The sequence below is a fragment of the Aspergillus heteromorphus genome (assembly GCF_003184545.1).
Source record: "Aspergillus heteromorphus CBS 117.55 chromosome Unknown BO70scaffold_63, whole genome shotgun sequence".
NCBI classification, from domain to species: domain Eukaryota; kingdom Fungi; phylum Ascomycota; class Eurotiomycetes; order Eurotiales; family Aspergillaceae; genus Aspergillus; species Aspergillus heteromorphus.
In genome coordinates, this window is record NW_020290468.1 from 1 (window position 1) to 104,734 (window position 104,734).

The window sequence follows — 104,734 nt, forward strand, 5'->3', positions numbered from 1 at the left end:
TATAATATATCTGTGAAGATTATTATAGATTATAATAATATTTTTATAAAATATTTCTAATCTAACTTTATCTATATTTATAATAAAAAAAAAATTAAATATAGCTTATTATCTATAGATTAATAATTAAATTAAAAAATTAAATAATATTCTTAAGTAGTACTTATAAAATTATATTAATTTTAAATAAAATAATTAAATAAATTATTATCTATTATAAAGTTTACATATAATAATATCTTATAAATTTTTATAAAGAAATTATTTTTTTATATTATTATTATAAAATACCCGCGAGTTATTAAAATAGATTTTTATAAAAAAAAAAGCAAAGATTAAAATCTCTAAATAAATTAAATATATTTAAAAAATTTATATTAAAATAAAAAAAAATCTAATTTCTGCTTGCAAGAAGCAGAAATAATTTTATAATTATAAAAAATAAATAAAAAACTTTATATTAAAAAAATAATTTAATTATTTATAAAATATTTTTTATAAAGATAGACTAGTAAGAAGCTAGATTTATAAAATAAAAAATTTATTATATTATTAAATAAATAAACTTGCAAGTTTATAGACTAAAATTATTTATAAATTATAAATATATAATATATTCTATATATTATTATTTTATAAATATTATAAAATAAATAAAATAGACTTATAAGAGTACTTTTTTATAAAAAAAATAATTATAAATATTATTTAAAGATCTTATTAGTCTTGCGGAGTTAGAATAAATTTTTAAAAATTTTAATTAAATAAAAGAATTATTTTAATAAGAATAATATCTAAAAATTAGCTATAAATCTATATTATTTATAATTTTATAAGAAGTTTATTTATAAATATAATCTTTATTTAAAAAATAAAAAAAAATAAAATAATAAAATAATAAAAAAATTATTTATAAAAATCTCTATATAATAATAATTTAAAATATAAGATATAATAAATATTTATAAAAATAAAAATAAATAGACTAATTACTTAGTCTATAAAAAATAAATTTTATATCTAATCTAGATATAATTATTATATCTCTATTTATAATTATTATTAATATATATTATAAATATTCTTAAGTCTGAGAAATTATAATATATATTATATATTTAATTAAAGAAAAAGAATTAATTAGCTCTAGTTTTAAAAAAAATCTTATAAAATTAAATCTGAATTTTTAATTAATAATAATTATTAAATCTAATAAAAAAAATAGATTATATTATTAATTATATAATTTAATATTTTTTTAATTAGACAAAGATTATAATTTTATTTAAAAAAAAAGATTTAATAAAATTATTAATATATTTATAGAAATACTAATAAATTAGTTTATTATAAATAAATTTATAAACTAAGTTAAAGCTTAGTTTATAATCTTAATATTTTATAAAATAGATTAATTTTAAATAAATCTAAATATATTTTTTAAAAAAAAGAATAATCTATTTATTTACTGTTTGCGGATTACAGGAATAGTAAGAATATTATTTAAAATAATATCTTTATTATAATAATAAATTATAAGAAAAATATAGAAAAAATAGTATTATAGAAAATTAAACTATTTTAAAAATCTTAATTAATAAAATAATAAATTATATATAAATTAGCTTCTTATACTCCGCGAAGAAGATAGATATCTATTATAAAAGAAAAAAATAAAAAGATTATAATAAAAGTAGTAGTAATATTAATAATAATAATAATAGAGATAGAGACAGTAATAATAATAATAATAATAATAATAATAATAATAATAGTAGTAGTTATAAAAATAGACTACTCTAACTCTATATTAATTATAAGATATAAAATAAATCTTTCTAAGAAATTATTTATCACAGATACTCGCGAGAAAAAGAAAAAAAATAAAAAATAAAAAATAAAAAATAAAAGTCTAATAATAAAAATAATAATTTTTTTATAAAAAAAAAGCTAGTAAATATATAATATAAAAAAAAATATTAAAATAATTAATTATAATTTTTAGATTAGATTATATATATCTTAGACTTATAAAATAATAAGTATCTGCAAGCTAATAAAAAATTATAAAATATTATATCTTATAATTTAATATAAATACTTCAGAGTTATAAGAGTGTAAAACAGCTATAAAAATATAAAATAAATTATAAAAACAGAAAATAACTATAAAAATATAAAATAAATTATAAAAATTATAAAATAATTATAAAAATATAAAACAGCTGCAAAGATATAAAATAAATTATAAAAATTATAAAATAGCTATAAAAATATAAAATAATTATAAAGATATAAAACAAGCTATAAAAATATAAAACAGCTATAAAAATATAAAATAAGCTATAAAAAATATAAAATAATTATAAAAATATAAAATAGTTATAAGAATATAAATAATTATAAGAATTCTTTAAATAAGTATTTATTTATAATAATAATAATATCTAAAAAGAAGAGACCGCAGAGATTAAAAAAAAAATTAAAAAATAAAAAAAATTAAGAAAAAAAAAAAGAAATTTAAAAAAAATATTTTTTTTAAAAAATTTTAAGTTCTGAGTTCTAAGCTCTGATTTATATTTAAATTAAGAATATTATATTATATTTATTACTTAATTATAATTATAGAGATATTTATAATATTTATTATTTAATTATAATTATAGAGATCTAAAATATAATAAATAATAATATAATTAAAGTTATATAAAACAGCCGCAATAAGCTTATATAAAATAAATATTATAAAAAAAAAGAGAATTTTTTTTTTAATTAATTTTCTTATAAAGAAGATTTTATAGCAGAGATTTTAATAATATTTAATTTTTTATAAATAATAATCTTAAGAATTAAGATTCTAAGAAAAAGAATAATTATAAGAATAATAATTCTTAATTCTTATAATATATTATATTATAAGAAATACTTATACTATAGAGATAGTTTCTTATAAAATAATTATACTAATATAATATATAATTTATAAAATTCTTATAGATATATCTATCTATAAGAGAAGCTAGATAAAAGACTAGTAATAATACTTTAAGTAATATAAATATTATCTTAACTTTATAATAGATATACTTTCTTTATACTATCTCAACACACACCCTTATATAAATTTAATAACTTTATTAATAATCTTAATTTAAAGTTTCTGTAGAGAGATATTAACAGAAAACTAAATAATATAAATAAAATAAAAAAATATAATAGTAATTTTAAATAATTTTTATAAAGTCAGAGTTTATTAAAATATTATAAAAATAAATATTTTAATTAAGTTAACTCTCAAGTTCTGATATAATAGTATTAAATATAATAATATTATTATTAATATTATTAATAATTATACTTAATAACTGATAAATAAGTTTATATTTTTAAAAAATCTTTAAAATAATCTTAATTAGATTCTGATTAGTATAAGATCTAAATATTAATCAAAAATTTGATAAAATCTTATAATAGTTTATATTCTTTTTAAAACAATATCTAATTAAAACTAGAAATATTTTCTGATTTAAATTAATTTAATTATTAATTATAATTAATATATATCTACTGTCAAAACAAATTAATAATAGCTGAGTATATATCTTTTCTAATAATTTTTTAAAATATTTATTTTATTTATTAGATATAAATAAAAAAGATATTTTAAAAAAACTACTAGAGTAGTAAGATTAATAATTTTTTTTAAATTAAATATATTTAATAGTTTAAAACAGTAGACAGCAGATAATAAAAATATATAATATTTAATATTAATAAAAGTATTATTAATAATTATATATCTATAATAAGTCTTTATTTAGTTTTTATTTGATAATTTTTTAAAGATATATTAAAATATTTATTTCTTATAGTTTTTATAAAGATAATATTGTATAGAACTAGTCTTAATATTATTAATTATTAAATATTATAAAATATATAAATATATAATATAAAAGATATAAGATATTTTATTAAGAAATAAGAAATAATATATTTTTTTAAAAATAAGTCTATATTATTACTATCTTTTTTTAATTAAATTAAAAAAATACTTTTTAATCTTAAATATAAGCCTGACTAAAAATAGATATCTACTATTAATTATAAAAAATAAAAATCCTTTTTAAAAAAATTAAATATAAGATAATTTTCTAACTCTTTGCTATATACTTAATATTAAGATTTTTTAAAAAGAATATAGACTAAAAAGCTATTTTTTATTTAGATATTATTATAATTTATAAAAATTTATAAAATAAAAAAAGAGAATTTAAAAATCTTTTTTAAAAATAAATTTAATAATTATAATTAATTTATAATAGTCTATTTAGTTATATAAATAATAAAAAAGAGTAAAGAATCAGAAAACTTTTATTAATATAATATTATTTTATCTCTAAATATATATTAATCAAAATATAATCTATTATATTTATATATATTAAAGTTATATAATAATAATAAGTTTTTATTAAAGATATTTTTTAATCTTACTTATAAATAAGATTATATAATATTTTATAATTATTATATAAAAAAAATTTATAAAAGCTATTTATAAAAGTGTTTTATAAATAATTTTTAGAGAGTTCTGCAGAAAGAATTTCTATAAATAATAGATTCTTTTAAAATACTGCTTAAGTTTTTAGATAGATTAAGTAGATAGAATAATATAAAATATTATAATTAAATAATATAAATTATTATAATTAAATAATATAAATAATTTATATTATCTAGATCTATAATTAGGCTTGTCAAAATACCGAGCCCGAGCGGGTTGGGGAGGATCGGCGAGCCGGCTCGGCCAAGCCTAGGGCTTGTTAAGACCAGGCCCTGTCTGTCTGTGAGTTCTGTAACTAAAATATAGCTTATTTAGTAGATTTATATTAAAATATAATTTAATAAAACTTTTTTTAATTTTAATTAAATTAAATTAAGCCGCAGCTTAATAATTTATTAAGATTTTTATATAAATAATTTAATATAAATAAAATAATAAATTTTTTCTTATATTTTATTAATATTATTTTATTATAATATATAAATATAAATATAATTATATTCAAGATAATAAAGAGATTATTTATTATATTATTATAAAAAAATTATTTAGAATTATAAATAATAAAGTTTTAGTTAGATATTATATTATATATTAAATAATTAATACTTAACTTATAATATATATATATATTTACTATAAAAATCTGTTATAAATTTATTATAAATTATAATAAATTTTTAAAATCTATTTAAAATTAGATTTAAACTAAGTATAAATAATCTGCTTTATTTATCTAATTTTTTCTTTTAAATATTTAATATTTTTTACTTTTAATATCTTTTTTCATTTTTTATATTATATTAATTAAGTTTTTTTATTTTTTTATATTATATAAATCAAGTCTTTTCTATCTTTATATATTATATTAATTAAGTCTCTCTATTTTTTTTATTAGATTTATTAAAAATATTTTACTATATTAGATAAAAGAATCTAATTTTTTAATTTTAAATAAATTATATCTACTTCTCTGTAAAAATATTATAAAAAAAAATTTAAGATTATAATAATTATTATTAAGAAAAATATTATAGAGCTGATTATAATTTTAAATAATAATATTTTAAAACAATCTAGATATTATCTATTTAAATATAATAATTATAAATATTTAATATCTAAATTCTAATTAATGTGATAATTATAATTAAAAAATTAATTATAATTATATTATTAAGCTATAGAGTTTAATAATATCTAATATTAAAAAATTAAATTATAAAATATAAATAATAATAATTTTTAAAAAAAATTAAAAAAACTATTTATTTATATTATAAAATAGATTAAAAAAAGTAATATATTCTATTTTTAATCTTTTATTTAAACTAATATTATATTAGAAGCTTTAATAATATTAATAAAAATTAATAGATTAAATATATATAACTATATATTAAATAATAAAAAAAAGATTTTTAATATAATTATTTTAATATAATTAGATAATATAAATTATTTTTATTTAAATATTAAATAATATTATAAGAGAGCTTTAGAGTTATTATTTTATTAATAAAATAAAAAAATAACTAAGAAAGTAAGAGTAAATATTTTAAATTTATAATAAAAATCTCTAAAAATTAAGATAAAAAAAATTATCTAAAATTAATTTTTTATTTATATTAATAATTTTAAAACTATTATTAAACAGTAGATTTTTTTTAATTTTAAAAATTTTATTTAAAAATATATACTGCTCTTGATATAAATTAAAATAAGATTTAAAATCTAAATATAAATAATATTAACTTATATAGAATAATAATTATATAATATATAAAAACTTTTAATAAGAAGAATATTTTAATTAAGATAATAATATTATAATAATAGCTTAATTAAATTTTTAATATTAATATTAAATAAATTAATTATATTATAAGTATTTTATATTATATAGAATTTCAGAATAAATTCTGAAAATATTATTAAATAATATATAAAATAAAGTATTTTATTTTTATAATTATAAATAAAATAATTACTATAAAACTTAATTAAATAAATATAATAAAATATTTTTTTCTAATATTAAAAAAACTAATTTTAGATAGATTTAGCTTAATAAGCATAATAAATTTTTAAACTATAATTCTAAAATATTTAATAAAGTTACTAATTTAGTAAGCAGTAAAGATAAGAATTAAATTTTTATATTAGAAAAAATTAAAAATTCTATTATTTTATAACTATTATTTTTTTAATTATAAATAATTATAATAAAGAAAAATTTAAATTATAATTTCTTAGATTATTTATATTATAAAATTATAGAATAAATATTTTTTTATTACTAAAGCTATTAATTCTTTTTTTTAATATAATATTTAAAATATACAGATTTAATTTTTTAAAAAACCTTTTATAGAATAAATATCTATATATTTTTAAATATTTTTTCAATTATTTTTTACTTATATATTTATTATAATAAAAGTAAATAACTAAAATTAAGAAAATAGAGAAGCTATTTATTTATATTCTAAAAAATATATTTTTATAATATAATTTAAAATAGAAATATTCAGAAAAAATTTTATATATATTAAAAATATTTATTTAATTTTGAGAACTTATTAATATTCTATTTTATAGCTTAGTATTAATAAAAAATAAAAAATAATTATTATTATAAAAAAGAAATTTAGTAGAGTAGATTAATTTTATTATTAATTTTATTAATAAGCTTTAAACTTAAATTATAACTAATTCTTAATAAAAAAATATTAAACTATATAAAGATATAAGTAAATCAAAATCTAATTTTAAATAGATTTTATTAATTTATTAATATATTATAACTAAAAATACTTTTTATAAAGATTATTATAATTCAGAAGAATTTAAAATAGAATATTTATTTTAAATAATTTAAACTTAGATATTAATATAATATTATTAAAAGAGTTCTTATTTATTTTAATCTTATTCTAGCTAATAATATATTATTCTAAAATAATATTAAAAATATAATATAATTTCTAAATATTTATTTAAAATTGGAAATTTATTAATTTTTAATAAAAGAGAAAATTAATTAACTAGAATCTATTTAAACATTTAATAATTTGAATTAATTAGAGCAAAAATCTATTAATTAAAAAGATTAGATTTTTAATAATAAATATTATAAAAAAAAGTTTCAGAAAGGTCTTTATAATTATAGATATTTTTTAATTATATTTAATATTTTAAAAACTAGATTTTATTATTTTTTATCTAATTTTTATAAAGTTACTTATTTTATTTATAATATAATATATATAAAATTATTCAAAGTTAGTTCTGAATTATATTAATAATATTATAAAAAAAAATAAGATAATAAGCAGACTTCAAAAATATATAATTATATTTTTTAATTATAAATAAAATATTAATCTTAATAATTATAATAAAAGTTTTTTAATATTTTTATTAAATAAATAAGCAGTAAAGAATATCTCTAAAAAATATAAATAATATCTGGATTTTTATAATAATCTTTCTTATATTAATTTATAGAATATAAGAAAAGCTTTAAAAATTATTATTCAGCTTATAAAATAGTATAAATTATAAATTAATAAAAAATTATTATCTTATTAATATAAAATAAAAGATATATCTCTAATCTTTAGCAAGAAATTAGATTTAAATAAGATATTAAATTTTAATAAGAATAAAATAAAGTTATTAATACTGAGTCTGGCTAAGAAAAAAAATAAGATAAAAATAAAAATCTATTAAAAGATAGAGAAAAATTAAAGAAAAAAAATAAAAATAATTAAAAATATAAGATCTAATTTTAATTAAAAAAAATCTGATATTAAAAAAAAAAATCTAATATTAATAAAAAGAAAAATCTAGTATTAATAAGAAGAAAAATCTGACTTTTGTTTTAATAAGAAAAAAAATCTAACTTTAATTAGAAAGAAATAAATAATAAAAAATAAGACTTTATTCTAAGAATATCTTTTATATAATTTAGAAAGTAAACTAGTATTATAAAATCTTTTATAATTTATTATTAATTTTTAATAATTATTTTTTTTAATATATATAAATTTATACTATTATAATATTATTTTAATTAATTAATAAAATCTTCTTTTTCGAATATAATTTATTATTTAATATATCTCTTAAAAATTTATTAGCTCTATTAAAATTTTTCTTTTTAAATTTATTAAATTAATCTTATCAGATATAATCTGATTTTAAATTATAAATTATATTTAATAAAAAATATAATAAAACAGTATTTTTTAATAAAATATATATATAAATCTTTTTATTATAATAATATAATATAAAAGCAGTAAGAATAATAATATTTATAAATATAAAATATAAATATTTCTAAGAATTAATTATTTAAAAAATATATATATTAAAAAACTTTTAGAAGATTATTTTATTATATAATAATATATCTAAGATTTATTATATTTATTATAAATAATATTTATCTTATCTATTTTCTCAGAACTTCTATATTTTCTTAATATAATATTATTTATAAAATATATTATATACTAGTAAGAGTCCTGAAGAAATAATTATTTAATTATTTTTTATTAATTAATTAAAAATATATTATAATTCTAACTTAAATTAATTTTTAAAAAATTAATTCTTTTTTTATTTCTAGATTTAGATTTCTGCTTATATATTAGAGAATCTTATTAATTAAGTTTTAAAGTTTATTTTTATTATATAATTATTATTTAATACTATTAATTATTTATAATTTTAATAATTATTATAATTAACTGCTGATCTAGATTAGCTAATTAAGATTTTAAATTATTATATAATTTATAATCAATTAATAAATAAATTTTATACTAAACAGCTAGAGATATTTAATATTATTTTAAATAATATTAAAATTTTAATTATTTTTAATAATTAGACTAGTTTATAGTAAAAATTCTTTATAATAATTATTAATTATTTTATTAATATTAATTAATAATATAAAAAAGTTTTTCTTAGATTTAAGTTTCTAAATAAAAATTATATAAATAATTAAATAGTAGAACTAATTATTAAAATTCTTATTTCTTTTAATCTTAAAAATTAGATTCTTATAGTTATAACAGATAATATTACTAATAATAATTTAATAGAAAGAATTATTTAAGATTAGCTATATATTTAATTTAAAAACTATAATTTAAATAAATAGATTCTTAATCTAGTTTTTACTAAACTAGTTTAATTATAAATTTATATTTTTTATTTTATTTATATTCTATAACTTACTTTAAAGAAATTTTTTATTTTTTTTTAAAATTAAAGTAATAAATTAAGTTAAAGTAATATAAAAAAATAATTTATTAAAATATATAATAAATATTTTTTAAATAATTAAAAAAATATATATTTTATTTAAAATTAGAATTATATTAATAAATTCTTTTTATATAAATTTATAAAATTATAAAATTTATTAATATTAATTTTTTTTATAAAATATATTTTATAAAATATAAGATTAATACTTAAGATCTTAATTTTTTTTAAGATTAAAAGACTTAATAAAACTTAATATATCTTATATTTTAATATATAATTATTCTTTAAATATTAATTAATTAATTTATTATAATATAAATATAAAAAAACTTTATATAATTATCTCTTATCTGTGCTGAATAGAAATAATATAAATATTTTTTTAATTTTTTATTTTTTTTTTAAAATTTTATTTTAGTTCGTTCTAGCTTTTAAGATTTAATAATAAATAAGATATTTAATATTTATAATATTCTTTTTAATATTTAGAAAATATTAATAAGCTTTTTTAAAATAAAAGAGTTCTATAGAAATAATCTTTCTTAAAAATATTTAAAAGAGTATAAAAAAAGTTTTATATTTATTATTCTAAGATTTATTATAGTTAGAAATATATTTATATTATAATTATTATTTTTTTTTATAATTAAAAATTCAGATTTTTAGCTCTACTGACTAGACTAATAAGAATAAAAATTAAAAATATAAATATTAAAAGATTTTTAAAGAATTATATAAGTTTTATTCTGTTTAATATTTTTTATTTTATATAATTTATATTATTAATCTATTATTAAATTTATTAAATTAGCTTATTTATATAAAAAAATATTCTTTTTTAGATTTAAAATGTTTCTTAGTTTATTAAATTAATAAAATTAATAAATATTTATAAGAAGATATATATATTATTTTTATAATTTATAATTTTATTTAAATATATAATTTTAATTTAAATTAATTTTTAGATTCTGTTAAGATATTTAATATTTTTAAATAATAAAAAAATAATATTTTTTAATTTCTAATTTTTATTATTATAACTTAGAATTTTCTTTTTATTTTAATTAATAATATTAATATTAAATAATTATTTAAATTATTATATAATATTTATTATTATTATTATAATTATCTATTATTAGAGACTATTTATATTATTATAATTTAAATATATATTAAGAATTTTATTTTAAAATAAGATTTTTATATTATTAAAAATAATAATAGTAATAATCTTGATTTAAAATTAAAGAATAATTTAAATAAATAGAATAAGATTTTAGATAAATATATTAAATATATTAATAAAAAAAAGATATTAGAAAAAAAAGATTTAGAAATACTAAATATTTAAAATAATAATATAATAAAATAAAAGATTAAGACTATTTATTCTATTTTATAATTTTTATTATTAATAATCTTAAAAATATTATCTTACTTAACTTTAACTTTATTATTATATTTATATTGATTTAGATAATTATAATAAAGATCTGTTTATTTAGATTTCTATTATAATTAAAAAAAAATTATATTATTTCTATATATATTTAATTTATAATTAATTATATATACTTTCTATATAGTTTATATTTTTTATTTAAAATTAATTTTTTTATAAAATATAAAAAATAGATAAATTTATTGATTTTAAAATTTTTATAATTATATATAACTTATTTATATAATATAGATATATTAAATTAAGAAATAAAATCTAAGCTTATAAAATCCAGCTTACCTAATCTAAGATAAACTTATTAATCTAATTAAATCAGGTCTAAAAAATTTAAATCTATTTATTAAATTTATTTACTTTCTCGAGCGGGTTCTCTTAGCAAGCCGGGCCGAGCAAACCCCGAGCTGACAAGCGGGTAATGATAAGTCTATCTATAATAAATATTTAAAAGACCTTTTAAATTAATAAAATAAATAATTAGTTAAAATATTATTATATAAAAGAATTTATTAAGAGATTTACTAATTTTAGAGAGTTATTTAAAGAATATTAATAATTTATAAATAATATATAACTAAAACAGAGCTGTAAATATATATATTTATTATTTTTTTATATTATAAAAAGAGCTTTTTATAAAAAGCTTAATTTTTATTATTATTTAATATAATCTTATATTAATGAGAATAGTATTAAATAAAAAATATTTTTTGAATTATTTTAAAAATTAAAAAGATTTATTTTATATAAATTATTAATAAAGATAAAAATAATTAGAATAGACAGAGATTAATTTAAGTATATCTTATTTAAATTAAGATCTAAAAAAGTATAACAGATTAATCTTAATATTAAGAATAATTAAAATAATTAATTATTCTATTTTTAATTATTCTATAATTAGATATAAAATAATTCTATATTTAATTATTAATCTGACAGCAGATATAAATCTTTGTATTAATCTATTCTATTCTGGCTGTTAGCCACTCTCATTTATAATACTTTTTAGAAATATAAATCTAATATTTATATATTATTTATAATTTTATACAGAAATTATTTTTTTTTCTGATAGTTTTTATAATTATTTAAGATCTTCTTAGATTAATTCTCTTTTTAAATTACAAGCGCGGTCTATATAATTAATTAAATAAAAAAATCTTAATTATATTCTTTAATTAGATATTTTTATTTTTTTATAATAAAGACAGATATTTATTTTTTTTTAAAAAAGATTTTTATATAATTATTTACTTTGCTAAAAAGAGATTTTATTTATATATTTCTTTATATTATATTAATTTTTAATAACTTACAGCTGTAATAATATATTTCTAGTTTATAATATTAAATAAATTAATTATTAATATAGATTAATAATAATTCTATTCTTAGAATCTTTTCTTTACTATAATTGCTTTTATATTATAATTATATTATTATAATTAGTTATAATATTTCTTATAAATAAAGCTCTTTTATAAACTAACTATTATTTATTAAACAATATAATTAAAAATACTCTCTAGTATAATAATCTTTGAATTATTATTAATAATATTATTAGTTAATATAAATATAATATTAAAAGTTTCTAAAAATTCTTTAAAATCTTAATTATTTTAATAAAATAAATATAGCTTATTTAATATTTTTATTTTCTAATTTTTATTTTTATAGATCTTATTTAATTTAATAATAATATTATTATAGATAGCTTTATTATCTAGATTCTAATATTAAAATAAGATTTTTTTTATTATATTATTTTTCAAATATAAAAATCTATAGATTATCTTAACAGTATTATTAAAATATATATCTATATTTATTATAAACTTAGAATATAAATATATTTTAAAATTAGAAAAACTCTATTTATTATTTTTATTAAAGATTTTAATTTCTGAATAAAAAGATCTTAATTATATAATTAGATAATTATTTATAAAAATTCTAAGAATATTTTTTATTAAGATAATAGATCTTTTTATTATTTAAATATTTATAATTTTTTATAATTTACTAGTTTATTAATTAAATTATTTAATTTTATTTTATTATTATATTTTATAATAACTTTATTATTTATTATTCTGCTTTCTTTAATCTATATATTAGATTAATAAAATATTATATTTATACTAGATTCTTTATTATCTTCTTATATATAATTAATTATTAATCTGTAATATTATCTTATAAGCTATTAATATTTTAATTATATAGCTAGTTACTGAATTATAATGTTTTAATTAATCTATTTTAATCTATATACAGCTGATCACTGAACTATAAATATAATATTGTTTTTAAAAAACTATTTTCAATATTAAAAATAGAATCTATAAGCTATAAAGAATAATAAGAATGAAGTCTGTATATATAAATAAAATAACTAATATTTAAAAGAGAATTCTCAGAAATCTGATAATTATATATATATATATAACTCAGCAGATATTAGTCTAATAAGACAGACTAGCTAAGTCAGATAGCTCTGGAATATATCCTATAATATACTAAGTAATATATTGTTAGGGGCGGAATCTATAAGCTATGGAGAACCAAGCCTGTATATATAAGAAGAAATAACTGATATTTAAAAGAGAATTTTCAGAGATTTAATAATTTTATATATATATATATATATAACTTAGTAGATTACAAATTTAATAAGACTAACTAGTTAAGTCAGATAGCTTTAAGATATATTTTATAATATTATCTTTTTTCTAGAAATCTGATTAATAATATTAATTTATTTATATAAATCTTACAATATATTTTACTATAATTTTATTCTTAATTTAATCTTAATAATATTTCTGATTTATTTTAATTTTATCTCTAATTTATACTATTAAGAGAGAGTCTAAGAATATAAATACTTGATTTCTTTTTATTTGTATCTTTTTTTTATATTCTTCTTATCTAATTAATTTCAAAAATAATAAGAATAACTGCTATTTCTTAGATTATTATGAATTTACTAATTATAAATTTATTAATTTTTAGTATTATCTTATCTTCGGCGCTGAAATAAGATTTAAGAAATATAAATATTTAATTTTTTTATTTTATAAGCTTGAAGAATAGTAAGAATAGTTATTATGTTTTAGATTAATAAGAATTCATACTAGTCAAGATTTATTATTAAGTGATTTTCTTAAACTTTCTATATATAATAGATAAGAAAATGGATATAATCTTTTTATTATTAATTAATTTCTAATTAGATTATTCTTAGTACTTCCAGCTGATAAAATTAGTAACTGTCAGAAAGGATTTATTACTAATAAATTAATATTGTTATGGGGTTCTTGTATAAACCCTCTAAATCCCAAAGACTTGATAACATCTGCGCGAATACTCTGTTTGGCATGCTGTGACTAAACAAATAATTAAATAAAATAAGAAATAATATTATATAAGAAGAGATAAAAAAATAATAACTTAAATATTCTTATTTTCTTTTATTAATTTCTTTTATATTAATAGTTAATTATTAAGTTAGCTTAATCTAATTATTTTTCTAATATTGACAAATTAATTATTCTTAAAAAATAATCTCTTAAGAATTAAGAATTATTTATTATATAAAAATAATAAATTCTTTTAATTTAATAATTTATAATAATTAAAATATTATTTAAAAACTTATACAAGCAGTATAGTCTTTATAAATAAATTTAAATAATTAATAAATATATTTTAATTAATAATAATAAAAATATTAAATAATAAATACTTAGCTATAGATTTAATTAAAGAATCTATAATAATATTATCTTCTACTTAGTATTTTATTATATAATTTTAAGCTTGCTTTTTAGATTCTAAATTCTTTTTTTAAAACAATCTTAAAATATAATCTTTTTTTATAAAAAGTTTTATATAAAGTTCCTTATTAATAAAATGTATTTTATAAATAATATAAAAAAGATTTATTATATTTATAACTATTTTTATAAAAAAACTGAATAATATATACTTCTCTGAATTATATTTAAATAAAAAATAAATAAAATTATATAATAAAATAATTTATTATAATTAATAAATTAATTATTTAAAAACTTAAATATAACAAAAAGACTCTTATATAAATTATAATAATAAAATAAAAAAAGAAAAGTCTAGAGAAACTTTTTAAAGAATTTAAGAAAACTCTTTTTATTATTAATAATATTAGCTAATTAGATAATCAGAAAAAAACTAAATTTAATATTATTATTTATTAAATAATTATTAAGAGTATAATTAGAATAAAGAAAGCTGATTTATAAATTAATTATAATATTTATTATATAAATATTCTAAAACAAAATTCTTATTACTTAAACTATCTTTTGTTTATAATTAAGAAGAACAATCTAAAGAAAATAGATTAAGAAACTATATTACTCGGGATTATAACTCTTTATATAAAGAATTTTAAAAAAAATCTCTCTTAAAAAATATTATCCTATAATGAATCTTAGAAAAAAAAGTTTACAAAAAAATAAAAAAAATCTATTTTAAATATAAAATTAATAAATATTTTATATAAAACTATAAAAATAATAAATAATTTATATAAAACCATAAAAATAATAAATATTTTGTATAAAACTATAAAAATAAATTAAAATAAATATAATAGAGTCTATTAAAAATTTAAATACTAAAGAGTTAGAAAACAAATAAATCCTATATCAAGTTATATATTAAAAAATATTTATAATAAAAGAATACTATTAGATTGAAAGTATTTTAAGAAAATATATTTAAATAATTTGTTTTAATAATATAAGTACTATTAAATTATAATATTATAATATAAATATTAATAGACAGTAGCTGTCTAAGCTATGGAATAATTAATAAAATATTTATATAATAAAAAAGATTATTAATAATAGAGATTATTTCTTAATTAAGAAAAAAAAGTATTAGATAAATAAAATATTTAATATATATTATATAAATTTATTTAAATATAAATATATACTTAGAAGAAAAGATCTTTTTTTATATTTTATTAAATAAACTTAGATATAATCTTATCCTAGAATTATTTTAAATAAAAAGATTTAATATATAACTAAAGTTAAAGTAGAAATAGAGTGGCTAACAGCCAGGTCAGGTCAGGTTAATTAGAATTTTTATATCTAATCACCAGGTTATAATCAGATTAAGAAAATTTTTATATCTAATCGCGATATAATTAAAAATCGGGTAATTAATTATTTTAACTATTCTTAATACTAAGATCTATTTACTATATTTTTTTAAGCTCTAGTATAATTAAGATATATTTAGATTAAATAATTATTAATCTGGCTATCTTTATTGTTGCCTAAAAATATATAAAAAGAAGTTTTTTAGATTAAAAAAATATAATTAAGAAAGAAATTAATATCTTTTTTATTATTATTTATTAGAAATAATAAAAAGTTCTAGTTATATTAATAAAATTCAGCTTTTTATAAAATTATTATTCTTATAATAAAAAATATATATAAAAATATATAATTATTGCTTTATTTTAGCTATATATCTTAATTATATTATAAAATATTAGAAAAACTATATATTAATTATTAATTAAAATATTAAGAATAAATATACTATTTCTATTCTACTATTTTTTTTAAATTAAATTATTCTTAGATTTATAAATAAAATATAACTTAAAAAGCTATCAATAAAATCAGAAACTAATAGATAGTTAAAAAAATTATAAATAATTAGATTATTAGAATAAAATAGATTAAATAAATTAAATAAATTAAACAGATTAAATAGATTAAATAAATAAAATAAATAAATAAAATATACTAGATCTATATTATAATATTATAATTTTTATAAAAGATTTTATAAAAGTTTTTTATAAATTTTTTTTATAAATATCTATTTTTTTTATTTTAATTTATTATATCTTAAGCAGTTTTATTTAAAAAAAGAAATTATTCTATAACTCTGGGCTTTAGATATAAATTTTTATTTATTAAATTTATTAAAATTAATAAAATATAGCAAGTATCTCAGCTATATATTAAAATATAATAAATTATATTTATATAAAATTATATCTTAAAATAAAATAAACTATCTTTATAAAGTTTTTTATTTTTATTTTTTTATATTTATTATTTACAGAACAGCTTTAGAATTATAAGTTAATTATAATTATTTAATTTATTTTTAAAAAATATTATTAAGTCTCTTTCTTCTATTTCTCAGATTTTTATAAATTATAATAATACTTAAATTAAGATAAGCTTTTTAAGTTAGATTTTTTCTTCTCTCTTAAATCTTAAGATTATATATATTATAAAGAATTAAAAGATTATTTTATATTTAGCTCTCTAAAAAAAACTTTTTATTTTCTAGAATTAATAATAGAAAACAATCTTTTCTAAAGATTATATATAAACTAAAAAACTATTATTTTATTTTAATCAGAAAAAATTATTAATAATATAAGATAATTTTTAGAAAAATATATTATTTTCTAATAGAATCTCTTATATCTATATATTTTAAATATATACTGATTATTTTACTATAAGTAAAAAGTATTAGAATATACTTAATAATCTTAATTCAGATTTAATTATTTTTATACTCAAGAAATAAGAGAAGAATAAGATAATTATTATCTTTTTTATTAATAAGAATAAGAATATAGATAATCTTAAAAATAATTTAGAGAATAGATTATTATTAAAATTAGAAAAACTAGTCTTATCTAAGTTATTGATTATTATATATACTTAGATAAAAATAGAAATCTGGTTTTTATAATTTCTATATTATTATAATTATTATTCTAGATAATATAAAAAATAAATATTCTATATTTTTTTTTATTTTTTTATATTAGATTCTGTAAAAGCTTTTTTTAGAGTATAGTATATTTTTTAAGATAATTAGTTAAATAGATTAAATAATAGACTATATCTAAAGAATATTATTATATTTATATTATAATTAAATATATATTATACTTTATATATTATCTATATAAAAAAAATATATATATTATAAATTAATCTGTAATTATTAATTTATTTATTATATCTAATCTTTCTAATCAGCAAATATAAATAATTATAATAATAATTATATCTTAATCTAATCTTAACTATATGATTAAAAATTTTTTATATCTTAATCTGACTGCCAGATTATGGCCAGATTAAGGTTAAGATATAATGATCAGGTTAAGCCACTCTAAGTAGAAATAATTATATAATCTAACTTAAAAAAATAAAAATAAAGATTATTCAGATTTCTGCTGCTGTTATAGATACATATATATAATAATATTAATATATAAAAATTAAGAATCTTAAAATATTTATTATTATAATAAATAATATTTAAAGAGCTCTTATTCTAAAATTATTTATTAATTTTTAAATAAAATTACTTAAATATTATTATAATTTTTAAATAAAATTACTTAAATATTATTATAAATTTTTTTAATTTTTTAAATCTTTATTTACAGATAAACTATTGGTCTATTATAACAAAGATATAAATTATAAAATTAAATTAATATAAAAAAATAAATAAGATTCTTAGATATTATATGATTTTTAATATAATATATTTTATAATAAATTATTAATATTATAAAACATATTAATATAATTATTAAACAAGAATTTTATTAGAATTAATTATTTATTTATTATAATATTTTCTTTTTATAAAAATTAAAAAAAAGTCTCTGCTTTTATATAAATTATTATATACTAAATATAATTATTAAAATAAATTAATATTTTTTATCTCTGATTTATAAAATATTTAATTAAATTAAATAAATTAAATAGTTTACTAAGCTTAATATTTTTTCTTTTTTATTATATATAGATTATTAAGAATTAAGAATAGATAATAGTTCTTTATATAAGATATAAATTATATAAATAATTAATAATTTTCTTTAATCTTACTAATATCTCAAGTATCTTTCAAAATTTTATTGATTAAACTTTTAGAGAATATCTAAATAAATTTTATTTAATTTATATAAATAATATACTTATTTACTTAAGCAGCTCTCTAGAAAAATATTAAGAATATATATAAAATATTTTTATTAAATTAAATATTAAAAAATATAATTTTTAAAAAATATATTAAATATTTTAAATTTATTATATAAATAAAAAAATAAATTTAAATAAATTTAATAAAAATTCAGATTATTTAAGAATAAAAATTCTTAATAATTATAAAAATTATATAAGAATTTCTAAGTTTTATTAATTTTTATAAATAATTTATTAAACTCTTCTTAGAGATAGTGTAGGCTTTAAATTAATTAATATAAAAAAATATAATCTTTAAATAAATATTAGATTATTAAATAATTTTTAATAAATTAAAAAATATATTTTTCTTTAATCTAATTCTAATTATATTTTACTCTTAATATATAATAATTATAAAACTAAATTTATCTAGCTATAATATAAAAGAAGTCCTTTTATAATATTATTATAATAATATATTATAATCTTATATACACTTCTTAAAATAAAATATATTAATAAAATATAACTATTTAATCTATAATAAAAAACTTCTTATTATTATATGAAATCTTAAATAATAGAATACTGAACTATAATTAATACAATACTTTTAAATAATAATTAATTATAAAAATCTAAAATATTTCTTTTCTTTAAAAATCTGATTAATCATTAAATAATATATGTAATAATTCTCATTTTTAAACTGATTTAATTTTAAATTAGTTTATAGAAATATAAATAAGAATAAATAAATAAATATTTTAATATAATATAAATAAGATATATTTATAAATAAGAATAACTATTTTTAAAATAATATAATTTAGTTATTTTTTTATTTGAATAAATTAATAAATTTAGCTATTATTCTATCTATCTTAATAGAAATTATAAAAAAATTAAAATAAATATTTTATATTAATACAGAGAGCTGAAGAGAAGCTTAAAATAATAATAAATTATATTAAAAAAATAATTAAAATATTAATTTCAAAATAAAAAAATTCTTAGCTAGATTTTAAAGTGTTTATTATTAAATATATATTAATAAATAAAATATATATTTATTTTTAAAAAAGAAAATAGATTCTAAATTTTAAATCTTTTTATATAAATATTATTTACTATATTTATAACTTAGTACTAGCAGAATATTTTAGCTATAAAATAATATAAATTCTAGTTAGTCAACTATATTTCTAATTTATAATACTAAAAAATATATAAAGATTTATAAGAAACTATAATATTTATAATTATAAAAAAATCTAAAAAAAAGATTATTAAAATCTTTTAATTATATCTAATTCAATATAGAAAGATATTATTATAAATTTTATTATTAACTTATTAAAAAATAAAGATTATTTAAATATTCTAATAATTATAGACTAACTCTTAAAAGATATAATATTAAGATTTATAATAAAAGTTAATTGAAAAATAATTATATAAATTATTATATAACTACTTATAAAGAAGTACAGAATCCTGAGATTTATTATATCTAATTAAAAAATATAATTTGTAAATAAAATATAAAAGCAAGTATATTAATTAATAAGAATTTAATAAAATATTTTTATAATCTATTATTCAAAGATAGACAGAGCTATAGAATAAATAAATAATATAATTAAAATATATATTTATATTAATACTTTGTATAACTAAATTAATTAAAAATAATTACTATTTTTAGAAGAACTGATCATGAATAATTATATATTTTTATTTATAAAAACTCTTTTTTTTAAGTTATAAATATTATCTTATATTATTCTTATTAGTTAAAGATTAAGAGTTCTTAGTAAAAAAAATAATATAAAATCTAATCTTATAGAGAGAAGCTATTATATAAATAATTAAAAAGATTTAAAAATAAATGTAAGTATTAATGATTTATATATAAAAATAAGTAAGAAAACAAGTAAATTAATAAAGAGAATTAATATTTAAATATAAAAAAAATAAAATCTAGCTGAATATAAAAAACATCTATATAAATTAATTTAATAAGAAACTTAATTAAAAAATATAAAATATATAATTATAAAAATAATCAGTTCTTATATTATATAATTAAATATATTTATAAATATTTATCTAATTTTTTATATAAATCTTTTTTATCTTATATTATTAGATTTATTATTATTTTAAGAATCAGATAATATATAATTATAAGAACTAATAATTAATAATAAAAAATATTTTATAATAAAAAAGATTTAAAATAAGAGATATATAAAAAAAGATTATAAAATATAACTTTAATATATGATTAAATAAACTAAATATATTTATATAAATTAAGAGCTTATTTTTATTTTATAAAAAACTAAGATTCTTAATAACTAATTAAAGCTTAAAAAAATTATTAGATTTTTTAGATAATCTATTAATAATATTATCCAAGTAATAAAATTTTATTTCTTAAGAAAAAAAATAAAAAAATAATAATAATAAAAAATCTATTTTAATTTTCTTTAAAAAAAAACAAAAAGATTGTTTTTATATAGCTAATTTAATTTTCTAATTTTTTAATAATAATATATAAAAATACTATAATATTTACAGACTGATATTTTATCTTATTTTTATTAATATATATATATCTAACTTCATCATTCTTTATTTATATTTAATATAATATTTGTTCTAATATTTGAATAGTTATATATTTTTAACAAAGACAGAGCAGATATTATTATTATATAAAATAAACTATAATAAATTGTGAAAAATAATAAGAATAATATTAATATATAATAAATATATTATTTTTAATTATAAAAGAATTATAATATATATTAGCAATATTTATATAAGACTTAGAAATAAACATTTATTAATATAATAAATAAAAAATTAATATAAATAATAAATTAATATAAAGAAAGTTTATATATTTTTTTTATATTTTAATATAATAAAATTAATATAAGATCTTATTTTTCTAAGCTATAAATTATATAATTATATATCAGCTTTTCTTTCAGAAAAATTTATAGATAGAAAGAATAAATTTATTATTATATAAATTAATTCATATAGATCTAGTTTAATTATATAAATAATAAATAAATATTAGAAAAATAATATTTTTAATTTTAAATTTCTTAATTATAGCTACAAAGATCAGAAAGAATATATTTAATATATAAACAAAATACTTGATAAAAATAATACAAAAAACTATTAAAATATTTAAAAAGCTAAGTTTAAAAAAATTAAAAAATAAAAGTCTTAAAAAATAATTTATAATCTAAATCAATTATAAAGAATTAGTAAATATATTTTTTATAATACATTTTATTTTAAGATTATAAGAATAATTATTTATATAAAATAAGATTAATCTTTTTAAAATAATTAATATTTTAATTAATATAAATATAAAAATAAATCTAATATCTATAATATTAATAAAAATTATAAAATAATTAATAATATCTATAAAGATTTTTATAAGATTATTAAATAATAGTAATATTTAATTAAAAAGAATTATAATATTTAAAATAAATCTTGCAGATATAGAAAATAATAATATAATTTATAAAAGAATTATTATTATAATATTTAATATAAAGAAAGTTTTATTAGATATATTATAAATCTAGATAAAGACTTTTATTACAGAGTTTAATTAATACTACTTAAGATTTTATAAGAGATAATAAATTAAAATATATTATATTATTATAACAGAGTTTCTCGCGGAAAAATCAGAAATTAAATACTTATGAATTATAATAATTAGAGCTGTTTATAAAGAGTTAGATTTAATATTTTTAAAATAATTTTATAATTTTAAAATAATATTTATAAAAAATAAGATAATACGCTGTGTATTTTAATAATTAAATATTAATCTAAAGATTAATCTAAAAAAACCTATAAATTAAAAATAGAATTAATTTATACAATATTATTTATAAAGTAAAAAATACTCTGAGAGTATTTATAGGAATATTTTATATATAAATAAATTTAATATTTAGAACTATTTATTAAAGTATTAGTTCTTTTTATAAAAAAATTAAAATTTATAAGTATATATTAATTATTATAAGCTAAATAAATAAATTATTAAAAATAAATATTTATTATTATAAATTAACAACTATATTAATTAGATTATAGAAATATTATAATATATATAATTTAATTTTTGTAAAATTTATTATAAAATAAGAATTATAATAGATTATAAATAAAAAAAAACTTTCTAAATAAAATATAATTTATTTAAATATTTAATTATATAATTTAGACTAATTAATATATTTATAAAAGTTTAAGACTTTATAAATTCTTTATTTATAAAATATTTAAATAATTTTATAATTATTTATTTTAATAATATTATAATATATTTATAAGATTTTAAAATATATAAAAAACAAGTTTACAAGATTATATAAATTTTAGTTGAAATAAATTTATATATAAAGCTAAATAATTGTTATTTTATATAAATAAAGATTAATTTTATTAATTTTCTTATTAGCCGCAAAAATATATAAATAACATTAAAATAAATTATAATAATTTATAAATAATTAGCGTTATAGAATATAAAAAATATATTATAATTTATAAGATTTATAAATTAATATTAATAATATATTTAAAAATATTTATAAATAATAATCTTATTTATAGATCTTACTAAGAAATTCTGTGAAAAAAAATCTAATATAAGATTTTTTATAATTAATACTTGCAAGAGCTTTAAATAGCTAAAAATAATATTTATAAAAAATATTATAATTATTCATTTAAAATAAATAGATAAATATATATTAAAATTAGAGTGGATTTTTTTAACCTAACGGTTAACCGTTTTAAGCAAAACGGTTAAAAAATACAGACACAGGTATAAAGATAAAATATTATATAAATCTTTATATAATTTTATATATTATAATTTATATTATTAAATATAGGATCTATATTATACATATATTCCTATTACCTAATACACTATCAATACATTATATTACTTAACATTTAAAAATTGACTAATTAAAATGCCCTGAAACTGATTAGTCATGTATTAAATACAATCTAATTATATTAGGCTGTATTTGAAATGTAAAATGTAAATATAAATAAGAGTTAAGTTTAATTACATTTTACAAACATTAATATACAGTAAAATATTCATTCAAATACAGATTTTAAAAGCTTGGTTTTTAACCTGTTTTTCAACCAAAATCCACTCTAATTAAAATAAATATATTTAGTTTTATAATTGATAATATATTATTATAAAGAAATATAAATAATCAATAAACTTTAATTATATTTTATTTATAAAAAATAATTATAATAAAAAGAAATTATAAAATTTATAATTAAGAATTATTTATAATAATAAAAATATTTAAAAAATAATATTATAAATTAAAAAGAACAGATCTTATAATTAAGATATTTATTAATTATAAAAATCTTAAATATTTTATAATAAGTCTAAAGCTATTATAAAGATAAATATAATAAATATAATATCTTATAATATTTTAATTTTATTTTATTTATTAATTAAATACACAGAATCCTGCAGATATATCTTTATAATATTTGAATTATAAAAAAGAATAATAATTAAATATTATAAACAATTAGATAAATTAGTCTTATAATAATTATTTAATCTACTTACATTATAAAAATTAAAAAATATAAAGATAGAAGCTTTATTTATAAGTATTAAATAAATTCTTATTTATAAATATATCTTAAGTATATAGAAAATTACAGAAAAAAGATAATAAATAATATTATTATTATAGAAAAATTATATTATAAAATTCTTTTTATAAAACTACTAGTTACAGTATCTATAATATTAATTAAAAATTAATAAATATAAAAAATTTATAAAGAATTAAAAAATTCTAAAATTTTTAAGTTATAAAAAAAATAAATAAATAAGATTTTATAATAAAAAATTATAAAAAGTTTTTATGAAAAATAAAATAATTATATATTCTAGATAAGTATATTCTTAAGCTTTAGATATTTATAAAATTATATAATAATTTTATTATAAATTATTTTATAAGTAAGAAAATACTAGTACTAATATTATAATAATTTTAATAATTAAAAATAAATAATTTTATAAATAAATATTATTAAGTCTACAGAGTATATTAAAATAATAAAATAATTTATAAAAAATAATAAAAATTATTAAAATCTTTATTTATATTTATAAAGTTTTTTAAAGAAAATAATAATAAATTTTATTATTAATTTATTTATCAATACTAGTACTGTTAAAAACTTGTAAAAGATTTTTAATAATATTTTAATAATAAAAGATTAATATAATAAGATAATTTTTTTTATTTCTTTTATAAAAGAATTTTAATAAAGAGAATCTTATAAAAATCTTTATTAAAAAGTTTTTTTATTTATTTAATATATCTGTAAAGATTATTATAAATTATAATAATATTTTTATAAAGAATTTCTAATCTAATTTTATTTATATATTTATAATAAAAAAGATTTAAGTACAGCTTATTATTTATAGATTAATAATTAAAGAAAAACATTTAATAATATTCTTAAGTAATATTTATAAAACTATATTAATTTTAAATAGAATAATTAAATAAGTCTATTATTTATTATAAAGTTTATATATAATAATATTTTATAAATATTAAATCTTTATAAAGAAATTATTCTTTTATATTATTATAATAAAATATTTATAAGTAATTAAAAAAAACTCTTATAAAAAAAGAAAAATAGAGATTAAAGACTTTAAATAAATTAAATATATTTAAAAAATTTATATTAACATAGAAAAATTTTAATTTTTATTTATAAAAAATAAAAATAGTTTTATAATTGTAAAAAACAGATAAAAAACTTTATATCAAAAAAATAATTTAATTATTTATAAAATATCTTCTATAAAAACAGACTAGTAAAAAACTAGATTTATAAAATAAAAAATCTTATTATATTATTAAATAAATAAACTTATAAGTCTATAGACTAAAGTTATTTATAAAATTATTAATATATAATATATTTTATATATTATTTGAGAGAAGATAGGCTTTATTCTTGTAAGTATATCTATCCTGTGGATATCATCTCTTATAATTATCTAGTGTTTTCTGAATATTATTATTTAAAATTATAATTAATTTTATAATATTCCTAGCAGTAGTAATTAATATAGTTTTAATTTTTTTTTAAGATATTATAATAAAGAAGTAGATATAATCTATTTAAAATTAAAAAGATTAAATTTAATTAAAATTAGAAAATTACATTTTCCTATTTAAGAAAATAAAAATCTTTCAATAAATTTAATAAAGAGAACAAAAAAGAACTTAATTAATATAATATAAAAAAATAAAAAAGTTTAATAAGTTAATCTCTAAAAACAGAGAATTTATTTAAAATAAGAAATATTAAATAATTAAGAAAAAGAAAAGTATTAAATAATTTTAAAAAATATTATAATTTTAAAAAATTAAATAAAATTAGATTTTGATATTGATTTAATTTATATTTACTAAAATTTCATTTATATTTAATACAAAACATTATTTATACTCAGCAGAAGTTTATTTATATATAATATAAAAATCCTTTTCTATTTAAATCTAATTTTCAATAAATTTTATAAAAAAATATTATTTTTAATATATAAATATTATTATAGTAAAGATTAATCTATATATTATATAATTTATATAAAAGATTATTTATATATAATATAATATAAAAAATTATCTATCTATATTTAATATAAAAGTTTATTTAAATATATTATATAAGATTTTTTTATTTAGATTTAATTCTAAATAAATTTTAAAAATTTATTATAATTTATAATAAATTTATAACAGATCTTTGCAGTAAATATGTATATATATTATAATTATTTAATATATAATATAATATTTAACTAAAACTCTATTATCTATAATTCTAAATAATTCTCTTATAATAATATAATAAATAATCTGTTTATTATCTTAAATATATAATTATGTTTATATATATACATTATAATAAAATAATATTAATAAAATATAAAAAGAAATTTATTATTTTATTTATATTAAATTATTTATATAAAAATCTTAATAAGTTATTAAACTGCAGCTTAGTCTGATTTACTTAAAATTAAAAAAATATTATTAAATTATATTTTAATATAAATCTATTAAGCAAGCTTAGAGTGGCTTAATCTGATCATTATATCTTAATCTTAATCTGGCCATAATCTAACAGTCAGATTAAGATATAAATAATTTTTAATTATATAGTTAAGATTAGATTAAGATATAATTATTATTTTAATTATTTATATTTATTAATTAGAAAGATCAGATATAGTAGATAGATTAATAATTATAGATTAATTTATAATATATATATTTTTTTATATAAATAATATATAAACTACAAAGTATAATATATATTTAATTATAATATAATAATATTCTTTAAATATAGTCTATTATTTAATCTGCTTAATTAATTATCTTAAAAAATATATTATACTCTAAAAAAAGCTTTTTTAAAATCTAGTATAAAAAAATAAAAAAAAATATAGAATATTTATTTATTATATTATTTAAAATAATAATTATAATAATATAGAAATTATAAAAATCAGATTTCTATCTTTATCTAAATATATATATATAAGAGTGCATGTTGAGATAGTGTGAAGAAAGTATATCTATCGTGAAGTCAAGATAGTGTCTGTATTACTTAAGATAGTGTCTATATTACTTAAGATATTATTACTAGTCTTTTATCTAGTTTTTCTTATAGATAGATATATCTATAAGAATTTTATAGATTATATATTATACTGGTATAATTATTTTATAAGAAATTATTTTTATAGTATAAATATTTCTTATAATATATTATATTATAAGAATTATAAGAATTATTATTCTTATAATTATTCTTTTTCTTAAAATCTTAATCTCTAAGATTATTATTTATAAAAAATTAAATATTATTAAAATCTCTGCTATAAAATCTTCTTTATAAAAAAATTAATTAGAAAAAAATAGTTTTTTTTTTATAATATTTATTCTATATAAGCTCATCACGGCTGTTTTATATAATTATAATTATATTATTATTTATTATATTTTAAATTTCTATAATTATAATTAAATAATAAATATTATAAGTTTTTTTATAATTATAATTAAATAATAAATATAATATAATATTCTTAATTTAAATATAAATTAGAGCTTAGGGCTCAGAGCTTAGAATTCTAAGAAAGAATATTTCTTTTAAATTTTTTTTTTTCTTAATTTTTTCTTAATTTTTTCTACTCTCTAATCTTCTTTTTTTTTCTTAATCTCTGCGGCCCTCCCCCCCCCTAATTATTATTATTATTATAAGTAAGTAATTATTTAAAGAATTCTTGTGATTATTTATATTCTTGCGGCTATTTTATATTTTTATAATTATTTTATATTTTTTATAGCTTATTTTGTATCTTTACAGCTGTTTTATATCTTCGCGGCTGTTTTATATTTTTGCGGCTATTTTATATTTTTTATAGCTTATTTTATATTTTTATAACTTTAGAATATCTGTATTAGATTATAGAATATAATTTTTTATAATTTTTTATTAGCTTGCAGATATTTATTACTTCACAAGTCTGAGATATATATAATTTAATTTAAAAATTATAATTAATTATTTTAATATTTTTCTTTTTATATTATATATTTACTAGCTTTTTCTTTTATAAAAAAATTATTATTTTTATTATTAGATTTTTATTTTTTTTTTATTAATTTTTTTTTTTATTATTATTTTTTTTTTCCCGCGAGCGTCTGTAATAAGTGGTTTTTTAGAAAAATTTATTTTATATCTTATAATTAATATAAAGTTAGAGTAGTCTATCTCTATAATTATTATTATTATTATTATTATTATTTCTATAATTATCGCCGCTATTATTATTATTATTATTATTATTATTATTATTATTATTATTATTACTATTGCTATTAATACTGCTGCTGCTTCTATTATAATCTTTTTATTTTTTTTTTATAATAAATATCTGTCTTCTTCGCGGAGTATAAAAAACTAATTTATATATAGTTTATTATTTTATTAATTAAAGTTTTTAAAGTAATCTGATTCTCTATAGGTTTATTTTTCTATATTTTTTTTATAATTTATTATTATAATAAAAATATTATTTTAAATAATATTTTTATTATCCCCGCGATCCGCGAGCGGTGAATAGATAGATTTTTTTTTTTTAAAGAATATATTTAGATTTATTTAAGATTAATCTATTCTGTAGAATATTAAGATTATAAACTAAATTTTAACTTAATTTATAAATTTATTTATAATAAACTAATTTATTAATATTTTTATAAATATATTAATAATTTTATCAGATCTTTTTCTCTAAATAGAATTATAATCTTTATTTAATTAAAAAAGATATTAAATTATATAGTTAGTAATATAATCTATTTTTTTTATTAAATTTAATAATTATTATTAACTAAAAATCTAGATCTAGTTTTATAAGATTTTTTTTATAACTAGAGCTAATTAACTCTCTCTTTTTAATTAAATATATAATATATATTATAATTTCTCAGGCTTAAGAATATTTATAATATATATTAGTAATAATTATAGACAGAGATATAATAATTATATTTAAATTAGATATAAAATCTATTTTTTATAAATTAAATAATTAATTTATTTATTTTTATTTCTGCAAGTGCTTGTTATATCTTATATTTTAAATTATTATTAGATAAAAAGTCTTGCGGATAGTTTTTTTTATTATTTTATTATTTTATCTTTTTTTTTATTTTTTAAATAAAAACTATACTCACGAATAAATTTTTTATAAAATTATAAATAATATAGATTTGCGGCCGATTCTTAAATATTATTTTTATTAAAATATTTTTTTATTTAAAATTTTCAAGAATCTGTTCTAATTCTATAAAATTAATAAAATTTTTAAATAATATTTATAATTATTCTTTTTTATAAAAAAATATTTTTACAAGTTTATTTTATTTATTTTATAATATTTATAAAATAGTAATATATAAAATATATTATATATTTATAATTTTATAAATAACTTTAGTCTATAGACTTATAAGTCTATTTATTTAATAATATAATAAAATTCTTTATTTTATAAATCTAGCTTCTTACTAGTCTGTTTTTATAAGAAATATTTTATAAATAATTAAATTATTTCTTTTAATATAAAGCTTTTTATCTATTTTTTATAATTATAAAATTATTTTTATTTTTTATAAATAGAAGTTATATTTTTTTTTATTTTAATATAAATTTTTTAAATATATTTAATTTATTTAGAGATTTTAATCTCTGCTTTTTTTTCTTCGCGAGAATCTATTTTAATAACTTACAGATATTTTATAATAATAATATAAAAAAATAATTTCTTTATAAAAATTTATAAAATATTATTATATATAAACTCTGTAATAGATAATAAATCTATTTAATTATTTTATTTAAAATTAATATAATTTTATAAATATTATTTAAAAATATTATTTAATTTTTTAATTTAATTATTAATCTGCGGATAATAAGCTATACTTAGCTTTTTTTTTATTATAAATATATAAATAAAGTTAGATTAGAAATTTTTTATAAAAATATTATTATAATCTATAATACTCTTCGCGGATATATTATATAAATAGAAAATCTTTTTAATAAAAAGTTTTATAAGATTCTCTCTATTAAGATTTTTTTATAAAAAAATAAAATAAATTATTTTATTATATTAATTTATTATTATTAGAATATTATTAAAAATCTTTTATAAGTTTTTAATAATACTAGTATTTATAAATAGATTAATAATAAAGTTTATTATTATTTTTTTTAAAATTTTATAAATATAAATAAAGATTTTAATAATTTTTATTATTTTTTATAAATTATTTTATTATCTTAATATACTCTGCAGGCTTGATAGTATTTATTTATAAAATTATTTATTTTTAATTATTAAAATTATTATAATATTAATATTAATATTTTTTTATTTATAAAATAATCTATAACAGGATTATTATATAGTTTTATAAATATTTAATATTTAAGAATATATTTATCTAAGATATATAATTATTCTGTTTTTTATAAAAGATTTTTATAATTTTTTTATTATAAAATCTTATTTATTTTTTTTTTAATAATTTAAAGCTTTTAAAATCTCTTAGTTCTTCACAGATTTTTTATATTTATTAATTTTTTATTAATATTATAAATACTGCAGCTAGCAGCTTTGTAGAAGAATTTTTATAATATAACTTTTTTATAATAATAATATTATTTATTATTTTTTTTTATAATTTTTTATATATTTAAAATATATCTATAAGTAAGAATTTATTTAATATTTATAAGTAAAATTTCTGTCTCTATATTCTCTAATTTTTATAGCTTAAATAAATTAAATAATTATTATAAAATTAATTTATTTAATTTTTTATAATTTTTAGCTGCTGTTTTTTTTTGATAATCTGAATATTATAAAAATATATTTATAGAATTTTCTATATCTAAATAATAAATAAAATAAAATTAAAATATTATAAATTATTATATTTATTATATTTATCTTTATAATAGCTCTGAGCTTATTATAGAATATTTAAGATTTTTATAATTAATAAATATTTTTATTATAAGATTTATTTTCTCTAGTTAGTAATATTATTCTCTGAATAATTTTATTATTATAAGTAATTTTTAATTATAAATTTTATAATTTCTTTTTACTATAATTATTTTTTATAAATAAAATATAATTAAAGTTTACTGACTGTTTATATTTCTCTATAATAATATATTATTAATTATAAAATAAAATATATTTATTTTAATATATACTTGCTTTTTTTTTAAAAAAATAAATAATTATAATATTCTTTATAAATATTATTTTTAACTATTTAAAACTCTTACAAGTATTAGCTATAAGAAATTTTATATTAGTTTTTTTTTTTTTTTATAAAATTTCTTAGTAAGATCTATAAATAAGATTATTATTTATAAGTATTTTTAAATAAATTATTAATATTAATTTATAAATTTTATAAATTATAATATATTTTTTAGATTTTATAGCTCTAATTATTTATAGATTATTATAATTTATTCTAATTCTATTTATATATTTTTATAATTAATAATAAATCTAAGAAAGTTAATCTTTATTTATACAAAGTAGTACTTATTTAGTTTTATATATAGATTTATCTTAATTAAAATATATATAATTTTATAAACTTGCTTTTTATATATTTTTAGATCTTATAAATATATTATAATATTATTAAGATAAATAATTATAAAATTATTTAAATATTTTATAAATAAAGAATTTATAAAATCTTAAAATTCTGCAGATATATTAATTAATTTAAATAATATAATTAAATATTTAAATAAGCTATATTTTATTTAAAAAACTATTTTTTATTTATAGTCTGCTGTAATTCTTATTCTATAATAAATTTTATAAATATTAAATTATATAAATTATAATATTTCTGCAAGCTGATTAATATAATTATTAATTTATAATAATAAATATTTATTTTTAATAATTTATTTATTTAGCTTGCGGTAATTAATATATATTTATAAGTTTTTATTTTTTTTTATAAAGAGAACTAATACTCTGATAAATAATTTTAAATATTAAATTTATTTATATATAAAATATTTTTATAAATATTTTTAGAGTATTTTCTGCTTTATAAATAATATTTTATAAATTAAATCTATTTTTAATTTATAGTTTTTTTTTAGATTAATCTTTAGATTAATATCTAATTATAAGAGTAAGTAGTTTATTATTTTATTTTTTATAAATATTATCTTAAATTTATAAAGTTATTCTAAAAATATTTCTAAATCTATTTCTTTATAAATAAATCTAATTATTATAATTTATAATTATTTAATCTCTGATTCTTTTATAAAAAACTTTATTATAATAATATATTATATCTTAATTTATTATTTTTTATAAAATCTTAAATAATATTAATTAAATTCTGTAACAGAGATCTCTGTCTAAATTTATAATATATTTAATATAATTTTCTTTATATTAAATATTATAATAATAATTTTTTTATAAATCTTATAATTATTTCTTATATTTATAAAATTAATTTTAAATATTATAATTTTTTTTAATTAAATATTATTATTATTTCGTAATTTTATAAAAATCTTTACAGATATTATTAATTATTCTATAATTTTTATTATTATTATAAATATTAGATTTATTTCTATATCTATATTAATTAAAATATTAATTTTTTTAAATAAATTAGTTTTATTTTATATAAGTAGTTGCTCTTATAATTTTAGAATAAAATATATTATAAAAGATATATTTATTAATTTCTTATAATTTATTCAGATTATAAGTTATTTCTTAAGATTTTTACTCTTATATTAATAATAATTTTTTATAATATAATCTTATTTTTTATAATTAAAATATTTTATTATCTCTACAGATACTAATATAAAATCTTATAAAATAAATATTTTTAATATATTTAATTATAAAATATTTTTCTGCAAAAATCTTTTATAATAATTCTAATTATTAGATTATTTTATTTAATTTATAAATAATAATAATTTTTTTCTTATAAATAATTAGTTTTTTTATTTTATTAATTAATACTTAATCTTAGTTTTATAAATAATATAATTAGATCTTATTTAATAATAAAAAAGTCTGGCTATTTACAGATTTTTTATCTTATATTTTATAAAAATAATTTAAAAAAAATATAATTATATAATATTTAATTTTTATATTTTATAATCTAGCTCTGTTTTTATTTTTTTTAATATTATAAATATATAAAGTTTTTTTTTTTATAGAAAATTATTTTTAAAATTTATAATTATATTTTTTATTTATAATTTTTTAAATTATCTAGCTATATTTTAAAAAATTTATAAAAATTTATTTAATTATTTTCTTAAAAGAGTTTTATAGTTTTATTTTCTTATAAATTATTAAATATATAATCTAAATAGATTATTATAATTTATATTTATTAATTCTTATTTTAATTATTAATCTTTATAATAGATTTTTACTGAATAATAAATAATTAAAAAATAAAATAATTATAAGTATAATAATATTTATTATTTTATAAAGAATATATATATATATTAATCTCTTTTAATTTTATAAATAAAGTATTAGAGTTATTTAGAAATTTGCAAGCTTTTTTATTATTTATAAAAATTTTAAGTCTCTGCTTTAATTCTATGATTTATTAAAATATATTTAATTATTTATAAAGATTCTTAGAGAATAGTAAGATTATATTTATTTTAATTATTTTTTTTATAATAACTTTGCGGTTAATCTTTAGAAGATTAAGAGAATTCTTATAGATATAATATCTAATATTTTATATAAATATAGTTTTAACAGATTATCTTATAGATTTTAAGTAATAAGATTATAAAAATATATATTAAGATAGTATAAAGAAAGTATATCTATTACAAAGTTAAGATAGTGTCTGTATTACTTAAAATAATGTCTGTATTACTTAAAATAATATCTATATTATTTAAGATATTATTACTAGTCTTTTATCTAGCTTTTTTTATAGATAGATATATCTATAAGAATTCTATAGATTATATATTATATTAATATAATTACTTTGCAAGAGACTGTCTTCACAGTATAAATATTCCTCGCGATATATTATATCACAAGGATTATAAGGATTACTATTCTTACAATATAATAATTAAAAACTTAGATAAAATTAATTCTTTTCATTCTGATAACAATCTATTCTCTAAATTATCTTTAAAATTATTTATATTTTTATTCTTATTATTATAAAAGATAGTAATTATCTTATTTTTCTTTTATTTCTTAAATATAAAGATAATTAAATCTGAATTAAAATTATTAAATATATTCTAATATTTCTTATTTATAATAAAATAATTAATATATATTTAAAATATAACTATTTTAATTATATCAGAATAAAGATAGCTTTGATAATAATAATAAATATTTTAAAAATTATAAAAAAAATATTTAATATTAATATTATTAATTATAATTAAAAGAAAATCTCTAGCTATTTAATAGAAAATAGAAAACTAATTATAATACAATTTTCAATAAATAAAAATATTAATATATTCTATAATATTTAAAATTATATTAATTTAATTAAAAATATCTTAAGAAGCTATATATTTTTAATATTTAAATATATTTTAAATTTTTTATATATCTTAATTATAAATAAAAGTCTTTAATATTCAAAAATATTATAAAAAATCTTATTCAGATCTAATAATAATTTAGAGATTATTAATAATATATTAATTATTAGATTCTGACTATAATAAAAATAGAATATATTTTTTAAAAATAGTTTAATATTTATAATACTAGTTAATATTATTATTTAGCTATATATCTTTCTTTAACTTCTTAAGCTTTAATATTAGATTTAGAATAATTATAATTATATAGATATAGTTTTCTGTCTGATAAATATAATAATAATATTTTTAAAATTTTTAATATATATTATATAAGCTCTTAAGAATCTTTTTTTAGAATATCTATTTTTTTATTAATTTATTGATTAAATAATCCAGATAATTAAAAAGATTATTATAAATATTATAAATCTTATAAATAATAGACTTATTATTTTTAGAGAGATAGAAAATAAAAAAATATTCTATCTATTTTTACTTAATTATAATAAAATAAAAATAATTAATATTATTATACTTATAATACTAAATAAAACTTTTAATTACTTAATAGAGATTAAATATCTAATAAATTATAAAATAAATTAAGTTCTAGTAAGTTTTATAATTAAGAAAAAGATAATAAACTAAATTAGATTTAAATTATTAAATAAACTAAAACTTCTTATAATATTAAGAGCTTATATTTATAAATTATATAATCTTTTAAATTTATAATTAAGAATTAGTATAATAAACTAGCTGATAAAAGACTTCTAGAAACTTTTTATAAAAAATTAATATAAATAGTTTCTAGAAAGATTTTATATTAATTTTTTATAAATAGCTTTTAAAAAATATTTTTTTTAAAAATTCTTAAAATATTAAAAAAGATTTTAAGACTTTTATTATTATTCTTCTATATATATTTAATAATATTATTTAAGATTTTAATTTAAAATTTCTGCAGAAAAATATTAATTACAAATTAATTTATATAAATAAAACAGAGTCTCAGAGAATATAATACTAGCTTTAAATAATTCTTAAAAAATTAAAATTAAATAAAATATTATAAAATTAAGTATTTTAGCTTAGTTAAGTTTAAGATTTAACTAAGATTATATTAAATATTATATTATTATTACTAATATTATTAGTTATTATATCTAATAATTAATAAATAAGATTATATTTATATAAGACTAATAAAATAATTACAGCTAGATTTTAATTAATATAAGATTTAAATATTAATTAAAAGTCTAGTAAAATCTTATAATAATTTATATTTTTTATTAAAAAATATTTAATTAAAATAAGAAATATTTTCTAATCAGAACTGATTTAGTAATCTATTATAATTAATATTTATCTAATATTTAAAAACTTTAATAATAATTATATATATATCTCTTTAAATAATTCTATAAAATATTCTTTAATTTATATTTAATTAAAAAAATTTAATTTTCAGCAAAGAGATAAAACAGCAAGATTAATTATTTATTTAAATTAAATATATTTAATAATTCAGAATAATAACTAATAAATAATTATAAAATATAGAACTTAATTCTAAAAATCCTATTTATTATAGATTATAAAGATCTAGAAAAAGATAATAATTAAAAAAGATTTATTTTAAAAAAATAAATAAATATTTATAATAATTTTTTACTTAATATCTAACTAATTATTTATTTAAATATAATTAATAATAATTTCTTCTTATAATTCTTATAAAGATAATAACTTATAAAACTAGTTTCTAAGTTTTTAATTCCTGAATATTATAAGATATAAAGATATATAATATAATAAATATAAAAGATTTTATTAAAAAATAATATATCTTTCTAAAAGCTGTTCTATATTATTAATAATTTTTTTAATTAAAATAAAATAATAGTTTTTAAGTTTATATATAATCTTTAAAAAAAGTTATCTTCTATTATTAATTCTGAAAAATAGAAAGTTTTTCTTAAAAAATTAAATATAAAATAATCTTTTAATTCTTTGTAATATATATAATCTTAAGATTTAAAAAAAAATCTAACTTAAGAAGCTTATCTTAATTTAAATACTATTATAATTTATAAAAATCTAAGAAATAAAAAAAAACTTAATAATATTTTTTAAAAATAAATTAAATAATTATAATTAATTTATCATTCTCAAGCTGTTCTATAAATAATAAATATAAAAAAATAAAAATAGAAAATTTTATAAAGATAATTTATTTTATTTTAAAATATATTTTTATATAAATATAATTTATTATATTTTAATATACAGCTGAGATATCTGCTATATTTTATTTATTTTAATAAATTTAATAAATAAAAATTTATATCTAAAGTCCAGAGTTATAAAATAATTTTTTTTTAAATAAAATTATTTAAAATATAATAAACTAGAATAAAAAATAGATTTTTATAAAAAGAATTTATAAAAAATGTTTATAAAAATTTTTATAAGAGCTATAATATTATAATATAAATTTAATATATTCTATTTATTCTATTTATCTATTCTATTTATTCAATCTATTTAATTTATTTAATCTATTTAATCTATTTTATCTTAATAATCTAATTATTCTTTTTAATTATTTTATATATAATTTATAATCTTTTTAATTATTTATTTATTTTTAATCTTATTAATAGCTCTTCGAGCTATATCTTATTTATAAATTCAAAAATAATCTAATCCAGGAGCTAGTAAAAAATCTAGAAAATTAATTATAAAAAATTATTTAGTCAGAACTATTATTTTTATTATTTAGTTAGATTAAGAATCAGATATTAGTCTACTTTTTAATATATAATATCTAATATTTAATTAGATAATTATTAAAAAATATAATTACTAAGAATAACTAAGTAGATAATATTATATAAAAATTTAATCTTTAATATAAATAATCCAGCTTTTTTAAATAAAAAATAAGAATATAATAAACTATCTAAGCTAAATTAAAAAAAAATAAAATAAAAATAGTATATTTATTTCTAGTATTCTAATTAATAATTAATATATAATTCTTTTAATATTTTATAATATAATTAAAATATACAGCTAAAATAAAATAATAATTATATATTTTTATATATATTTCTTATTATAAGAATAATAATTTTATAAAAAGCTGAATTTTATTAATATAACTAGAATTTTCTTATTATTTCTGATAGATAATAATAAAAAAATATTAATTTTTTTTAATTATATTTTTTTAATCTAAAAGGCTTTTTTTTATATATTTTTAAATAATAATAAAAATAGCTAGATTAATAATTATTTAATTTAAATATATCTTAATTTTATTAAAGCTTAAAAAAATATAGTAAATAAATCTTAATATTAAAAATAATTAAAATAATTAATTATCTAATTTTTAGCTATACTATAATTAGATATAAAAAATTTTTTAATCTAATTATAATCTGGTAATTAGATATAAAAATTCTAATTAATCTAATCTAATATAGCTGTTAGCCACTCTAAGCAAGCTATATTTTAGTTATAAAACTTATAAATAAATAAAATCAGATTTTAATAAGTCCTAGACTTGGCCGAGCTGGCTTACTGGTTCTTCTTAACCCGGTCAGGCTTGGTATTTTGACAAGCCTAATATATAGCCAGTTGTTGAACTATAATATTCTTTTTTATAAATTATTTCTAATATTAGAGATAAAATCTATAAGCTATAAAAAATCAAGCCTATATATATAAGAAGAAATAAATAATATTTAAAAAAGAATTCTTAGAGATCTGATAATTTTATATATATATATATAACTCAGCAGATTATTAATCTAATAAGACTAACTAGCTGAGTCAGATAGCTCTGGGATGTATTCTATAGTATATATATATATAAAATTATTAGATTCTTAAGAGTTCTTTTCTGAGTATTAGTTATTTCTTTTTATATATAGAGATACAGGTCTTCAAGTATATAGACTCCACCCCTAACAGCTAGATTATACTCTCAGATAACATTTTTATAAGTCATAACTATATATTTATTAAAGTAGTCACCTGTAGAAAAAATATATTAATTATTATTAGCTAATATTAGAGTAATAGATCTAATATAATTTATTATTTCTAATTCTAATTTTAACAAGCTAGAAGATAAGATAGCAAGATAAGATTATCTATATCTATTAACATATGCAAGTGGCAACTACTTGTCACAGCAAGTACAACTCGCCCCATCTTCACCGCCTTCGGCAGTACTCAGGTACGGAGTACTGCCCCCGTACTCCGTAGAGCGTACGCATCCCCCCCTGAAGTAACTTGTCGGTACACAAACCTGTTCAGTGTCAAGAGGGACCCTAGGTAGGGTGTTTAGAACTAATACTTACAGAATATTGAACAGGATCCGTACTTAACACTCCTTCCCAACTTTGAACACGTACACGGTGCAAGTTGCCCAAAAGTGGTGTCATTCCAGCATGGATGAGTAGGGGAGCCGCAAGTCCCCAGAGAAACAACCCTTGCTGACGGAAATGTAGCCTTTCGACTGTCAGAGCTTCTGCATTGGATAAGCTGGCAGTTTTGGCTGCCAAAGCCCCGGAATGCGGCGGCAACTCAGATATAGAACGGCTCATCCAACATTCTCTACTGTCAGCTGATAAGTCTAACAATTCTCTCAATGGGATTCTACACAACCAAGCTCCAAACTCACGGGTGCCTATGGTTTGTTTTCCCTTTCTCTTTACCATGTCTTTTGGATAACCCAGAAACTAAATTCCACAGGGTATGAGAGAGTTAGACGTACTACTTGCTCTATGCAAAGCTGCTTCTGCGATAACTAAGTTTGAGCACGCATCAAGATTAGCATCGCAATTGTCGCAATACCTTCCCGAGTCCCATAGCCAGATTTTTCGTCCATCGCCCTTTTTGCAATGTGTAAAGCCTTCTCCTTGGGAGAATCTCACTTATAATGTTACGCAGGCTCTCCTCTCGCTGGGCTCTAATTACCAATTGTTACGCAATACCGTGCTCAGTGCATTCAATGCATATCTGTATAACTGCGCAGAGGCCATCAATGCTGTGGCGCCTCTTTATCGCTACGATTCGAAAGCAGATAAAAATAATGCAGAATATGAGCCTGTCAGCGTCTTATCCATGTCCCTCTCCCTCCTTGGCTTCTTGAGAGCCTCGGCTGGCTTTACTTCATTTTGGACCGCCAGTGAGAAGCTGCAAATAGTTGACCACGTGCGGTCAATGCTCTCCGAGGAGTTTTTGGTAGCTGTCGAGACTGCCTCTTCTACCGTGCGGAATTCAAGCGCGTCAAGTAAACTACTTAGGGAGTGGAGGAGATACACTCGTCGCTACGATGCTGATGGACGCCCGTTAGGGGCCATGCTGCTACAGGAAGGATATATGCACTTTATAAAATCTTGCGCTATCTCTCTGGTCGGGGCACCAGGCTCGTCAGATGAAGACCTTTTGCATGATTATTTGAGTGGTGCGTGTATTGCTAGAAGCTCCAGCGGCTCAGAAATTGCTCTTGTCGATCGGATGGCAGCAATCATCGCCGAAGATCTTCAGCTCTTGGAAGATGGTTCCGATTATTTACAGCTCGGTTCCCCTCGGCAGCAGCAACTTGCGTTCTCTATGAAAGCTTTAGCCTTGATTGGTTATCTGAATTGTGTCATTCTGAGCGAGGAAACAAACAAGGAAGATTTTCTTTCGTGGCTGGAGGACACACTTATGGATACGAATCAAATGGCCTGTGCTGCCTTAGCGGCAGCGACACTGAAAAGTATGGCGATCGTTTCACGAATGTCTGCCAGCAGTGCATCTTCTGGAAGCCGGTCCCTCTTGAGGTTTATCACTGAAGGCGGTGTGCCTGCTGGATGTACTGGCTTCATTGCCGCAAGGTGTCTTGCCCAAGTACTTAGTATTCTATCCCAGGATGCTATTATTACCACCCTATATTCATTAGGAAATGTTCTGAGCTCCGGCTCAGGCACGGACAAGTCCTATCAAGGTCAGTTGATGGGGGAAACTACAGTACATGGAGGCCTCCCATTTTCTACAACGAGAAATGGTAGTGTTGCTTCCTTTCCATTGGACGGCGAGGCAAACAATCTATGCTACAGAAATGTTGTCCAGGCCATTGTAACAATCGCAACTAGTTGCAACGATGAGAAAATAAGCGCGTTGGCACAGTCCATGTTGCTGCAGAAAATAGGGAAAGTGAATTCTGCTGTTGATGCATTTATCATCATAGAGACAGCCACACTATCGTTGAGCACTGGACAAGCCGAGTTTCAACTTTTACTCAAGTTCTACGATCGTGCATATCGGGATGGTGTAGCAAGAGGCTATAGCAGCATCACCGATGCAGTCAAATGCGCGTTGGTATATCTCGCTGTTACACTGAAAAGGAGCTCGCCGCTATACAAGATATACCTGGTCCATTTGCTGGAAAGTGTCGTGAACAGAGGCGATGCTACTGAACTTGAAACCGAGCGTCAGAAGGAGTTTTCTCTCACGCCTAATGATATCAGCCCTCTTTTAAAACCCCTAGCGTTACTTGTCTCTTCTGAGAAAAGCCGCGCAGGAATTTTAGAGCCGGCTGCATATTATGACCAGGATGTATCTATCCTGTTCCGCGATGCGTGGTTCAACATTGCAGTGCATGGGATATCAATCAATTCACCTGTTGGCCAAAGCCATTTCGAAGAGCTGCGCTTGCTCGCACAGAATTCACCTCCTCTCATCTCCGAAGATCGTATGGAGGCAATTGAGAGCGATGTCGAGTTGAATACAATTCTTAGGCGTGGAATGGGCTCACAGAATTTTACGGAGCAAAAACGGACACTGATTGCTGAACTTCCTAGCCATGAAGCTGACATAAAGCGCTTGAGTTATCCACGGGTAGTCTTCCTCAATGCTACGCTTGTGGTTGAGAGTCTTCGAGCCTTATCGGGGGATTGCACCAGATTCCTTGATTACTTTCGCGACCCTGTCCTAGCTACCCCCGAAATGACTAACTGCATGACTGCTGTTGCAGAAAAGGTCGTGACTTGTTATCTTTCACACACGCTCTCTGGAAAACATGAAGCCTTTGCGGTCCCATTTTTGTCAAAGGAACTGGCGGGTTTCTTTGTAGCTTGCAGCCATCGCGTAGAAAGGGTACAAAATGTGGCAGTACTATGTGCTGACAAGATTATAAGGGAATGTCCATCGGCCCTGTGTGAGAAGAAATCGCTTTTTGCCTTGCTGGAACTCTTGACGGTCATGTGGCGTTCATGTCTAGAAGGCGAACTGGATGAATTCGAATGGAATCCCTCATTTACTTCACCTACAGGAATTGTCAAGGCCGATCTACCCGACAATTATAACTTCAGAAAGAAAACGCTGGACGTTTTCCTTGAACGATCCAGGGCATGGGTGACAGCAGCTATGGATATTGCCCCCCTAGATATAAAGGGCTTACTTCAGGTAATGTTTTCCATTGCTCGATTCAAAGTAAGCGGCTGACACATTGGCCCAGACCTATCTGTCTCTTTCGGACGACCTGGATGGGTACGGCAACATTCTGATGGGGCGCTCATTTGCGCTCGAAATGGGATCACTTATTCCCAGCAGTGATCAGCGGCTTGGTAAGCTAGATCTTTCTCGGATCATCCACTATAGTCGTCTAGACTACACTGGAATCAGTCCGTGTCTTCGACTGTATACTGATAGCGGCATGCTCTTCCTTACAGGGTCTATCGAAAGTCACGGCTTTAGCAAGATAAATGTGGCCTCGGACTTTATCTCTCAATACTCCACACGTCAGAATTACCGGATATTGTCAATTCAAGGAATCACTGAGTCCAGTGGTTGGTAACACCCCGAATGTTTAAGAACGTACTTGGAGCTAATGAACAATAACTAGATTGCGAAGGCTCTACTCCTTCCAGGTCGCTTCTCGCTGCAAGCCAATCTGTGGAGAATAATTTGTGTCGTCTTTACTCACAGATGAAGTTAGGTGAATACGTCTCTGGAGCCGAGGCTCGGGATATTCTACGGCAAGCTGCTAGCCTTCTGTGCAGCGATAAAAGTCCTTCTGCTTCCCTTGTTCAATATCTAGTCCGGGTGCCCTTCCAGATGTTTTCCAAGGAGTTTATGGATATTGGCATATCTCTTTGGCTTGGTGTGATGCATGAAAACCCAAAGGTGAAGTCCAAAATTCTGGTTGAAGTCATTGGATCTTGGGAAAAGTCGATTCAGCACGAGAAGGGATTGTTTGATCCGTCTTGCAAGTGAGTAAAGACTTTTTGTTGCGCGTGCCTATATGCTGACTCAATGCCATATAGCTCCGTGGACCCCCTGTTTACGAAGATCGAGCTCCTACCGACTGATAAATCCTTGATGGCTAGAAATCAGAAGAAGGCCCAGAGTATCCTAACACCCCACTTCCAAATTCTTCAATTCTTTGAAAGTCACTTTGCTGCTGTTCGATTGGGAAACACACAAGTGCAGTCACTGTTCTATCGTCTCATTGATAAAACGACCGTGGCACTTTTGCAAGCCAGTGGCCATCCACTTGCCAGAGAGTTACATTTTCGCATCATTCTGTTTAGTCTGAAAGTATTGAAATACTCGCCATCTTCAGATCAGAACCTCATATGGAAACTCAAGGACCAGATTTTGTCGGCCGCTTTGACTTGGTTTAAACACCCGCCCAGGCAAGTACCGCCTAGTCATATCTTTCATTACTTTCTAATCATTGGCTCTGCAGGTGGTCATATGGAGGCAATCGGTTACAAATCAAAGCTGAAGACAGGATCCTTAGTGATATTGCCTCTACTCTGGCAGGTGTCACTAGTATTGCCTGTCATGCCCGTAGCTCCTTCAGGTCGTTGCAGGCGAAACAAGATCTCCTTCAAATTCTTCTCGAGAATGAAAGATCACGTCTCCGGGTCTGGCTTTACCCGTTGGATCAAGATCGGAAACACGTATCACAATTGGCTGGTGCTAAAAGTCCTACCGAGGTCCGTTTTCTCCGTGACAGAACCACCCTGTGTTACCGATAAACGGCAATAAACCTAACTTCTCACAGGATGTGACGGCTCTTTTACGTCTCGCATGGGCTGAAGCCCCAGGATTGGCTATATACCTTTCCAACCGCTTCCCATCTCCGAAACTGAGGAACGACATTAGATGGTTGCTACTCAACTTTCCGGAAAAAGCCATTGACGAATCTAGTGCCCTTGAAATTCTGCTTGGGTCAGCTCTCCCGGTTGATGTCCATTATCAATTAAAGGTATATTGCCGTCCGGTCGTCCACCAACGGCAACTTTTCAGAGCTAATAAAAAGCAGTATCTTCTATATTGGAGCCCAGTCAGCCCCACGGAAGCCTTAACATATTTCCTTCCTGCCTATGGTAACCATCCTTTCATAATGCAATATGCTATGAAAGCCCTGGAAAGCCATTCTGTCGATGTTCGCTTCTATTTCGTTCCACAGTTGGTGCAGGCTTTACGATACGATGCCCTGGGCTATGTAGAACGCTATATCTTGGAGACGGCCAAATTATCTCAATTATTTGCGCATCAGGTTATATGGAACATGAAGGCTAATTCATACAAGGATGAGGATTCTCAGATTGTGAGTATACAGACCCACACGACATTGCTTCGGGCGAGTTGTTAACAACAAATCATAGCCGGATAACCTCAAACCAACACTGGACGGGTTCATGGATGTGTTGGTTTCAAGCTTCACCGAAGAGGAGCGTGAGTTTTATGAAAAAGAATTCTCATTTTTTAATGAAATCACAGGTATCTCCGGGAAGCTGCGACCCTACATCAAAAGAAGTAAGCCGGAGAAGAAGGAAAAGATCGAAGAAGAACTCCGCAAGGTCAAAGTTGAAGTTGGTGTATACCTTCCAAGCAACCCAGAAGGTGTTGTTGTAGGGATTGATCGCAAGTCTGGCAAACCTCTTCAGAGCCATGCAAAAGCACCATATATGGCGACTTTCAGAATACAGAAAACAAGAGTTCTCTCTGATGATAGCAAGCCCACCCAAGATACCGGGCTACATGCTTCAAATCAGAAACAGCTATCAAACCCAAGCGATACAATGTCAACATTGAACCAAGAAACCTACGAAGTTTGGCAGTCGGCCATTTTCAAAGTCGGTGATGACTGTCGCCAAGATATGTTGGCCCTGCAGATGATAGCAGCTTTCCGGAGCATATTCACTAGTGTTGGGCTTGATGTGTGGGTATATCCATATCGAGTAACTTCAACGGCTCCTGGTTGTGGTGTTATTGACGTACTCCCAAATTCGATTTCGCGCGACATGCTGGGCCGCGAAGCAGTGAATGGTCTGTATGACTACTTCATCTCCAAGTACGGAGGGGAGGAGTCTATACAATTCCAGGAAGCACGTACGAATTTTGTCAAGAGTATGGCTGCTTATTCTGTTATCTCCTACCTCTTGCAGTTCAAAGATCGACACAACGGAAACATCATGATTGATGATGCCGGTCACATCATACACATTGACTTTGGATTCTGTTTTGATATTGCACCAGGGGGTGTACGGTTTGAGCGCGCACCTTTCAAATTAACATCTGAAATGGTTGCTGTGATGAGTGGCAGCCACCACACACACACTCATACCGGTAGCAGCTCTGGAACTGGACTCGGTCTGGCAGGTGGTGGCTCTTACGGTCCTACCAGCACACAGCCTTATAAATGGTTTGAGTCACTGGTGGTGAAGGCCTTCCTTGCTTCACGGCCATACAGCTCAAAGCTGTCTCATATTGTGTCATTGATGCTTGATAGTGGCTTGCCTTGCTTCAAACCTGATACGCTCAAAAACTTTCGCGATCGGTTTGTACTTGAAAAGACTGAGAGAGAAGCGGCCGAGTATATGCGAGAGCTTGTCCGGAAGTCATATATGAGTGTCTCAACCAAGGGATATGACCAGTTCCAGCTGCTGACCAACGGAATCCCGTATTGATTTCCCATCTACTCATGCCATGTTACTTAAATTTTTCATCTTGAAATTTGGTATTCCGGATTTATCCGTTTCTTGTATATTTTCTCTCGTCTTAAAAAAAGCACAGACAACCATTTGACACCATGTTGGTCATCTCAGACACAAGGGAGCACGAAGAGGACATGTTGCAGGTCACGAAGGAAGAAGTAAAACTCATATATTATGGCTGTTTTGATAAGCCGCTAACCCATGGCTTGAGGCAGCTTATGTCCTTGCTATGTGTGAATAGGCCAAGCTCCGGAAATAAACTATGCCTGACAAATCCCTGGGACATGGAGAGCATAGCTACCAGACACACGATAGTTACGCCACAAACTTCATCTTGCAAGGGGAGGGGTCTTGTAACATGCTGGTGGCGCCCAATAGAACAACACCCGCATCCAAAAATGCTCAGAATTGGGGCATCGGTTTCATCAATGTATGTAATATAGAAAACCTACCTAGCAATGTGCGATGATATCCCCCAAGGAGATTTCCAAACGAAGGACCTTTTACCGATCACTTACTGGAAGTTTGGTCGGCCAAGCAGTGCAGACTGCAGGCAAACAACAAATCCTATCCAAAAACACAGAAACGCTACTCTTGTCCCAAGCCAGGATTGATCCCGGCCTTGGGGTTTCCTGAAAGTGAACCTTTAGGTCATTGATAAATGAGATCCACGTGATAACCACTACACCATGGAGATATTTCCTGCGCTGCCGAAAAGTGAAGATATATAAGGGCCTGTTCGATCATACTCTTCTTATGACCTACTTACTTCTAGGGGCAAGGGTACTCAAGTATTCATGATGATCATTCATCTCATCTTGACACTTAAAACGGATAGGGGGATCCGACCAGCAGTGCTCGATAAACATATAATCACATATCATTAAACAAAGTATTTGATAACAATAACCGAGTTACAGAAGTACCTGAAGATTTATACAGAGAGATGAACAAGGCAATGATATGAAGCTTGTTAACATCTGTCACGTCAACAATGACTCAGAACAATCAGCAAGACTGAGACGAAAGGATGCTGCCTTGCTGAGTAGATTCCCGAATCATAAGCATAAGCATAAGTACTAGTACTGGACTGTGCTGTTTTGATATCCAGCTTTGCCTATTGATTTTCAAGATTCTTTTCACCACGTATTCCCTTGTTCCACGATGACTCACCGTCCCCCATCATGATAAAAAGAATGGATGCTGAGGACCTGGAAGCAAAGGGAAGGGGCCAAATAGGATAGAAAATGATGGGGCGAAGAATGTAGAGAAACAGACGAAGGACAGATCAGAATGGACAAAGAGTAGATAGAAATAGCTTTCATTTTCAGTCCATAAAATCACCCCGAAGTATTTTTTCCTGGAAAAAGTCCGGCTTATTCTGCTTGGGTTGCTTTGGTATTTCGCGAGCCGGTTGCTCCATTGAGGCAACTGAGGCGGCCCGTTGATGATGAACTTGGTAGCCGTGTTGACCCGCGTTTGCTATATTCTGATTTGAATTGGGCGAAACAGCGCTCAAAGAAGGAGCTCGCTCGGCCCGGGATCGTAGAGCTTCAGACCAGTTGAAGCCTTCGCCTATTTCTCGCCAAGAAAGGTTAGATACATCGCTCTAGGAAGAAGCTTTTTTGTACTTGCACATATTGATACGGTAGGGCTAGGCATAGGCGCGCCGGTAAGATCCATTTCGTCGCCCTCCAACCACCGGGGTCCCAGGAGAGGGATATCTACCATTACCAATGCTTCCTCCCCGAGCATCTCGTAATGCATGTGCGCCAAATGAAAGACGTCGTGTAAACGGAGAATTGGGAGCAGCGCTGAGAGGTCCATTCTCGCTGTCCTCCATGACGGCTTCCTCGAGGTTCGCAGGATTGGAGCCCACGGAGCTGGACACACTGCCATGTCGGAGATTTCGGTTTCCAAAAGGGGAAGTCTGTGTTGGGGAACCAGAGAGTCCCAGTGTAGTTATTGACAGGCGTCGTCCATGATTCGGTTGGGTTCCAGCCACCGAATTAGTCATGGGGCCAGGCGAAGCGCCCGCAGTAGCACTTTGGCTGCCTGACCTAGAAAGGTAGTCTGTAAAAGAGAGTCCCGATGCCAAGGATGCTCGACGCTGGCGTGCCGAAGAGGGAGGAGGAACTGATATCGGAGATGTCGAGCGGTCGTCTGACATGTTAAAAAAGTGGATGGGATAGTTAGGCCAGTGCAAACAGAATGATTTGTATCAAAGCAAACGCAGAGATGCTAAGATGATGGCTAATGGGTTTAAGATGAACGGCCAAATATGGGGCCGGTGGGGGGCCTGGCCTCCTAGGCAAGGGCAAATGGAATGTGCTCGGTTTGGTAAAGTACAAGGAGATCGGAATTGGAAATGATACTGGTAAAGCATTCGGAGCAAAACCGCGACATATGACATCAACCGAAGAGTCGTTTCAGCAGAGGAAGGGATGGAACAGTAACCAGAGAGATCCCCATTAATAGTACCCGGATGAAGCACCCACGTCAGTCAGTGACCCCAGGAAAGTATTTCAGTAAGGCCAAAAATCCAACCTGGGGAGCAGTGGCAATAGCAGAGCGGATGTATAGAGGCCAATTGTTGATGTCCAAGGTGATTGGCAAAACAGCTATCGCTCTGCGGGAAGGGAGTGTGTGAATGTTCTGTTTTGGGTGGAGTGACAAGGCAACCTAGATATCGGACGTTGCAGTGTATCCGGTCAAGGGCCTAAATGGAGGAGAGAACTGGATTGATGATGAATGAATAGATGGTTGGATGGGTGGGTGGGTGGAAGGGATGAAGGAATGATGGAATGATCAATGAATACTTTGTGGCAGCTACCCCACAAATGGCCCAATTGACCGTGGTCCAGAACAGGCCTAGCCTTCTTGGGAAGAGTGTGCAGCTCAATCCGGGGTCGATGATTCATCATTTATCACTAACTAACTGACTAACTAAGTTAACTAACTAACTACCTATAGTTATGTAAGTATGTACGGTGGTGCGTATGTAAGGTAAGTAGTTCCCCTAGTTAGTAGGTACTGTTATGGAGCCAGGCGGTAAGGATGTTTGGAGGCGCTATGGTATGCTGCAGGTAGGCAGCCCTTGTCGTACGATAATAATACTTGATGAAGCTATTCGCAAATAGAAACCACTAATAAAAACTGATGATATTGCACTATCTAGGAGGTGAGGAGTGAGAGACAAGGCTATCTAGGCTACTAATCAGTCGTAGGTGGCAGTCGCCCATTATGGCAGGTCCAACTCTCTCCCTTCACCGCCCCCTTGGCAGCACCTAAAGTACTGAGTAGTAGTAGTACCTACGAGTACAGGTACCGGGTGTTGTACCCACTCGTACAGAGTATATATATATAGGTACAAGCTCTTGAAACCAAATATCCACACGCCTGTTATTGTCTGCTCCCACAAAGCCCTGGGAGTAAGAGTAAGATACACACAATGCAGTCTCAGATGTTGTACTCAAAGCAGAGATGTCTACTTAATTAAGATACGCTGTCTTACCTCTCGGCTTAGAGTGCCCAAGGCATGTCATGTCCTCTTGAGTTAAGATTTTCTGACATGAAATAAGAGGGGGCATGGCCCTAATGGATGCAGATATATCCCGTTGACCATTTAAGTTGCGGTGAAAGGGGGAAGTGCTTCGGGGGTGGCCTCAGTCCAGGCTTCAATAATTTCATGTCGGAGACTTATTGCTTTCTCTTTCCTTCCCTAAACTCTTCCTGTTGAACCTCCTAAGTTGTTTGCCCTTGACTCTTTTCTTACTTTTTAATCAATCCTTTCTCCTCTACTCCCCCAAGCACGCTCTGATTGCGATTCCCTTGGCCACTAATCTTGAGGTTGGGAGTGGAACAGTTGTACAAGTTTCCTACCTACCTCAGGTTCAATTTCAGTGCCATCGCGAGCAATTTTGACTTCCCGATTCGCATTCCAAGGGTTCCTTAATCCCCTTGTACGGTGAAACGAGACACGCGTGGTTGAGAGCCACCGGATCCTGAACGGCTTCCCGATCAACTGGCCCCCCATATCCGTGGGTTCTCGCACCTTCTCATTAGTGATCCTTTCCTTACTTGCGCCGCCTTCTTCTTCCGATGATTCAGCCTCCCAGAAGACTGCCCCTCGTGCAGAGTCATTGATGATTCGCCCATTAGGAGCGGTGGATGTCGCGGGCGTGGGTGTCACGTCCAAAGATTCAGGTTCACGCATGTTGTTGTCCAGTCGTAGTGGCATCTTCAAAGATAAACTCTCATCATCTTGTATCGGCGACATCATACGAGCGTATCCGTAATACTCGCCGGATTTGTTGGCAGAGAAGATAAGAAAGACATCGTCTGCAGTCTGACTTTTTGTCAGCAAAACATGCCTAATCAAGAAGATTAAACCGGGAAGGCATTGACTTCACCTCGTAAGCTTGATTCAACTGTTCTTCGTTATGAGTTTGGGTTGCCCAGATGTTGCTCTGTCGGCTGAGTTCGAGGTCGTCAACGGTCAAGCTTTTGACTATGAAGTACTTGCTAGGAACTCGAGTGCGCGAAAGGTCATTCTTTGTATCCTTTCCCTCGGTCTCACCGTCTTTTAATTTGACTTCACTATCCTGCGGTTGTGGAGATGTAGAAGAGCCTAGAGGGTCATTGCTAGACCCGGGAGAAACAGTCCCCTGGCGTAGCCGGCAAACAAGTCGTGCGCCTTGGAACCTAGAGTCATTGAATCTTGACAGCGCCGCGGAACAGGAGATCGCCGTTTTATAGTTGATAAACGCACAGTTACTCTTGGGTATAAGAAAGACACTCTCCAGCTCCTTTGTAGCGTCTCGAGAAAAGTAGTCCTTCAGGTCAACAATGCTTGTACCAGGAGGAAGATTTCCGACCCAGAGAGCATTTCCGGATTGTTTTGGTTTTCGCGATGGCCCCCTTGAAGCGTTTGAAATATTTGTATAGGGAGTATGCAAAGTTGGATCTGGTTCACGTTAATAACCAACCCACACACAGTTTATTACCAGATATTTATAGTTAGTATTTCTCAGCATACCTGTTGAACGAGAGGGTTGGACGGGAATAGGTCGCATTGGAGTGGACCCATCTACGATAGTTTTTGAGACATCGTATTCGATATTAAGACTCCGTTGTTTCTTTCCTTTTCTGGGTCCCGATGATGTTCTGGGGGAGTTTGAACTTTGTAGGCCTGAATATTGAATACACGAGTTCTGTTGGCTTGAAGATGCCATAACCGGAGGACCCGTTCCAAGCTCCGATGCTGCCATGTATGCTGACTGTAGATAATACCTGTGTCCATACCCGGATGCTTGACCGGGGATGTTGACATTCAAGTGAGACGGCGAATGTGGCATTAAAGATTGATCCACCACCGGGCCACGAGGTAAATGAGAGCCCCCGTGTTGCTGCTGGATATAAGGCGGGTAAAACTGGTAAAAAGGGGCATTGAAACTCATACTTGCATTCATTGGAGCCCCAGGAAAAGATGCCAACGGATGCATTGCGTATACAACACCATGCGGATGAGCTGTGGGAGCGAAGGGCTGCTGGATGGGGAGTTGCTCATAGGGAACTGAATGAGATTGGAGGCCGGGTAGTATGGATCTTACGTCTCTCATATCCAAAGGCGAGGGCACATTTCCATGTGCTGATTGTGTCATGTAGGTCCGTGTTTCGAACCGATTCTGCGCATTGTCCGACCGCGAGGTCTCGAGGGAAATCGTTGACGCTGAGCAAGGCTTTAGTTTTACAGTTACCATGCAAATGAGATGGCTCATAAATAGACCGAAACATACCAGATTGCGAATGAGATACTGTTGGCTCACACACATTCTTAATCGAAAGTGTTTCAGTGTCATCCACAGCCCCCTGGATTGACTCTGATCGAGTCGAAGGTGCAATGTTATTCGAATATGTCATGGCAAGGTAAACCGACGCAAGCAACAAGCGCAATACAGGCAACCATTCAAAAACAATTAGAGGCTTTGAGGATAGAACAACTCAGTCGCAATAATTTGTCAGGGACAAGGGCTACCACATACCTTCCCAAGCACAGTGAGACAGCAGCGCTTTCCGTATTCTGTAGGAAGTAGATGACCGAAATGATGATAATTGGATGCTGGAACAGGTTAGAGCCTATATAACATCATACCATGGACTTATTACTCTCAAGATATTTCCGAGATAAACAAGCAACAAAGGGTGACTAGGATCGAAGAAGGAAGTTCCTCAAGAGAAGAGTGATTTGAGGGAAGAAAAACCACAAGCAAGAAGCTGGCTAAAGGCAAAACAGGAATAACACGAATGATAGGCGGTATAAGAAAATATGATGCGGAGATACCGATGTATTGAAACAGCAGGAAAGCAGAGTCAAGATGGCAACTAAAAGAGGAGAGGGAGTGAACTGAGAGGATTTTTTTGGAGGGGGGGGGGGGGGGGAGGGGGGGAATGTGCCACTGTGTACAAATTCACAAAGTCAGAAGGGATTTAGGCATGAAATTTGCCGGTCCCTTCTGAGGGGAACAAAGTCCATTGGCAAGACTGAACTATCAAAGACGCACAGCAACCTAATGGACAGGCACGCACGAATCGCTGCATAGCGCCGAAAGATGGTGGAGATCAAGTCAAGCACGGAGAAGATTATAGCTGGAATAATTGGGTATCAGAGGCACGAGAGGGGCATATAGGTGGCTGTGGGGGGGGGGGGGGGACACGCGAGGCATATTATAGGACCACAGACAGGGGGTGAAAAAGAAAGGATTATGGTACAAACAAGCCACATTTTGGTTCCACAAAAGACTAGAGAGAAGGAATAGACCATGCAGCAATCGATTTATAGCATGCGCGCTCTACCTCGCTGTGGAAGAATGCATTCTTGAATGGCAGGCGAGGACCACAGACTGGGAACGTAGGGCACAAGCACGATGTGTAGTGGCTTTTAAATCGCGCCAATAGAGGGGAATAAGGCAGATGTTCCCAGGGGGTTAATGACAGCAGCTGCCAGTGAGAATGTTTTTCATTGTCCCCTGAACCCTAGAGCGCATGGAGCCTTTTGTTTGGGGTTAGGAAGTGATGTGTTCAGGCAACTGAACAGACGAGCCTGTTGGAATCATGGCTGATAGCAAGGGTGGGATTTCTCCTATGGGGGAGAGCTGGGAGAAAGGGGGGGAGGGGGGGGAGGGGACGGGTGGGAATTGAAGGCGAGAGAAGCAAATTGAAAAGGCCAAACAGCTCACTGGAAAAGCAGCGGAAGGGATAAGGAAGAACCAGTAGTGAGAGAGAAAGATAACAGCAAGCATAACCAAACATACCTTTGGGTCTGGACAGATGGGGAGAAGAATGGTTGGAATACCGTGCCTCAGGTTATTCTGGATTGAATATCGATGGCAGAGAGGGGAGACGACACCCTGCAAAACAACAAGTGGTGGTGTCAAGGTCGGTGAAGAGAGAAATTATCACTGTCAGTAATGAATAATTCTTGTGCAGGCGCACCGTGGCCCAGGCCTGAAGCGGAGACTATGGAGAAGGAGGAGGGCCCTCCAGACCAACCAGGTCAGCAGAGCCCAGGGAGTCCGATAGATCTTCTGACCTCCAGAGCTCGGAAGGGCAGGTCCTGCGCCGTAAGGTGGGTAAGGAAGATTATCGGAACGGAAATGAGGGCAATAACGGGGCCCCTTTGTCAGAACGCAAGCTCTGGGTCCGACTTGACTGGCGTTTGGCGACAACGGTGGCGCACGGAGGATTGTGAGGCCCCCAAAGGCCAATGATCTAGAATCCTGTCTTTAATCCTCCGCCCTTCTTTACCCTTCCCTTTGTGGCTGTGGCTGCCTCCAGTCTAAAGGATAGTATCCACAGCTTAAAAATCGGGGCTGCGATGCGGATCGGGCCTTGCTTCAACGGCCTAGCACCTTACAATGCGCGACCCAATCAAGTATCACACAAGATCGACAGGCTCGATCCCGATCTTTTGGCCAGGCATTCACCTGGCAGAAAATATCCAAGACGTGGGTTGAACGCCAGGACAGCCCGAGCGGGAAGAGGGCCAAGTGAAGAATGAGTTAGTTTCGTAGATAAACAAAGTGACAAGCTAAAGAGGGCGAGACCTGGCAAGAAGAGGATCACGCTGTCTCTATCAAGAATGCTGGGGAAGCGAAGGGAAAAGTTTTGGGGGGGGGGGTTCGAGTCATTTATAAAGGTTCGATGATGCATCTCATTCATTGCAAAAATGATAGGAAGATCAAATGATGAGATGACAAAGAAGGGAGAATCAAAAGGCTGAGGATAGCAACACGTATACTAAAACTCAAAAAAAAATTAAGATCAAAAAATTTATCCATTTGAACAAAAAATAAAAATAAAAAATAAATAAAAATCAAAGCCAATCAGATGGGTCCAGTCAAACTGAACTTTCAGAAAATAGGCTGTGAATTTCAGACCTGGATTATTTTGAGAGGAAAGGTGGCATGTCAAAAAGACAAAACAACCAAATCCAGTTGGAGGCGGAGACCAAGTCTTCTTAGGGTTACGTATTAATTCAAAGGTCGGAGCGTAAAACAAGTAGGTCTCGATGGCATCGATGGCTTCTGCAGCAGCCCATGATTGGGTACCGGGAGCTCGTCCCTGGCCGGTGGAATCCATGGGTCCCTCTGACAGTTTAAAAAAAGGGAAGAGTGGTGGGTAGTAGTGAGAAGGATCCAAGGGAGCCAACCCGCTTTTCGTCTCCAAGTACTCCGTAGCGTGAACATGAACGTGCACACTAGCAGACACCGCTGGGAGTGGCAAATTTCAGAGGGTCCTGCATGTACTGTTCCGAGCGTCTGATGCCCCTTAGCCCGAGATGCATGCGTGGCAGTGGCCACCGGTATTGACAGCTGCAGGAAATCCATAGCGCCAGAATAAACTGATCTACAAGCAGCCCTGGCTCTAATACATAGGAGCAAAAATCACTGTGGCTGATCATTAGCAAAAATCCAGAACACCATAGGCACACCACGGATGGAAAAGCAACCTGTAACCACGGATGGGATGAAAAGTGTTTTGCGGCTTGGAGATCATGTTCATTTAAGCATCTGCTATACTCCGCAGTGCCAGTAGGAGTATTGCTGTATGTGCTGGGTGGAAAAAGGAAGGGGAAAGCACCGCCAGCCCTAAGTCCAAGCAAACAGGAGGAGGTGGTGGGTGGGGATTACTGAGGGGAAAGGATGAGTACAATGTAGTACGGAAGTATTATGGGCCTGCAATCCCGCCATGACCATCTAGGATGGATGATAGGTAGGATCACAGTACTTATGTTCTAGTCTAGTCAACTCGCTTAATTAACAGGGATGCTAATGGGATGTGGGGGCAAATTATCGTAAGGCAGGGAGGAAGAAGAAATGACAAAATGGCAACACAAAATACGGAGTACAAAGAAGAACAACCGGAAGGACAATGAAAATAATCATACTATGTAGTAAGGTGGCTGATTGTGCGAATAATGATAGGGTGAGCTACTTAGCCTACCACCTGATCAACTGGGTGGGTGGTGGTGCATTCCCACTAGGGCCCGATCCCCATCCCTCCGAGCTCCCTGGCTCCCTAGTTCACAGAGCCTTGGGTGGAGTCTCTGAGCGGTTCGGCCTTCAATGGGAGCTGTGGCGCACATGCGTTTGCTGTGGCTGGCAGCAGGTGTTTTCTTCTGGCTTACCGCAGAATAATTCTTCTGCCTGACCTCTATGATCCGCCCCTCCACAGCCCACATAAGTAGTATTTACTGCTCACTGAGGTATATAGTACTCCGTACCAGTAGGTTCAAAGCACCTACTTGCCTTATCTATACACATCACCCTCATCGATATGTGCTAATAACGTATCGCTTTGGCCAAGGAAGTACGAGGCATACTTGACGAGGATCAAACTATGTATTATCAGTCCTTGAGGTCCCACTCTGGTTTGGTTTTCTGTGCCTATATCTAGATCGTGAAGAAATGGCTCCCAGGTACCACCGCACTACAGGTCCCTCAACTCCCTCACCCCAATTATTCTTCACATGCAAGGATTTTGAGTCCATAAGTAATCCAGAGGCAGAATCCGATGGCAGTAATTGGGGAGGTATAATAAAGAAATTGAAGGATTCTGACTTGCTACTAGGTATGTGCAGTAGTGAAGTCATAAGATTAGCCGAGGCACAACTGTGATGATAGAGATGGAGGCGAACACCTTACTGTTAGTACTGCGTATCAGAACTTACCAGTCCGTCTCTGTTCTCATTAAGATGGCTGTTCCCTATCGGTATCGCATGTATTGGAGTATTTCATACTACTACTAAGGTATGCGACCAGATAGGTACTCCGCAGTATGACCCAGAGGCCGGCCCAGAAGGGGGAGGGGGTCCACATCTGACTTGAAGGGCCGGATGGGATACCAGCCAATCAATGTATTACTACTTCAACTTCATCTCATCCCTTTCCGGCAACTCCTGGGTCCAATCCCGGCCGCCACCAGCAGCGTGGCTGGATACTCCGTGGTCTAGGACCGTGGCACGTCCCCAGTGGGCCCCCGATCCTTTTCTCTTCTGGCTCTACTCCGTAGATACTCTCGGTATTTCCGAGTTTCGTCTCTCTTTCCAAGTCACCACTGCAGGCTACGGGGTTTGGTCTCCAACGCTTCATACGAGTAAAATGACCACGGTACTAGGTACTAGTGAGGATATGCTAATGGTCGAAATTTGAGGACATTGCAATTTTACATAGAACTTAGTGCGGATGATCCTACTATGTCCCAAGTGCAATCAATGGTTTAGCTCAGAACCAATAATGACAGCTACTGACTAGCTAGCTATCTACGGACCTACTATTAGTACCTACAGGAGCCTTGCTTATTCCGTACTGTGTCGCTCCTATAGTAAGGAATTTGTACTTTGTACTCCGTATAGTAGCAGCTCTGTTCAAGTGGGGATCATGACTCGCGAGTTGGCCCGTTTGTTTCCAGAGCCGTAAGGAACATTCGAGCAATTCTAGTTGTAGGTAGGTAATCTACATGGGTACGGAGTAGATTCTTCTGGAAGGCTCCAGGTGAGCGTTTTGATCATTCCAGATCAGTGCGTCGTCACCTACCTGCTAGGTAGTAAGGTACCTAGTACTCCGTACCAGGCTGGTAACTTACTCTCTCTATTCCGTACTGACTACTTATGTACCCTGTACCTTAACACTACTAGTCAAGCAAGGTGCATCCTGCTTAGGAGGTAAGATAAAATGTGTACAGTTAGCAAGGTAACGGAAATATAATACTCATCAACAGTTTCTACCTCCTAGTACTCCGTAGACAGGTACTGTACCTTAAACCTAAAAGATGTGGATCCTGAATTGCAGGTAAAGATGCCTAAGGGACCAAGCTGCCTGATCAACTGGAGATAGGTCGCCGACAGACGAAGGAATACTGCGGTATACTATACTTGCCTGTACCTGAGGTAGTGTCTAGGTAAGTAGTAGGTACCTTTATACTATATACTATAGTACATATAGCTTCTCCCTTGGAATGATCCCATCCCTGTCAAACATACACCCGGCATCATCATTATCATCATCATCATCATCATCATACAGAATTCCAGTGCCTCAAGCAAGTCTATCTACCTCTGAGTTATAGATAAGGTGTGAATTGTACGAAGAATCAAAGCCAGGGAGGAGCCTTGACTGGTAAATCTACAGTTACCTGCGACTGTATCACATAGATACCTACTACCCTACCCATTACCTAAAATATAGTAGTACCACCTGTAGGCTGTACGCCTCCCGTACGGTGTATAGATAGATGCATGCTCCGGCCAGGAACTAGATACTAGGGAACCCACCGCAGATTATTGGCCTCCCCTGATCGACTTTTTGAAGATGCTAGAAGTGTCAGCAGCATGGTCTGCGTCCACTGAGCAGATTCGGAAGCTTCATCCGTCTCGACTATCCGACTTCGTTGATCGAGCTCCTACTGTAGTATTACTGTGTAGGTAAGTCCGTTAGGACAAAGTATGGCAAGTAGTGCAATAGATACTAGATGCGGCCATGGGGATCTAGCTAAAGAAGTACGGAATACACCACCACATATGGCATGATCAATCCATCCCATCACCAGCAAAAAGGAAAGTAGATCAAAATTTGCCACCGAGGAGAGAAACCTTGGGTGGAACAGCTCCATCGTAGTGGGACTTACTGTTGTAACTAGCCTAGTGGGAGTGGGAGTGGGCGTGCGCGCGTAAGTATGTATGCGGGAGGTGTGGGTGTATACAACAAGTACATCCGGAGATCATCTCTACAACAATCAATTGCACGGGGGGCTGGATAACACACCGCACCAAGGCGAACAATCCTCCCTTTTTTTTTTCTCTCTCTCTCTCTCTTTCTCTTTTGTTTTCAATTTTTGATCATTTATTTTCTCTGCTTCTTTTCTTCCACCTCTCCTCTCTAGCGCCTAGAGGGAGGGATCCATCTATTTCCTACGCCGTCTCTGCGTTTCCATCGCCACGCCGAGCCCGGCCTGTGACGTCATCGGCCGAGGCCCTCGCTACCTCCCGGGGATGATCATATCGCATCCATTCATCCCCACCTCCCCTTCTGTTATTCTATCCGAATTGATGCAACGTACTATGTACGTACCACGTACATGCTGTTGATCAATTACAGCAGTGTGTGCTATATAAAATCATGGGCAGAAGCGCAGATCCATTCAGTCGTGCATCGCCAACCAATTGGCGTCAGAAGAGGTGGGTGGGCTGGGCTGGCTGGCTGGCTTCTTCCTTCTTCTCACGGAGGTGGGTGAGAGACAGTAGTACCGTCCACATCGATCGATCCGATCAGTGATTGCATCATCGCTTGAGTACTGTCATATATCACAGCACGGTAACAATATAGGCACGCGGTATTATTATCATACACTGCCACCGTCTATGGATCCTGAGAGCTCCTGTAATACTCGAGCGCAACGCCGACTCTGCCACTAGCATGGGTTGTACATCCCTTACTTACCTCGTCCTAACTACTAACACACAGTAGCAATGCATCACGCAGCAAGTCATAGGCTGGTCTCCACAACTTGGAGACACAATCTCGCTAGCTTGTCCCCTTTATGGTAGAGAGCACTGCTGTGGCTTGGGTAGAGCCACTTCAATCACCCAATGGGGCTGCGATACTTGTCCAATCCACATGAGGAGACGGGTGGTGGCACCTCGAGATGATACCCAGTTTTGCCAACGTCGTGCGGCGCTTATCGACTCCGTCGCAGCGCGTGCCTTTGGCCCACCGGCTCTCGCCCCCCAAATGTCGCAGTCACACACCAAAGGATAGGACATCCACTTCCCGTGGCAAAGAGCGCTGCAGAGGCTGTGCTAGCTAATGTAGGCCATTGCTACACAGGAGCATCATCGGGCGAAGATCTTCATGGCATAACCAGTTCCTAGCAAGGCTTGTTCCTAGCTATCATAGCAAGTGTCTATGACTGCGTACGTACGGGATTCTTTTACCTGCGTTTCATTTGGCCTGCAAGCGGAATACGCCCCAATGACCTGTCGCGTCTGTCCTTCTTACATCGATAGTGTGGAGCTAAGGCTCCCAAATATTTTTTTCAAGGGGCGAGGTCTATCAGTTGTGCCTGGAACTGACAAGGCTGCCCTGGTGTGTGAAACCCCAGCAATCTAGTGCGGTGGTACGATCCTTGCTGCCTCACAACTAATGTTTGGCTTACACAATGATCATATATAATTTTATTTGACCAGGACGAGTCCTCTGCCGCACGGAACTCTATCTTCTAGGTAAGTGACGAATTAAGACATAGACATGCGCTGCCGTAACATTAGCTTCAAGATGCAGATTGAACATCAGAAACCTAACCGGAACGAACAGGTGCGGATAACATCGTGAACCGGGGGGGGGGGGGGGGGGGGGAGAAAGAACATATGGAAAGAGTCAATGGGGAATATTTGAAGGCAGGAGAAAAAGTAGAACAAGACGGGTGCCTACCACACAATAGATAGGAATGATATTGACAATGAATACAAGATGATAAGTGAAATGAGAAGTAAGCATGAGCATACTCAACGTCGGCAAAAGCAAGATGTTCTCCTGACAGATACGCCGACTGTAGAGACTCAAACTCGAGTCTCAACATCATATCATATCTGGTTGAGCTTCGTTATAATTATAAATTAAGAAGGAACCCACTCAAACGCCTAGAACCAGGAGTAGATATGAACGGGAAAACAAGACCAGTCCGACCATAATCCACTCGCTAGCGATCAATCCCTAACGAGGCTACCTTACCAGCGAATCTGGCGCCGGCGCTGCCCCTTTTGTGCAATTTCTCACGCTCCTTGCTATCTAAGGAGCTCGGTGCCTGCGACGGCAGGGCGTTGGTATCGTTACCTGTACCGCGAATTGCGGGCAGCGAGCCAAACGATTCGGCTGCAGCTCTCCCGGGCGCCGGGAGAGCAGTAGGGGGTGTCCCGAAGGCGGACACTCTTGCAGTTCTCTGGCTTAAATACAGCTGAGCTGACGATGAGAGAGGAATCGGCGGGGGTTGCAAAGGAATTTCGGCTCCATTTTGGACGAGAAGTTCCGCAATCGGAAAGGGAATGGCTTTGACAGGAGGGGTTCCAGGAGGCCTAGCTGATACACTAGAAGTCGAACCAGGAGATGCGGGATCTGCTGCGGCAAGAGCGAGGAAGACCGCATGAGTGTCACGAGAGCGATCAGTAACGTTTACATTGGCACGAAGTGCAATGCCGTAGAGGACGCCCTGGATGTCGTTCTTTTTGATTGCAGCAAGTAGTGTTTCATCTGAAGTCGCGAACCGTGACAACGGGGAAGGTAGTTGTTGGACGTACGCTCGTTCGCTGTATTTTGCGGTAATGAACTTCAGTCTTTGGTCACGGGTCGACATTGCTGTTGGTTTCAGAGCTTGATCAAGTGTCGCCTCCCACACCATGTTGCTGACACGGTTACCGATTTGTAAAAGAATTTCAACAATATCATTCGAGAAAGAGTTGACGTCCAGTGTGAGCGAGCGAATTTTGGAAATATGCGTTCCAAGCGATCGGTGGATTCCACTGCACTCAATGCAAAGTACAATCCCCAGATTGATAGAGACCCATTCGACCTTGGATGTAGACCCACAGTCCGCGCACCAGTTGTTGCCTTGGTCCGCATCCCGAATAGTTTGGAGTAGCTTAGAGGGATTCTCTTCAAAACCATGGCCGTCGCCGCGGACATAGCTCGGCCTTGCACCTACTGTGGTACGACGGGTAACACTGTTATTAGACGCCGTCGAATAGGAGTGTTGACCAGAATACGAAGAGCTCTTTCCAGTTAGCACAGAGCCAATATCGCGACCAATAGATGTACTATCATTGTCAGATGAAACTGGAGGCGGGGACATGCCGCGACCCTCGACAGCACTCTGCAAAGCATTATTAATGGCTCGGATCCAGTTGGCCATGTCTTCTTCCGAAGTTGCTTGATAGATACGCTTGTACTGCGGTGTGATGACCTCAAAGCAAAAGCGGCGTTCCGCGTTCCGAGCCTCTCGCACTGAAGCCATCCGGAGGTCGATTGGATCCATATGCAAGTCAAGCTTCTGTTTCCAGTTACTATACTCTGAAAGCTTCCCCTGATCCAACACAATCCAAAACCTATGAAAATGAAAGAGAATCAGCTGAGCAGTCGCAGGAATAAGGAGATATACTTACTTATGCCAAGCCTGCTTGTTAATACCCTTGGGATCAATATGTGACCCCGGCCGTGATAATGCCCAGAGCAGGCCTTCCTTTCGTTGCTGGCCTGCGGCATCATCAGCAAATGAAGCGCTCGGGAGTCTGAGCTCCAGCATAGTCTTCTAGGCGCTCACGTACCAGTGGAACCCATGGTTGAAACAAGCATTGAGGGCCCAGCTGAAGGGTTAGCAGAGCTGGCTTGCGGCAAGATTGAGCTACTATTGCTGATAACGCCTCGCAATTGAGATCCTGTGCTATCTGCACGCCCTAGCTCTGTCTCTCTCTCTGACTTCAAGTTACCACCACCATTCCCGGGAAGAGCGGACGACGGCCCTGCTTGGATCACAGAATCGGGTTCAATAAATATGTTACTGCTCTTTTCCAACGCTCTTCGCTTTTCTTCCCTCTCCGTTCTCTGAAATTGAAATTCTTTGTCGGCTTGGTTGACCTCATGGATCAGAGCATCAAGTTGGGGGACCATGTTATCAACTTTTTTGGCAGCTGCAAGAAAGCTCTTGGCTTGGGTATCCGCATATTTGGTGAGATGAGAAAGAACCTCTTGCTCTTTACGGCCGCCATGGAGATCTTGCATGAAGGATGAGTAATCGAAGCGCTTCAGCTCGAAATTGCGTCGTTTTGCCTGATATTTGGAGTCACTTTCCACGCGCTTCTTTTCCTTTAAAGAATCCTGGCGTTGACCGAGGTAGCGGCTAACATAAGCGTAATAGTCTCTGCTCTCTTCCTCGAACTCCTTTTTCTTAGCCTCAGCTTGTTTAATGTCATTGTTATAGAGTTTTATCAGTGGTTCAATGACAAGTTTTTGGAGCTGGATAGTGTTCAGCCGTTCATAATTTAGTATTTGCCGCGCCGTGTTCTCAAAGTAATGATCAAGGGCAGGTTGTATTGCGTTTGCGTTAGAAGTTGAGGCTTCATTTAGCGCAGAGAGAAATCCTTCTACGGCGTCATTACATGCCGTCTGCGCTTGCTGGGCTGCCTCTGCCTTCTTGAGGACCTTTTTAATCTTGGCACGCATGTTTCCTGTCTTTTGTTCCAGAGCTTTCATTGTGGCCCGAAACAGCGGACCATCTTCAACCACGCTCATGTCGTCGCCCGGACGCGAATGAGGTAGGTCAACCTTGACAGGAGGTACAGCGGTATGGGTTGGTGGGGCGGCTGTGTCGCCGGCTTCTGGGGGTGTTCCGGGAATAACCTGGGTATTAGAGGCTGCGTCCGCATCGCTAGAATGGGAAAGAATTGATTGCGAGGACGGAATGCGATTGCGAAAAGGGACGTTAATTTCCAGGTTTGGCGACGAAACCTGTGGGCTTGGGAGCGAGCGTACAGTGTTCTGTACCCAGAATGAAAAGTGGGCAAGTGTATTCAACCGATTAGCTCTTTGATCGTAATCCAAGAAGCTGCAGCTGTTTCTCCAACCACCACCTCTATCTTCCACTACTTTGGGAGGCTTCCATTTCCACGACCAGTCGAATTGAATTGACGGGCTGCCCGCAGTGGAGTAGTCTCCTACCAACTGTACATTGGAATTGTTCTGTAGATTAGGGTTGGCATGAAATTCTCTAGTGATCAGATTGTCCAAGTCCCGGGAATTTGGCGCATGTGCGAACGTGAGGCCCGTAAGTATAGTGTCAGCCACTTCGGGTAAAGAAGTTGAGACACCATTAACGGTCGAATTGGCAAAAGTTCCAGTTTGTGTTTGTCGCAGTATGAAGTTGAAGTGGAAATTCAACTCGTCTTCGTTGTTCAAGCGCAAGAGGAACGTAGGTACTGGAGCAGACGGGGAGAGGTCGGGATCCTAATTGACGACAAGGATAGTGATCAGTCACCGAAAAATGCCCTTAAGTCCAATGCCCTCCTTCTCTCTCGCCTTATGCCCGGGGACTTACCTGTATATATTCTATTGGATTTTCGTCGCCAGTATCACGCTTGGCAGCATATCTTGTAGCGGGAAATGAGTTTGGGACCAGATTTAATAGCACGCGCCGTCGAGAGTTGGTTACTGTCACGGAAGCGATTGTAACTAGTAAAGACGCGATCGATCAATATCACCAGTAAACGAACGTGGGGCGTGTAAAGGGGAAAGAGAGCCAGGGACCAGGGGCAAAAGAAACTAGACATAGAATTCAAGGGCACATGTTTGGCACCGTCGCCAGATTGAGAAACTTACACCTTGTCTGATCTTTGAAGTACAAGTCCCCGGTATCATCAAGACGACTTGCTACATTGCCCATTGTGAAATTGCTGGAGCTAACTACCGAACTTGCATCCAAGAGAGGCCGGAGAAGTGACCGGGGCGGGTGAAGGTAACCATCGACAGTCAGCGGGCCCGCAGCAGGATGGAAGGCCGATTCGAAGTCAATTCCAGTAAACGCGTCAACATCCAGCTCACTGTCCGACCGTCAGGGAAGCAGCGCCGACTTGCTTGCAGTGAGCAGGTAAGAACACCAACTAAGTAGGGTGAGACAACCAGGTGGTCGCGGGCGGAAATCAGGAAGGACAAGAAGCGGGGGCAGGAACGGTGAGGTGAGTGATTTAGTCCGGGTCGATGTCGAGGAAGGAGGTTCGGATGGGGTGGCAGAGAGAGGTTGACAGAAGCAAGAAGAGAGAGAGGTGGGGAGAGGGGAATTTGGGGGGGTGGAGGTATGTATGAAGATGAGAAAGAAGGAGAGTGAGAGAGAGGGAGGGAGAGAAGGGGAGAGGGGGAGGGGAGGAGGGGGGGAGGCGCGGACAGAGAGAGAGGGGAGGAATAAGAATATTTGTGGATTAGTAGTTGGATTGAGATAGATGATTAGGAGGATGGTGGTGGTGGTGTGTAGGAGTGAGCACCACTAGAATAACTGCCTGCCTACAGTAGTTAGTGTAGTAGTTAGTACAGAGCAGTACAGAGCAGTACTACTGGGTAATAAAATAGGTCGAGATGCCTGCCTACCTGGGTTTCATTGTGGTATGTACGGAGGAAGGAAGTACCTCGCAGTCGCAGGACCCTACAGATTACTACAGTAAGAGAGGTACTTATCCGCAGAACTAATCTCGAGTACCAGGTACCTCTTACCTACTAAGGCCGTAAGCCTGTAAGACTGAAACAAACGAGCCGGGGCTGAAAATGGGGCTAAGGCCAAAATAGGAATTACCTTTAGTTATGGATACCCAGTGCTTAGGTAGGTAGGGTGTAGGTACGGAGTAGATACCTGGTAGTACACCAAGCCAGACACGCAATTTGCGTACCTCTGATGTACCTGTCTAGATAAACATAATACATAAGATCGATCATGCTAGGCTCGTGTTCCTTCCCTGGATCTGTCTACTACTAGTAGGTAACAACGGGCTTACTGATGCATGCACATGGTATTACAAAGTACTACGTACCACTCCGGTAGTTGCGTAGGCATGGCTCGAGATGAATCGTGATTGATATATATTTTATTTCCATCCCTGACCCAACAGCCCAATACCAGACCATCATTATCCCTATCTAACTATGATATTCGTCAATGCAGAGCCTATGGCACTCTACTGGTGCCTAGTAATATCAGGTGATACGGTGTAATACTAACATTAATAAATACTAGTAGGCACATACTCATACGATGGCTGGCACTCAGGTCATCCATCATTCTTCTCATGCGGCATGCGCGTCAGACTGTGGTGGAGCTATTCCTCGTTCTGCTACTCCGTAGCAACGGGGCCGAGTCTATGAACCGTGGGGTCTATCTACGCCGCGGCCCCCAAAACTCCTTCACGCGTTTGAGAGGTAATGAATGCCCTTGGATATTCATATCTCCTGTTACTTCTTCCATATTCGCACAAAGTCCTGGGCTGGTAATAGCAATAGTAGGCGAGAAGTACCAGGAGCGCCAAGCTGATAGGCAGGTAGGTGGTCATAAGCATTAATCATAATATATAAAGAACAGCCTGTGCGCTTCCGAGGTCCACAGCAGACGAAGGAAATACTTATCTACAATAGCTTGTGCTGCTTACTTACCAAACGTTATTGTATCGAATCATCAGCAACAATGTCTAAGACCAGACCAGAGAAACAAAAGGGGGCTCAAGAAGTGTGTGATACCATGCCCGCCCGTAAACTCATGGTGCGCGACTCCCCGAGGGAGCCCGTTTGTACCAAATCCCTAGGTGACTGTAGGCAGCCCATTAATTAAGAACCTGTTGACTTAATGCATGGTATAGTAGACTATGTTGTCGGCATATGGCGAGCATAAAGGCTGGTTAATCTCGGCCATCAAAGAGTAGATGTCCGTTCATCCACACCATATTCTCCAGTAGCCCTCGATGTTCCCGAATCACCAGCGGATACGGCCCTCTGTGACCCTAAAGGCCTTTCAGGCTCATTAGGGCTGCCATGATTGTCTGCCTGTGCCCATCTCATCATTTGACTCTTCACATCACGCATGCCATATACCTTTTGCGCAAAATCGCCTCGTTTCTTGTGGCGTGCGCCACTGCGCTCATCCAGCTCCTCCTGGTCTGAACTGGATATAGAAGAAAGGGACGAGCTGTTGCTTCGCTGGAGGAATATCATCTGATTGCCTTCACTCTTTTTGAACTCCCTTTGTTCATTTTTCAAAGCTTCCATCTGGGCTGCATCTTCCTTGCAATCGAGCGTGGTAACGTGAAGACCAGAGAGGTTTGATGAGATGAACCGCTTCAAAATGGGAAGACACTGGCTGTTTGGGCGATATGTTCCGCTGTCATTGTCGATGAAGAGCTCATAATCGGCTGGATCAGTTGACATCTCCGAGTCTTCCAGTAGCTCGTCGCCGGAGTAACTACCTCCCGAATGATGTGTAGTTTCCGAGTACCGATGACGGCGATGCTTCCGACGCAAGAAAAACTCACCAGAATATGCGATATATATCGATACATCGCTGTGCATAGTGTGCTTACTGAGTAAATCGATTCCGAATTCCTTTCCCGTCTCTGTAAAGCGAAATTGCCCATCCAGCGTGATAACATATGTGAAAATTCTCCCGCCCTGTGCGTAATGAACGAAGTCAAGAAACTTCTGTGTGAGTGCAATGCACGGCGAGGAAAATTGACCATTCAGCGTTGTCTTGTCGAAGTTGTAGATACGCTCATGTTGATGATGTAGCGCCCGGTTGAGTATCCTCCCACGAAGGCTGTGTGATGTGAACATCCCGGCCACAAATGGTTTAAACTCGACATAACGATGATAGAGCTCAGTGGGTACAGGGCCTTTGAGCTGGATCTGAATTGCCTGGAAGCTGCACACTAGTGTAAGCGTGCTGCCTTTGCCAATGATTTCAGACAGGGCAACAGAAAAACGTACTTGTAGCGACTTATTGTTTTCTTCTTACCATGTCGGCTCTGGACCTCATCTTTAGTCCCCGCTATCCTTCCAATTAGAGGAGAGAAATGCTTGAACCAATAGTTTGGCCCAACAGTGTACATATGAGCTCCTTCATCACCTGGTGTTTTCCCCAAGCATTCTACGCTGATGACTAGATGTGACCCGACATCTAGGCGCCGCGAGGCCAGCGCAGCGATGTTTCCGAATAAATAGACGCGTTTGCTACCCATGCGCTTCTTGACGCGAAATGACTGCTCCTTGATTCCGGGCCAATGGTCACGGACCGCATCCACTTCGACGTAGGCATTCCCGAGCTTGTCATCGTGATCGGCAGCGTCTTCGTCATAAACTTGACATTTTAATTGAAAACCGGAAGCAGGGACATTGGCGACTATCCACTCACTCTCCCATGTTGGATCCCGGTTTTTGCGCACAGTTGGGGTCCGGAAGGAAAGAAGAGGGTCCTGCTTGTGGCGTTGAGGCAAGTCGACAATTAACTGGGCCAACACATATGGGTCAGAAGAAAAACTGCCGAAGTCTGCGCAAGGAAGATTGACGCCACGGTGAAAGGTGAACTTGAGAGTGTAGCCTGGCGGCGCGTGGGGATAAGGCGTGCTATCGAAGCCTCCGGCGGGCTCTGATTGGGACGACTCATCACCATTCATAGCAGCCTTCATGGCGGCTGCACGACCCTGCATGTGCTCGGATTTGTCGAAAAATTTCGGTCCATACTTGTCGACGGGATACCGTCGCCGTGTCCGTGGCTGTGTTTCTTCCATTATTGGCGGCGGCGGCGGTCGCGATCACTTAGATGCTATTGTTGCTGCCTGCGCAAAGTTGCGATCAGCACGCAGATGCGGGACAGTGCAGGTGGAGCAAAAATTGATTGATCACACTGCATGGCAATGCTACGTACTGTAGAACGAAGTCGGCAGATAACTACCTATGCAGTAGTAGAGTAGTACCAGGGAGGTCAAGCGGAGAATGGGCGATCAACTGAAACCCCCGGATTCGAGTGTGAGTAATAAAATCTTTAACCGTTGAACCGCGGGGTGGGACCTACCTACCTAGTAGTCTTCAAGAAGACTGAAGTCTCGGCTATGACAACGATGGATCGCGCGCAGGGACCCAGACGCACAGCAATCTGTAAAGGGCAGCCAGTGATACTGGTAAAACTACTTTAGTATCTACCGAAAGTAGTGGTAGTAGTATAGGGCTGGTTGACGGAGGGAGGAACTTGAATAGTGTTCGGAATAGAAGGAACAGGGGAAGTGGATTGTTTCCCCCCCTAATTCCAAAAGTGCCGCGGCTGTGACATCATGGCATACGTACTATACAACGCTAACCTGAACTTTGTGCCTACCAGGTACCCTATACACTTCAAAGAGCATATCTAGAGCCTCTTACCCCGTACCGAGGACTGCTACACTAGAAGGCGACAGTTTGTTTGGTTGGCTCCCAAAAGTGATTTAGCTGACCAACGTATGTCGAATCTTGGCCATTCTATTATCTCCGCCCGTGGCTTCGCTATCCACCATTTAGATGCTACCTGCGGAAGCCATCAAACGGCCTTTTTCTAGCAAGTTGCAGGATGGTATCTGCAGTTGAATCCCCCTTCCTCGCCCTCCTCCCCCTCCTCCCCCTCCTCTCCCGCCATCCCTTAATCGTCCCATCAAGATCCCCTGAACAAGAACTGCATATCTTCCGGGGTGAGCTTCTCTAGAGCTTCTCCTTGATCCTTGTTGATGGTCCCATTGATCATGTTGGCCTTCTTCTCTTGCAACATCACAATGCGAGACTCCACCGAATCCTCAATGCAGAGTCGGGTAATAACGCAGGGCCGACGTTGGCCGATTCGATGGCATCGATCAGCACTTTGCCATTCAGCAGCCGGGTTCCACCATCTAAGCGACAGAGAGATCAGCAAGGGCTCACAAAATTCGTTAAGCTGTTGGTCCAGGGCACTTACGGGTCAACTATGAAAACCCTCGATGCCTCTGTTAGGTTCAAAGCCACACCACCGGCTTTGAGAGACACCAAAAAGACTTCAACATCCACATTGTTCATGAAATATTCGATGGACTTTTGACGCTGCGCGGGCGTCATTGTGCCATCTAGCATGACGGTGTTGAAACCAGCCCGACGCAGACGCCATTCCACAAGCTGCAACATTGAAGTGAACTGAGAGAAAACAATAGACTTCAGCGTTTGCTTTTTGCTTCTCAGTTTGTATAGTTCATAAATGAGCATCTCGATCTTTGTCGATGATGTCCATTCCTCCATTCGGATCCGATTGATTATGGAATTTTTCTTGATGTGTTCTTCCTCTTGCTCGATATCGGGCTGTTCGAAATCTATCGACAGAGGAATATGACACCGAGGGCAATCGATAATGGAGTTTGCATCAAACGACTGAACATAGTCCTTGGCACACCTGCGGCAAAACTCATGGTGGCAACGGGAGCGAATTGCTTCTTCTGCAGGTTCGTCACAGATGCTGCAGACAAGAACATTTTGCCCAGTCTCTGCGTGCTTCTTCAAAATAAGATCTGGGTGATTTGCCACTTGGCGCATTTGCATGATAAGCCCGAAGATATTAGCATAATTGTTCAGCATGACGCCGCGGCTCACGTAGGTATCAAATTGCCTCGAAGAGTTAGTCATGATACTCCGAGAGAAATCCCGCTCGATCTCCCCGAAGAACTCATTTTTAAGAATCACACTAAAGTAATGTCAGCATAGCCTGAAAAGCTCTACAATACATAGTTACGCACCGTTTTGGTGGGAGCTCCATCGAAGCTGTATGGTCTCGCTTTACTCGCCTGAGCATGATTCTATCAGTTATGAGGCGCAACTTTGACAGTGCCTCCTTTCGGGCATGAGCATTATCCCTCTCGGTGACTTTCAAGTGTTAGAATAGACCCAAGATAATATTTGTGACAGAACTTACTGGGATTCAATATTTCCTGGTTGAAGACTGAGACGTGGCTGAATCCACTGTATCCGGAGTTAGTATTTCAGGGTAAAACCAGGATAGATGTGACGGATAAATCTTGTACCTATGTCTGCATTCAGTGCATCGTTTCTCTGCGTCTTGGGACCAATGCAGCTGCTGGCATTTGCACTGTTTGCAGAAGTAACAGGCAAAAGGACGGACTTCCAGGAAGCGAAGAAGGGAAAAAAACTCTCCAATCCGGTTCTGAACCGGTGTACCAGAGAGACACCATTTATAGTTAGCTTTCAGGGCAAAGCATGCACGGGCAACGCTAGTTGTACGTTGCTAGGCGTATATGTTAGTAGACTGCTAAATGGACCTGAGAAAAGTTGGAGTAAAAAAGAGGGATTACCTTAATGCTATGCGCCTCGTCCAGGATCAATCGATGAAACTGAATTGAGTGGATAACACCTTCCTGAGGTCAGATCTATTCCTATATTGAGCAAGGGTTGGATTACTCACTGTCTTCCTTCACAATCCCATCACTACGATTCCACCCCTTCCATTCTTTGCGATGTATGGATTCAAGGCCAGAATCTATAACAATCGTCAGCTCTCAATATTTGGACTCCCATGATTATGTACTCACAAGATATCATTATCACATCATAAGCCTGAAGATCTTCCCTTGAGAGTGTTTTGACCCTGGGGTTTGAATTATGATGGACAAGAACCTTTAACTGACCGCTTGTGTATTCCTAATTAAGAAGGTCAATGGCACTGTAGCCTCACAAAAAAAAAACAACAACAACAACAACCAACCTTGATCTCCGATTGCCATTGCATTAGTGCAACTGGGGGAACAACAACAAGGGACGGCCTGTGAACAGGGTAATCAGACATGAGCAGTGAGACTGCTTGGATGGTTTTGCCCATGCCCATCTCGTCGCCCAACAATCCTCCTTTGTACTGTGTCTTTTCTTGTTGCATCATCCAGTTCAGACCTTCAAGCTGGAATGGCTTGAGCGTTCTTGATATCCCCGAGGGCTGTTCTGCCATTACCGGTTGGACAGGAGGCGTATTTCTCAAATCATCCCACATTTTTGTAATGTATGGATGTTGCTTTTCGAGTTTTCTTCTTTCTCTCAAGGCCTAGATTCTTGGTTGGAAAATGCAAGATGTTATTCTGACAGACTAACGTACCCGATTGCTCATCCCGATCTCATCTGGCACTGGGTGAACGACTGTAGTTGCTCTGCGTGAAATTCTTGAATTCCCAGCACGGGCTCTAGAATTTTGAACCATCCTTACGGTTGGAATATTCTGTCGTATTAAAGGTTTATCTTCTTCACTCGAGGAACTCGTAGAATTGGTGAATTTAGCGTCGCTTTCATACTCGTCATCTAGACCACCTTCAAGTACATCGTGAGGGGCTTGATAAAGGGCGGTACTCTTGTTCGCTGATCGAAGAGACCTTCGGACTCGGCGCTGTGGTGCCATTAATTGGGGAAGCCTTTGCTCACTTTCATCTTCATCTGTATCGTAATCAGATTCAAGTGCAGCCAAATCGCGCTTAAGACCAATGGAGTCCTCTGCTGCTGCGACAGAAGCATGACTCAAAGCTTTTCGTAGTTTAAAGGGTGGTTCTTCGTACTCTTGGGCTTGTAGAGCTCGGGCCAAAGCTGCGTCGGAGTCCTCGGGAGTACCAAAGCGTGCTGACAGTGCCGCAGACGATCTCTTGAGTGGTCGTGTTGCGTACAAAGACATGGTGCTTGATCGTAGTTCCCGGGCTCGCACGGAAGCATTGATTCTTTTGCTCGGCCTGCTTACATCTGATTCGACGGGAGTAACAGCAATGCTGGTTCCCGGAGTACTGTAAGCATGAGTCTCATCTGCTAATTCATCTTCGGCTGGGACGGACGATGCCGAAGGAGAAGAGGGCGGAGGCTTCTTCACAGGGATTGCAACTTCGAGGGTCGTCCCACGGGGACACCCAGCCTTGCCCGTTGGTCTCAAATCTCTACCAACCCCCGCATCCCCTTGAGTATTATCCAGGTTCTTGACGGAAGATGTCAACGATGTTCGAGCCAATCTCGCAGAGGTTCGTCTGGGCAGAGACGTGGTGATATCTAGCAATCGTCCAAATGTCAGTTAATGCCGATGTATCTTCATTTCGGCCGCAGCCTGCGTTTATGTGATTTCCCCCGTGCCTGCGTCTCAGGCCCTTCCATCCGGGACAGATTTGAGGTGGCAGAGAAGGGGGGGGGATTATGGAGAACTCTCACCAGTGAGCGGGGGGTTCCCCGGGTTTGAAAATGTTGGTTTTCTCCCCATTTTAGTTGAAAGGCAGAACAAGAATAAATCAATGAGATTAATCCAGCCCTTTCCCGAGTATCACAAGTTGAAAAGCTGAAGGGTTTCGTGGCAAGTTGAACCTGATACAGTTGATGCAGCGCCACCCGAAGGTACCTTGCTTTGCCGCGGGATGACTATGGCGTAAGTACGGTAGGATGACGGAAGTTTGGGAGAAAGAAAAAAAAATCGCCTCCCCTTTTTCCTGGAAGGATTCGCTGTTCTAACTCATGCTCCCATCCGGGCAGAGTTGGCCACCCGACCGTCTTCCTTCCCAATCCAACTGTCTACTCCGTACCCCGAACGCCGTACACGAGGCGATAAGCCACCCGTCGAGTCTCGCGTTAAGTGGAACGCGAAATCACCACGGGTTCCTGTGACCAGCAAGTATCGCCACCTTCATCAGACCTCCCAATAACCCCCCTCCCCTAGAGTCCACTTCATCTACCCTTCTACTAGGCTTCACTTTGATCAAATGTATGTGCCTCATATGCGATAGAATATGTGCGAATCTGTCACTCACAACCGAAAACAGGGCGAACAGAAGACAGACGAGGAATCAAATCAGGGGCCCGTATGTACTCTGACTAAGTACTTCCAAGGCTCACCCTCCTGTCTTTGGTAACTAACGTTGCTCCCAGACACTCTGCCCTTACGGACTTTCTGGCTGTAAGTAGCCCTTTTCATGCGTCGGCTCTGTTCGCTTGCCGTCCATTCGCTTTTTGTCGTCCCAAAGTGGCTATCTTGGGAACCCAGCTGACTAACTTGTTCTTAGTCCAACAACATCTCTGCCGCTCAGATCCATCAAGACCATCAACGGCGCCTGCAAGAAGCCGAGCGTCAGGCTGCCGTAGAAGAGGAAGGAGATGTAACTGTGGGACATGACGAGCATCATCATGTTGGTGAGTTGCCGGAAGAGAGGAAGAAGCGCAAGCGAAAGGAGGCAGTCGCTCTTGCGAACATCAAGCAAAGCAAGGAATTTGCTCGTCGTAAAGCTCGGCGGACTGGTGAGTCTGACGATGACGACGAAGCCATTGCCCGAGAAATGATGCATGAGAGATCTCGGCCGTTGCCAGGTCAACTTGAGAATTGTGAAGCTTGTGGTAAACGCTTCACAGTCACCTCCTACAGTAAAACTGGCTCCCAAGGGGCTCTTCTCTGTGCAAAGTGCTCAAAGGTGCTAGCAGATGATGAGAAAAAATTGAAAGCTAAAAAGCGCGGGGCAAGGAGTGGTCGACGTCAGAATCAAAGCAATTTGCTCGATGGGCTTATCCAGCAGGGTGCTTTAAGTTTGGCCGAGATGTGTACAAAGGTATGTACATAGGTTTCCACACATCAAAACAGATAGCTCTATTGACTTAATGGCTGCACCAGAGAGTCGCTGACAACATTAACGACATTGAAGAGTTCGGTGATCTGCCCTCGCAACTACTCCATCGCCTCAGCCAAATATTGTGCAAGAGGCGGGTTTTAACTCCAAGAACTCTTAATCTGTTTCTGCGCCCAGGTATAGATTCTATTGATATCTATGATGCAGCCAGTGGGTTCCCTATATGCCTTTTCATTCGCCCACACTCTTTTTCTTTCCAAATTCACTCCCTCCCATCTATGCTTTTTCATCCTCTTTATTACTCTGCCAGGATATTGTAAATGCTTATATTCTAACCGAAACCAGAGTTAGAAACAGATGACTTCGAAAAAATCTTCACTTTGATGCCTAACTTATCCTGCGTCAATATCAGGTTTGCTGGCCAGATGAAAGACAAGGTAATTGAAAGCATGTTAGGCCGTAATCTGAAAATCAAGCGTTTGCAGCTGGATGCTGCGAATTTAGTGTCAGACACGTATTGGCGACGGCTGTTCCAAAATTTAGGGGTTCAACTGGAAAGCCTCAAATTGTCCAACCTTGACTTCTCTCTGGATGATGAATCTGTGGAGGTGTTGTGCAGATGTTGTACAAACCTTCAGCGACTGAAATTGAAACAGTGCTGGAAAGCCGGCAATCATTCGCTCCGGGCTATTTCAAATCTATCGTCCTTGGAGCATCTATCTTTGAGCTTCGTTCAAGAGGTACATACTGAGATTCTTCTGGAAACAATTTCTAGGGTTAGCCCAAAGCTGCAAACCCTGTCATTGGAAGGTTTCTCAAATGCCAATGACCGTCTTCTGGAGGTTGTTCATGACAACTGCCTCACTCTGAAGAAGCTACGATTCTCTCACAATGCTGCGTGTTCTGATGCAGGCTTCGTCAGACTATTCACAGACTGGGAGAACCCCCCATTGGAAATTGTGGATCTATCATCTATGCGAGACCTTGACAACACAAATCCAGAAAGTCCTACCGATGCAATTGGCCTTGCATCCCAAGGTCTTGTTGCTCTTATGAATCACTCGGGTTCCAGGGTACAGAAATTGAACATTTCATCCTGTCGCCACGTGTCACACTCGGCATTCGAGGAGGTATTCTCGCATGAAAAAACGTACCCTCACCTCAAGGAGCTGGATGTCTCGTTCCATACAGTTATCGATGATTATATTGTGGGCCGAATCTTTCGGTGTTGTCCTAAAATTCGCAAGCTGGTCGCTTTTGCTTGTTTTAACTTGCGAGATGTTCAAATCCCCATCGGGGTTGCTCTTATTGGGAGTCTGAAGGCTCAGGATCCCATGATTGTCCGAAGCGCTTATTGAATTTGCGAGCGGCAAAAAAATTGCAAAGTTGCCTTAACCCACGTGTGGTATGAATGATGACGGGAAACCCCTACTTTGTGGCCTAATTTCAAGCGCCATGTGCTCCGTCGCTCATTAGGGCAACGTCTGCCTTCCATTATTTCCATGCGTTCCTTGGTTGGGGCACCCTGGCGAGAAACACAGGCTGTGTCTCTAATTTGCCTCGAAATTCCCCAGAACTAAGAACTTAGCTCGTGCGTTCCAAGTATAATCGAGATACCTAGTAATTGCCTACGGTAACGTACGAATTAAACTGGTGCCTTAAAGGCCTAGGTAGAGATTGTACCTATGTATGTATGAAGCCGGGAGATCTACCGCGGACCAGCCTCGAACTACGGACTACTTTAGTATCAAGTATATGGCCGCATGGCCCCGCCTTAGATTGAGTCGGTATTGTAATTGTCCCACCAGAGCGTCAGTCAGCCGATGTCTACACAGTAAGTATTCCCTAGATAGATACTATCTACATGCGGCAATTCAGACAAAGGCATGATAGTCATATATACCTGGTAGTTAAAGACCGGTAAAAGTAGCGGCGGATGGATGGATGGTGAGTCACTTGGCAAGCTGATTTAATATACGGAGTACACGTCTTCAGAATAATGGGCTGACAAGAGTTGGTATGGAAGGAGAGTTGGCACCCGCCATTCTGACAGGTTCACCGCAGTCAATAATAATAACAAGAATTACAATAGTACTCCGTGATTACGGAGTAGATAGCGGGCTGAGAAGGGGTTGCGGCTTTCAAGCCTCCTTTTTCTTCAAGACCCGACCGGGCGGGCGCGGTAAGAGGCGGGTTGGTTGGGGTTTCCATCCATCCCCCTTACATGACTACCAGATATTAGTTAGATAGATAGATATTCCCTAGTAACTAGCGGTAGTAATGGGCTTGTATGGAATGAATGGTGGAATGGTGGAATGCGCCTCTCTGATTTTCTTTTCTTTTCTTCTTTTTTTTTTTTTCATTCCTCTGAGCTGTTGCATGCTGTTCTTGTATCTACGACTGAGATAGGTTTAGTACTGCGTTTGCCCAAGCCGCCCATCCCAAGCCGCCCGCCCGAGACAGTTCCAGTTCCCACCAGCCTGAAGCCCTGGTAGGCCGGTCGAGGTCCATTACTATATTTGGCGTGGCTCGCCGCCGGACTTACCCTCCCAGGGGCTCCACCCTCCACATCCAGGGTCTGCTTCGGTGCTTGGGACTGGTAGACCGGCTGGTCTGGTGGGTGGACTATTTATCGCCCTAGTTTTCAGGTCTTGTTACTTTTAGTATCTAGTATTTATTATTATTATTTTTATTAGTTGGCTATTCTTACTCCGTACGTACGTACTACTATCATCATTCTGATTCAGTCCGTCCGTTCTTCTGATTATTTTTACTCCTGCGATTACTGTTACCTACCACCTTACTCTATCTACCTACTCCGTTTTTTCGTACTAGTAGTAGTACTAGGTACTCTAGTAGTAGTAATAACCGTATCCTCCTGCTTTCTTTCTGTCCACTGATCAGCGCCTCTTTCTCTTCTCTTCTTCCCCCCCTCTCTCTCTCTCTCCAAGCCCGGCCCCCTCCTCTCCCCCCCTCCCCCTTTTCCCCCCTGCGTCCTCTCCATCCTACCCACTCTTTTTACTGTCGCTCTGGTGCTTCTTCTGGTGATTTGCTCCGGTTCGTTCGTGCTGCCGCTGCCGCTGCTTCTTTTGGCGTTTTTGAAAAGGTTCGGGTTCGCCTTTGTCATCAAAACATTCCCCTCCATTCCGCGAGGGCGATTTCTTTTATTTACTTTTTAAACTCGATCGGAAGGAAGCTCATCGTCGCCTGCACCGCCCGAAATCCACTTCGAAGTGCGACCTTCCTAATCATATCCGTTACTAGTCTCCAAGCCCCGCTGATGCGATGGGAGTGTGAGGGTCCTGGTTGCTCTTGATTGATTATACGGTGTATCAGAAACCTTCTCTCTGGCCACCTCGCCTATTCTCATTTCTCACGATCTCCTCGCAAAACCCCTAGCCGACCCCGAAGCATCCTTATCCACCACAAGCCTTCATTGACACCACTTTTTCCGATTCATTAACGTCATTTCCTTTATTTCTTGGCCGAAAGCCCCGCCAGGATCGTGTTCCGTGCGGCTTGGACAGGCCCAATCGTTCCAAACATAACTCCCTCCACACATCGCGGAAGTCCTGTTTATGGGATACAAACAGCGCAGTTGAGAAGGGGTCGGGAATTTTGTAGCGTTTGGAAGCTGGCAGTAGCTGGCTCAATTTCCCTGGAAGTGGTTACCGGCGTCACTAGTGGTCGCCTCGGTTTCAGCCCAGATGCCAATCAAGCTTCCCAAAGGCTTCGCCCGACGAAAATCGTCTGGCAACGCTCTAGAGGAAGTGGAAAACCCTCCTCAGTCTTCATTCAGGGTTTTTGAGCGACCGTCTGGTGACAAAAAGTCCTTCGGTGATGGCAACCTAGTGTCGAAGAGGTTAAGCGAAGGCCAGCCTTTGTACTCACCATCGGAAGATGACAATAACATTTTCGCTGCGCATAAATCCCAGCCTCCCAAGAACCTGTACGAAATCCCCTCCCGCAAACATCATTATCGGATGCAGAGTGGCTGACTAGTTGATAATCGAAGAAATTTCTACGAAGGCACACCGTCTGCTCGAGTACGTCCGTCAACGCGCCAGTCAGCAGACGGGCCATCTCAACCTGAGCTTCAATCCCCACATACTCGAAACCTATACGATATACCGATACCTCCCCTGTCCGGTGCAATTCGTGCTGCTGGCCGTACCTTTTCCTTCGGTGGGAGATTCTCGAAGGCCCCTGTGCCGACTCCTCCACCCCAGCCGTCTACGCCTGGTCCCTCAAGAAGCAGAGCAATGACAACCAGCACGTCGAGTACTGCTACACCGCCAAGGCTCCCAGAAACCCAATTACAGATTGGTAAAATTGAAGACGACTTTCAAAACATGTTTGGCGATTTTGAGAATCGCCACGGTGTGCAGAAGGATTTATCCTCTCAAAATAAACCAGTAGATCCGGTAAGGACCGTTCGCTTTCCACTGCCCTTCCCCCATCTACAATCTAACCCACCACCCTACCGGATCATCATTGATCTAGTAAAGAACGGCGCAGGCCAGCGCTAAGATATTGCTATAGGGCTCACCTGGACCGTCAACCCGACCAGATGCCTTCACCCGCAAGGAAGACAAGATCTCGCGCCCGTCACCAATTGACACTGATCGATCAAGAGAAGTGGAACCTTCTCCGTATTCCTGGGACAGCCGGCACTCGGAAGAGGGTCTCCTCACCACGCTCGATTCGCCTATCGAACAACTAGGAGCTGGGCCAGACCACCGCGATACTAATACAATCTCTATTGGAGAACGGCGCAAGTCTTCAGCTCTGTCTAATGCAGTCCCTTTAGCGACAACTTCCCATCGCTCCTTGGCAAAACCTCGAACCGTAGCGGATGGAGGACTGAGAAGAAGTGGGATATACTCCAGCAAACGGGATTCTGAACCCATTGAAGACGAAGATGCTAAGCTGATCAGAGATTCTGTTTACTCGACCCAGAGAAGCTCTCAGGCAGTATTCGCGTCTGACCAAGAAGGCTCTGATGCCGAAAATGACGCTCCTCTTTTTGGTCATGGAGATACAAACGTGTTTCATACTCATCATCATCGAAAATCCCAACCGAAAGAATCATTGAACTCACCCACCCTTTCAGATCATCACCTCGACTTCTCAATTGCAGCACATGCTCGCTTGGCTGAACAGTACGAGAAAGCTCAGCCAGTGCCGGCTCCGTTCTCGAACAAAGTTATGACTCCTTCCCAGTTCGAACATTATCGCCAGCAGCAGGAGCTTAGAAGGTCGAATAGTCACGCCTCGAAGAGCGAGAATTCCGCCGAGAGTGACTATGAGGAGGAGGATGAGGTGGAGAAGGATCGCGAAGCAGATAGACAACGGCGAAAACAAGAGGCTCACTTGTCTGTTTACCGACAACAAATGATGAAGGTGACCGGCCAGGATTCTCCGGCACCAGCTCTGAGACCTGCTATGGATCGAGCTAGTAAGAGTGCACCAAATCTATTACACCCGGGAAATATATCAGGGAGTGGCAAAAGCAGTGATGGGGACGGGGACGAAGATGAGGAAATCCCTCTAGGGATTTTGGCTGCCCACGGGTTTCCCAACAGAAACCGGCCTCCAACTCGTCTAACACCGTCTAACTCTATACCAAATCTTCGTGCTTCTTTCCAACAGCCGTATGTGTCGTCACCTGGATCTGTTGCAGAGCACGACGTCAATAACCGCGGTAGTTTGCCTGTCTTCGCTCGAAACCTGCCACGGGATCCTTATTTTGGTGCAAGCCTGGTGAATCCTTCCAACAGGGAGTCTCTGGCTCTGGGAGGAGGTGCATCAGTTCACGGTGGGCCCTCTCCAGCGCTGCCCCCCGGAGGATTAGTAGGTGTCATTGCAACGGAGGAGCGAGCAAGAGCAATGAGACGAGGAAGCCCTAACACCCAAGCCATGTACGACTTCCAAGCTGGGATGTCTGTGCCGCCTGCCCATCCTGGTGGCGTCCCAAGACCATACACGATGATGAATTTGAGCTCGGCCAATACGGCTGGTATGCAACCCACGGTCTCCGCAACAGAACAGGCACAAATACAGCTGTCTCAGCAGATGACGCAAATGGTCCAGATGCAAATGCAATGGATGCAGCAGATGATTCAGATCCAAGGTGGACAGAGTAATCAACTCATGCTCCCCGGAGGAACCCCACCCACGCTGAATGCTAATGTGAATGTACGGCCATCGTCCATGCCGTCTGCTGGCAACATCAACAACGCCCCTGGTGTCTATCAGAGCGATCAGCGGACGCTGAGCATGCTTGATCCCAACGCCTCTTCACGTCTCAATAGTACAGCCATGCCATATGCATCGGGTGGTCTCAGGCCCAGCACACCAGCAGGGAAAGGCTATGCGCCGTCCATTGCTCCCTCGGAACGCAGCAATGTTGGTCTCGCGCCTCGTTATAGGCCAGTCTCAACAATGCAGCCCGAATTTGGGAGTACAAACGCCTCTTTCATGTCGAAACCATGGAATGATGAAAACCCAAGATCATCGGTCTCAGTTACCACCCCGGCCGGGTCACATATGTCGAGGGCCGCCATTCATCCAGTGACAAGTGATAGCAGGCCAGTTGACACTGGGAAACCGAACACTGGTACCGAGCCTGACGATGAAGACGATGACGAAGGCTGGGCCGAAATGATGAAGAAACGAGAAGATAAACGCAACAACTGGAAGATGAAGAAAGAAACATCGAGCTTCGGTGACCTACTAAATGCTGTGCATTGATATGGTTGGTAAGTGATATTATTATTGTGTTTGACAAGGGATGCCACTGCCTATACATCCTCTGCTTTTGCTGTTCGGCCAGATCATGGCGTTTCACACCGGCGCTCGATATTTCTCTTAGGGCTTTTTCTAAGAGCTTCGGCCTATACATGTTTGTTCATAACTATTCTCCCCTTCTCCCCATTCTTTCCTCATCTTTTTTTTAATCTTTCACATTTTCTGTCGCGCATTTTGGACATGGTCTCATTTTTCTCAACATTTATGTTCAGTGTCATCTCAGGGGCTTGTTTACAACATGAGGATGGGGTTTCCCTCTTCCGTGGCTTGCTTCTTTTTCTGTTTTGCCTCTTCGATTCGAGCAAGGTATGGTGGTTCATGAATGGCGTTCACATGGGTTGAGAATCCCTTACGCCTAGTAAGGGCCGTGATTGGCTCGCTCTGAAGCAAGTTGGCCTGTACTTTTCCTCTCTTGTATACTCAGGGCGTGACTGATCACCATAGCACATAATATATGGCAATAGGTCAGGGGGGCAGCATAACTTAGACGATAATATGTGGTATATGATTATATGGAGTTTTTTAGCAGGTTCTAGATGCCAGTTAGTGTAGTTTGATTGCAAAGTAAGATAAGATAGTCTGCCTCGCGTCCGTTGAACTCCGAAGAAGGTGGTTGGGCCAGTAAAAGTAGCGGGTCCTGATCACGTGCCACTTTGTCACGGGATCCTCTGATCTTCAGCACCGGGGCCTTGTTACGAAACAGTTTATATTATTCTGTCATCACAGACTGTCAAGAATACATCACATCACAACACATCACACTTTTCAAAGCATCTCTTACAGTTGTTTCACAAAGTGGGCTTTTCTTCTTCACTGCTGAGCTTCTCGCGTGCACCTGACAACCACTCACAATAATACAATCTTGCCTAAGGACAAGGAGTGAGCACAGAAGAAAGACAAGTGAAGAAGCAGAGAAGATAGAAGCGAGGAGTAGTATTTACCCCCAGCTTATCACTGCACTCATTCGGCTCCCTCTTTCCTATCTCACTATCTCATTTTTCTTCTTGACTTGTATCTGTCCCTATCAGGGTCTTCTTCCTCTTGCTTTTTTCTTTTTTCTTTTATTTGACTATTCCTGTTGTTTTGGATACAACCCTTGGATATTAAACCTACCTCCCTGTTCACACAGTGCAAAATGAACGCACCAGACCGGTAGGTATAATATTCTTTTAACTGTCTCTTCCTGTTACTTATAGCCCCGTTCCCCTTTTCATTTCCTGGAGGGTTATTTTGTCTATGTTTCTCTTCTCTTTCGGCTTTCTGTATCCAAGATGGGGATGGGGGTGCCTAGCAGGGCTCTGTAAGATATGGGCTCCTGCCTTTCCTATTCACTACCCTCGGGCTTGAGGATATCATGACCGGAATGGCCAGTACCACAATCCACCCCGGATTGCCCTCCTCCCATGTCTCTTTATTGAATGCCTTGTCCTTCTATCCCGTGTTTGTTCACTCCCAGAATCTTCTCCCTTTCTCCATAGCCTCCCGACATAATGAGTCCCACCAAGGAGTACATCATGCCCAAAGAAATGGCATACGCGCGTTGGAGAAACGGCAGCGGCGGAACCCCCCGCATTGGCTGCCAGTCCACTATCAATGTCTCCCATGACCAGCAGCCGAGGTCTGCTTCAGTTTTCTGATGCTTTATCCCCCACCCCCTCCCTGGTCTTTACCACATCACGCCGCCTGAAGGATGTCTTTTCTCAGGCTATACTGACAATATTTGAAATCCAGGTACGAGTCGTTCGTCCTTGCGAGTGGCGAGAACAAGGTGGAGATGGAAATTGATACTCGTGAGTTGTTTTGCTACCTGGTCCGCTGGCGTCTGCTGCTAAAATTGGTTGCCTCTGATAGGAATCCCATCTTCTGCAATCTTTACCTTCAACAAGGAAGATCACACCCTTGGGAACCTGATTCGCTCTCGGCTTTTGCAGAGCTCCCATGTCCTCTTCGCTGCCTACAAGGTCTGCTACCCCTGTAACGCGTGCCTGCCCAAGCCGAACTCAAATCCGCCTGTTTCACATTTGTCGTTTTGACTTGTACGTATCTGACGCTCTCGGTCCAGGTTCCTCATCCTCTTGTTCCGAAGTTTCTGCTCCGTGTTCAGACCGATGGCGACGTTACTCCCAAGGAAGCCGTCATTACAGCTTGCCATGAGCTTGTCCGTGACTTGGGTATCCTTTCTCGTGAGTTTACCAAGGAGTATGAGCTCCGCAAAATGGTGGGGGCAACCAGCCAGCAGCAGAATGGTGTCCAGGACGGTGTCTAAGGGCCGACCAGGCTACTGGGAAAGGAGCGCCGGGTCTGCGTTCACAGACATGTTTTCACTTCGGATCTACGCAGCTGGTCATGCGGGTCCTTCTCGTTTAAGGTCATACCCTCTATTTTAGTCCTGTTCTCATTGCCTGCTGTGATTAGTAGACCTAGCCCTCGGATACCTTGTTTTCCGGCTTCGGGCATATTGCGCGCATTGGGAATGATGTCATTGGTGTTGTAACTGGCCCTTGAAGCGATTAAACCGTAGGCAGTCTACCTAGGACCTTACTACATAGTACCACTCACTAACTTTGGGTACCTGAGTAATTGTGTACTTCGTAGTCAACCAACAGTAGTTAAGTAGAAGTACTAATAGTGATCCAGTGACCAAGTAAGAATCTTACTTGGTCACTGTGATCCCTGACTCTCTTTTATCTAAATTAATCTATCTTTTCTGTTACTTTGTGTGGCTGTTTTTTTATTAGATTATAAGCCCCGGACTTATTATTTAAAATTTATTGAATAATAATTTAATAATTTCTTTATTTTTTTATTATCAAATACTATAGTATATTATTAGATAGATTTTTAGATTGTTTATAATATTATTATATCTGTGTGTTAAATCAGTATATTTTTTATATTATAATTATATTAATTAGCCAGCAGTACTATCAGTATTATTTTTATTATTAAAATTATTATTTAAATAATTTAATTAGAGTGGCTTAACCTGACTGTTATATCTTAATCTTAATCTGATCATAATCTGGTGGTTAGATTAAGATATAAAAAATTTTTAATTATATAATTAAGATTAGAATAAGATATAATTATTATTTTAATTATTTATACTTACTAGTTAGAAAGATTAGATATAATAAATAAATTAATAATTATAAATTAATTTATAATATATATATTCTTTTTATATAAATAATATATAAAGTATAATATATATTTAATTATAATATAATAATATTCTTTAGATATAGTCTACTACTTAATTTATTTAATTAATTATTTTAAAAAATATATTATACTCTGAAAAAGACTTTTATAGAATCTAATATAAAAGAAATAAGAAAAAATATAAAATATTAAATTTAAAATATAATTATCTAATTAATTTATCTAATTAATCTAATTAAATCTAGTTAAAATAAAAAATATTTTTTAATTAAAACTAATTTAGTAGTCTACTATAATTAATATTTATTTAATATCTAAAAATTTTAATAATAATTATATATATATCTTTTTAAATAATTTTATAAAATATTCTTTAATCTATATTTAATTAGAAGAACTTAATTTTAATAAAAAAATAAAATAATAAAATTAATTATTTATTTAAATTAAATATATTTAATAATTTAAAATAATAAATAACAGATAATTATAAAATATAAAACTTAATTCTAAAAATTCTGTTTATTATAAATTATAAAGATCTAGAGAAAGATAATAATTAAAAAAGATTTATTTTAAAAAAAATAAATAAATATTTATAATAGCTTTTTACTTAGTATTTAATTAATTATTTATATAAATATAATAAATAATAATTTTTTCTTATAACTCTTACAGAGATAATAATTTATAAAATTAATTTTTAAATTTTTAATTTAGAAAAATAGAAGTAGAAAACTCTATAAAAATAATTTATTTTATTTTAAAATATATTTTTATATAAATATAATCTATTATATTTTAATATATAGCTAATATATCTACTATATTTTATTTATTTAAAATTTTAATAAATTTAATAAATAAAAATTTATATCTAAAATCTAAAATTATAAAATAATTTCTTCTTTTAAATAAAGGTGTTTAAAATATAATAAATTAAAATAAAAAATAGATTTTTATAAAAAGAATTTATAAAAAATTTTTATAAAATCTTTTATAAGAGCTATAATATTATAATATAAATTTAATATATTTTATTTATTTTATTTATTTTATTTATTTAATTTATTTAATTTATTTAATCTATTTAATTTATTTAATCTATTCTATTTTAATAATTTAATTATTCTTTTTAACTATTTTATATATAATCTATAATCTATTTTTAATTTTATTAATAGCTCTTTGAGCTATATCTTATTTCTAAATCTAAAAATAATCTAATTTAGAAAAAATAGTAGAATAAAATAATATATTTATTTTTAATATTTTAATTAATAATTAATATATAGTTTTCTAATATTTTATAATATAATTAAAATATATAACTAAAATAAAGTAATAATTATATATATTTTTATATTTTTTTTATTATAAGAATAATAATTTTATAAAAAACTAAATTTTATTAATATAACTAGAATTTTCTTATTATTTCTAATAAATAATAATAAAAAAATACTAATTTTTTTTAATTATATTTTTTTAATTTAAAAAGCTTTTTGTTTATATATTTTTAAATAATAATAAAAATAATTAGATTAATAATTATTTAATCTAAATATATCTTAATTATACTAGAGCTTAAAAAAATATAATAAATAAATCTTAATATTAAGAATAATTAAAATAATTAATTATCTGATTTTTAGCTATATTATAATTAAATATAAAATTTTTTTTAATCTAATTATAATCTGGTGATTAGATATAAAAATTCTAATTAATCTGACCTGACCTGGCTGTTAGCCACTCTAAATTTAATTTACTGAATCTAGATCTTATAATTATATTCTCAATATTATTAAAATAAATATAACTAGTAATACTAATCTATCTTTAATTCTTTATTTTTTTATAATTAATTAGATATAATTTATAAGGATAGTAATCCTTATAATACTCATAATATATTATATTATAAGAAATACTTATACTGCAGAGACAGTCTCTTATAAAATAATTATACTAGTATAATATATAATTTACAGAATTCTTATAAATATATCTATTTATAAAAAAAGCTAGATAGAAGACTAGTAATAATATTTTAAATAATATAAATATTATTTTAATATATATTTTTATAATCTTATTACTTAAAATCTATAAGATAATTTATTAAAATTATATTTATATAAAATATTAAATATTATATTTATAAAAATTCTTTTAATTTTTTTAAGACTAATTATAAAATTATTACAGAGAAAATAATTAAAATAAATATAATTTTATTTTTTTTTTAAAAATCTTTATAAATAATTAAATATATTTTAATAAATTATAGAACTAAAATAGAGCTTTAAAATTTTTATAAATAATAAAAAAACTTATAAATCTCTAAATAATTCTGATATTTTATTTATAAAATAAAAAAAGATTAATATATATATATATATATTTTATAAAATAATAAATATTATAGTATTTATAATTATATTATTTTTTAATTATTTATTATCTAATAAAAATCTACTACAAAGATTAATAATTAAAATAAAAATTAATAAATTGTGATAGAATAACCCAGCTATCGGGATAAAGGTCATCAGGATGATGTACTAGTGGTTATGAGAGTCATAAGATTATTAATAGTGGTTTTATATCTTTCTAATATCTATAAGATATCAATCTCTCTATAAGAAGCTACTAATTCTTCAAGAATTAATCTATCTTATAAATATAGACTATTTTTATTATTATTAAATAAATATATAATATTTTATAATTAATTTCTTATCTAGTTAACAGACTTTCTATTCTGATAAATAGATTCTATTATATTCTGATTTTTCTTTTTTTAACTATCTAAGAAAGATATTATTTATTAAAAATAATAAAGAAATAAAAACACTCAGTAATTAAATTAATTCAGAATTCTTATTAAATATTATTTCTATTATTAAAGAGATTTAACAGCTAGAAAATTATATTTATTAATTAAAATAAGCTATTAACTTATAGCAAAGAATAGCTTATCTTTAAAAAAATAGCTTCCCGAGTAAAATCTTCTTAAAATACTATTAATTCTTCCCCGAGTCAGAAAAAAATAAGAGAGAGATTAAATTTAAAGATATCTCTTATTTTATCCTAAACTTTAATCTCTAAAAATATTAAAAATAAATTATTAATTTAAAATATATATTCAGAGATATATTTAAGAAATATTTATTAAAAAAATACAAGATTCTCACTGCTATTAGTTATATAAATCTAGTATATAAACAGAGATAATATTATTTTATAAATAATAAAAGTCCGAAAAAAAGATAATTTCTTAAGAAATTATAATCTTAGTTTAAAGATTAGACTCTTATACTAATTTAAAATATTATTACTCTTTAATTAGATATTATAATTTAATTTAAACAGACTTATTAATAATATAGTCAGGATTCGCGAGAGTTTTATATTTATCTTAATATCTTAAAATAATACTTTTCTTATTAAGCAAAAAAAAAAAAAGTTTTATTTTATTTTATTAAGCTACTATTAGATTTAAATTATTATATTTAAGAATATATTTCTTATCTATCAGAGAAGCAGAATAAAATAATAACTATTACTACTTACTATTATAAACTATAAAAAAATAAAAAAAAATATAAGTAAAATAATAATTAATTTAGTAATTATAAGCCACGCAAGCGCTTTCAAGAAATTACTAGTAAAATTATTAAGAAAGATATCTTAAATTACAGAAAAAATCTTATTAGAAAAAATAATAATTAATTATAATATTTTATATATAAAAGTATCTAATATCTTATAAATTAATATTTTATTAAAGATAAAAGAATTTAATCTGCTAGAATCTATTAATTTTTATTAGATTTAAAAAAAAAAATAGAAAAGTTAGAATAAACTCTATAATTTTAATTTCTTTATCTACAGTAGAGATTATATATTATTTTTATATTTCTATTTATATTTAAAATAGTCTTAAAATCTTTGCAGATTTAAATAGCTGTGCTGAAGTAGATATTATTAGTTATTAGTTTATTAAAATTTATAATCTTTAATATATCCGGATTATTATGTCAAAAATTAAAATTATTAATTAAATTATTACTTTTATTTATAATATATAAAAAGTCCTTATTACTACTATTAATTTATAAGAAGATATCTGTATTTTTAAATAATATTATATAAAAATTAATCAGAATTCTTAATTAAAAGACAGCTCTGTATTATTTTTAATAACTATACTTTATAATCTATATATTATCTTATTAGTATAAAACCGCCAGTAATAATTTAGTATACTATCTATTTTATTACTTTCTATTACTTAATTTATTAAAATAACTTGAAACTTAGTAAGAGTATATATTATTATTAAGCTTCTTAAAAATATCTGGCTATTAGAAAAAGAATCTTATAATTTATTATTAAACTCTAAGATAATTTTTATTAAACTTAAGTAATTTTAAGATATATTTTTTATAAATTTCTTCTAATAGCTATCTTCTTATGGCCCTATAAATTATATTATTAATATTAAATTTAATAAAATATTTTCTTATAATTTAATATATCTCTTATTTAAAGCTAAACTTAAGATTCTATAAAAATATATTAAAAAGAATCTAAAACTAGACTAAATTTAATCTTTAAAAAGTCCTACTAAAGTCTCTATTCTCTTTATATTTAAAAAAAATAATAGCTTATATCTTTATATAGACTATAAAAATCTTAATAAGATTTTTATTAAAAATTACTATTTTTTATCTCTTATTTTAGAGATTCTTAACAGAATTTCGGAAAATATCTATTTTTTAAAAATTAATATCAAGAATATATACTACTAAATCTATATTAAAAAAGATAATAAATAAAAGACAGTATTTTATATCTAATATAATTATTTTAAATATATAATTATACTATTTAGATTAACTAATACTTCAGCAATTTTTTAAAACTATATATATACTATATTTTAAGAACTTCTTAATAACTTTTGTATAATATATCTAAATAATATTCTTATCTTTTTATTAGATAAGAAATCTTATATAAAGTATATTTATTAAGTTTTAAAGAGACTTCGAGAAGCTCAGCTCTATATAAAATTATTAAAATATTTATTTTATTAATTCTAAATTAAATTTCTAAGATATATTATTAACTCTAATAAAGTATTTATAAATTCTTAATAAATAAATAATATTATTTTATAACTAATTTCTAAAAGTTATTATAATATCTAGATCTTTCTTAAATTCTGTAATTTTTATTAATAATTTATTTAAGATTACTTTTATATTATCTTATCTCTTACTTTTTTATTTTATAAAATAACTAATAGATAGAAGTTAGAAAAGATTTATTTAATCTTAATTAAATAAACTACTTTCTGCTGTCTTATTACTGTCTTTTAATAAATATTTTTATTAATATATTTTAATTCTACAAAACCCCGCTGTTTAGAAACTGATATATTAAAAAAAAAAATAAATAATATTTTATTCTAATTTAATATTAAGAATATATTCTATTTAGTTATATTCTGATTTTATAAATTCTTTAATATTAAGCTAAATTATAGTACTTCAGATCAAGAGCTATTTACTATTATTTACTCTTTTAAATAATAGTAATAATATTTAGAAAATACTTTTTAAATAATTAAGATTCTATCAGATTATTTAAACTTGTAATTTTTTATATATTAAACTCAGATTAATAAAAGATAAACTTAATAGCTTATAAGTCTAATTCTTTATAATTTTATTATTAAATATAGAATAGAAAAATTAAATTTAGTAAATAGACTTTTCAGAATATTTTCTAAATCTTAAGTAAAATTTACTTCTTAAGAGAAACTATTAATTCTAATTTAAATATAATTTATAAATATATTATTTCTGATAATAAGAAATCTTATCAAAGAAAAAATCTAGTTTAAATCTTAAGATACACAGAATTATTCTAGATTCAATATTTATATTATATTAAGCTTAAAGAATTTTAATAATTAAATTAATATAGAGACAGCTGACTGAACTGCTTAAAAAAATTTATCTTAAAAAAGATTTATTCTCTAATCTACAGCATCACAAGTATATACCGCGAAAGTTTTATACTTAAATATATATAATTTCAAACTTTAAGAAATAATCTTATATTTATAGAATAATAATTCAGAGATATAATAATAAAAGACTACTATTTAATAAAAATAATTAAATTAAAAATATTAAATTATTAAAATAATTAATTATATCTATTTCAAAGATTAATATTATATTCTCTTTTCTAAGATACTATATCAGATACTTATTAAGCTATATTATAATAATTTATTAATAAAATACTTTAAAAAGATCTAAATAAAAGTACTGCTACGCAGAAAGTTTTACTGAAATAAATTATAGTATAATATAACTAAATATATCTAAACTTATTTAATATATTAAGAAATCACTGCTCTAAAGCATTGACTATATAATAATCTTAAATTATTATTAATTTTATTATATCTCTTTATTAAATTAATAATAGATTTTATTACAGGGCTGTCTTCTATTATTTAATATAAAAAAATTATTAATACTATTCTAATTATTATTAATTAATTCTTAAAATACTGTCTTTTCTTTACTATTCTATTTATAATAACTATCCCAGATCTTGCCGAACTATTCTATAAATAAATTAAATTAATCTTTAAATTCTTAAATAAAATTATATTTAATCAAGAATTAATTTTTATTAGTAAATTCTGATTAAATTTAATCTATAATAGCTATATAATCTTAAAGCTTTTAACTATATTCTATTTTTAAATTAATAATTAAATAAAATAAATAAATTAAATATTTAAATATTATCTCTGATACTACTCTAGTCAGTATAATACTAACTAATTATTAATTCTTTCAAGTACTTAATTTGCCTGTAATAATATAGATAATATAATCACAGACTAATTATTTTATAATATTTTTTATAATTTTTTGCTAGATTTTTATATCAGAATTAAGACTAATTCTCAGTAGCAAGAAGTTCCAGTAATATAGAATAAAATTAAAAAACTTAGAGAAATAAGAGAACAGCTATAAAAAATATAATAAATAACTATAAAAAAGTAAAAGAAATATTATAATAAATATAAAAAGCTATTTTATTTTAAAAAAAGAGATTTAATTAAGCTATTAACTTAGAACTTATAATTTAAAGAATTAAAAAAGCTGGCTCTGAAGTTTATAGAATTCTTTTAAATTTTTAAATATATTAGATCTCAGATATATTAATTATATTTATCTGAGAAATATAGATAAATCTATAATATATTTTATATCTTCTTATTAAAATTGTGAAATACTGGAAGAGATTATAAAGAACTGCTCTTGATATCTGAGCTAGATAATAAAGAAGAGAATAACAGTGATACAGTATAGATAGAAATAATAAAGATTATATAAAATAACAAAGAAATATAAAGAGAATAATTATAAATTATTAAAAAAATAACAATCACAAAGTAGAAAAGAAGAAGAAAGAGAAGTAATATAAAAGATTTTTTTATTTATACTTCTTCGCAGGGGATTTATTTATATAAATATAATATAAAAGATTCTTTTATTTATATTTCTTTGCAGGAGATCTATCTATATAAATATAATTAAATACTTATAAAGCTATACAGAAACAGTATATAACTCTGTTTATATTATATATTCTATAAGTTTTCTATCTTTCGCTATCAAATTTCTATTATTTTAAATCAGAAATATATAAGACTATTCTTAATACTTAAATTAGATAGCTTGTCCCAGCGAAGAAGAGCACTATTTATAATAGAATAATCCAGCTATCAGAATAAAGATTATCAGGATAATATATTAGTAATTATAAGAGTTATAAGATTATTGATAGTGGTTCTATATCTCTTTAATATTTATAAGATATTAATCTTTCTGTAAGAAGCTACTGATTCTTTAAGAATTAGTCTATCTTGTGAATATAGACTATTTTTGTTATTATTAAACAAATACACAGTGTTTTATGGTTGATTTCTTATCTAGTCGACAGGCTTTCTACCCTGACAAGTAGATCCTATCACATAAATATAAATTATAATAATCTATCTAGATTATATATTTAATAATTTATAAAGAATTAAAATTATAAAGCTTTTTTAAAAGAATAATTCAATGAATTTTTATAAAGTTTTTAAAATATAGCTAAATAATTTAAAGAATTATTCATTAAATAAATAAAATAAATAAATAAAATAAATAAAATATATTAGATCTGTATTATAATATTACAGCTTTTATAAAAGATTTTATAAAAGTTTTTTATAGATTGTTTTTATAAAAATCTATTTTTTATTTTAATCTATTATATTTATAAGAATGTGTGTTGAGATAGTATAAAGAAAGTATATCTATTATAAAGTTAAGATAATATCTGTATTACTTAAGATATTATTACTAGTCTTTTATCTAGCTTTTTTTATAGATAAATATATTTATAAGAATTCTATAAATTATATATTATACTAGTATAATTATTTCGCGAGAAACTATTTCTATAATATAAATATTTTTTATAATATAATATATTATAAGAATTATAAGAATTATTATTCTTATAATTATTTCTTTTCTTAGAATCTTAATCTTTAAGATTATTATTTATAAGAAATTAAATATTATTAAAATCTCTGCTGTAAAATCTTCTTCACAAGAAAATTAATTAAAAGAAAGATAATTCTCTTTTTTTTTTATAATATCTACTCTATATAAGCCTACTGCAACTATTTTATACAGCTATAATTATATTATTATTTACTATACTTTGAGTTTCTGCGGTTGTGATTAAGTAATAAATATAATATAATATTTTTAATTTAGATATAAATTAAGACTCGGGGCTTAGAACTCAAGATTCTAAGAAAGAATATCTTTTTTAAAAATTTTTTTTTCTTTTTTTTTTAACTCTCTTTATTCTCTGATCTCTTTCTTTTTCTTAATCTCTGTAATCTTCTCTCTCTAATTATTATTATTATTATAAGTAAGTACTTATTTAAAGAATTCTTATAATTATTTATATTCTTACAGTTATTTTATATCTTTATAATTATTTTATAATCTTTATAATTTATTTTATATTTTTATAATTATTTTATACTTCTGTGGCTATTTTATAATCTTTTATTAATTTATAGATATTTATTATTTTATAAGTCTAAGATATATATAATCTAATCTAAAAATTATAACTAATTATTTTAATTTTTTTTTATATTATATATTTATTAATTTTTTTTTATAAAAAAATTATTATTTTTATTACTAGACTTTTATTTTTATTTTTTTTTTTATTTTTTTTTCTTCTTTTTCTGCAAGTATTTGTGGTAAGTAATTTTTTAAAGAGATTTATTTTATATTTTATAATTAATATAAAATTAAAGCAGTCTATCTCTATAATTATTATTATTATTATTATTATTATTATTATTATTACTGCTGCTGCTGTCTCTGTCTTTATTATTAATTATTATTATTATTATTATTAATATTACTACTGCTTCTACTGTGATTTTTTTATCTTTTTTTTTTATAATAAATATTTATCTTTTTTATAAAATATAAGAAGCTAATTTATATATAATTTATTATTTTATTAACTAAGACTTTTAAGATAATCTGACTTTTTATAATATTATTTTCTTATATTTTGCTTATAATTTATTATTATAATAAAAATATTATTTTAAATAATATTCTTATTATTTCTATAATCTATAAATAATAAATAAATAGACTATTCTCTTTTTTAAAAAATATATTTAAATTTATTTAAAATTAATCTATTCTGCAGAATATTAGAATTATAAACTAAGTTTTAACTTAGTTTATAAATCTATTTATAACAAATTAATTTATTAATATCTTTATAAATATATTAATAATTTTATTAGATTTTTTTTTAAATAAAATTATAATCTCTATTTAATTAAAAAAGATATTAGATTATATAATTAATAATATAATTTATTTTTTTTATTAAATTTAATAGTTATTACTAGCTAAAGATTTAAATCTAATTTTATAAGATTCTTTTTATAACTAGAGCTAATTAGCTTTTTTCTCTTAATTAAATATATAGTATATATTATAACTTCTCAGGATTAAGAATATTTATAATATATATTAATAATAATTACAGATAAAAATATAATAATTATATTTAGATTAAATATAAGATTTTTTTTTATAGACTAAGTAATTAATTTATCTATCTTTATTTTTATAAATATTTATTATATTTTATATTTTAAGCTATTATTAGATAGAGATTCTTACAGATAATTTTTTTTATTATTTTTTAAATAAAGACTATACTCGCGAATAAATCTTTTATAAAATTATAAATAATATAGATTTGCGGCTGATTTTTAGATATTATTTTTATTAAAATAATTCTTTTATTTAATTAAAATTTTTAAGAATTTATTCTAACTCTATAAAATTAATAAAATCTCTAGATAATACTTATAACTACTCTTCTCTATAAAAAAATATTTTTATAAATTTATTTTATTTATTTTATAATATTTGCAAAGTAATAATATATAAAATATATTATATATTTATAATTTTATAGATAATTTTAGTCTATACACTTATAAATTTATTTATTTAATAATATAATAGAATTCTCTATTTTATAAATTTAGTTTTTTATTAATCTATTTTTATAAAAGATATTTTATAAATAATTAAACTATCTTTTCTAGTATAAAGCTTTTTATTTATTTTTTATAATTATAAAATTATTTCTACTTTTTATAAATAGAAATTAGATTTTTTTTTATTTTAATATAAATTTTTTAAATATATTTAATCTATTTAGAGACTTTGATCTCTGCTTTTCTCTCTTTATAAAAATTTATTTTAATAATTTATAAATATTTCACGATAATAATATAAAAGAATAATTTCTTTATAAAAATTTATAAGATATTATTATATATAAACTCTGTGATAGATAATAGATCTATTTAATTATTTTATTTAAAATTAATATAATTTTGCAAGTACTGCTTAAAAATATTATTTAATTTTTTAATTTAATTATTAATTTATAGATAATAAATTATACTTAATTTTTTTTATTATAAATATATAAATAAAATTAGATTAGAAATTTTTTAAAAAATATTATTATAATTTATAATAATCTTTATAGATATATTATATAAATAAAAAATCTCTTTAATAAAAACTTTTATAAGATTTTTTTTATTAAGACTCTTTTATAAAAAATAAAATAGATTATCTTATTATATTAATTTATTATTATTAAAATATTATTAAAGATCTCTTGCAAGCTCTTAATAATACTAGTACTTATAAATAGATTAATAATAAAGTTTATTATTATCTTTTTTTAGAATTTTATAAATATAAATAAAGATTCTAGTAATTCTTACTACTTTTTAGAAATTATTTTATTATTTTAATATATTTTGCAGATTTAATAATATTTATTTATAAAATTATTTATCTTTAATTATTTAAATTATTATAATATTAGTATCAGTATTTTCTTATTTATAAAATAATTTATAATAAAATTATTATATAGTTTTATAAATATTTAAAGCTTAAGATTATATTTATCTAAGATATATAATTATTTTATTTTTTATAAGAGATTTTTGTAATTTTTTTTATGAAATCTTATTTATTTTTTTTTTTATAACTTAAAGTTTTTAAAATCTTTTAATTCTTTACAGATTCTTTATATTTATTAATCTTTTATTAATATTACAGACACTGTGACTAGCAGCTTTATAAAAAGATTCTTATAATATAATTTCTTTATAATAATAATATTATTTATTATCTTTTTTTTATAATTTTCTATATATTTAAAATACGCCTGCAAGTAAGAATTTATCTAATATTTATAAATAAAGCTTTTATCTTTATATTTTCTGGCTTTTATAATTTAAGTAGATTAGATAATTATTATAAAACTAGTTTATCTAGTTTTTTATAATTTTTAATTACTATTTTTTTTTATAATCTAAATATTATAAGAATATATCTACAGAATTCTGTATATCTGAATAATAAATAAGATAAAATTAAAATATTATAAATTATTATATTTATTATATCTATTTTTATAATAGCTCTGAATTTATTATAAAATATTTAAAATTTTTATAATTAATAAATATTTTTATTATAAGATCTACTCTTTTTAATTAATAATATTATTTTCTAAATAACTCTACTATTATAAGTAATTCTTAATTATAAATTTTATAATTTTTTTATTATAATTATCTTTTATAAATAAAATATAATTAAAGTTTACTAGTTATCTATATTTCTCTGTAATAATATATTATTAATTATAAAATTAAATATATTTATTTTAATATATATTTATTTCTCTTTTTTAAAATAAATAATTATAATATTTTCCGCGAATATTATTTTTAGCTGCTTAAAACTCTTATAAATATTAGTTATAAAAAATTTTATATTAGATTTTTTTTCTTTTTTTTATAGAATTTCCTAGTAAAATTTATAAATAGAATTATTATTTATAAATATTCTTAAATAAATTATTAGTATTAGTTTATAAATTTTATAAATTATAATATATTTTTTATATTTTATAGCTCTGGCTACTTGTAGATTATTATAATTTATTTTAATTTTATTTATATATTTTTATAATTAATAATAAATCTAAAAAAATTAATCTTTATTTATATAAAGTAGTACTTACTTAGCTTTATATATAAATCTATTTTAATTAAAATATATATAATTTTATAAACTTATTTCTTATATATCTTCAGATCTTATAAGTATATTATAATATTATTAAAATAAATAATTATAAAATTATTTAAGTATTTTATAAATAAAAAATTTATAAAATCTTAAAATTCTATAAATATATTAATTAGTTTAAATAATATAATTAAATATTTAAATAAATTATATTTTATTTAAAAAATTATTTTTTATTTATAATCTACTGTGATTTTTATTCTATAATAAGCTTTATAAAAATTAAATTATATAAATTATAATACTTCTATAAGCTGATTAATATAGCTATTAATTTATAATAATAAATATTTATTCTTAAGAATTTATTTATTTAGCTTATAATAATTAATATATACTTACAAGCTTTTATTCTTTTTTTTATAAAGAGAACTGATACTTTAATAAATAATTTTAAATAGTAAATTTATTTATATATAAGATATTCTTACAGATATTCTTAGAATATTTTTTATTTTATAAATAATATTTTATAAGTTTAATCTGTTTTTAATTTATAATTTTTTTTTAGATAAATCTTTAGATTAATATTTAATTATAAGAATAAATAGTTTATTATTTTATTTTTTATAAATATTATTTTAAATTTATAAAGCTACTCTGAAAGTACTTTTAGATTTTTTTTTATAAATAAATCTAATTATTATAATTTATAATTATTTAATTTTTAACTCTTCTGCAAGAAACTCTGTTATAGTAATATATTATATTTTAATTTATTATTTTTTATAAAATTTTAAATAATATTAATTAAACTCTATAATAGAAATCTCTATTCAGATCTATAATATATTTAATATAATTTTTTTATATTAGATATTATAATAATAATTTTTTATAAATCTTATAATTATTTTTTATATTTATAAGATTAATCTTAAATATTATAGTTTTTTTTAACTAAATATTATTATTATTTAATAATCTTATAAAAATTTTTATAGATATTATTAACTATTCTATAACTTTTATTATTATTATAAATATTAGATTTGCTTTTATATTTATATTAATTAAGATATTAATCTTCTTAAGTAGATTAGTTTTATTTTATATAAATAATTATTTTTATAATCTTAGAATAAAATATATTATAAGAAATATATTTATTAATTTATTATAATTTATTTAGACTATAAGTTATTTCTTAGAGTTTTTATTCTTATATTAGTAATAGTTCTTTATAATATAATCTTATTTTTTATAATTAAAATATTTTATTATTTTCGCGGATACTGATACAGAATCTTATAAAATAAATATTTTTAATATATTTAATTATAGAATATCTTTCTGCAGAAATCTTTTATAATAATTCTGATTATTAGATTATTTTATCTAATTTATAAATAATAATAATTTTTTTTCTTTTAAATAATTAATCTTTTTACTTTATTAATTAATATTTAATCTTAATTTTATAAGTAATACAACTAGATCTTATTTAATAATAAAAAAATCTAATTATTTATAGATTTTTTATTTTAAATTTTATAAAACTGATTTAAAAAATAAATATAATTATATAATATTTAGTTTTTATATTTTATAATCTAGCTCTGTTTTTATTTTTTTTTAATATTATAAATATATAAAGTTTTTTTTCTTTTTATAAAGAATTATTTTTAAAATTTATAATTATATTTTTATCTATAATTTTTTAAATTATCTAATTATATTTTAAAAAATTTATAAAGATTTATTTAATTATTCTCTTAAAAAAGCTTTGCAGTTTTATTTTTTTATAGATTATTAAATATATAATTTAGATAGATTATTATAATTTATATTTATTAATTTTTATTTTAATTATTAATCTCTGCGGTAGACTTCTGCTAAATAATAAATAATTAAAAAATAATATAATCACAAGTATTATAATATTTATTATTTTATAAAGAATATATATATATTAGTCTTTTTTAATTTTATAGATAAGATATTAGAATTATTTAGAGATTTATAAGTTTTTTTATTATTTATAGAAATTTTAAGTCTCTGCTTTAATTCTATAATTTATTAAAATATTTTTAATTATTTATAAAAATTCTTAGAGAATAATAAGATTATATCTATTTTAATTATTTTTTTTATAATAACTTTGTAATTAGTCTTTAAAAAGTTAAAAGAATTTTTATAGATATAATATTTAATATTTTATATAAATATAGTTTTAATAAATTATCTTACAGATTTTAAGTAATAAAATTATAAGAATATATATTAAGATAATATAAAGAAAATATATTTATTATAAAATTAAGATAATATTTATATTATTTAAGATATTATTACTAGTCTTTTATCTAGCTTCTCTTGTAGATAGATATATTTATAAGAGTTCTATAAATTATATATTATACTAGTATAATTATTTTATAAGAGACTGTCTCTGCAGTGTGGGCATTTCTTATAATATAATATATTATAAGGATTATAAGGATTACTATCCTTATAATATTTTAAATAATTTTATTTAAAAAAAAACTATTTTCTAACTCTAGGCTTTAGATATAAATTTTTATTTATTAAATTTATTATAATAAATAAAATACAGCAGGAATATCAGCTATATATTAAAATATAATAAATTATATTTATATTTATATAAAAATATATTTTAAAATAAAATAAACTATTTTTATTAAGTTTTCTGCTTTTATCTTTCAAAATTAAAAATTTAAAAACTAGTTTTATAAATTATTATCTTTATAAGAATTATAAAAAGAAATTATTATTAATTATATCTAGAGTGGCTTAACCTGATTGTTATATCTTAACCTTAATCTGGCTATAATCTAATAATTAGATTAAGATATAAAGATTTTTTAACTATATAATTAAGATTAGATTAAGATATAATTATTATTATAATTATTTATATTTAATAATTAAAAAGATTAGATATAATAAATAAATTAATAATTATAAATTAATTTATAATATATATATTTTTATATAGATAATATATAAAGTATAATATATATTTAATTATAATATAAATATAATAATATTTTTAAATATAGTCTATTATTTAATCTGCTTAATTAATTATTTTAAAAAATATATTATATTTTAAAAAAGACTTTTACAGAATCTAATATAAAAAAAATAAAAAGAAAATATAAAATATTTATTTTTTATATTATTTAGAATAATAATTATAATAATATAAAAATTATAAAGACTAGATCTCTATTTTTATCTAAATATATATAATAATTAAAAATTTATATAAGATTAATTTTTTTAATTTTAATAATAATCTATTCTCTGAATTATCTTTAACATTATTTATATTTTTATTTTTATTAATATAAAAAATAATAATTATTTTATTCTTTTTTTATTTTTTAGATATAAAGAAAATTAAATCTGGATTAAGATTATTAAATATATTCTAATATTTTTTATTTATAGTAAAATAATTAATATATATTTAAAATATAACTATTTTAATTATATTAAAATAAAAATAACTTTAATAATAGTAGCAGATATCTTAAAAATTATTAAAAAAAATTTAATATTAATATTATTAATTATAATTAAGCGAAAATCTCTAATTATCTAATAAAAAATAATTTATTTAAATTAAATATACTTAATAGTTCAGAATAATAAATAATAAATAATTATAAAATATAGAACTTAATTCTAAAAATCTTGTTTATTATAAATTATAAAGATCTAGAGAAAGATAATAATTAAAAAAGATTTATTTTAAAAAAATAGATAAATATCTATAATAGCTCTTTATTTAATATCTAATTAATTATTTATTTAAATATAACTAATAATAATTTCTTTTTATAATTCTTACAGAGATAATAGCTTATAAAACTAATTTCTAAATTTTTAATTTAAAAAAATAAAAATAGAAAACTTTATAAAAATAATTTATTATATTTTAAAATATAATTTTATATAAATATAATCTATTATATTTTAATATATAACTAATATATCTACTATATTTTATTTATTTTAATAAATTTAATAAGTAGAAATTTATATCTAGAGTCTAAAGTTATAAAATATTTTTTTTAAATAAAGCTATTTAAAATATAATAAATTAAAATAAAAAATAGATTTTTATAAAAAAAATCTATAAAAAATCTTTATAGAATTTTTTATAAGAGCTATAATATTATAATATAGATTTAATATATTTTTTTTATTTATTTATCTATTTTATTTATTTAATTTATTTAATTTATTTAATCTATTTAATCTATTTAATCTATTTTATTTTAATAATCTAACTATTTTTTCTAATTATTTTATATATAATTTATAATCTATTTTTAATTTTATTAATAGCTCTTTGAGATATATCTTATTTAAAGTGGCTTAACCTGACTGTTATATCTTAACCTTAATCTAATCATAATTTAATAATTAGATTAAGATATAAAAGGTTTTTAACTATATAGTTAAGATTAAATTAAAATATAATTATTATTATAATTATTTATATCTATTAGTTAAAAAGATCAGATATAAATCATATAATAGATAGATTAATAATTATAGATTAATTTATAATATATATATTTTTTTATATAAATAATATATAAAGTATAATATATATTTAATTATAATATAAATATAATAATATTCTTTAAATATAGTCTATTATTTAATTTATTTAATTAATTATCTTAAAAGATATACTATACTCTAGAAAAGACTTTTATAGAATCTAATATAAAAAAATAAAAAGAAATATAGAATATTTATTCTTTATATTATTTAGAATAATAATTATAATAATATAAAAATTATAAAAGTTAGATTTCTATCTTTATCTAAATATATATAATAATGAAAAACTTAGATAAGACTAATTTTTTTAATTTTAATAATAATCTATTCTCTAGAGTCTAGATTATCTTTAAGATTATTTATATTTTTATTCTTATTAATATAAAAAATAGTAATTATTTTATTCTTTTCTTATTTTTTAAATATAAAGATAATTAAATCTAGATTAAGATTATTAAATATATTCTAATATTTCTTACTTATAATAAAATAATTAATATATATTTAAAATATAATTATTTTAATTATATTAAGATAAAAACAGCTTTGGTAATAATAATAGATATTTTAAAAATTATTAAAAAATATTTAATATTAATATTATTAATTATAACTAAGAGAAAATCTCTAGCTATTTAATAAAAAATAGAAAACTAATTATAATAAAACTTTTAATAAATAAAAATATTAATATATTTTATAATATCTAGAATTATATTAATTTAATTAAAAATATCTTAAAAAACTATATATTTTTAATATCTAAATATATCTTAAGTTCTTTATATATCTTGATTATAAATAAGAGTTTCTGATATTTAAAAATATTATAAAAAAGCTTATTTAAATTTAATAATAATCTAAAGATTATTAATAATATATTAATTATTAAATTCTAACTATAATAAAAAAAGAATATTTTTTTAAAAATAGTTTAATATTTATAATACTAGTTGATATTATTATTTAGTTATATATTTTTTTAAAATCTTTTAAGTTTTAATATCAGATTTAAAATAAGTATAATTATATAAATATAATCTTTTATTTAATAAATATAATAATAATATTTTCAGAGTTTTTAATATATATTATATAAGTTCTTACTTCTTAAGAATCTTTTTTTTTAGAATATCTGCTTTTTTTCTAGTTTATTAATTAAATAATCTAAATAATTAAAAAGATTATTATAAATATTATAGATTTTATAAATAATAGATTTTTTATTTTTAAAAAGATAGAAAATAAAAAAAAAGAAATTTAAAAATTTAAAAAAATATTTTATTTATTTTTACTTAATTATAATAGAATAAAGATAATTAATATTATTATATTTATAATATTAGATAAAACTTTTAATTATTTAATAAAGATTAAATATCTAATAAATTATAAAATAAATTAAATTTTAATAAACTTTATAATTAAAAAAAAGATAGTAAATTAATCTAGATTTAAATTATTAAATAAATAAAAACTTTTTATAATATTAAGAATTTATATTTATAAATTATATAATCTTCTAAATTTATAATTAAAAATTAATATAATAAACTAGCTAATAAAAGATTTTTAAAAATTTTTTTTAAAAAAAAATTTTATATTAATCTTTTATAGATAGCTTCTAGAATATATTTTTTTAAGAATTTTTAAAATATTAAAAAAATTTTAAGATTTTTATTATTATTTTTTTATATATATTTAATAATATTATTTAAGATCTTAATCTAAAATTTCTATAAAAGAATATTAATTATAAGCTAAATTATATAAATAAATAAAAAATATAATATTAATTTTAAATAATCTTTAAAAAATCAGAGTTAATTAAAATATTATAAAATTAAATATTTTAATTAAATTAAATTTAAAGTTTAGCTAAAATTATATTAAATATTATATTATTATTATTAATATTATTAATTATTATATCTAATAATTAATAAATAAAATTATATTTATATAAGACTAATAAAATAATTATAGCTAGATTCTTATTAATATAAGATTTAAATATTAATTAAAAATCTAGTAAAATTTTATAATAATCTATATCTTTTATCAAAAAATATTTAGTTAAATTAAAAAATATTTTTTAATTTATATTTAATTAAAAAAACTTAATTTTTAATAGAGAAATAAAATAGTAAGATTAATTATATATTTAAATTAAATATATTTAATAGTTTAAAATAATAAATTATAGATAATTATAAAATATAAAACTTAATTCTAAAAATCTTATTTATTATAGATTATAATTTATAAAGATCTAGAAAAAAGTAATAATTAAAAAAAATTTATTTTAAAAAAATAAATAAATATTTATAATAATCTTTTACTTAGTATTTAATTAATTATTTATTTAGATATAATTAATAATAATTTTCTTTTATAATTTTTATAAAGATAATAGCTTATAAAACTAGTTTCTAAATTTTTAATTTCTAAATATTATAAAATATAAAAATATATAATATAATAAATATAAAAAATTTTATTAAAAATAATATATTTTTCTAAAAGCTGTTTTATATTATTAATAATTCTTTTTAATTAAAATAAAATAATAATTTTTAATTTATATATAATCTTTAAAAAAGATTATCTTTTATTATTAATTTTAAAAAATAAAAAGTTTTTTTTAAAAAACTCAATATAAAATAATTTTTTGATTTTTTATAATATATATAATCTTAAGATTTAGAAAAAAAGAAAAGATCTGATTTAAGAAACTTATTTTAATTTAAATATTATTATAATTTATAAAAATCTGAGAAATAAAAGAAGAAGATTTAATAATATTTTTTAAAAATAAATTAATAATTATAATTAATTTATAATTCTGAAGCTATTCTATAATAATAAATATAAAAAAATAGAAATAAAAAGCTTTATAAAAAATTTATTTTATAATTTT

General features: G+C 26.9%; 9 protein-coding genes and 1 pseudogene across 10 annotated transcripts; 4 read left to right on the top strand and 6 right to left on the bottom strand.

Moving 5' to 3' along the window:
* Nucleotides 1–35,033: 35,033 nt before the first annotated feature.
* On the top strand, nt 35,034–46,722 carry stt4 (1-phosphatidylinositol 4-kinase STT4; the record flags this gene model as incomplete). Its single annotated transcript, XM_025548420.1, has 12 exons — nt 35,034–35,039; nt 40,703–41,045; nt 41,109–43,204; nt 43,257–43,365; nt 43,471–43,587; nt 43,644–44,010; nt 44,065–44,436; nt 44,490–44,742; nt 44,811–45,014; nt 45,072–45,359; nt 45,418–45,487; nt 45,533–46,722. 12 exons carry the CDS (start codon nt 35,034–35,036, stop codon nt 46,720–46,722), a joined length of 5,415 nt encoding a protein of 1,804 aa, XP_025394276.1.
* Nucleotides 46,723–47,344: 622 nt separating this feature from the next.
* BO70DRAFT_t302 lies at nt 47,345–47,446 on the bottom strand (annotated as a pseudogene). The gene has a single exon. The product of its transcript is annotated as a tRNA-OTHER (tRNA).
* Nucleotides 47,447–48,076: 630 nt separating this feature from the next.
* BO70DRAFT_391034 (uncharacterized protein) lies at nt 48,077–49,991 on the bottom strand (the record flags this gene model as incomplete). Its single annotated transcript, XM_025546205.1, has 3 exons — nt 48,077–48,358; nt 48,449–48,885; nt 49,964–49,991. 3 exons carry the CDS (start codon nt 49,989–49,991, stop codon nt 48,077–48,079), a joined length of 747 nt encoding a protein of 248 aa, XP_025394277.1.
* A 596-nt stretch (nt 49,992–50,587) lies between these two features.
* On the bottom strand, nt 50,588–52,671 carry BO70DRAFT_375160 (putative YT521-B-like splicing factor; the record flags this gene model as incomplete). The annotated part of the gene is made up of 4 exons (XM_025545013.1): nt 50,588–51,097; nt 51,162–51,715; nt 51,788–52,490; nt 52,582–52,671. 4 exons carry the CDS (start codon nt 52,669–52,671, stop codon nt 50,588–50,590), a joined length of 1,857 nt encoding a protein of 618 aa, XP_025394278.1.
* Nucleotides 52,672–60,537: 7,866 nt separating this feature from the next.
* Nucleotides 60,538–64,760, bottom strand: BO70DRAFT_366984 (putative ARF GTPase activator (Csx2)). Its single transcript, XM_025544473.1, has 6 exons — nt 64,671–64,760; nt 64,390–64,523; nt 62,624–64,298; nt 62,462–62,552; nt 60,738–62,404; nt 60,538–60,559 (listed from the first exon to the last, which is right to left on the bottom strand). The coding sequence occupies exons 1-5, from the start codon at nt 64,732–64,734 to the stop codon at nt 61,006–61,008; spliced, it is 3,363 nt and encodes a 1,120-aa protein (XP_025394279.1). The 5' UTR covers nt 64,735–64,760; the 3' UTR covers nt 60,538–60,559; nt 60,738–61,005.
* A 1,807-nt stretch (nt 64,761–66,567) lies between these two features.
* Nucleotides 66,568–68,767, bottom strand: BO70DRAFT_204702 (C2 domain protein). The gene is made up of 3 exons (XM_025538622.1): nt 67,809–68,767; nt 66,921–67,743; nt 66,568–66,872 (listed from the first exon to the last, which is right to left on the bottom strand). Exons 1-3 carry the CDS (start codon nt 68,606–68,608, stop codon nt 66,741–66,743), a joined length of 1,755 nt encoding a protein of 584 aa, XP_025394280.1. The 5' UTR covers nt 68,609–68,767; the 3' UTR covers nt 66,568–66,740.
* A 419-nt stretch (nt 68,768–69,186) lies between these two features.
* Nucleotides 69,187–73,320, bottom strand: BO70DRAFT_325355 (DNA repair protein RAD16). Its single transcript, XM_025540641.1, has 11 exons — nt 73,050–73,320; nt 71,968–72,893; nt 71,587–71,916; nt 71,414–71,522; nt 71,287–71,361; nt 71,177–71,235; nt 70,889–71,109; nt 70,780–70,826; nt 70,604–70,730; nt 69,799–70,551; nt 69,187–69,733 (listed from the first exon to the last, which is right to left on the bottom strand). The coding sequence occupies exons 1-11, from the start codon at nt 73,096–73,098 to the stop codon at nt 69,502–69,504; spliced, it is 2,928 nt and encodes a 975-aa protein (XP_025394281.1). The 5' UTR covers nt 73,099–73,320; the 3' UTR covers nt 69,187–69,501.
* A 179-nt stretch (nt 73,321–73,499) lies between these two features.
* On the top strand, nt 73,500–76,127 carry rad7 (DNA repair protein Rad7, protein). Its single transcript, XM_025544474.1, has 6 exons — nt 73,500–73,593; nt 73,652–73,690; nt 73,758–73,785; nt 73,892–74,428; nt 74,491–74,656; nt 74,792–76,127. Coding segments are annotated over exons 1-6 (1,785 nt in total). The 5' UTR covers nt 73,500–73,591; the 3' UTR covers nt 75,805–76,127.
* A 2,026-nt stretch (nt 76,128–78,153) lies between these two features.
* Nucleotides 78,154–81,199, top strand: BO70DRAFT_302942 (uncharacterized protein; the record flags this gene model as incomplete). Its single annotated transcript, XM_025539770.1, has 3 exons — nt 78,154–78,395; nt 78,462–78,861; nt 78,989–81,199. 3 exons carry the CDS (start codon nt 78,154–78,156, stop codon nt 81,197–81,199), a joined length of 2,853 nt encoding a protein of 950 aa, XP_025394283.1.
* Nucleotides 81,200–82,746: 1,547 nt separating this feature from the next.
* On the top strand, nt 82,747–83,801 carry BO70DRAFT_325363 (DNA-directed RNA polymerase II core subunit RPB11; the record flags this gene model as incomplete). The annotated part of the gene is made up of 4 exons (XM_025540642.1): nt 82,747–82,874; nt 82,988–83,046; nt 83,108–83,217; nt 83,319–83,801. The coding sequence occupies 4 exons, from the start codon at nt 82,747–82,749 to the stop codon at nt 83,520–83,522; spliced, it is 501 nt and encodes a 166-aa protein (XP_025394284.1). The 3' UTR covers nt 83,523–83,801.
* Between the last annotated feature and the right edge of the window lie 20,933 nt (nt 83,802–104,734).

What these genes read in the sequence shown, in the direction of transcription:
- BO70DRAFT_366984 (XM_025544473.1), bottom strand. Translation starts at nt 64,734, where the DNA reads ATGGGCAATGTAGCAAGTCGTCTTGATGATACCGGGGACTTGTACTTC. An exon ending in TTCAACCATGGGTTCCACTG is followed by an intron (nt 62,553 to 62,623) that starts GTACGTGAGCGC and finishes ATGATGCCGCAG; the next exon opens with GCCAGCAACGAAAGGAAGGC. An exon ending in AACAAGCAGGCTTGGCATAA is followed by an intron (nt 62,405 to 62,461) that starts GTAAGTATATCT and finishes TCATTTTCATAG; the next exon opens with GTTTTGGATTGTGTTGGATC.
- BO70DRAFT_204702 (XM_025538622.1), bottom strand. Translation starts at nt 68,608, where the DNA reads ATGGAAGAAACACAGCCACGGACACGGCGACGGTATCCCGTCGACAAG. An exon ending in AAAACAATAAGTCGCTACAA is followed by an intron (nt 67,744 to 67,808) that starts GTACGTTTTTCT and finishes ACTAGTGTGCAG; the next exon opens with CTTCCAGGCAATTCAGATCC. An exon ending in GAGGCGATTTTGCGCAAAAG is followed by an intron (nt 66,873 to 66,920) that starts GTATATGGCATG and finishes AGATGGGCACAG; the next exon opens with GCAGACAATCATGGCAGCCC.
- BO70DRAFT_325355 (XM_025540641.1), bottom strand. Translation starts at nt 73,098, where the DNA reads ATGGGGAGAAAACCAACATTTTCAAACCCGGGGAACCCCCCGCTCACT. An exon ending in GGGGAACCCCCCGCTCACTG is followed by an intron (nt 72,894 to 73,049) that starts GTGAGAGTTCTC and finishes GACGATTGCTAG; the next exon opens with ATATCACCACGTCTCTGCCC. An exon ending in AATGGCAATCGGAGATCAAG is followed by an intron (nt 71,523 to 71,586) that starts GTTGGTTGTTGT and finishes CTTCTTAATTAG; the next exon opens with GAATACACAAGCGGTCAGTT.
- rad7 (XM_025544474.1), top strand. An exon ending in TGGCCGAGATGTGTACAAAG is followed by an intron (nt 74,429 to 74,490) that starts GTATGTACATAG and finishes TGGCTGCACCAG; the next exon opens with AGAGTCGCTGACAACATTAA. An exon ending in TGATATCTATGATGCAGCCA is followed by an intron (nt 74,657 to 74,791) that starts GTGGGTTCCCTA and finishes AACCGAAACCAG; the next exon opens with AGTTAGAAACAGATGACTTC.